General features: G+C 48.3%; 2 protein-coding genes across 2 annotated transcripts; one reads left to right on the top strand and one right to left on the bottom strand.

The window, feature by feature from the left end:
• The first annotated feature begins 33,443 nt into the window (after positions 1-33,443).
• REC114 (REC114 meiotic recombination protein) lies at positions 33,444-49,848 on the top strand. Its single transcript, XM_054642011.2, has 6 exons — positions 33,444-33,614; positions 34,092-34,181; positions 44,558-44,641; positions 47,535-47,699; positions 48,367-48,435; positions 49,641-49,848. The coding sequence occupies exons 1-6, from the start codon at positions 33,444-33,446 to the stop codon at positions 49,800-49,802; spliced, it is 741 nt and encodes a 246-aa protein (XP_054497986.1). The 3' UTR covers positions 49,803-49,848.
• An 18-nt stretch (positions 49,849-49,866) lies between these two features.
• Positions 49,867-76,884, bottom strand: NPTN (neuroplastin). Its single transcript, XM_077185550.1, has 8 exons — positions 76,335-76,884; positions 71,334-71,502; positions 68,239-68,333; positions 60,727-60,860; positions 59,602-59,875; positions 51,680-51,701; positions 51,284-51,357; positions 49,867-50,941 (listed from the first exon to the last, which is right to left on the bottom strand). The coding sequence occupies exons 1-7, from the start codon at positions 76,867-76,869 to the stop codon at positions 51,297-51,299; spliced, it is 1,290 nt and encodes a 429-aa protein (XP_077041665.1). The 5' UTR covers positions 76,870-76,884; the 3' UTR covers positions 49,867-50,941; positions 51,284-51,296.
• Positions 76,885-120,772: the final 43,888 nt, after the last annotated feature.

Genomic DNA, 120,772 nt, shown 5'->3' with positions numbered 1-120,772 from the left:
TTGCCTTCAATTCTGGATCAAAAATCTCCCATCTGTGTGTCATTTGTTGCTGTTGTTTAATTTTAGGTGTTACAGAAAATCCTGCTGATGTCAAAATCCAGCAGAGAACAGAATATGGCAGCAGAGGAAACAAGCTCATGGGCTCCAAATGCCAGCTGAGAGCTGCTTCATTTTTGCTTGTTTAGGTTCAGAGAAAGCTGTGGTGAGAGGAACTGAGCAGGGAAAAGACACAGAAGGGGGATCCGAAGCAGAAGAGGAGGCAGAGCTCCATGAGAACATGGGAAGAGGGCAGGGGGAGAATTGTCTGCACTGCATGATGAAGCTGTGCTGCAATGCCACCATTAAGGACAAGCTGAACTTCCATCAGAAGCTGCTTTGTGGCCATTCTTCATCTCAGCTATCTAAGCTGACATTCTGAACACCTTATCTTCACCAAAAAGGGAATTTCCTTCTTTTGAAAGATAAAGCAAAACCTGCTGGCTTTGTAAACAAGAAGGTTGTATGTGAAGAAAAGGGGAAAAAAAAGAGAAAACATGGTTTTCTCTCTTTTTAAAATGGTAGTTTAGGAGGCAGTGAATTACTCAAGTGGTTAATAACAAAATTAGATTAGGACTCCTTAATAAAGGAAAGTGCTGGTGCTGTTCACTTGACAAAGGTGAAACACCCAGCAAAGCCAGGAGGGGGGAGGCACAAGGTTCATTCCCTGGTTCCCTGCCTGTGCCTGCCCTCCCTGGATGCCCCTCACCTTGTGCTCATCAATTCTACCCTGCAGGCACCTCCCTGGCTCTCAGGCCAAGGACAAACTGAGATTTGCTCCTCCCAGTGCCATCCTGTTCAACAATGCTGAATCCTGGGGTGTTCTAGAGCTGAGCACAGGGAGGCAGAGCCCAGCCCTGCCCCCTGCTGCTCCCAGAGCCCACCCAGGGACTCCTCACGGATTGATTGTCACAGCCTGTGCTTTCATTTGTTTCCAACACTCTGCTGACCTTTGTGTGAGGGTTTAAACAAAGCTCTGCAGACCCTTGAGGCTGCTGCCTTGATAGTATCAGTTCATCACTGCAATCAATTTGCCTGGGTGGATGGCAGCCTTCTGTGTGTTTTTGTGCAGGGGAGGGATCCCTCACCTGGCTCCTCTGTGGATACTGAAGCTTTCTTTGGTGGAATCAATGAGAAACTGCAGCTGTCACTGCTCAGTGCTGCTGAGGCAGGGGCAGGACAACACCCAGCAGCTCCAGATGCTCCTTCCTGGGCTGCCTTCAGACAAGGCTGTGTCCCATGGGAATTGCACAGACATTCCTGGAGCAGGACAGAAGCCAGGCCTTCCTGATTTCCCCCCAAACCATTATCTGACAGAATCAAATTCCCTCCTGTGCTCTCCCTACTGCCTGATGGTGTCTTAAATCTTCTGTTCAATGGAGCAGCTTCACCAAGATGCTTCCTGTGGGACACCAGGCAAACAGGGAAGGGGCATTTGCTTCACCAGCTGCAATTTAGGAGAATGAAAATGCTTCTGTTTTTGGGGTGTTTTAGTAAAAAAGCTTGAGTCTTTCTGGCAGAGTTCTGGATGGTGTGACAGCACATGCAGCCCCACATGTGGCTGATCTGTGGTGGATGATGGGGAGCAGCCATTTGTGGTTACCTGATTTGGGCAGCATTTCCCTCATGGCTCAGCTGCTCCCTGCTTGGCACACAGGCTGGCATGTCCCCAGAGAGCCACCAGGGCACAGAGAGGTCCAGTGTCCCACTCTGGCTGCCCCCAGGACCCACACACTGCACTTCCAGCCTTCTCTGGGCTGGGTCAAACCCTGCCCCAGGTGGCACAGGCCGTGTGCCCACACAGTTCCCCAGGTTATCTGTGCTCCCACATGGCTGGCACAAAACATTGATTTCTGCTGCCTCTGTTCACATCCACAGATCCAGAAAGCAGCTGAGTAAAGCCCACCCAGACACTGCCACCATCTCCTCCTGTTCCCACAGAGAGGGGTCAGGCTGAGGAGCACTGTGGAGTGGGGTATCCCAGAGGAAGCACTTCAGGTTGAACAATAACAAAGCCACTGCTGTCCCCCTTCAGAGAAACTTCGTGGCACAGCAGACACTTGCCAAGCTGTGATCAAAGTCTGTCCCAGGAATAATTGTGTATGTTATTAGCCACTTCTGGGCTTGTTAATTCTTTGTTTTTCACCTTTCTGCAAAACCTTTCACAAATCCTCATTTCAATGAAGCAACAAACTTCCACTTCCTTGGATTTGCAGGCTTCACTTAGGATTAGGTGACAGGATTTCTTTGGAAATGTGTGGTGATGGAAACACCTCCTTCATGAGTAATGGGGGGAAAGCTCACAATTGTGTTGTTGCTTCTAGAAATTCAGACTTCTCAGGAGGGGAAAGGGTTCAGAGCAGGTGTTTGTCCTTTCAGCACGAGGGAATGCTTTTTAAATTTTCCTGGCAGGGACAAGACTGGATGGACAGAGAAAGATCCTGCCCTTCCCCTTGGCTGGAAGGGTTTCCAGGTGCAGAAGACCCTCACCAAGGTGATTAAACTCCACTCAGGATTTGTGGGAGCGGGTGTTTGCACCAAATTCAAGCTGAAGATCCTGTTCAGTGGAAAAGAACTGGAAGACAGATTTAATAGAAAAGATCCTGGCAGTGTAATCTTTTCTGGTTAAGCAAAAGGAAGTGTAAGTAATTATTTGATAATCATCTCTAAGTACCCACATGGAGAGGTGGAGACCTGAACACGGAGGACTCCTCACACCAGCAGATGGAGTTGCAAAAGAGATGCTGCCTGCGAGCTCCACGCCTCCAGGCCAGAATTCAGTTAATCATTTTTCATGTTGAGGGCAACTAACCTCTAGATTGACACGATGGAGTTCTCGTAGATTCTCTGTCACAGGAAATTTTAAGCAGAAGATTAGTTTTTTTTTTTATAAAAGGTCTGCCTTAGCTCAATCCCAGATGCTAGATTGGAAGCTGCAATCAATTTGGGTTCGTCCCAACTCATGTCACAAAGGAAGCCAGAGTAAATGTTAATAATGTTCTTTTCTATATTAAATCCTGGAAAACAGAGAGGCAAATGAACAGGAATAGTGACTAGAATGCTCACACCCTCTTCTGAGTCACTTGGGAATATGCTCTACTGTTTACATGCAGCACCAATCCCTAAGGATCCCTCTGGCACTATTGTGGGGCTCCATCCCTTTCTTTGTCTCCCCATCTTAGGGCCTTCCCTTGCCCTCTCTGGCTGCTCAGTTTCCTCAAGAAATGGATTTGCCAAAGCCTTTTGAAACTTCCAATGGACAGTATAAATAAGATCTTGCTATCTCATTTCTTGATGACACTTCAAAGATGCCTAAGAGGTTTGGAAACTCTCAGGACTCCTTTTGACCCTTCCAAAGTGGAACCAAGTAGATCCTTTTTATCCAAGCTCCTGTCCTGTGGAGCTCTGTGTGCTCAGAATTCAGGATTCTGGGTTTGGTTGCAGTGATCTATTTGAGCACTCTTTGAGTCTGCTTCAAAGGAAGATTCCCAATGAATTTTTGGGGATTGTGCCTTTGCTTTTTGCAAGAATCTTGCTGGGAGCATGGCAGTCTGATGGGATGGTGAATCCAAACTGAAACCCACAAATAGTAAATTCTCTTGGTTCAAAATGTTTGTTTTCCTGGAGAAATTGAAAGCAAAATAATGAGATTTCCCAGCCTGGGTAATTATATTGCATGAATTTCCAAGTGCAGTGAAGTCAGCTTCAGCCTTCATGTTTTATTAATGCCTCGTAGCTCAGTAAAATGAGTAATAAACTGGCACTTTGGAGAACTGATGGAGCCATTCCCAAGGCTGGATGACAAGTAACCATTCATTTACTGAGTTCCCTCCAGCAGTTTTGCAGGATACACACAAAGAACATCAAGGAGCCACAGAAATAACTACTCTGCACCAAAGGTGCTGCTTCGAGTAGGAGCACAAATTCACTTCAGCACCTTGTGAGGTGTCTGTGTAGGGAAACTGAGGCAGAATGGTTACCTTGGCCAGATTACCACAATGAAATCAATGCTGGACTCAGGATTAAAAACCTGCAACAGTCTTGCTGTCACTTTCAAATCATTCCTCACCATTCTGTAGCAAAAATCCCAATTAATTGGAGGGGGTCTTTCCTCATAAATCTACTCTTTTATTCTAATTCCCCTTTATAAAGGGATCAAGGAGAGAGGATCTGAAATAGGAGAAAACAGACAAAAGTGCTCTTAGATCTGTGTTTTCCTCCAGTGAGAACAGGAAATTCTCAGATATTATCACTCCCATGTGTACTCCTGGGACAATTTTCCTCTCTACTAAAAATTAAACCAGGGAAACCATATGCCCTGCTTAAATTTTCTGAGCAAGGCTCATTTGTAGTGTGTCAAGCTTCCAGCCTTTGTGACTGTTCACTGAAGCAAGTTTTATTGCTACAGGAGGTGAAATAAGGAAGATGCTCACTAGAGAGAATCTAAAAGATTTCACCAAGGCCTCTTAGCAAAGCAGTGCTAGGAACTATAATGCAGGATTTCCTAATTCCTTGTGCCACAATCAGCCCACTGGAACAAACCATTCCTCTCCACTTGTGCTTGTTCAATGCTGCCTCTTAAACCCAGAATCCAGCTGTTGCCACTGAGCTGAAAGCAGCTTTTGTGAAGCATTTCCCTAAATGCATTCCAAGGCAGGTTTGTTTGCACTAAAGCTGATGAGCCAGCTGCCACTGGAAGAGTCACTTCAATCCCCACAGGTGACAGCCACGTCCTGAGGAGGTGGCCCTGGGCAGCAGGGAAAGCCCAGGCTGCAGTTTCATCACCTGACAGTCTCATGTTTTTCTGGGCTGGGTAAGGAAAGGGTAAGATCCATTTCCTACTGAAAGCAAGATGAGTAGAGTACTGAGTTCTTTTAGGCATTTAAGGTCTGCAAAACCCACTCATAAGGAAAACTTTCTGATGAGCAACCCCTTGTTCTAAGGAGCTCTGCTCTCCTCCATGGTCCCTCTCATGTGAGCTGGCAGCAGGTTATCATCTCCTCTCACAGGCACCATTTGCTAGGCTAAGGGAGTCTGTCCTTCCTCCTCTTTTCTTGTAAAGCTGTCATTTCCCCCCACCCCACAGTGCCCTCCCAGCCCCTTGCTGCACCACTTGTACCTGAAGAGCTGAGCCTGGTCCTGCAGGGGAGCTCCCACTGCATTATTCAGAGGAGCTCCTGCACCTTCCACTCCTGTGCTGCCCATTCCATGCCCTGGCCAGCAGGTCATTAGGAACTGGGAGTCTTCTTAAGGCAAATGCAGCAAGTGGGAGTAACAAAAAAAAGAGACAAGGTTTGTAGTCAGAAAAGGAGAAGGCCCTGCTGTTCCAAGGTTGTTGTGCATTTCAGATCAGGCAGAGCCAGCCAAGGGCTCTGAGCCTCCAGCAGAGCTCTGTGCCCCACCCACCAGTGTGCCCCAAGAGCCTGAGGTGAGGAGATGGGGATCCTCTGGAGAACTGACCCACACTGCAGTCCATGGGAACTGTTATGTTAGACAGTCCCTATCCTCCTGCCCTTGGCAGAGGTCACTCTGGAATGCTGGAGGTGAGAGTGTGCTTCCCAGAAGGAGTGGCAGCACATGCATGCCATGGATTTATGCTTGCAATTCAATAGGTCTGCCTGCTTGAATCCAACCCTAATTGTAGTGTGTCTCACTGATGATTTAGAGCATTTGATTTACTGATCTGATTTTACTCTTCCTGCAATTTCACCTCTTTGAGCAGATCTTGCCAGCAGGTTTTCATTACCAAATAGGTGGGTTTTTAAAATAGCACAATTGCAAGTCATAATCATAAATATCAATCTTCATAACTCATCTAAGCACTCCATGTTCTTGTAATGTCGTGTGTCAGGATTCTGCTGCAGAGATAAAGCCCCATCCATGCAGCTGCCAGCCTCTCATTCCTTTATTGATTCTGCCCTAGTTGCTGTAATTGAGTTTTTATACTTGCCTTGCTCTTCAGTGTATAAATGCCCATCAGAGACAGGAAAAGAGCCAGCCCAGGGAGTTCCAGGGCTCAGCTCCTCTCAGCAGAAGAGGGTGCTGTGCAGTTCTGATTCAAATGGATACTTCAGCAACTGAGGCAGTTAAGCTGAGGATTGCCTGTCCAGGTATCAAACCATGTTACTCACACGTCAGCAGATGAGTAGGAAAAAGTTTATATCCCTTATTTTCCACTGGATGGGATGAATGAGAGAATAATCTGCAATTTTCCAGCACTGACTCATCTGTTCTGAGTTGTCTGTGTTAAAGCAAGCCTTAAAGGGAACTTTTTGTTTAGTTTATAATCCAGGACACTGTTCTGAAATGTTTGCATGTTTAAAATCCAGATCCACCACTCAACCCTTATTTATAGGTGTGTTTGCAGGTGTGAGTTTAAGGACTGTGTCCTCAGCAGCCAGGCAGCCAAGGAGCCTCTCTGCTACTGCCACTTTTACTGCATGGAACAGTGAGCTAAAGGCAGAGCTGGGCAAGGACTTTACTCTTCTTTAAAGTCTCAAGAGTGCAGCACAACGATTGCTCTGACACTCTTAGGAAGCACTATGCACACAGATATGGACTGCACTGAACTATCCAGCTTGGAACTGGGAACCATTTCTGGGGCTGAGCAGCAACAACGAGGTGTGAAATGTGAGATGCCCGGGAAGAAGCCGAACATTTTTGGCCTTTTTGTGCTTCCACCACTAGAGAGCAGGAGAAGGTTCTCCAGGGTGAACATGGAGCATGAGAGAACAGCCTGCATCCAGAGTGACAGGTGGGAGTTCTCACAGCAGTACACCACCCTGTGCTCCACTGGGACAAGCGAATTCTTGATTTTTTCTAGCCTAGATGCCACCCAAGGAGCAGAATATTCACCATTAGGGGCTGCACTCTGCCAAAATGTACCTAGAATGAAGGACACTGCATTCATGTGCTTTGTGGTCTGTGATAATTGTCCTGTAGGCATTTTTGCAACCTGAGGAGAGACATCTCTCTGAACCATGAAAATTAGTTCTGTGTTTTCAGCTTTTCAGTTTTTTCCTGATGTTTTAGAAAATACAGGGTGAAACTACAGCTGAAACTACAACTTTACCAGCTGGCAGATGCTGAAATTGCTCTTCACTCCCCAGTTCTGCTCTCCCTTCCCTTTTCTTTGCACTCAGGAAACTTTCACTAACATTTCTATTTCCCAGTCCAGAAATGGAAGAGTTTTTTGTTTTGCTTCCTTAGCTGCCTGCCAGCTTAGAAAACTCCCTCAGTTTTTAAAGCCCTGCTGAGAGGCAGAGGCAGTAAAAGCAGCAGAGTGTAGGAGGTGGCTGGGGAAATGCAGCTCCCCTCTTTGTGCCACACAGAATAGCAAGGTGAGGTGGAGATGCCAGGAAGGGGCTCCTTGCCAGGAAAGCTGTTGGGATGTTTAGAGAAAGAAGGGCTTGGAGCCCTGCAGAGCACTGTGTCTTGGGCTCTGCCTGGGCACTATCACATGGTGCCTTCAGGGGAGGCTCAGGACTCTGCTTTCAGCATCTGCCTTCATCTCATCACAGGACAAAGGACAAGCAGTGAAGACACAATGAAGGCAGATCCCAAATGGATGTAGAGTGCATTTCCCAATCCACATCCTGTGCAGGGTCTGTGGAAGCTTGTTCTGCCTGCCTGCAAAGCCTCCTGGAAGGGGATGCTGCCAAGCTGGCTCTTAAAGGAAGTGCTGCCTGGGCCTGGAGACCATGATTGGATGTTTGCATCCAGCAGCCCTGTCAAAGCCACTGGCACAGGAGTGACACTCATCCATTCAGGCAGAATTCCTGGCATTTTACACTCCAAGGAGCTTGTTCTGCTCAGTGTTTTTAGAGCACATGCACAGGAAGGACAGGGGGACAAAGGCAGGCAGGTACCAAGTGGAGTTTCTCAGCTACTCTAAAGTCCATTCCAATTCCCTTCTGCTTTGTTCCTTCACAAAAGTAGCTTTTTCCACTGAAGTCATTTTCCCCACAGGATGGATCAGCAGCTCGTGCTGAAACCCAAGCCAGCACTTTTCTCCAGGGTGATAACCAGCTAAGGTTCCACTTCCCATATTGCCTGACCTAGTTAGGACACAGGCACAGCCTGCAGAGCTGCAGAACCCGAGGTGGCAGGCAGGGGAGCACAGCCTCCCTTCCTGCTGTGGGGAACAAGGAGCATTTGCTTGCACACTTCAGCTGCAAACCTCCTTAAGTGGACTGCTGCAATCAAGGAACAAATTATCTCCATTATGGTAATGTGGTTCAGACAAAAATCCTCTTACAAGTCCTCACTAAGCAGCCACAGTTTCTCAGGTTTAGAATGGACAGGCAAAACCCTCTGATCTGACCTCAGCTTGGTTTACAAATTTGTTTTAGATTCTTTTTCAGGTTAACTAAAGGAAATGCTTGGTACGAATTAAATATAGAAAATAACAAAGGAAATGAAGATCTGAGATGGCTTTGAGAAAGGGACATGTGGAGTAGGAATCTGTCTCTAAACCTCATTAGTTGCCCATGTTTTAGAGTTAAAAGGGTTCAGAGCTAGTACAAAAGGTTATGTCATCTGTCTCCAACTTCCTTGGGGGAAACTCTTCCAGCACATACCTGGCTTGATGCTTAGAAAGTTCTTCTCCAACTTTTCAGCCTAAATTTACTTGTGGTGCACTCATGGCCATGTACTCCTGCCCCAGTGTGTGTTAACTCACACACAGACCCATGGAATGCTTTGGGTGGGGAGGGACCTTAAAGCCACCTTCTGCCATGGGCAGGGACACCTTCCACTGTCCCAGGCTGCTCCAAGCCCTGTCCAGCCTGGCCCTGGGCACTCCCTGGGATGCAGGGGCAGCCAGGGCTGCTCTGGGCACCCTGTGCCAGGGCCCCAGGCTCACCACACCACAAGCTCAGTGTCTTGGCAAACCTGCTGGGGGTTTTCACAGGATGCCACTGTCCCTGTCACTGACAAAGATGTTCAACAGCACCAGCCCCAGTCTGAGCCCCAAGGACACCACTGGTCCCCTGGACACTGAGCCACTGCCCACAGCCCCTGGGGTGTGACCATCCAGCCAATTCCTTACCCAGCCTGAGGCCCACCCATGAAATCCATGTCTCCCAGCTCAGACACTGGGATCATGCAGGCCCAGTGTCTGATGCTTTGCACAAGCCCAGGCAGATGATTCAGCTGTCCTTCCCTCACCCCTCAACACCATAATCCTGTCACAGAAGGTCACCACATTTGTCAGGCAGGATTTGCCCCTAGTGAAGCCATGCTGGCTGTCACCAATCACCTCCTTACTTTGCATCTGCTGTAGTGCAGATCTGCTCCATCTTGCTGCCTCCTGAGGTGAGACTGCCTGGCCTGTAGTGTCCCTTATTTCCCTGTTTAAAAATACATGTATTACATTACTGCAATTCCCTTGCTGCCAGCCTTGTCTTTAGCAGATTGAGTGGGATTTAGTCCTGCTGCAATTCTAATAACTTAGTGAGGGGTTACCACTCTGCTTTGCTTTTGTTTGTTCTGTTGTGATGGGCTTCATTAGAGTGATTGAGAGAATCTAAACCCAGCTAAACCCAGCCCCTGCAGCTTAGGCACTGCATAAAAACAGTCTCCAAGCTGCTGTTTGAGAGGGCTGATGTTCTAGATGAAGGGTCAGGGAGCAAAGAGAGGCCAAGGCTGGGAAGGTGCTTCAGTCCTGCTCCCACAGTCAGTCAGTGCTGGAGGCAGGTGCAGGGCAGGGTGCCCTGAGCACCAAGGCAGCTCAATGTACCCGCACTGAGGCTCGGCTGTGACACTCACGTTCCATTTCCACAGCTTCCCCTGTCACTGCCTCGGTGAGAGATCACACCTAGAGCAGCTCCACTCTGAACAGATCAGGTCCCAGAGTGCAGCCTGGAGCGGGTGTGGCTGCATTTGAGAAGAACCCTGCTGTGCCCAGCTCGGCTGTGCCTGCACACACACAGGGTGCAAGTGCTGCTGCTCAGGTTGCCAGGGCAGCTCAGAGCATGCACTCCACACAGGGGCCTGGGTGTGAGGGCAAAGGTTGCTGCAGAAAACAGCAACCAGAGCTCCTGTCTTGTGTTCTCAGCTCTGGCTGTGACTCATTACCTGAACTCTGTTTAACTGCTGTGCCCCAGGGGACTCCTACCTGCACCTCTCTCCACTCTGACAGATAAGCCCACCATTCTTCTGGTGCTCTGAATTTAAGGCCAATCACTTCCCCACATCCTATGTACTATATGTAACCCTGGGCAACACCTGGAGCCTGAGGAGAAACTGGCACTAAGTATTCACTTAAATATATCAGTAAAAGGGAAGAGAAAACTAAGGAATTCTGAGGGAGAATCTGCAGTGACACTGCATTAAGGAAGAAGGAAACAGTAAAATTTCTTCTTTGCCACTGTGCTGAAATTGCATCTATAAAATGGTGTTCTGTCATGGGCTCCTTATTGACTGAGTTTGTAGGCAGTTCAGAAAAAAATGACACAAGTGATGAGGGAGCTGAAAAGACTGACTTGTGAAGAAATGTTAAACTAACACAATTCAATATGTAGAGCTTGGCTCAGCAGTGACTGGGGGTCCTGAAAACCACCTGCAAATAGCTGAAGGGTTTGAATACAGGAAGGGCAATCCAGTTTGTTACAGAGTGCTGTCATGAGAAGGGAAAGGGAAGGGAGCAAAGGCAGCAAGGCTAAAGGCAGGAGTCTCCTGCCAGTGATGTATTGATGCTCCATCAACCGTGCAACTGAGCAGAGAGACATGGCCAAGGCTTGTGGAAATAAAAATCCACAAATGCTGGAACAGCTCTGATACCCAGAACTGCAACACTGGAAGGGAAAATGCCCTGAAGCCGGTGTAGAAGTCAAGCTCCTGGAGAAGTGTTTTGAGCCCTGAGTTGTGAAGAGGCACCAAGGGAAAGGAAGCAGCAGCCCCTGTGAACCCAGGCAGTGTCACCTAACAGAGGTGTTGGCATCAGCAGAGGCCTGTGCACACATGGAGGGACAGCAGCCCTGGGGACAGAGCTCGTGGGGACACTGAGGACAAGGATCTCCTCAGAGGACGCTTGAATGGCTCCCACTGTGCTGAGTTTCCATGAGCCTGGCCCTGAATGCAGCTGAGGGGCAGAGTCAAAACAGAGGGAGGCAACTTCTCTACAAGTGCAGCTTTCAGCCTCACCCCTCAGTTTTCTTTTGCACACATGTGTTCAGTCTCAGAGCAAACTGAAACTGGTCCAACACTTGCTAATTGCCTGGTATCCCACAGAGCTCTCACAAAAGCAGGGACTAATCAGAGACCCAGGCAGGGGAGGGTGTGTGTGAAGCACAGCTACACCTGTTCAGTTCCTGCAGGCAGCCTTCCTCACTCTGCTAGAAAGCACAGTGTTGCCATAATGCAGGAGAGAATTTCACCTTGTACCTGTAAAATAGGAAGCATTACAAACCCTGACTTCCTCACAATATTATGAATTTGATAACCTATTTGCAAAAGAACCCAGGACTCCCTGGATGAAAGAGCAAAGGGCTGATGCTTGTTCAGGTTCCCTGGACATTAGCAGCTCTGCAGACAATCAGCATTATGTTATGGACAAAGGGTAAAAAACTTCCCCTTTCTGCACATTATCCTGTGCCATTAAGTGAAACCTCCCAAACCAAGAACCATCAGCCCAGTTATTCCCAAATCCAGCGATTTATTCTTAGGTAGTAAAGGTCTATATCCAGTCATGCTGTCCAACCTGTAGACACCCCAGAAGGAACAATGGCCCAAGGGTCAGGGACAACTTTTTCCCCAGAATCTCCTCAGACAGTTCTTTCCATCTGATTTGCAAGCTGCTGGAAGATCAGCTCAGAGTATCTTTAGAAATTACAAAGTATTGAGTGCACACCTTGGAGAAACAACAACACAGATAAAATCAGGATATCACTTTCAGCTAAAACGTTGGGATTGTGCTTGAAAGAAATCAAATGCTTTCAAATTACCGAGCTTATCTCTCTGCCTTGTGTTTTTCCTGTGCCTTGAAGGCGTCGGTGCTCAAAGCTTCTCCCTTTCCCCGGACAATGGGGGCTGCAAAGGAGCCTTTTCAGTGTGTCAGGTCAATAGTCCAAAGACTGAGAAGGATTTGTGCTATAGATAGTAACAGCATCAAAGAGGCCATTACATCTTCGGCACCAGTAATCCCCATTTTAAAAACTCCATTATCTGACTGGTTCTTCATTTGCTTGTCACGTAATCCTTGCTGTTGTGGTAACTCAGGAACAGAGTGCTGGGAGCTTAACAGAGACAATGATGGAATTGCCTGTCCCTGGATTTAGTCAGGATGGTTATGGGCAAGACAGAAAGAAATCAGGGACTAATGGAGAGCTCAAAGATGATAACTGAGCCAGGAATACAGTCTGGGAAGGTGCTGCTGCAATTCTGAAATACTTATCAGACTTTCTTGGGGACTGACCTTTTTTCTGATTTCCATGAATCATTCAAGATCAAATCCCTGACTCTATTTTTTAGAAAACCATTCAGTGTAAGTCATAAATAGTGAACAGGTCTGTTCTCTGAATTGCTGAATTGAGATTGCTGAATTTCTACAAAAATCAATGCCTGCTCCTGGGATGATGGAAAATGGGTTCTTTTATTAACCAGAACAGCAATTATTTGTTAATATTTATATCCTCTTCTAGAAAATTAGATGTCTTGGGAGAACAAAAAGATGCAGCACCTCTCTGCTCCTGGGCTGCCAGCTGTAGTTCAGTTCAAACTGGTACAAAACTCAATGTCCTGACCTCCACAGGAGTGTTTGGCTTCTTCTGGAGGACATGGGCTGCAACTCAGGCAGCTGCCTCCTCTCTGATCACTGAACTGAAGGCAGAAGTGGGACTCATTTCCCATCAAAACCAAAAAGGAAGCCCAATAGGTTTGTAAAGCCATGATGGCTTAGCTGAGGTAGAATCCCTTGCTTTCCAAGACACTTCTGAGTAACCAAACATGAGTCACAAAGAAGAGGCTGAGAATCAGAGTGATCATCCCTCTGATCTGGAGGAGTCCATCAGGTGTAAGAAAGACCAAACTGCCAAGTGCATCCAGATCCCAAATGCAACCTCTCCTCAGCAGAGCCCTCAGCAGCCCAGGAAAAACCAGGTTTCTGCAGGATTAGGGAGAGATTATCACAAAGCCATCTTCCTAAGAACCTGCTAAAATAGGGAGCACAAAGAAGAACAGTAATGGCACTAAACACTGCCAGATCATCTTTAACTCTCAGAAATCTGATGCAAAGTGTGTTTTAAAACAGCTTTTGTAGAGACAATCCCTCAGGCAGCCCCAAGGCACAGGACCCATGACTAAACAGTACCAAATGAGAAAATGTGGCTGCTCCCTTAACAAGCAACCTCTGTGGTGCTTCTCCTGTGTGGGACTGAAAGGGCTCAGCACTCAGCTGCAGCACCCCATGGAAATTTTGGGGAACAGCCTAATTAATATTTAGCCTTGAACTGCAGCAAAGTATCCTGTGGAGCAGAAGCCAAGCTCCCATGTCTAAAGGGATAGCTCAGGAGCTGTCCATGGAAGAGCTGGTGAATTATGAAGATGCTAAAAGTGGTAAGGAAATAAGGCAGCTATTGGGCTGACTCGAAATTAAAGAGTTAGGAATTAAGGAAGAAAAGATATCCCCACGTCAAGCTGCTGTATGTGTGAAGGAGGGTAGGAAAAATGGTTCCTTTAGAAAAGGCTCCCAATCTTTGGTCAGTAAATCAGATGTGCTGGGGATGGATGCAAATTCTCCAGTGCTGTTTAATGAATGGCAGCTGGCACACATCAAGGGCTGAAGAGATATGATAATGATAGCTGGAATCTCCTGCCTGGTGCTGAGGGAGGGGGCAGCCCCATCCTTCACTGCCTCCACTGTCACCACAGCAAAGGTGTGACATCTCTTTCTGCCTGCAGTGTTTGGGCACAGAGCAGCCTCAACAAGAGTGATTTATTGCTGTGTGCTCTTCATTTACTCAGTGCTGGGAATTTGCAGGAAACAGCAGTTAAAGAAATAGGAATATAAACCTGGATTTCAAATTGGCTTGGTGTGACACTTCAGCAAACAAGAGAAGTGCTTTCCCATAAATTGCTTGTGATGGTCAGGCTGTGACTGGCTTTAGGAGATTCATGTCACTGCAATGAAGGGAGAGCAGCCCAGCACTGCCAGTGCCAGGCAGGCTGCAGGAGGAGACAGGGAAGGGAGCCCTCATCTTTGAATACCAGATCTCTCTTCAAGCTCTGGAGTGGGGATCCTGGCTCCTGCAGCCAGTTCTGCCTGAGCTCTGCTGTCTCCATGTTTGCTCCTGAGTTCTCTCACTTTGCTGGACTGCAGTGGTCACCAGCCCTGTCCTGCTTTCCCAGCTGAGCTGCTGTGCCCCACTGGGGAGGATGCTGCCCCTGCCTGTGCCTGGGCTCCCTCAGCTGCTGCCCTGCCCTTCCCTGTGTTACAGCCCTGCTCCTTCAGCAATTCCACCTCTTCCTGAGGGCACGGGGTGTGTGCCTGACAGGAGTGGGGTGGAAGAAGCAATTCTTGCATGATCACCTTCTCTTCTGTAGTTCTCTCCTTTTGCATACATTCCCCATGGAATTCACTGTCAGTAACAAAATGAAACTGTGGGCTCAGGACTAACTGGGCTGGGGGATACCTAAGAAGTGTTCCATGAATTTGGGACAGGGTTCTAAAAAGCCACTGGAGAATGGCAATGGCAACCAGAGCCTCAAGAACAAAGCCAGCTCACACTGCTGCACCTGCAGAGAGCCAGAACCAATGCCTGCACCTGATGACTGCCCTGAGAGCACGAAATGACTCCAGGTCTGCTCCCAGAATTAAACTGCCTTGCCTATTGAGAACTGAATGAGCCACGGAAAGCAAACTTTCCCCCCTTTTTAGAGCAGCATATGCAAGGATAGGACAAGGTTTTCTGCTTGAATCATTTGATAAATATGCAAAATTCTGGAATTCTTCAGGGCTGTTAAATATTTATCATTATGAAAACCATCCATTTTCAGTGGGAGCATAATTTGAAAAGAAGGCACAAGCTTTTAGGTAGGTGAGTAATCTGAAGGATGCATGCCTCAGTTTCCCAGATTAAGCTTTTCACAACATAAGCACAAACTACTTCCAATGGGATGTGCCCCTGTCTAAAGATATTAAAGCATGAGTGCATGCACTGAAATATGCTTCAATTCCATAGATGGATTTGCCTTCATGTCCTATTCAATTTAAAGTAATGAAATTATAAAATCTCAGTACAACAGAATGAAGAAAATGCTGCTCATGCTGCAGAGCTCACAGCAAATTGTACTCATGTCTCACTCAAGCATGTGAATTGCAATGATGCTCATTTCCCAGCAGTCTGCCTCCTAGGAAACTTAATAGACTTCTTGCCCTTCTTCAAGAAGAGGATTTTAATATCCCAAACTTGCAAATAGGGTTATATGCAATTCCATGACTCCCCCAAGGTTACACCATGTCGGTTCCCAATCCAAGCACAGACAGTTCCCAAGCAAAGTAAATTTCAAGTGTAGGGAAGATGTCCAGGAACAGCCCTGCCTTAAAGCCAGAGCAGATCTGTCTGTGAGGATGATTTGTCACACACTCAGGGCCCCTTTGCTTGCCTTGCTCCTAAGTTCATCCAGAGAAAGCGAAGGTCTGTGGATTCAGGATTCCTGCACTGAACTCTGGGCACTTCCAGCTTCTAGAACTGTTGGACAACAGAGCCTGGATCAAAGTTCAGCTGTTCAAACAGCCTCACACCCCATGGAAACACAGAAACACAGAGCCCCCTAGAGCAGGACACTGCCTGCAGCTCTGGAGCAGGGATCACACCCATGGGACTGTGGCCCTTGGAGCACTCAGCTCATCAGAGCAGTTAGGAATAATCGACATTCCTGGCAGTTCATTAACTCAGAGCATCTCTGCTCCTCAGCACTGCTGTGCCTCCCTGCCAGCGGGATCCTTGTGTCCCCTCCCGCAGGAACCGGGCCAGGGGCTGACATGAAGGAGCCTCTCAGCTCACTCAGCCAACAGCCATTAAACACAGCTGGCCAAGGCTTGTGCCTGCATTGCTACAGGGTTTGAGAGGTAGATGGATGGATGAGACCAGTGAATAAGTGGGACAGTGGGAATGCTTCAAAAATAGCATCTCCTCCCACTAATAGATGCTGTGCTCTGTACCTGAAGGGGAAACAGCCTGTTTGCTGAGCCTTTCTTCTTCCTGTTGTTGTTGCTACTACACAGAGCTCTGAAAATAGATCAGTAAACAGCTCTGGGGGAAAAGGTATAATTGATGATGTCTTGGACAGAGGACCCTGTTGATCATCAGACTGGGATAAAAAGGCATTTTCTACACCATGTGTTTTCACTTCTTTTCCCTCCACCGAAGTGACACTTTGGAGGTTCTTTTGAGTTTGTCTGAGGTATATATTAGCCATAAAGTATGTGAGATAGTACCACCCAGCCCTGACAATACTCTGCATGCCTCCCTGGCCTGAGTCTGATATACATTTCTTCTTGTGCTCCTTTACTAGCAAATTCTGATTTCTCTAACTTGGTCTTTTAGCTCAAGCTGAACTTAGCATTGGTGGTCCAGTGTTTTATCTTGTCAAAACCAAGATGGGGATATGGGAGCAGAACTCTCAAAGAGTCTAAAGTGTGATGTTCATTAAACAGCAAACACATGAAAGACCCAAAACCTTTTAAATAATGTCCGCCTAACAATTCACTCAATGTTTTTCCACATCTCCAAAGTTGTCTTTCACCACCATCGCCCAGAATAACAACACGAATCTGTGATGTTTACCTTGTACTCTAAATTTGGAAGGTGCTGCATTCAAGAAGGACCAAATGCTTTCCAAATAAAAAGAAAGAAAAAGTTGGGATTTAACTGTGTTGTTGGAGGAACTGTGTTTAAACTGCCACAGCTGACAAGCTCAGCCAGAGAGGCAAACTCGAAATACATCAGATTTCTCCAAGTGTGCTGCTGCTTACATGGGAGAAATGATCCAGGCGTCCTCTCCAGATGGCCCCAGGCAATTGGAATTCCTTATGCCACCACAGCATGTGGATCAATGAATTCTTCAAAATCTGATTTAATGCAAGATATTTTGGAGTATCTGCAGTGATGGGATGGATCCCTGGCTGTTTGCTCAGTGAGAGCAGAGCTAAGCCCATGAAGGCGAAGCTGAGCACGCTTTGGAAAAGAAACTTCACACAAATGGCCCTCACCACTGCTGAAAAAAGGACCCCATCCAATTCCAGATTCCACAATGACATTAATACAGCAAAAGCACTGATTAATTAAGCTGTAAAGCTTCCACCTCCAGACCTCAGAGGCAGAAGGAATGATATAACCAATTAATATACAAAAGCAGAAATAAATAGAACAGGCAGCTGCCCGGAATCCCATTAAATTCTAAAATAAGCACAGCACTGAAAATAACATTTAATTTTATGAACTTCTTACTTGGAAAAAAACTTACTTGATCAGTTAAGATCTATGCAAGTAAAAGGATGATTCTAGGATTTCACACTAACAACAACAAAAATAATAACATAATTTAGTTGATTTATGCATTTACAGGGTTTAATTAGTGGCTACTGAATAATTAGTGACCTGGAGGTTATATCCAGCACTTATGTATTTGAAATTTTAAGAAGTACTTGAAATTCAAAACCCTTCCAGCCTAATTCTTGACTACTGGAGGACAGGAAACTTTCTGAACTAGTTCCTTTCCAATGGCTCTATACCCTGAGTTTTTTAATGGGCATTAACAGTTAATCATTTTTAATTCTTAATCTTAGTCTCATTCTTCTGCTAACAATGAGACTTCTACTAGCATCCAGTATCCTAATGGATATTCTCCTAAGGTGCTTGATGCTCCTAGAAAGCTGCAGCAGGGACTCAGGGTGCTGATCAATAAATTCCCTACCACATACCTGAAACTTCTTATGGAGAGAAAATGTACAGGATCTCTTGATCCTTCACAGAATCCTCTTTATGTTCTGGTGAGGTGTCCAATCTGTGCATGAGATGGCACAAATAATCCATTTGTTTTTCTTGCTTGAGACTTGTGCTCTGTCAAGCACCTTTTGTATCATGACCATGAGAAGCTGCTTCCAAGGGAATGACATGGAGCTTCCAAGGGAATAAAGCAGGCAGCAGAAGGGTCCTGCAGTGACACAATCCTGCTGTAGGGCCCTGTGCTGCTGTCCCTGCTTCTCCCATGGCACCAGGACAGTGTCCCATGGCATCCCTGCTGTCCCTGCCTTCCCCAAGGACACCCTACTCCCTCCACCACAATGGCCCTGCCAGAACAAAAAGAGAGAAGCCTTTGTGAGTCATGGGCAGAGCTTTCCAACAGCTGCTGCAGGGGCATTTCAGAACTTCACAGACAGGTAACAATTCCTCTGCCTGGTTTTTAATTGCTGCAAATCTTTCCACTGCCTGCAGTGAGCTGAATGCAGCAACAGCAAGGTGAGTGCTGCCGAGGGGAGCTGTGTCAGTGCAGCATTAACGCACACTTAAATCTTGGGAATTCACTGGGAATGCTACATCCATTACCTTGCACCAAAATACCTTTCAGAGTGCTGGGAGCACCGTGAGTAATACCTGTCACTGGTTCTTCCATCCTCTCAGCAGGGGAAAGCATGTGCAGGTCAGCTGGAGCCAGCTCCACCTCCCAGCCTTGGTGTCAGATGTCAGGATGTTGAGCACCTCGCTCCGAGGCAGGAGGAGCCCAGACCTGTCAAGGTCCTTGGCTCCTTTCCAGAGGGTAACAGAGATGAATGCGTTGCTCATCAGTGATTTGTCTGAGCAGGGCCGGGTGCCTGCAGTCAGGTCTAAGTCATTGACTCATCTCTCTCCACAGTCAATGCAGGCACAGCTGCACTGCTACTGAGAACACAGAGACTGAGGAGATTCGGGGAGGCTGCAGAGTTTCTATTTTCCTTCAATAAATAACTCTTCCGATTGTTTTTACTATGAAATGAACAAGTTTGCAGATGCTTCTCTGCAGCTTTTAATTACCAACACCTGAGCTGGTTTAGTGCAGCCTTGGGCTGGGTGTTCAGAACACAATGGGAGAGTGTTTGACATCTCTGTAATGGTTTTTTCTGGGAATGGATGTGCCACTCACAAGGAAATCCTATTCAATAACCTTCTTGTGTCAGCACAGTCAGAATTAATCATGTCCTCCATTACACACGGGAGAAGTTGCCATATCCCACAGGAATATGCTGCAGCCTGGGTAGAAATCCTCTCCCTGAGTTACTGATTGTTTTGACAAGTAGGGTCAAAGTGTGTCCCTCAATTACCCCGGGTTCTGAGCAGCTGCAGTGCTGGGGAGCTGAGGTGTGTGTGTGTGTATATTTATATATCAGCAGGTCTGTACTTCAGCAGCACTGAGGTGCCTCACAGTCCTTGTTTCTGCACATCTGGAGCACACACAGCAGCGCCACAAAAAGCCTGAGACCAAACACACCAGCATTCTGCTGACTTCCTCACCTTGCTACTGCTGCAGAGAAGTATTACAGGAAAAAACTCCTCCAGTCAGTTCCAATTGCTGGCTAATGCACTGGTCTGACAGCCTTCCCAACAGAAAGCTAAGTGGAAATCATTTTAAACTCAATGAATGCATGTTTTCAGAGGCAGGGTATGGACTACTGAGATCCTGACAGCGCTTCAAAGCAAGGAAAGGATGTTGCAAATTGACTGAGTGGAATCAAAGTAGCCCCTTGCCTAAAGTTTAATAAAAACCAGCACTTAAACTGCAAACATTTGTACAAGAAATACATGAGCTCAACACCTGCAGGTGCTTGTGCTTTCCTGGGAATGCACAGGATACTGTTCAGCAAAGCTTCAGCACTGGCCTCTTGTAGAACTAGAATATGGGGCAGAAATGACACTTCCCTGTTCTCAAAACACAGCAAGAGCAGGAAATCAGATTTCCAAGCAAATCTGTCATGGTGGAGTTGTCAAAACCGATCGGAGGAAAAGGAACCAAAATTCCCTGGATCCAGCGTTTAATAATGGTAAGAAAGCAAACTGAAATGCCCACTGCACCCACAGAGAAACACACAGACAAAGTAATTCAAATTAACTTCCTGAGGATCCACAGATAGGAAAGCTTTGCCAGTTCCTTGTGGGAATGAAACAAAGGTTTGCAAAGTCATAAATAACAATTTATCTGTTGGCACAATAGGGTGTGATTTAATACAGCAATATTCAAAGTCAAACATCCAGAAAGAAAATACAGAAATATCTGAAGATTAGGGGATTGTACCCTGACAGGGGCCTTGGAAAGAACTGCCTGTGTGAGGTTGTGGGGCTTCTGTGACCATGGACTATAAGCAGATGGGAGTGAGGAATAAGTGTGAAGATCTGGGGAAAAGATGTCTTAATTAAGAAAAAAGAAAAACCTCTGTAGAATGTTAGCAAAAACCTCATTCCTTCCACGTAGAGCTCAGGCTTCAGCAGTGTACTCCAGGCCACAGCACCTGGGTGTGCTCACACTGCAACTGGTGCCTGCCAGGCTGGACTCTGCCCACGCAGGTCAAAGGTGCCCTTCACTGTACTCCCCTCTCTGAGCTCAGAACTGACCTGTTCAGGCTGCTGAGAGCCAGCTCTGCCCTAGTTAAACCTAGCTGCTTGCTTTCCTTGCTTTCCCACTTGGAAAAAGCAAAGTGCCTCTTGCCAAGCCCCTGTTCCCAGTGCTGCTAACAACCAGTGGACATATCCCTGCCTGGTGTGCCACGCTTGTGGCTAACAATGTGTCAGTTCAAGTTACAACTGCTCCCAGGAAAGAGCCTAAAAATAGAGGCCTTCCAGGTGGCTCAGCAGACGGGTCATTGCTAGGCATGGCACAACAAGTTAGCGTTTTCAGACTGTGCTTTTCCAGTAAAAATACCCCAGCACAGCCTGGCAGGAGTCAGTGCCAGCCTCACACAAGAGGGCCTGGCTCAGGTGCCTGGCTGCAAGCAAATACTGGGGCCCTTCTCTGTGGAAGGGGCTAACAGCGGGCCTGTTAGCTAAAGGAGCGAGAAGAAGCTGAGAAGTAAGAAGAAACTGATAAGGAGCTCTTTCTAAAGCTGTAACTAAGGAGATTGAGAGAAGATAGATGAAACATTTTTAGAAAGCTAATTAAATTACTGTAATTTCTCACTAATAGTATTATGTTGATTTATTGTAGCCAATAGTAAAAATAGAAGAAAAATAAACAATTAGAAAGTGTATAAAAATCAACCATATTCAATAATAAAGTGTTGCCAACTGAGACTGCTTGTAGTCTCTGCTTTGTGTCGTGACTGCCTCGACAGCGACACTTCCCTTTCCTGCATGTCCTCCAGGAGGCTCCAGTGGGTTTGGCACGTGTGTACTGGAGAGAGGAGTGGCTCTGCCATGACCTGTCCCTCCCCTCAGCTCACTGCTGGGAGGCTGTCAGATCTCCTAGCACCTTGGCTAGGTAACAGCAATGTCCACCACACAACATGGACAAGGATTCCATCACCCTTCTCCAGCAGCCAGCAGCAAGAACCATTGCTACCAGAGCTAACTCACAGCAGCTTTCAGGCACTGCAGTTTCTCCCTTGAATTCCTGTTACACTCACATCTTTCTGCTTCAAGCCCAGCAGCTGCCACCTGCATGAAACCTGCAGGAGCAGCTGTCCCTGGACACCCTGAGGAGGGGGCAGTGGCCACTCCTGGGAGTCTTTGGCAGGAAAATCCTATGAAAACATTTCCCTGCTAAAGCCTCAAACCTTCAGCAGCCTTTGGCTCCAGGGCTCTCTGGTTCCAAGGGGTATCCTCTCCACCTGCAATGGCCCATCACAGCTTCCTTCCCTGGCATTTCTCCAATTACTTTTCAGATCCACATAAACATTTGGCATCCACAACACCCAATGGCAAAGAGACCAGCGGATGAATTGTTTGTTTCTGTAGAGTCAGGTGTGTGCTCTGTATTTTTATGCATTTTTCTTAAAAATAATAAAACCTTTTAAAGCACAGAATACATTTTTGTTTTACAAGAAATTCTCAATGCCTGACAGAGAAACTGCTCCATCTATCCTGCTCTACAGGCCATCAGCCACACCTCCCTGGATCCATGACTTCATTCAAGAACTTTGACATCACCTCCAAATCAGGCTGCATGCTCCCAACAGAGTCCTGAATCCTCAGGAACCTGCATCCTGAGCTGTGCTCTTCCTTAGTGCAGCCCTTTTTTCCTGTTGTATGAATAAAAGCACTGATCAACAACAGCATCTTAGTACAGAGGGAAGATTTCCAACTAAACTGCTCCTCTGAGGGCATCCACAAAATATCTCAATACAATTGTAAAAATGAATTGTGCCCTGTCACTGTGCAAAAGGAAGAAAAATGAATATTGAACAGCCACAGATCCAAGCAGACATAGCTCCTGTCTGTCTCCCAGCCAAATTTATAATTACTTTTGCTATTTTATCAACTTTCAAGCAATGCACTTCAATGGAGGAAGGTAACAAGAACAATTTTGAAGTTAACATGAGTGTAATGGAATTTGTAAACCCTCATATAAGAAAAGTCATCAGCTGGAACCTGAGCACCCTGGCTTGTTCCCTTTAATCAGCAATGACTTGCCAGTGTCTTCTGGATCTTCACAGATTTAGGGAGTGGTTTGAAGTGCTTAGAGCAGCATTTTATCTTCTTTCTATTTAACCCATTTTTGGACATTTCTTTCTGGAATGTTCTTCCCACCCTTGCAATAATATATCCATACACTTCATTAACAGTAAGAATCATGACCACTATGGCACAAGACCCAGATTAAATTCTGAAGCTATAACATTTGCTGAGGTCTTCAGTTTTTAGTGTCACATCATTGACAGATATTCTCTCCCTTGTTGTAAATAAAAGTTGCATTTCTAGCCCTCAGACTCACAAAGTGGAGTTTGGAAAATGTTATGCACACACCAGGAGTGTCTAAGCTTGTGCCATCCAAAGAGGGGATGAAGTAGCTCATGCACTAATGCTGATATGAAAATTGTCCATCAGTGCATGTGAAATGCAAGGTGGTCTTAGGGGAGCAAGGGAGCTGCCTCCTGGTGCCCATTGCAGAGGAACTGGGGAAGGCTGGGGCTTTGCATCATCTCAGTGCCACTTCACAACTCCCAGTTATCCTGCAGTGCTCCTGAAGGGAAGAGCACAGGACTCTGCTCAGGGATCAGCAGCTGCAGAGGTCATGGCAATAGGCTGAACCCTTTAACGCTCACCTGTCAGTTCTCCATTAGTATTTCCTTCAGAGACCTTGGTCAGGAGGAAATATGATTCATTTCCATGTCTATGAGCATATGACAACACTCAGGTACTGACATGCAAACATTGCTTTGCATGTGTTTCAATGAGAGAAAGCCCACATCATCTGTTACACACTTTTTCCCAAGCATTGTCTCTGACCCTCTGATTCTGAAGGTCATTTCCACAAATTTACAACCATTTAAAGACAAAATTCTGAGTTCAAAACATGTGACAAAGTGACCCTGCTGGTTGTCCCCTGGCATATTTCAGGTAGCTGAGGATTTACCCAGTTTTATCTGCTTTCATTCTGCCAACAGGGAGCAATTTGGAAATCCTTCTTCACGGAAATAATAACTAAGTTCAGAACGGAGTATTTGAAAATTGAGTGGCACTTCATGGTATACATTAAATACTGACGAGTGGTGCTTGAGCTTAAGCGGTTTGGCAAATCTAGAAAAGGTCACTGAGCAATTAAATAACCCTCAGAAGTTGTTTCAGGACATGTGTTCTTGCTTCTGGAAGGCTCATTATGAAAGCAGGTAGGAGACAGAGGATCAAGGTGTGCACGCTGCTGGAATGGATAATGTGTGTGCTGTGTGCAGAATTCACTTCCCCAGCTGCTGGGTATGATATGCTGAGAGCTGCTTTTAGTTTGAGTTGTCTGGATATTTTATAAGAATGAAGAAAGGGATTTTATTCATTCCTTTAAAAAGCATGAATAAAATAGCTTCCCTCCCTCCCCCCAAACTGTAGTATTAATAAAGATGGTGCCTGGGTTTTGTGCCTGATTTGATTTCCTGCATATTATACATGGCTAATACAACATACATTTCTCTATGGTTTCTATCACTCAAAGAAGCAACTAGAAAAATGGGATTTTGACTAAGAAAATGTTAATGAAGTTGATGAACAGCCATAGAGGTGCAGAGTAAAGATTTGTTTAGAGTCCAGCACATTCCTGATGCTCCTCACAGGGACTCCTGAGTCCTGTTTCCTCTGGGCAGGAGGGAGAGCACCACACCCCGTGGGTGTGCCAGGCTGCATTCTGCCAGCCCTGCTTTTATCTCCCCAGTTCTCATTTAAATTCACCCCAGAGCTGCACTAACCCTTTCCTGCCAGCCAAGCTTGCTCTCCATAGCACCAGGAAGTGCCTGGGAAACCTCTCTCAGAATCCCCCACCTCCCTGGACACCCTGAGGAGGGGGCAGTGGCCACTCCTGGGAGTCTTTGGCAGGAAAATCCTATGAAAACATTTCCCTGCTAAAGCCTCAAACCTTCAGCAGCCTTTGGCTCCAGGGCTCTCTGGTTCCAAGGGGTATCCTCTCCACCTGCAATGGCCCCTCACAGCTTCCTTCCCTGGCATTTCTCCAATTACTTTTCAGATCCACATAAACATTGGCATCCACAACACCCAATGGCAAAGAGACCAGCGGATGAATTGTTTGTTTCTGTAGAGTCAGGTGTGTGCTCTGTATTTTTATGCATTTTTCTTAAAAATAATAAAACCTTTTAAAGCACAGAATACATTTTTGTTTTACAAGAAATTCTCAGATTAATGCATCCTACTTTACTTTATAAAACTTTAAGAAACCTTGCATAACTTACTGGAGGAGAACAGCTACAGATGGCTTTGAATGGAATGGGAATTTAAAAAATAGGATTTAAAAGTTCATTGTTTCTTAATAAGAACAGTGCTGGACTTCACTTACAAACATGAGTCTGCTGTGCACAGTCCAACAATACCTTTAAAACTTTCCAAGTGCCTCTGTTACTATCTCTGTTACTCTGCTGTGGTATCATGGCTTTTGCTCCACTAGTGAGATGTCTACAAAAGACAGCACTCACCCTGATAAAGGCAGGGACACCTCACTCAGCACCTTCCTCGTGGCACTGAAGTGTCCTTGAGACACTTTGGGCTTTGATGGCAGAAGCACAAATCCTGGAGACAACTTCCAGGCTGGTTCCCAGACAAACAGGCAATTGCAGCATTCCAGCAAACTGCTTTCTGCCTTGAAGGGAATTTAATCCAGCAGCCTGGGTGATCCCTTATTTCTACAGGGAGCATGAAATCCCTGCTGAGGGATGGGCAGGGATCACACCAAAGTCATCTCTTGGGGGAAGAACTACATGCCAGCATGGTAGGCAGTTTAGGTGATCTGCAGGTTCTCTGCAGCAGTGGCTGTCAATGCCAGAGTCACACACCCAGCACAGGAGGCAGACTGAGGCACTGGGAATGGTGGCACAGGAAATATAAAACCATTCCCTTCCAGTCCTTTACCCTCAACTCAAAATCTTCTCCATCAGTCTCTTAAAGCACTAATAATTACTTGACATCAGCACTGCTGGGATTAAGACATTTTTACATCTACCTTTATCATTAATGCAGTGAAGCCATGAAAATGCTTTTTTTTGGAAAGGGGCTGTGTTTTGAAAACAGTTTTGCAGCATGGCAAGAAAAAGCAGCTTGAGAATGATCTCCAACCTTGCACTGCAACCCCAAGCCTGATTTCTGTTCAGGTAGCAGAAATGCCTCTCAGAACTTACATTTTTCTTGATTAATGTGAGAGCTTATGTCAAATGGCATCTGAGTTTCCCACTGACATCAGGCTGTTGTTAAACGTTAGCAAACACTCTATCTCTGGAAAGCTGAGATAGGAAAACAAAATCTCTTCCATCACAAATGACATTCCAGCTATCACACTTGATATTTTGCTGAGAATAACAACTAAGATTGGATTTATTTGCATCCTTGTCCATCCAGGTTTTGTGTAACAACCACAAATAAGACTCACAACAGTGAGGCTCTCACTCTTCCTTCTCTCAAACAGTATCAGAAGGAATCAGCTGAAACTGGCAAAATTAGGCTGTGAAGTTGCTGGATGATGAGAATCATGCCCAGGTTCTGCACAGAATGACAAGAGACATCTCTCAATTTTCATGCAGAAAAGAAATTAGACTGAACTGAGCAGCTGCCTTCTGTCTCAAAATTAACAAAAACATGGAGCACAGAGAAGCTATTCCATGCTCATGAAACGCTGGTATTATCTTGGCTCTATAAAAGGACAGGAAAACAAAGCCAGCTCATGTCCAAGAGGTACAAAAGCAGTCTCAGAGATAAACTGGGTTACAAAACTGTATCCTGGAGACATGTCCAAAGTTTAATCATGCTTGCCCATTTGGCAAATGTCCCCTGTGAAGTCAGGGACAATGGAGGAGAGCAGGAGGATGGGATATTCATAGCTGAAGTTGTTACAACTTCACAGATTAATTTCTTATGATGTACCCCAGAACAGGGAGATGCCCTGTGCCTGGTGCTGACTGAGAGAGGATAAAGTCGAGGCACATCCCCTTGCCTTGGGTGTCTGTGAGTCAGACAAACATTGCAGGGCTGCTGAGGGCAGTCACCAGTGAGACTCCATCAGGGTGGGCTGAAGGGAACCTGACCCCCAGTGCTGACAGGAAAAATGATCAATCTCTCTCATTTTAATTAACAAAAGCAGACCAGTGTACATTACAGCACAGCATCATTTCTACACTGCACCCTATGCAATCCAATAGCAAGGCAGGAGCCTTTGAGTGACAGAGGAAAATCAGGCCTTTACTTGTGTTTTAGGCTATGAAAGCAAACAAGGAAAATCCATGTTTGGATCAATACTGTTCTCCACATTCCCTCTGTATAGCAGAGGTGTCTTTGAGTCCTGGCAAAATAGAAATATTGTACTTGAATATCTGTACAGAGGCTTTGCTCCAGAGGTCCTGGTTGTCCTTGATGGGCTGCAGCTGCCATGGCCTTCATTGGGCTGCAGCTGCCATGGCCTTCATTGGGCTGCAGCTGTGGCCAATGGAGATGACTGGGATAAAAGGGGTGGGCTGGCCAGGCAGGGAGAGCCTTGGAGGAGCCCTGAACTAAGAGAGAACAATGTGCAGAAGAAGGAGTCTGTGCTGTGAAGATCTGCAGCTGTAAGGATACACCGGGGAGGTATGGACTTTAGAAATCTGATAACAACAGAATGGGACTCTAGAAATAGAACAACAACACCTCTGTGTGAGACAGGAACATCTCCAGGATCTCATATTCCAGGATTTGGGAAGCTGCTCAGAGGTGAGATCCATTCCCTGGCACACAGCAGAACTTCCACACAAGGCACTGCTCCTGCTGCAGGAGATGAAGCCCCTGTTTGGTGTGTGGTAAATCCAAGTAACCACATTAACCTTAAGCTGAAGGAGAACATTTTGTTATATAAGCACATCCCTGCTCCTGTAATGCTATTCATATTAATACAAAACACAGGGGAGATTAAGCAAGTAAATTAAATTTATTAGCATTCTGCTGCTTGCTTCCTAACCAGTGTGGGGTTCAGGGGACTAAAGGCTCCTTCTCATGTGGCATAGACTCCAAGGCAGGTTTCAGTGTCACACTTCTTACTGGAAAGCACAGCAGCTGCTCAGGTGCATGTCAAAAGCTCATGTCACTAACATTAGACATTTTTTCTCTATTTTAAAAGGCTGTATATAAGGAACAGAAGCTGAAAGATAATATTCTGTTTCATTTTATTCTATTCAGGCACAAAGAAGCACAGATGTATTACACTAGCTAGACATATTTAGAGTCCTCTCTTCACCTGCTCCACTAAATCCTTGGTTGAACACATGATAATCCAGTAGTCTAGAAAGAGAATTCAGAATGAGGGTGGTGAGGAGGGAATATCCTTCTTTGAGAATGCACAGAAGTTCAAGACATTTTCTTCCTCTTTATGCACACATAACTCTCCCTGACATCAGCTCTGGGACTGAGGCTTAAAGAAAGAATCAAAGATGTATTTTCTTCTACAAGCTCACTGCAAGAACTGCTAAAATCAGTATAACACAACCTAAAGGGAAAAAAATTTGATTTTTTTAGGAAAGAAACAAACTTTGACAGAGTTGTCCAAATCAGAATTCCCTTTACTGCTGTGTTTATATAGCAGTATGTAAAGGTTTACTTTAGGAAATGTTCAGAGTTAATCAGTGCAAGAGTTAAAAGCAGAGCTAATTCCAGCTCCTCTTCATATCCAAGACTGTCAGGAATTCAGTTTACAACAATCCCCTTAAGCTCAGACTCTCCCCCTGCTAGGGTCACTCTTCATCCAGTGCTTAAATGAAAAACAGAGTTGATTGTGATGGGAAGTGCTGGCAATGGCTTGGACTCTTTCTCCTGTAATCCTCATCAAATAAGGGGCACACAACAAATTGCTTATCTCCAATCTGCAATTCTCCCCTCCACCCAGCTGTAAATCTGAATTAATTAATAAACGCCCTCATGTTTTCAAGGTCATGGAAAATGAAAAGCACTCAGCAAAATGGATGCACTGACAGTGAAGGGTGTTTGTGGGTGGGGTTTTTATGTAAATGGCAAATCTGTGAGGCAGCAGCTCCTTCATCTGTGCCCCAAGTGCTAAAGTTAGACAACTTACAAGAAAATAAAGGAAATGCAAATCAATTATGTTTTGAACCAATGTGACCTTCCCTGGGAAAAGTGCAGGGCTTTATGGAGCAGAGTCTCCAATCACACAAGGAGGTGACAGACCCCATGGAGTCAGGGTGACACGCTGGCCTTGGTGTGTCCCTGCTGACTGAGGGACCGAGGACAGATCTGCTCTCTGTCCCCAGCACCTGCTCACCAAAGGCTGGCACAGGGCTGGTCCCTGCCTGCCACACAGGCCTCAGGAGATAAAAGCTTTTGTGGCACCTCTGGCCCGAGCTGTTCCCAGCCTGTGGCTCTGTTTGAAAGAGCCCAGCACAGCCCATGGCCGTGAGAACCACGATGCACAGACCCACAGGGCTCCTGTGTCTGTGTGCCCCTCACAGGCACTGCTCTGGGAATGCCACAGCTGCCCAAAGCTCAAACACCTTCACAGCTTATGTCATTTGGGGAGTAAGATCCAAGAAGCACAGAATGGTTTGGGCTGGAGGGATCTTAAAGATGATCCAGTGAAGGTGTCACTGAGGAATGTGATATTTGACAAGTTAGGAATGCCACCCCTCAGATAAACAGCAACAAGATGGGAACTGATGGGATCAATCTTTGGAGACACACAACTGAGTAACTTCTGAAAATAGAAAGGATAATGGAAGACACAGCTCATGGTGCTTGAAGGGTGGATTCTCAAGCCAATCTTAATCCTGATATGGCCACAGGAAAGAGTCTGTGAAGTGTAACTGCAAATTAGTGGGGACCAGCACATCAGGCTGAAGCTGCTGGAGCCAGTCCAGAGGAGGGCACAGGGACCTTCTCAGGGCTGGAGCCCCTCTGCTCTGGAGCCAGCCTGGGAGAGCTGGGGGTGCTCACCTGGACAGGAGAAGGCTCAGGGAGATCTCAGAGCCCTGCGAGGGCCTGAAGGAGGCTTTAAAAATAGAGCAGGACTTTTTGCACAGGCAGGTAGTGCCAGGACAGGAGGCAATGGTTTGCAACTGCCAGAGGCAGGCTTAGATGGGAAAGTAGGAATGAATTTTTTTCCAGAGCGGCTGTGGCTGCTCTGGATCCCCTGAAGTGCCCAAGGCCACGTGGGACACTGGGGCTTGGAGCACCCTGGGATGGTGGCAGGTGTCCCTGCCCATGGCAGGGGTGGCACTGGATGGGCTTGAAGGACCCTTCCAACCCAACCCATTCTGAGATTCTGTGGGTGCCAAACACAATCCATCAGACTTTACTTCTCCCTTGCACTGATACTTGCAGTACACAACATCAGAAACACACGGATGTGGTCTGAGATTTTCACTTGAAAATGTAAAGCTTATTGCAAAGGGGTAGATTTTATCAAGGAAAAAAAATGGAACAGCATAAAAGTGATGAGTAAAATTCAGTGTCTGCAGTTCCCACAGGTGAGTGTGTGAACACCTGACAGTCCCCAGGTCAGCAGAGGCCGTGGTACCACAGCCCAGAACAACACCTTCCAATTTCTGAGAAGGAACCTCAGAGCTCCTCTGCCCCCAGGCTGAATCAGGCTGACAGGACTGCAGGAGGTGTTCTGGGGAGAGCAGGGCACAGAAGTGCTGTGCAGTAAACAGAGATGCTGGGATTTCATCAGCACTGAGAGACCTGGGCAGGGAGGCTGCTGCCCACAGACCACATTCCAAGGAAAGGAGGAACTGTGTGAAACATTAATTAATGCAATGAACCTGGGGAAATACCACAGCTACTAACAAAGCAACTAAAGCACAAGAGAACACGAATTATTACAGCAATCAAAGCAATAAATCAAATACTCTGAACAGAACCTTTTCACTGGCCTTTGATTTATGCCACTGTGAGGAATCCCATTCCTGCCTTGAACACGGCTGGGCAGAAGCAGATGGGAAGTGGTCAGTACCACAGGGAAACTGCAGGATTGCTAAAAAGCACCTTTTGTTGCTCATTTCCATCCATTCCATGCACCTGGCACCCTCGATGGTGTTGATACATGATTTGTCCAATCTGTGGGAGCTCCTCCAGTGCATCCCCAGCACCTGTGGCAAATCTGTGCTCACACTTGACAATAAAGTCACAGTGATGTGATTTTATTGCTGCTGTTATCACCACCATTATTATTAAAAATCAATAATGTAGATTGTTCAGCAAAACACCCAGGAGCAGAATCCACTGCTGTACATCTAACAATTATCAGCACATTATCAAATCCATATGGTGCAAGGAGGGATCTGTGTCCCTGCACTGAGCTCTGCTTTTGGCAGTTTCTCTAATTTATTAACAGGAGCAGAACTACTTCTGCAGTGAGAAAATGAACTTGCACCACTGCAGCCTGTGAAGGCTGAGGCAAACCTGAAGCACACAACAGTGACAAACCCTTGGCATCCAGATGGGATTTGCCATCTCATCTCTTATAAAACACCTTTTAACCTGTCAGTCTCCTGACAGCTTTTACTTGTCTCTTTCTTCTACATTTTAGTCCGTAATTTTTTAAAAACTGGCAGCTTCTGTAGCCTCTTACCAAAAAAAAAAAAAAAAAAAAACAAAGAAAACCACATTTTAACCATTTTCCTCTGTGTCTACTCTCTGATTCCAGAGCTAATCATGCAGTTCCCCAAGGAAATTAGAATCTGCAAAGGCTTGTGTATTGGTCTCAACACAATGCTCATTTGACTTTATATATATATATATATATATATTTATATGTAAAATCACACATTCATGTCCAAAAATGTCCTAGCAGAGGCTAATAAAGCAAAAATCTATGAGGAGATTGAAGTATCTGATGCTCTTGGTTTCCATCTGCCTCTCTCACACTCACACTTTGACATTTTTGCTTTAGTAAAGTATTAAATTTTTGTTTTGTTCATGCAGAAGCCAAAAATCACTCTTGGAAAATAAGACACTGGGAATTGTTTTGCACAGAAAATAAATGCTGCAAACAGTTTCCTGCTGAAATAGGGGAAAATATTTTACCTACATGTACTCATCATATTTTTCTCTGACAAAAATGTTCAGCTTCTCTAGATTCCAAAAAAGTCCCAAGTCTACTGGCAAATTCTGAACGTTTGACAAGCACAATTTGAGAAAGCCTCGTGGGGAAGCAGTGATTAGAGAAGGCAACTGGCAGCTGGGAAGCCCACGCTGTATTCCCTGTTTCATTACCCATGCCTCTGGATGACCTTGTCAAGTCATTTAATGCCTTTCTGCCTGCCTTTCCCTATCTGCAAAATGCTTAGATAAACACCTCCCTTTTGGAAAGTCTGTAAAATTGTTTGTTTTGGAAATAGTTCTTGGATGCTAAACTGGCTCTCGGGTGCAGCAGCAGATGAAAAACACAAGGGGCCACAGGACATAAATGTCAATCTAATATTTTCTAATTAAACCATCTAGATTAAACCATGCAGATTAAACCATCACAGTTTAATAGGTTAACCTCATCCCTGAAGGTTGTATTTCAGATGAGACAGTAGTTATTTAATTTTATTTATATCAGCCAACACAACATCATCAATGCAAAGCATACCAATAAAGAAAAGCAGAAAAAAAATGCCATAAACTTATTTTTTTCTGCTTAATTTGATTATTTACCCAAGTTTCATCTTGGTCAGGTGTATTGTGTTGCAGTGGGCAATGCACAGAACAGGTTTGGTACTGGGATGGCACCCTCAGGGCAGGGGATGGTTTAACTCATGGTGATGGGCATCCACCAGCCCATCTGGGGCACTCCTGAATGGTGCCAGGCTCCTCTGGGTCCCCTCAATGACCTCGACCAGCTCATGCACATTTTTAATGCTAATGGGCCAAGGTAAGTACTATAAATGGAATATCAAAGTGCAGTCATGTCACCATCACTCCTCGACCAAGGGAAGTGTAGCATTACATCATTGCAGAAGCATCTAATAGCTGAAAAGGGGAGGAGAGTGCAATTTTGATTTATTAATCCAGCTGTTTACTCAGACTGGCTAAAACCATCACACACACTGAAAACAGCTTTTTCGACAGACCTCAATTCAGTTACCACAAAAAACCCTGTGGCAACTTTAGGAAGCGAACACCACCAAGAAACGGAAAGGGAATTGAGTGTAGGACAGTGTTTTTACAGGGACTTATCACTTTCTACCTGAGGAAGGATGCATGCTGACATCTTGGCCAGGTTCCACGGGCATGTCACAGGGGCAGGGACAGCCAGCGAGAGCTTCACATCCTCCTTCTCCTCCTTGCTGCGCAGCTCTGACCGCGCTCCCTCACGCCACAAAATGGCGGCCACGGCCTCCGACCTCCTCTCTCCCCTCAGCGCCGACGGCCGGACCCGCCACATCGGCACGGCCGGGGGCTGCTTGGGAGCAGGGAGAGGCTGTAGCCACGCTGCCCATGGAGGGGGAGAGGAAGAAGAGGAAAAGGAAGGAGAAGAAGGAGAAGAAGGAGAAGAGAGAGCGAGGAGCTGTGCGGGGTAACGCTGAGGCGAAAGAAGCGACCGCACCTCACAAGGCCGGGTCGCCACAGAAGGTGCGGCGCGAGCCCCCGCGTGCCTCGCGCTGATTGGCGAACAATTCCCGCCGCTCGCCCTCTCCGTCTTCCTATTGGCTGCTGCTTCCCGCCCAGCTCCCGCGCACTGCCCGCCGCCGCCCCCCCTCAGAGCCTTCAGAGCCCTCAGAACCCTGAGCCCCTCAGCGCCCTCAGAGCCCTCAGCGCCCTCAGCGCGGGATGGCGGCAGCTGGCGGCCCTCGTGGCTCCCAGCCTGGGCTGGCATCGGCGCCGGGCACCGCCGGTGACAGCTCTCTCCTCGGTAGCGCCACAGTGTGGCCCTTGAAGCGCTACGGTCGCTTCCTCCCCCCGAAGGACGGTGACGATGAGGGACAGAACACCTCCTGGAAGGTGCCGGCGGCGCGGGGAGGGCGGTGGGACGGTGTGGGGTAACTGACTCTACTCGGAGGCAAACACGAATAAATGAGGTCTTTCAGGTGTCTTTTTGCGAGTCTAGAGCTAAAGCAGGAATCGGGAGAGATTTTATTTCATGAATTATTAATGACACATCAGAGTGTTAGTGGCCCACTTTTTTTTTTATTCCTTCATTCAGCAGTAACCTGTGATAATAAAATCTAGAGGTGAAGGTGGAAGAATCCAGAGGGTTGTCCCAAGTAGTTAAATCTGTATATGGACGTAGAATTAGTGAAAAAATCATTTAATGTGCCTCCTGTCTGTGGGAGTGAAGGGCAAGTTGCATTAGTGAGATATGAATTAGACACCTGGCTTCTAACAGCAACCTTTGAGACCTTTTATTTGGCACTAGAAATGGGAATTGTAGATCCTGTGCTTGCAGAGCCAGATTTCCCTTTGTCTGTCTTTTTAAAGGTGTTTGAATCAACTGAAGAATCAGACCCTCTTGTCCTTACCATTGTGGAGTCTGGCCATTTCTTTATTTCCCAAGGGCGAACAGTGCTGGTAAGTTTGTCATGTATAAAGAACATTTCTCCTTCATGTTACCATCAGTATTAACTTGGTTTCTTTTCTCAGCTTCATCTTCTCTCCCACTGAGTAGGAACTGTCAGTTTAGTTTTGTTCATGGTAATTCTCATGTGCTACTTTCCCTTCACATTTATCAGAATAATACTAAATGCAGTATTTCCTGCTGAGGATCCACATTTCTTCTGCTGTTCTAGAAATCTAAATTAAGAGGTAATGCTAAGTGTTGCTGATGTTGAAAGATATTTGGGGTTTTTTTCATGATTCTTCTGACTAAGAAAACAGGAAATTTTCTAAACACTGTTTAGAAATAGGTAAAACTATAATTTGCTAGGTGGTCCAGCTGACTGCTTGCCAATGACCTGCTAGTATTTTGGTTTGACAGTCTGGTTTATCAAAGGGTTTGGTATTTTCTGTGCTGGATGATGAGATTTAACATACAATGAAAGATCCTTGGAGACAAAATCCAAACTTGAGTCAACTGGTTTTCCTGTAACCTGCACTTGCTTAAGCATAACCAGCTACTAAACTAAAGATTTCACAATGACACCAAAAGGAAAATGCTGGCTAGAAAAGTGGGTTTGGTGCTCTGACACAGAAGACCTTGCTGGAAGGTGGAATTAAGTGAGTTCAGTGCACATCACCAGTACTCAGTGGTGATAACGAGGAGGAGCTGGCTGATAAATGTGTTAGAAAGGTATTACAGACCACTGGAAGATGCTGCAGTGTAAAGATAGCCAAGCTTTTTTAACAGAATGTATAAGAGACTGTTGCAGCTTTAAATATGTATAAGCTTATAAATTAGGTTTTACTGTGCCTCTTAAAGGGTCATAAACTTAGAGAAATTTAAGTCAAGGGGAGAACCATGGATAGCCTTGAATTTTTTGGCCTGTGTGTTGGGAACATTGAATAGTTAATGCATGAGCTAACAGAGAGCTGCTGCTGGGGATGGCCCTCAGCTCATTTAGTGAGGACAAGGTAAAAAGGGACTGTGCAAAGTATTTTAGCAGTTGTGTTGAATAAGAAAAAAGAAAGAGGTTTTGAAAATGTGGATGGAAATGAGACTGGCTGCCATCCCTTAGCACATTCTGCTTGCAATGGCTCCGTGCAGGATGCTCCTGTTCCTGTCAGTGACCAGTAGCTGACATTCCTCTGGAAGTCCTTGAGATAACCATATAAAAGCTAACAGAACTTCTGATACTAACCCAAGTGCAGAAAAGGCACAACCCAGAGCTGCAGCCCTTCAAAGACTTGGCTGGCAAAGGCTGAGTCTGGCAAGTAACAGGGCAGATAAAAGTGTGCTGTGGGGAAGGATGAGGGATCAGAAAAGCTGCTAAAAACTTGGCTGAGAAAAGCACTTTTCTTGCAGCTCTTGTGTTTAATGGCCACTGAAGCTTTCAGGCAGCTGCTTTGCTTGAAATGCCAGATGAGGAATTTCTGGGGTGTATCAGGACTGTTCCAGCTTCTGTGAGACACTGAGATACTGTGGGAGCTATCACATAGTGCAGGAGAGCTGGAACAGACATGCTTGGTAGATGTAACCAAAATATAGTACTGAGAGTTCAAAAGGAAAGAAAAAGAAGTTGGTTTGGTTTATTTCAAACGTTAATTTTGGCAACCTTAAAGTTGACAGACTAACATTTAGAATTTGTTAAAGAGAAGTTACATAAAGTTGGTTTTACAGCCTGGGGATTGCTTTGGGTGCAGCTCTTTGAGCAGGAGCATTTGGGCTGGTGGCACAGGTGTGTTCTGTGCCTGCAGGACTGAACTGGTGGCACTGGTCCATACTGGGACTGCTGTGGGTTTCTGAGATTGGAGCAGCTGCAGTCCTCCCACTGGTGCTGTTGAACCTACCTGAGGGGCTGAAACCCCACAAGTCCCCCCTGTGCTGGTTGTCACAGGATCCCAGCATGGTGGGGACCTTACAGCCATCCAGTGCCACGGGCAGGGACACTGCACTGTCCCCAGAGCCTGTTCTTGAGCACCCCCAGGGAGGGGCCCTTCTGCAAACTCCTTCCTGAATGCCACATAACACCAAACCACCTTGCAGTGCTGCTCAGGCTGTATTTTTCTGCAGAAATCATCAGAAATGCTTAATCCCAGTGGCTGCACCTCCCTCCAGTGCAGCTGTCAGTGCTGTCACAAACCTGTCACAATATTTAAGCAGGCTTTGCACCACCAAGTACAGCCCGTGCCTGGAAGCTGTCACACTCCAGATGCACTCACTGGGGGTCCCAGGGGATCATGCCCAGCTCCTGCTCCCCAGGGAATGCAGCAAATTGCTGGAATGCTGCAGCTGCTGGCAGGATTTCACTCAGGCTCTCACTTCCTCTTGCTGGCCTGGGCTGTGGCCCTTGGATTGCCAAGGTGCCCTCCCACACCCGTGTGCTGCCTTCCATTGAAATTCCCTCTGACAGAACTGCACCCTTGAACTGTTGCTGCCTTGGCTTTTGATCCATCTCCTCATCCCTGCTTTGCAGCCCTTTGGATGTGCTCCAGGCTCCTGGTTTGAGGGAACTGGGTGACAATTATTGTAGCTTTGTACCTCTGCACAGGAACAACATCTGGGTCACAGGGACACCTTTCCTTCTCAACGTGCACAACTTTCCATTTTTGTAACATTTTCATTGATGAATAATAAAAGGATTTTTTTTTCTGTTTCTCACCTATGAACAACATTTGCACAAAACTGAGAGTTGTGAAGAATTTCTGTTTTGCTGATGGCTGGATCAGTATCCATAGTAGGAACAACATTCAAGTGTTTCTGACTGCTATCAAAATATTCTGTCTGTGATGGGTGTACTTACATATTCTCTTAGTCCTTTTCATTTTATTGAAGTAGGAAAGTTAAGAAACCTTTCCCTTAGGGCCCACTGGCTCTTTCATGATCCGTTTCTAAGAACAATATTTATAAAATAGCAATAAAATACTCACATATCCTAACAACTGTTGGTTTTAATAAATACAGAAACAACTGTTTTCCTTTTGAAATACCATCTATTCCTTGTGCAATGGAATGAAGAGGAGGTAAATGGAACTTCAGAGCATGGAACATAAAAATCTCTGATGTGTAATGCAAATTAAAGAGTGTTTTGATTTGTTTTGTTTTGTTTTATTCTTTTTTAAACCAAATTCTTCATTTGGAATTAAATTTCAGAATGTATTTTTAGGAGCTGTTTTTGCTGCAGTGTTGTCTAACAGACTGCATATTTGATGGTAGAAAAACCTCATTCTTGTCTACTGTAGTCAATGGAATTTTACAGGAATATCTCAGCAGCATCTCTGGTAATTTCTGGCCATGCTCAAGATACATCATGTTCCATTTACCACAACTCTTATTTTCTTTCCCCTCTCTATCAACACATCATGGAAATTACATTTTGGTGTTTTATTCAGTGCAATTATTTCTGGTGCTAGAATTCATAACATCCTACAAATGAAACAAATTGAAATTGTGAAGAGGACTTACTTAATAGGATAAAATTAATCCAGAATAATTGATTTGTGACCTGATCTTTTGAAGTGTAGACTGAATGTCCTTAGTGCCCTCCTGGTCCCCTCATGACTTCCAATAAGCTACCAGTGCTGAGGGTACAGTACAATTCTAACTCATTAATTAGGCAGGCATTCAGCAGCATCCTCATGTTCCTGATGCTCTCTTTGCAGGGCCTGAAACTCAGGCACCAAATTTTGCAGATGAGATTCACAGCAGTTCCCTGGGCAGAGCTGGTCCCTGTGCAGTAAATGAGGGCTCCTGGCAGGGAGCTGGGCACTGAACAGGTTGCTGATGTTGCTCTGTGGTAGAGCCCTGCAAAGCCACAGAAGATTGTTCTTTTATTAAAGTTTTGTTGGATTATTTAGTACCAATATTGTATCTCAAAAATCTCAATTTCAGGTTATTTCAACGTGTGCTGTTGATTGTGATTGTTTTGGACAAGCTGAGAGTATCCTGCATCAGCTTTCCCATTTCTGCTCCATGTCAAGGGCTCCTGCTCTTTCCTTTTCTCTTGCCCCAATTCTCCTAAACCTAAGCTCTTAGAATTTTTAGTTTTTGAGATGAGTGATGTCTATTAATGAACCATATTCACCCTAGAGTTTAATGTGTGCTATCAGTCTGGGAAGTACATATTTTCCACTAATAATGAAAGAATACATCACTGGGACACCCTGAAGAGCTTCAGCCAGCTCATCCCTGAGCATCCAGGTCCCCTCTCTGTGTCACTGGGAAAAACCCCCAGAACAGCTCAGGGTGTCCCTGAGGCAGCAGGGTTTGTGCTGGGTGAGGGCTGTGCCCATGGAGCCCTGCTCCTGCAGGCAGTGTTGGCACTTGGCCAGAGCCACTCTGTGCCTTGTCCCCTCAGGGGTGGCTCTGTGTGTCCTGCATTCCCTCCCTCTGCAGCCTCCCTGCCCTGGGGCACTGTTACTGTTAGCTTGGAGGTAATATATATATTTTTTTATTTTTATTTTTATTTTTAATTTTTCTTTATTTATATATAAATATATAATTATGTATTTATATATTTATATTTATCTATATATATGATTAGGGTTTAAGAAGGAAAAAGGGGTTTTTTGTATGGTTTTTAGCTTATATACTTTTAATAAAGCGTGATCTTAAGTTATTAATTATATTACAAGAATTTATTATATTATTTATATTATATTATATTATATTATATTATATTACATTACATTACATTATATATATTATATTATATTATATTATATTATATTATATTATATTATATTATATTATATTATATTATATTATATTATATTATATTATATATTACTATATAATTTATAATATATATGATATATTAATATTTATATTATTATATTATTATATTTTTTATATTTATATATAAATATATAATTATGTATTTATATATTTATATTTATCTATATATATGATTAGGGTTTAAGAAGAAAAAAGGGGCTTTTTGTATGGTTTTTAGCTTATATACTTTTAATAAAGCATGATCTTAAGTTATTAATTATATTACAAGAATTTATTATATTATATATATTATATTATATTATATTATATTATATTATATTATATTATATTACATTATATTATATTATATTATATTATATTACATTATATTATATTATATTATATTACATTATATTATATTACATTACATTATATTATATATATTATAGTATAGTATACTATATTATATTATATATTACTATATAATTTATAATATTTAATATATTAATATTTATATTATATAATATATTTATATTATAATATATTATTATATCATTATATATTATGTATATTATAATATATTATTATATTATATATTACTATATAATTTATTACATATTAATATTTATATTATATAATATTATAGTATTATATTATATTATAATTAATATTATATAAATATGAATATATTATATTTATTGGTGCAAAGCAATTAGCATTAACATAACTAAATTTTTAAATGAAATTTTAATAAAAATGTATATACATTTATTTATATACGTAATTTAACTTACAAAAATTTTCATGTGTTTTTAAATCTATTTTTATGCTGACAGTTCTGTTTTTTTCTTTGCTCTAAATACACATAAAAATCATTAATTATTATTTCTTCTATTAACTTAGCTTTGCTTACAAACTAGCTATCAAACCCCTCCATAGTGCACATAGAGCACTCTGCTTCATGACTTCAGCCTTTTGTGTTCTCTGGCCCAGCCAGGCAGGCCTCAGAGCAAGAGGGGAGGCTCTAGGAGATGGAGGCTCCACAAAGGACCATGCAAAGCTTAACATCCTTTTATTCCTCTCTCCTGTCTCTCTGCCTTGCTTGGGAGGCTTGGAAACGTTTGCAGGGCCAACTTTGTGCTTCCCTCGCTCTATGGGTTGTCTTGTTTGGGGATTTTTAGGGCTTTTTTGGTTCATGTTGGCTTTTCTGATCTGAATTTTCAAGACAGCTCATGCTGCAGAAATGAAACCTGATGTGTTTGGCCTTACTTAGATATTGGAAATAGATACAAAAATTTCTACTTCCAGGTGTGTTACAATTTCTACTTCCAGGTGTTTAGTAATGAAGACTGGAGTGCAATTATGTTAGAAGTTTAATTGTCACAACTTTATCCTACAGTCATTAATGAAGAATTTTTAAATAGAAAACTTTCTAATTTTTAAATAGAAAACTGCTTATTCTAGTAAAATGACTGATGTATCAAGCTTGCTATATTTGGCCTTACTGAGATATTGGAAATAGATACAAAAATTTCTACTTCCAGATGTTTAGTAATGAAGACTGGAGTGAAATTATGTTAGAAGTTTAATTGTCACAACTTTATTCTACAGTCATTAATGAAGAATTTTTAATTTTTAAATAGAAACTACTTATTCTAGGAAAAAAGTGTAAAATGACTGATGTATCAATCCTGATATATTTAGCCTTACTGAGATATTGGAAATAAATACAAAAATTTCTACCTCCAGGTGTTCAGTAATGAAGACTGGAGTGAAATTATATTAGAAGTTTAATTTTCTCAACTTTATTCTACAGTCATTAATGAAGAATTTTTAATTTTTAAATAGAAGACTGCTTATTCTAGGAAAAAACTGTAAAATGGCTGATGTATCAATCCTGATATATTTGGCCTTACTTAGATATTGGAAATAGATACAAAAATTTCTACCTCCAGGTGTTTAGTAATGAAGACTGGAGTGAAATTATGTTAGAAGTTTAATTGTCACAACTTTATTCCACAGTCATTAATGAAGAATTTTTAAATAGAAAACTTTCTAGTTTTTTAAATAGAATACTTTCTAATTTTTTAAATAGAAAACTTCTTATTCTAGGAAAAAAAAGTGTAAAATGACTGATGTATCAAGGATGCTATATTTGGCCTTACTTAGATATTGGAAATAGATACCAAAATTTCCATTTCCAGCTGTTTTACAAGGGAGTAATGAAGACTTGAGTGAAATTATGTTAGGAGTTTAATTTTCTCAACTTTATTCTACAGTCATTAATGAAGAATTTGTATTTTTTAAGTAGAAGACTGCTTATTCTAGGAAATAAATATTAAAAATACATAACCATTTTATACCTAATTAAAACAAAATACTATAACATAAACTAATAAACATCTAAACGTAAACAAAAATACCATTTTACAATTTAATCCCAACTTTAACCAAAAAAAAAACCCCAAACCCCATGAAGCAGCAATCCTGTGTGAAGAACACCTATCATTGTGAGACCTTCCTACAGAAACAGAGATAACCAACAACTAAAAACTAGAAAAAAATCCCTCAAAAATCCCTGGAGACAAGTAAAATAGTTAAACCAAAACTAAAATTCAATTAGAGAACAGGGAAGCAATGGGGTCAGGAGCTGCAAGTGCCCATTCCCAGCTGAGTCCTTGATCCACGGCACAGGGGTGCAACCCCTGCATTCTTTGAGCTGGGAAACTGGAGAACAAACTGGTGCATTTGCATTTCATGGGCCTGCCCACCCTGCAGAACGTGTCTCTCTAGACCATTCTGGGTTTAGTTTGGATTTTTTAATACTGGTTGTGGTTTAAGGGCAGACTAGATCGTGTTTGTGAGTAAGAAAAAGCTTTTCCTCCTAAGCTGTTGTTTACAGAGAGGTTTGTTTGGGAACATCTGCCTCGTGCATGAGTGTGTCCAAAGAAGTGATGCAAGCCAGCATAGCTGAACTGCTACACAAATAACATTTCTTAGCTACAGAGTCATTTTCTGTTCAGATAGGGTTGCAGTCTAACAAAACTTAGATAATCTATTCCTGTGTTGTTTAGCACCACAGGGTTTCTAAATGCTACAATAAAAAATATTCAGAAATCACACACAATACCTTCCAGCACAGCTCACAGCCCTCATTACACAGCAGGTTTCTGAATGCTGCAGTGTGAAGTCAGAACAAAAGTATTTCCCAGTCAGTGCAGGACTCCATGGCTGTGAGGCTGGATCAGCATTTCTGGCTCTTGCCTCGTGGCAGCTGTGGTCACATCTTGCCTGCTTCCAAACCATTTAGGAAACATCTTGCTTTGTTTTCCCCTTCAGCTTAATTCCACTCAGTCCTCCCTCTGAGAAACTTCGATTTTGGTCACAGATGTAGGGAAGAATTTTCCTTTGCCCCACTTTTGTCACAAATACACACAAATACACACAAAAGGGGATGTGCCTGACTGAACACTGATGACCAAACTGAATGAAGTGCTGCCGTTTCTCTCTTCACATGGTGAGCATTTGGGCTCTCGTGTCCCTGGCCCGTTCCAGGCTGCGTTTTGGGGATATTCTGGTTAATCTGACACTGCCCTCTGGCTTTGCCCTGCCTGGCTGGCTCAAGGGAACCGGCACCGGCCGCTCCGTTCCCTGCTCTGGCAGCCTGGTGGCAGCACCAATGCAGAACGAGCGCTGCTTCTTTCTGTGCCATCGCCCACACCCGGAGCGTGTCGAGGGTCAGTCCATCCCCTGTGGGAAGGCTCAGTGGGCTGCAAGCCCCAATTTCTGCCTTGCAGCTCCCAGGCCCTGCCCCACGCACAGACCCTCCTGCCTTGGAGAGGCGAGGGGCACATTCCTTGTGTTCTTCCCTTTTGTTCCTCTGATTCATTCACCTGACTCCACCTGGAGTGCCCCAGGCCAGGCTCGGAGCAGCCTGGGACAGTGGCAGGTGTCCCTGCCCATAGCAGGGGGTGCCACTGGATGGGCTTTAAGGGGCTTCTCAACCCAAACCAGGCTGTGATTCTGGGAACACAGGGACAATGATTTTAAAAAGAAAGTGGTTAAACTGAAATTTCAGTTAAATCAAATTTGGGTAATCAGGAGTACATAAATAAAAATTCCAAATGCTGGTTTTTCTCACTTGTTTTACCTCATAAAAGAACCTGGGAAACATCAATAAAATAGTTGGTAGGGAAATTAAACAGTGACTGCCTTCTATAATTTCTTTGAAAACAGTTATTATTTTAAGGAGACAACATTTGTTCAACCTTCATCACCAGTGAAAGGAAAAACACTGTAAAACCAGACTGAATATGGGAATAGCTATATTTAAATAAACAGTTGGTGTGTCTCCAAAACAGAAACTACTTGAAATGAACAGAACAAGCACAAGTGGCCACAAGTTAAAGTGGCCTAGTGAGGGAATGGTTTGGCATTGCTTCAGTGACAGCATCTGGGGCTTGGTTCAGCCTCTCCCCATTGCTCAGCAGGTGATCTCTCCCTGTTGTTGTGACCTTTAGGCCTTTCCTGCCTAGCACACCCTGCCTTAGGGCACCCTGAGTGTGTTCAGTGCAGACACCCCACAAGGGACTGGCCCTTTTTGCAGCACACAGGGCAGTGCTGCTCTCCCTGTGAGCCCAGCTCTTCTGGGAATGGTGCTTCCCTGCTGGCTGCCATTCTGGAGTCTGTCACAGCAGCTTCTGCCATCCAGTCTGCCTTTGCTGCAGCTCTTCACAGTTTTTGAGAGATTCCTCTGGGAAGTGCAGCTAGAGATCTGCATGCAGCTGCTGCATGAGACTCTAGAGCCAGTGGCAGCCCAGGAAAGCAGCAGTCACTGAGGTGATTCCTGTTCCAAAATAGAAAGGCAGATGGTTTTGCAGCCTGGACCCACCTACCATGGATGGTGACTGGCAAACACCCCTGGCCCTTCAGGATGGACCTGACTTGTGGGGCTTGGCCCTTAGGACCCCTTGAAAGCAGCCTGGGCTCGAGCCCTTGGTCATTGAAAGTATTGTGAGTTTGGATAGAATGGGTGCCTGATTTCCTAACACTGATTAATTGGTTGGGGTTTTCCCCAGTGATGGCTCAGAGTGCCTTGGGGGACAGTCAGTTGCCTTGTTTTTCACTTTCCTGAGGTGTTTGTACAGGAGCTGAGCAGCCTGTCGAGTTTGAAGAGACTGCCAGTGATGCAAGTGCAGTATAAAACATCTTTATCCAATTAAGGAAGCTGCTGCTGGGTTCCCTGAGTGCCCCCTGGAGCCGAGGCCTCGCCGGGGCTGGGATACAGCGGGGCTGTGCCATTCCCCGGCCTCGCCTGCCCTCTGCTGCCCTCCCGGGCAACTTCAGCGCTCAGAGCTGCACTCGCAGCTGCTTTATTCTGCTTTTCAGGGGCTTCCATAGCACGCACAAATGTAAATGTACACAGGGATGGGAATCACAACAGACTTCGACAGCGTTGTTACTGGATTTAATCCCTGGAGTGGTGAAACTTCCACACTGCAGCTGTTTGACAGCTCCAAAAACTGCATAGCTGCAGTGACTGATCTTCATTAGGGCTTTAATTACATCACACAACTTAAACATGTGCTCCTGAGTGCTGCTGTTTGCTGGGCCACTGCTTTGTGCTTTATTTCAGGAAGGCTTTTCCCTGATCGATTCCCACAAGTGGCTGAAGATAGTGAGGAGAGCAGAGTGCCTGCTGCTCCAGGCACAGGCCAAGGTGAGCTGAGCTGCTTGCATCATTCCTAGCATGTAACACACATATGAAGAAAATCTCTCCCTTTTGGCTAAATTAAACTAGGAGGTGTAAATTATCTATGTCAATTAGAATATTCTTTTTACTCTAGATACTAAACAAGAATGGATTAAATATTGGTATCTTTTGTAACTGCTAATACTCAGTTTTTAGACTGAGCTCTTAGACAGTTTTTATACTGAGTTTTTAGACTGCTCTCTGAGAGTTAGCTGCTAAAACAGCCAGACTGGTTTCATTTCCCACTCTATCTGCCACAGCTAACAAAAAGATAAAGCAAATCTCTTCCAGGATTCCTCTGAGTCAGGCTGCACTTCAGCAAACAAACTCTATCCAAGCAAGAACTGAGCCATTTTGTGGCTCCTGGCACAGCAGCAGGGTGGTGGTGAAGGTATTTGGTACTCAAGGAAACAAAATGGACGTGGGTTTCTGGTCAGCCACTCAGCTCTCCTGATGAAAAGTGGTTGATTTGCTTTTAAATAATCAAATAGCACTTTCTTCTTACCAATTTAAGTAAAAATCTCAGTGTTTTTAGTTCTTAGATGAACTCTGATACTCTGTAAGTATCTTAGTGTTTTAAATTCATGGGTTATGCCTGAAAGCAAAACACCTCTGCACTCTGCTTTCTATCAGCTTGTTAGAAAACCTGGCAAAGCTGAAGGCAGCTGGGGCAGGAATCAGTTGTGATGAACCTGCAGGCTGTTCCTTCCCAGTTACCAGAGCAGTGCCCCAGTGCAGCATCAAGGGATTCTGCTGCTCCTCACCAGCAAGACAAAACCAACATCCCACTCAGTGCCAGCTCCAGCAAAGCTCTGAGGGGCACTTCAGGAAAGGAGAATTTTAACAGCCTGAAATTAATTTGGTGCATCTCAGTGTTTATTTACCATAAATTCACACCACTACAACTGCAGTAGTTCTACCACACACTTTCTCTACTTTATATCCTAACAGTGGATGCAGCTTCTGGGGTCATCTTTATGATAAATTTCTGGTTTATCTTGTACTCCTTGTTTTTTTAAGTCATTAATATTGCATTTACAGTGGAACTTCCTCATCATTTCAAATATGGCTTCAGTAGGACACTGTGGCTCTTACTCAGCACAAAGAGTTTCAAAACTATGAACAGGAACAAGATTAATCTTCTTAATAATTCTGCAAGAAATCATTTCCCTTCCTATTGTTCTCCTTGAGCTCAGCCCCCCAGCCCAGCATGGAAGAGGTACAAATGTAATGATTCCATGGCATCAGGGGTCTTTAATACTTGAGCCTTTGTGTGGTTCAGGTGTGACTGCCCAGTGCTCAGTTTATGCTGTAAACCTTGACATATCACAGATCCCTTTCCACTAAGGAACAGTGTTTAATTTTCAAAGTCCACTGTTGTTTATGAACTGCAAACTAAAGTATTTAACAGTCCTGGTGAGAAACCCAAGGGAGTCCAAATAGCTCAGCCCCAAAATTAATTTGGGGATCTAAACTAGCAGGTGCTCTTTGAAAGTGTCCTAAGGAAACTCCAGCCAAGTTCTTTTTGTGAAATCACTGAAATCAGAACTCACCTGTGTGGCATTGCACAGCTCAGTGCCTGCCTCTGGGAGGCTGCCCCAGTTCCTTAATTAATGAGGGCAAATCCAGCTGGGCACTGGCAAGGAGTGCCACACTTCACATTAGTTGGACATTTTTCCCTTTAGAAAGCACCAAGCCAGGCTTCTGTGCTTACCCTGCCCTAAAAATCTTTTTCTGGGATTCAAACATCTTCAAGCAGCAGGCATGTAAACACAGGGGCTGTCAGCAAGAGCTGGCTCATCTCTGAGACAGGAGCTTTAAAGTGAGAGGTGTCCTCATGTTCCAGCAGTGTGGGATTTAAATGGGCATTGAAAATGGGGCTGACACTGGAACCTCAGGAAGATGAAGACCTAAATAAGCCAGGCTGGGCCAAGGAGAATTTGCTGCTTTTCTAGTGCTTAAGTTTTTTTTTTTTAATTGAAATTTCAATATCAAACAGGAAGTTCTATTAATTCACTCTCTAAACACTGAATATGCACCTCCCTTACATCAGCTCCAGGTGCTTAGGCCAAGCTTATCACACACCATAGATTCCATCCCCATTTCAGGGCACTTTGCTGAACCTGGGGCACTTCTTTAAAATACCAATTATGGTACAGCCCAACAACCTACTCTGGGGGGTCAGAGCTATCTGGGAGTTTTCAGTCATTTTTAGTATCATTTCCCTCTTTGAAGTGATGCATTTTAATTTCCTGCACTCCTATTCAACGTGCTGGTTTCTGTTCAAGGAACATTTAGGTGAGAGCCAAAGTGAATGTGTTGGTTTAGCTCCACACAGGAGCAGGCAGACCAGGGAGGGTTGGCTGTGCTGCATCAGGAACCATCAATCCTAACTGGTCTATGCCATTCCCAGAATTTCTAGTCCAGATCCAGAGTTAACTTCTGCTTACACTTGTGTCAGTTTTTTGTCACAAACAACTGTGCAGAGCTGGCACACCCTTACAGGACAGGACACTACCTGCAGCAACAATAACACTCAGTTTTACTGCCATGTGTAAAAGCTGAGTCCTGGCAATGCTTGTCCACTTGGCTAAACCTTGAATTAGGGACAGGTGGCCTTGCATCACTTACCCTTTCCTTGCATATTTTTTATCTGATTTTCAAATCAGCAATCACAGTCTTCTGGTTAAGCTGCTGGGAAAAACTGAAAATACAGCAGGAAAACATATTTGTTTGGTTTTAAATTGGCACAGTTACCCACAAATCTGTTGCCTCCTTGTCGTCTCCAGCAAGCACGGATTTAATGGGAGCCGTTGGAGGCGGTTCTAGGCTGATTTGCTCTCCCTGTGGTTGTGAGCAGAGCGAGTGCCGCATGTTCCGCGTGCAGTTCGGGGGCAGCTGCAGGGAGGAGGCGCGGGAGCGCTGCTGCAGCTGCGTGCACAAACTCAGCCAGTTCCTCCCGGTGCAGGGGGCCGAGGAGCAGAGCCCCAGCCAGGACAGCCAGGCCATGGACACGGAGCACGCAGTAAGTGAGCACACACACACCTCCTGAGCACTCACCTCTGCCTGGCACAGCTGGGTGTGGGCAGTTTCTCACAGCTGGGAGACACTGGCTGCATCAAATGGGAGTTGGGAAACTGGACAGGGCAAAAAATCATCAGAGCCACAAAGTGACCCTGGCTCCTGGCTCCTTTCTGTGTGCTCCTGCTCTGCAGTGGTAGTAGCTGCTACAACTGCTTCTTTACAATATGATCCTAATCTCAGGAGGAACAGAATGTTTCCCCTCTCCAAGATAAACTCCTGAGGTAACTGGAAAAGGCAGAGACAGACAGCATTTCCAGGGTGATTATTCCAAAATCTCTGCTCTCTTGGGTATTTGGATCCATGGAAAAGAAGCGATGTGCTCTTGTGAGCATCCATCCAAAACATTCTTTGAAGTTACTCCTAGGAAGTTGTTTGTGATTTCAGTTTAGCCATGAGCTAACAGGCCTGTAGTTAAACTGTCATGTCTTTCATTTTTAAAGAGTGGAGCAGATGTGCATGCAGGTTCCATAAAAAGATGTCTTTTTACTGCAGAAGGTAGCTGAGCACATTCCCTTCCCGTCAGTGCTAAAAATGGAACTGCTTCCCCCCCTGCACATACCCACACTCTGCTTGGTAACAAGCCCTTATTTGCATTTGGTATTTTCTAGCCAGATGAGCCTCTCCCAGACTCCTGTACAAGCCTTGGAGAAAGAAGATCTGTAGCACAGCTTGCACAGGTAAAAAACAAACATCTCCTGTTTAGAGTCTGTAACTGAGCCTGAGAATGAGCTGTCTCAGATTCCATCTGGGAAATGCCTTCCCTGAGCATTGGGATGCCATCATCTACACCAGCAAAACGCTGGATCTGTGTAACGATCCAGAGCCAGGGAACCAGCAGCAAAACAAGGTGTTGGGTGGTGTAATCACCCCATCTGAATAGCAACAAATGACACACTGAGAGCAAAGAAATACCCAGAGGCAACATCCAAATGAATGGCTCTGGCACTGGTTTGACTCTGCAGAAATGATTCGTGCAGATCAGAGCTGAAGCCTGAAAATATCAATCAAGGAATCACAGAATATCCCATCTAACCCTGCTCTCTGGCAATGGGAACCCACTCTCCTTTGTCCCAAGTCCCTCTCCAGCTCTCTGGGAGCCCCTTTAGGCACTGACAGGGGATCTGAGGTTCCCCTGGACCCTTCTCAACCCTGGCCCACACGAAAGCATCCCCATATTCCATGGACAGCTGCACTGAGCAGTTCTGGGTAAACACCTGCAAGTCAATTGTTGCTCACTTACTGGAATTCAGGCCAGTGCAGAAGCAGGTGAGCAGAAAACTCTGCTCTTTTCTGGGTTTGTGCAGTTCCTTCTCTGTGTCTTCCTCACCCTTCTTTCGTAGTCACTGGCTGAGCACAGAATTCCAGAGTGGGATGGACTGGAAGGGACCTCAGAGGTCACCTCATTCCAACCCCAGTGCCACGATGCCCAGAGTTCTCCCACCCCCATGGGAAAAAGCTGGGAGAGGGGATTAAACAGGGATGAAAAGGAAGTTTTAAAATAAAAGCTCCATACTTCTAAAAAACATTTGGCTAAATGAAAAGCTTGCAAGTGCACACTTGGTTATCCCCACACATCCATGTGGCAGCACGTACAGCTCATGTACACTGATTACAGAATGGATACCCAGCAGGAAGCCACAGGAGCCAGGAGATTGGCATTTCCAGGGTCCATTTCCACTGAAGTAATTGCAGTGTAAAAGCTACACTGCAATCACACCCGGACATCAGAGAAAAGCTCACACACACAAATCCCAGCTGACTGAGAGCACTCCAAGGGCACCAAACGCAGGCAGCTCCATGTTCCTGCAGCACCCAGGAGGGCTGGGCTGGGCTGTGTCCTCGTGCCCCAGCTCAGGGCCCCCTCCCCACCTTCCATTGGCAGTGGGTGCTGCAGCAGAGGCCGGAGCTGCCCCCGGCGCTGCGGCAGCCGGCCTGGAGCGCCCGGGAGCTGGGAACCTTCATCCGCCTCTGCCTCATGGACCAGCACTTCCCTGCCTTCGTGGAGGACGTGGAGAAGGAGCTGCACAGGCTGGCCAAGGAATGAGGCACGCCTGGACCCCAGGGTGCACGCAGCTCTGCTGATTAAAGGTTGAAAAACAAGGCCCACAGCGGTTTTTGTCGGTGTTTTATTTTTAAAAACAGGTGAATCCACTTTTTATACATCATTGCACTTCAACAAATACACAGAACACGAGTTCATGCAGCTACAGTTACGCACATCATGAGAACCCTGGTAGGTCTATTTCTACAATCTTTAAATCATGAGAAATTACAGTGTCAAACTAAAGAGGAATAACTAGTTGCATAGAATATCACCATGCTGTAACATTTCATCATTTAAACAAAAAAAAAAAAAAAGAAAATTATAAAAGTTTGCCTGAATTGAATGTACAAGAATATGTCGAACACATCAGTGCAAAAGGATTTGAGAATTTACATGAGTTAACAAAAAAAAAAAAAAAAAAAAAATCACTTAAAAAGCAATCATATATATATATTTATAAACTGAAGGTTTGTTTTTGTTTCCAACTGCATCCCACCACCACCAGCAGCCCCTGGCACCACCCAGCCCCGACGCCCAACAGGACACCCCGTGCTCCATGGTTAAAGCCCTTAAGGAAATTCCAATGTCCCTGCTGCAAGCACCGGCCCGGCATCACTCCCTCCTTCCAGCCATACAGTAAGGAATGAATATCAGCAGCTTCAAAATGAACCACAACGACTTCTGGTTTCCCCTCCCCCAAATATAAATATATACTGTATATATCTTTAAGTTTTGCTGTACTTTACAAAAGAAGTCTCACTAGATGGCAGCGGTGCGGTTTGAGCGGTGCCGAATTTAACAGCTACAGGAAGTAAAAAACAGCGCATGCGTGAACCCGCCTGGCTACTGCTCGTGTAAAGAGAGGAAAGGAGGAAAAAAAAGCAACATTCACAGCACATCAAGCCCAAAAGAGTTTACACCTTCTACACGGAAGCATTATTAAAATTCATCTGGCTAGGTCATCCTTGCAGGAGAGGCTAAATAAGGCATGCGTTAGACAGTCATATTGTTGCTCACTTGGAAAGGAAAGAAAAAAAAAAAAAAAAGAAATCAGACAGAACTGGAGTTCTAGAACCAAGAGTTCCAACCCTTAAATTTAGCAGGTCATATTGCCATCAGTCTCTCAGAAACTTAAAGCTCTAAAAAAGAAACGAGAAAGAGGTGCTAGTCAATGGTGAACAGCGCGAGCCGCCGCAGCCTGCAACCCCCGCGCTCCCACCGGGGCTCCCGACAGCCCCAGCTCCACCTTTTAGGGAGGAATCAATCAGGAGGGCTCGGCAGCTCTGCCCAGATTTTAGCAAGCAGGTCCTTAAACCCCCCACCTGCCTGAGGAAATCAATGTTTGGTCCCCCCCCGTGGTCCCTGAGGCGCAGCAGGAATGTTTCATGGTTAATGCAGGGAACGCTTTGCTGCTGCCCCCCAGCACTCCAGGCAGGAGGGCTGGGCCTGCCCGCTCCCAGCCGGGTGCAGGCAATACTTACATGATGAGCGTTTTTAATTTGTGTTTCTCTGACGTAAGTTTTTGTCTTTGTGATTGTTTGTAGAATTGGTTTTCCTGCAGAAAGGGATGGGAGAGAAATGCATCAAAAATCAGTCACAGGTACAGGGAAAATGGACGTTTTTTGTACTTCATTAGGCAGCGTTTCAGTCTTCTTCCCTTCAACTGGCTGAAGACAACACAGTTTTAGCCTTTGTATTTTAACCCAATATTTGTTTTCTAGCAAGATGTTGCTTTTCTTTCCTCTGGTGCTAAGAAATGCACCAGATGGTCCAACACCATCTGTAATGTCACATGCAATATCAACCCTATGATTTATCACCTCCCACAACCCCCCAGATTATCCCAAAGAGTATTTTTTTCCCAAAAACACACTTACATTGGCCCAGCTGGTTCATCATCTGCAGCAAGCATCCCGAGGCAGCCAGGGAGAGACAAGGGAAGGAAAGAAAAACAGAGTCAGTGTTTGTAGGGGGTCACAAGGAGCAGCAAACTGATCTATCTACAGCATCAAAGGCCATTCCAGTCGGGAGTGCAAGGATCATGGAGTTACTGCTCTGGATTCGGGTTTAATGGCAGGTATGTTGCTTCAATGGGTTTAGTTAACACTTGGAATGCTGGTCATGAAGGACTGCAACTGTAGCGGACAGATTGGTGCAACATGATCAAGGCTCATCTTGTCCCCAAGTTCCAGTGGTTCAATCTCATAAAAAATAGATGGAGACAAACCAACGGTTCAGTTGTAAAATCCTGCTGGATGTTTGCTTGCATTGACTTTTTTTTAATATGTATTTTAATTTTTAAGTCGTTTTTCCACTGCTGATGGGTAACTCCTGGTATATACCCCAGAGGGTACATACCCAACACTCATTTTCCCCCATGGATGAAACAACCTCTACATTCCCCATTTTTCTCCAAGTTTAATTAGAAGGGACCAGGTTAGGAACGCTCAATTCCAGCCCCAGCCATGGTCCTTGGGCAGCAGCATCCAGTGTCCCCAGGAGGAGTCAGGGTGCTGGGACACCTCTGGACACACTTCAGCTGCAGAGCACTGACAGCATCGTCCTGCCCACGGCCCTTGGCAAAACTCATTTAGGAGCTGGCAGGGGATAGGGAATCTGCCAATGAGGAATGTTTCATATTAACTCTCAGGACCAATTGGGCTTTGTTTTGGAATTCTCAAACACCATTTTCACCCACACTGTAGTACAGAAGAAAAAAATGCATTTACACAACAGTACAAGAGTCAATCCAGGAGCCTAATGCTCCCACAGATGGATTTTGGAGGGGCCAATTCAGGCCCTGCTGATTTTGGCACTTGACAGTTGCCATTCCCAGCTCGTGCCGGAGGGATTTTTCAGGGAAGTCTTTGAGAAACTCTCAGCAGGATTCCACAAGGGTGCTTAGTGCACATGAAGCAGTTATGGAAATTACAGTCTTACAGTGTAGGCATCCGCATGAGCACACGCCAGGAGTAATGTCAGGGAGAGGGGACATTACTCCACCTGGGCCCTCGAGGCAACGGAGAGGCAAAGCCACCGCTAGCACAGACAGTGACCAGAACAGAAAATACTTCAAAAATAAAGAACTAACCACAAACCAAGAGCTTTACAGCCAAAGTAACAGACTAGCGACACACTGGTGTCCACAGAATTCCAGTACCAGCAACAGTAACTATCGGACACGGTACAGAGAACTGGGACTAGGAAGGACAGCCAGACATCAATGTGCTGTTGTATATACAGTGAGATATACAGAGACACATCAGGTACTCAAACACAAAGCACAGCAGAGGAATCTATGGCTTCCTTCCACAAACATCTCTGGGAACCGAGGATCCGAGAGCAGCCGAGCTCCGCGCTCCGGGCGGGACAGGGAGCCCTGGCCCCGAGGCCAGCGCTGCCTCCGAGACCCAGCTGGGCTCCAACAAGCACCATCCACTGCTTTGGGAGTTTGTTTGGCTGGACTTCAGCAATAGCAAACTGCACCCTGGACACTCGCTACAAAATAACCATTTTCCCTTCTCTGCTCAAAGATTTAAATGCCCGTTTCAGATCAGCAAGTTTGTGTTGTCAAAAATAAAAAAAAAATAAATTAAAAAAAATTTTAAAAAGCAGCTTCAAATTGATAAAGGCTGCCATCAGTGATTCCTCACAAAGATCCCACAAAAGGCCTACTGGGAATACTCTATTTGGTGGATCCCCACGACTCCTCCCTGTCCCATCTCTAAGCTAAACCACAGCTAAAAAGACCAAGGGAAATTCCCAGTCAGTCGTTAAGTGCTGGCAAAGCATCCCCAGTACAGTACAGACACAGACCGAACCCTCAGCGAAACCAGGGGCAACAGAACAACAGAAAAACCAGTACAAAATCAGACTAAAGAAAAGGTTCAAAACAGCAAACTGAAATCCAAATTAGTTGTGAACGTGAATGAGGAAGTTTTCAAGAGTGTTAACGTTATGACTTGTGCGTTGTATAGACTGAAGCGGAGGTTAAACAAACTCCAAAGCATGCAGAGCTCTCACTTACCACCATTTTTTAAGGGTATGATGCAATTGAAGGGGGGAAAAAAAAAAAAGAAGTCATAGTAACCGACAAGATCAATTATCACCCAAAGCTTTAATGCCACAGCCCTGCTCTAGGACAGGCAGCAGCACCTATGGCACAGAAAGGGCCCCCAGCACTGGGAGCAGCCACTGAGCCCCTCCTGCAGCACCTGCCCTGGCACTGGGCACCTCCAAAACCCCCCTGCTCAGAGCACAGCCATAACCCCACAGCCAGGCCTTTCCTCAGGGCATGGAATGACCTGCTTCATGGGCTCCCAAAACTGCACATTCTGAGCCAAAATGGGAGAAGTGCTGCTTGCCTTTAACACAGGTAATCAATCCCTGCAGGCAAAAATATCTGGGAATTAAAATTGGAAGATGATGACAAGTAGATCTCCCTTAGCTCCTCCACTTGGATGGGAATGTGTTTTGTGCCCCCCCTCCCATTTTCAGCCTTAATTTACAGGCATTTTGTATGTCACTCAGTTTCTTTCACCGCCTTTGGAAAGCTACAGGGTTTATTTTTAGTATCAAATTAATCCTGGGTAGCATCTTGTGACTGGTGGAAGTTAAAAATGAAACACTAGCGGGTTCTTCCAGCACTAAGATTCCAATTTTTGCTTCTGAAGGGATTCTACATCTCAGCTCATGCTTTAAAACCTGGAAAGAATCAATCCCAGCCTGGTTTGGGTTGGAAGGGACCTTAAAGCCACCCCCTGCCATGGCAGGGACACCTTCCACTGTCCCTGGGAGCTCCAAGCCCTGTCCAGCCTGGCCTTGGGCACTGCCAGGGATCCAGGGGAAGCTCAATGCTCTGAAGGAGCAGCCAGAGCCTGTGACAGCAGCTCAGGGTCCTGTGTCCATTCCCACTGGGATACAGCAATGCTGCTGGGAACAGCTGCTGGCTATGGCCTCACTGTGTACCTGCCTCATCCTGACAGATTTAAAGTGTAGGAGAGAAAGATGTGCATAAAAGGGAAAAAAAAAAACACCAAAAGCACTGGTTACAAAAGGTAAATGGTTGCAGTTAAACAGTTTGTTTCTTTCAATTACTTACAGTAATAGCAGGAACAGGGAAAGTCAAGAAAAAAGCAAAAAAGGGTTAGAAAGAATGTGGGGATTTGGATGGAGCTTCTGCAGAGCCAGGAGAGGAAACACATTAATGGGAAGTCTTTGGATTAGGCTGAGGAATGAGAGGGAAGAAGGAAAAGGGACATGTTATAACCCAGTCACCCCAGGGCTATGGATTTCCAAGTACAAACCACTCCCGTTCCTATGGGGAATGGAGCCAAGGGGTTTTTACCTTCTACTTACCCCAGCAAACACCCTTTAACCAGGGGCTGTGCTGATTTTAGACTACTGGGTGCAACAACAGCAGCCAGCCCCCTGCTTTAGGAACCTCTGCTAGGCTACACTCAGGTGGTGCTGGCTGAGCTATGGAACCAAGCAGCTCAGGCTGTACTACAGAGAACAAAGCCATTCCCTGCTCTCCCTGCCCAGGGCAGCACCCTGGCATTCCCTGCTGGCACCTCCTCCCCTGGGCATGCAGCCACGTGCCAGGGCATGCCAGCTCATGCAGCTCTCAGCCCCAAAGCCACAGGAGCTGCCTGTGGCCAGCCCCCCCAGGTGTGCCAGCCCCTCTGGGTGTGCCAGCCCCCCTGGGTGTGCCAGCCCCCCTGGGTGTGCCAGCCGCCCTTGGGTGTGCCAGCCCCCTCTGGGTGTGCCAGCCCCTCTGGGTGTGCCAGCCCCCCTGGGTGTGCCAGCCCCTCTGGGTGTGCCAGCCCCCCCGGGTGTGCCAGCCCCTCTGGGTGTGCCAGCCCCTCTGGGTGTGCCAGCCGCCCTTGGGTGTGCCAGCCCCTCTGGGTGTGCCAGCCCCCTCTGGGTGTGCCAGCCCCCCTGGGTGTGCCAGCCCCTCTGGGTGTGCCAGCCCCCCTGGGTGTGCCAGCCCCCCCGGGTGTGCCAGCCCCTGCTGCTCTCTGGGAATGGGGAGCGAGCTGGACGCTGCCTTGCCAGGTGTAAGGCAGGTCAGAACTCGGGTTCTGAGAGGATGCAGGAATTCAATCTGAGAGGATGCAGGAATTTAAGCGCCATCTACCCTCCCTTCCTCCTTCCAGCACGGGATTTGGGTGTGCTGGGAGAACATCCACAGGCTCTGCAGCAAACCCTGCTCCAGGCACCCCCTGATGCCACTGTTTTGGTGGGAACAGGCATTTCATGGGTGCTATATTCCTTTTCCTGCTCTCCAACAGCAGGAAAAAGAATTAACTCCCAAATCAGAGTCCTGAGAAGGAGGAAACATCAGCAAAGGAGCTCCTGAGCAGCCCTGGCCCGAGGCACACCAAGCAGCTCACGGACACACAAAGCCAGGTCCATGCAAAACTGAGGCCTGCAGTCAGGAAATGCCAAAGTTAAAGGAGTGTCCCAGCACCTCCAACAGAGGGAACATCTTTACACTGAACTGCTCCAAGTGTAGCCAGGAGCCCATCACCCTCCCCAGCCTCCCATGGGCACGCTGAGCCAGGGCATTTGAAGCCTGTAGAACATGGAGATCTGAGGGAAACATTCAATTGTTTCTTTGGGCTGGCCAGGCAGAATTTCCAGGTGCTGGGGAAAAAGTTCCAGAGGCCTGAGGATCCTCTCACTCAGAGAAGGTTTCTGTCCCACCAGTCACGTGCCCCAGGAGTAACTGGGCACTTGTGCCCAGCACCAGACTGGTCTCACCTGAGGAGCTGACCCAGCACACCCCAAACATTGTCATTTGTGCAGGTTTAACTGAGCCAGCCCTGAAGTATCACCTGGGCACAGCACGAAGTGAGAGCTCATGGTGGGCACCTGCAGCTCCCAGCAGAATGCAAAACCAGCAGCTCATCCTGCACTGCCCCAGTCAGGAGCCAAGGTGTGCTCCAGCAGTTCAGTAACAGCTCCTTCTGCTCCAAAAGCCTTTGGTTTTCCTCAACACAGGAAGTGGCCTCCTTTAGCAGCACTGGTTTTCTCCAAATTTTAAAAACAATCCTTAGAAGTGGTCTGAGTAAGCCACATTTCCAGTTCTCTGTGCACTCCTCTCAGCAGACCAGACAGTGGCCAGGACATCAGAGGATTCCTGAGGGACAGTGGCAGACACCCTGAGGTGGATGTGTGGTACCTGCAGAATGGGGACACCACAGGTGCAACACCTGCACCCAGCCCTCGGGATCTTTACAGGGATCTGCAGCCAGAGCCACCCCCCAGCACGATGTGCAACAGATCCACAGGGGCCACCCATCCTCACCCCTGCTGTGGGACACAGGCTGACACACACCTGGGGGCTCCAGAAGGGCATTCCAGAGTTATTCCACCCTGGCAAGAGGGGGTGATGGTGCTGATGATGAAGCAATCCCAGTGTGTAAATTTGGAGAGGGCCAAGGAGAACATTCCCATCCCAGCAGGAGGAGCAGCAGCACCTCACGTGGAGCCCTGCCATGAGCACATCCCTGAAGCTGAGCACAACACCAGGGCTGGAGAAGCCAGCAGAGACCCTGGCTGGTGCCAGCTGCTGTGGGTAAGGAGTGCTGTGTGTTTGGCCTCAGCCTGCTGGCTCAGCCACAGCTCCCTGCCCTTCCCTCCCCAGCTCCCTGCAGCAGCGGAGGCGGAGCTGTGATTTTGGAAGGGGGAGCTGAAATCCCAAACTCCGAGCGCGCCGCTGCATTCCAGCATTAACTTTGGCATTTCGTAACCATGTCTTGAAAAGAAGAAAATTCAGGATAACCCCAGTCAAACACCCCCACGTGGCAATCAGGAGGCTCCTGACGATTTCCCACGTGTGCATTTAGACGTGCCCTGCTCCCAGGGCGTTCCCCACCACAGCAGCACAGAAAGCTTCGGTGCCAGTATGGAAAATGCACAACTATCCAAGGAATGTGGGACTCAGGGTGGCATGGTGCCAGTTGTGTCCATCAGCCAGGCAAACCTCATCCCCAGCTACGGCCTGTCATACTCAGCATGGATTTCTCCTCCAGGAAAGGGGACAGGGAGAACATCTGACCCCCACAGAGGTGTCATGTCACTCCCCAGGGCTCTGCCTTCACAACAGCAGCCCCAGTGAGCACTGGAGTGACCTCAGCTCCTTGGCTCATCATCCTGGACAGCTCCAGGGGGATGATGAGCCTGGATCCCTTGGGTACCTGGGGAGTGGCCACACCAGCCAGGAAAACTCCTGCCTTGGAAAGAGGCAGCGAACTCTTCACCTCCAGTGTGATCTGCTAACACCACAGCCAATTCCTGTTGGATTCAGTCCATTTGGGGCTGTTTGCAGGGAACATTTGTGCATCAAATTCCCAGGACCTTGTTTTGGTCCTTGTGAAACTCCATCCAATGAAAATTCTGAATGTGGGGAACTGCAATCACTGATGTGGAGGAGGAGGAAAATGAAAATTATCTGTTCCAAGTTTTCCAGGCTGGTGGAGGTCCCTGAGGCCACGTTGAGAGCAGGACAAGCCCTGGAGCCACTGGAAGCTGTTAGTGATGCACAGAACATGCACTACGGTTCAACTGGGAGCTCCACTCTGAGAACAGCCCCCACACATGCTCTGTAAGCAGTTAGTAAGTGCTACTCAAGGCTTACAACCAAAGCTGGTTCTCTCTAGGGATGCACTACCTCAGCCAGTTCTGATCCAAGCCTCGGCCCTGCTCCTGTTATTCCATTTGCTGTGTTCCACGAGCTCCTCTCCTCGCTGTAGATCCCGTGGGAGGCCCGTGAGGGTGGCTGTGCCCACCCCACACACACATCACTGTCCCACACCTCTATTTTCATGCCCTGTGAGGGCCCCCTGCAGCCACACAGCCACACCCAGCTGCCCTGGGAAACAGCTCTCAGTGGGAAGGGCTTGGCCAGCCCAGGATGGTGCTGAGGATCACTCCAGCACGCTGCCCTCCACCTGCCCCATGCTTGGATCCATCGTGTTCCTGCAGCACCACGACATTCCTGCTGCTTCTCCCAAGGAGTCCTCGCAGAGGTTTTCTTGCTACAATCTGGAGTAAGCTGCTAGCAGCACATTAAAGGCTGTTTCTCAGCATGGATCTTGCAAATATTCAGCCTCACACTGCTCCTTTCCCCAGCTGTGCACAGGGCAAGGTGTGCAGGAGTTCATAGATGAAAGTTACTACTAGTTGTATGTACCAAACACAGATGAATTAATTAATTATTGCTACCATCAAACCTGATAATAAGCCCTATTTTTATAAAATCTAATCAGTGGCTACAATAGATACAGGTTCCAGAGCATTCCTTAACTACAGATTCAGCTACACAGCAGAGTAAGAGCCCTCCCCCCATCTCTGATCCCTGCACACATTTTAGTTCTGAAGCACCTTTGCAGCCCCAATCCCTTGAAGTGCAATGATTCCTTGGTTTGAGTGCAATGTCCCCTGACAGCCCCTGCCCAGTGTCCATCCACAGGGAGGAGGGAATGCCACCAGGGCTGAGGGTGCTGCCAGCTCTGCCCCTGTGCTGCTCCTTGGGGCGGACACACAGAGAGATGGGAGCGCTCCACCCCTCAACAAACAAAGACATCCACAACCCCCCTGAGACCCCCTGAGATCCAGCCCTGGGCCTTGCACCCTTGTGGGCTTCATGTCCGGAGAGGGAGGAGAGGAGAAAGGCAGGAGCGTGGAGCGGGGCAGGCTGTGCTGCTGGTCCTTCCTGCAGAGCGGCTCCTCCAGCAGCAGCAGCAGCAGCAGCGGGGCCGGGCGGGTCAGCGGCGGCGCGGGGCGCACTTACCGTCGGGAACTTCGTCCGGCCGCTTCCGCTTCTCGTAGATGACGATGATGACCACCAGGATGACGATCTCTGCCAGGATGCCCAGGAAGGGCCACAGCGGGGCCAGGTGGCTGCGCACGCGCAGGATGGTGGTGACCGACACGGAGCCCACCTGGTTGGTGGCGTTGCACTGGTACTCGCCGGGGTCCTCGTTGATCTGCAGGTTTGTGATGCTCAGCTCGGTGTAGTTCTCTTTGTTGGAAATGAAGAACCTGCCCGAGGAGTTGTTGATGTCCTGGCAAAGGGACAGGGGTGGGAAAGAGCAACGGCTTTAAGGCCTTTGTGGCACGGGAACAGGAGATTGGAGGGAGGAGCCCAGGCCTGGTGTTTGTGCCTCCAAACACCACAGAGGGAACTCTGCCCTCTGGGGTCTGATCACTGCCAGCACGCAGCCACTCCTGAAAACCTCCAGCTCACACTCAGCAGGGAACACTCATCCCACCCTGCTATTTGCTTCACATTCTGGCTCCATCCATCCAATCCATGCAGCAACAGGAAACAGCTGGGCTGGAGGGGCTGGAAATTCCCAGCTCCTCTTTGCTATTCCCACTGCTGGTCACATTTTCCTGCTCACTACATCACTGGCTACACGGAACAAACAGATCACCCAAGCTCTAACAGGGATCACTGCCACCTCCTCATAATAAGTCTTGTGAGCTCAACCAGTAAAACTTGGAGGAATTTATAACCCAATGTGGTTTTAAATCACATTTCTAAGTCAGTCTTGCAGTTTGTAGCAAATTCCAGAAAATGGCTTTCAGGGTAAGTCCTTAACTTTGCTCAGCAGTGCAGTGAGCAGTTTTTTTCACATACCAATAATAAAAGTATCAATTTTTTATTTATATATATTTAAATATATTTACATTTTTATATATTTGTATTGATATTGATATATAAAAATCAGTTTTATATTTGCCCATCCATCCTCACTGCTGCCAAAAATACCCACCTTGACTCACACTTTGGAGGGACTGCACTTGGAGAAGTCACAAAGCTCCTTCAGCAGCCCATCCCCAACCCCAGGGGATGCTCTCCTCCCTCTCAGGGGGTCTGGGCAGGGTGAGACACCCTGAGCCCATTCCTTACCTCAAACACCCCATTGACCTTCTTGCGCCACACCCACTCAGGGTGGGGGAAGCCCACGGACTTGCAGTACATCAGGGCCTCCTGGCCCTCGTTTTTGTTCTCACTCCTCTTGTGCCCAGTGATGTCAGGAGTGGCTACGAGACAACAGAGCAGTTTGTAAGTGCAAACAGGCTCCTTTCACTCACCTGCACACAAATCCCTCCTGCTCCCTGCAAGCTGGGCTTTGCCACCCCGGGGGGATGTTATGGAGGAACTCTGTGTGTGTGTGTGTCCCTGGGAGCAGCCCTAACCCTGTGCTCTGTGTGTGTCCCTGGGAGCAGCCCTGAACCCTGTGCTCTGTGTGTGTCCCTCAGCACAGCCCTAACCCTGTGCTGTGTGTGTGTCCCTCAGCCCTGAACCCTGTGCTCTGTGTGTGTCCCTGGGAGCAGCCCTGACCCTGTGCTCTGTGTGTGTCCCTGGGAGCAGCCCTGACCCCGTGCTCTGTGTGTGTCCCTCACCCTAACCCTGTGCTCTGTGTGTGTCCCTCAGCACAGCCCTGACCCTGTGCTCTGTGTGTGTCCCTCAGCACAGCCCTAACCCTGTGCTCTGTGTGTGTCCCTGGGAGCAGCCCTGACCCTGTGCTCTGTGTGTGTCCCTGGGAGCAGCCCTGACCCCGTGCTCTGTGTGTGTCCCTCACCCTAACCCTGTGCTCTGTGTGTGTCCCTCAGCACAGCCCTAACCCTGTGCTCTGTGTGTGTCCCTCAGCCCTGACCCTGTGCTCTGTGTGTGTCCCTCAGCCCTAACCCTGTGCTCTGTGTGTGTCCCTCAGCCCTAACCCTGTGCTCTGTGTGTGTCCCTCAGCACAGCCCTGACCCTGTGCTCTGTGTGTGTCCCTCACCCTAACCCTGTGCTCTGTGTGTGTCCCTCACCCTAACCCTGTGCTCTGTGTGTGTCCCTCACCCTAACCCTGTGCTCTGTGTGTGTCCCTCACCCTAACCCTGTGCTCTGTGTGTGTCCCTCACCCTAACCCTGTGCTCTGTGTGTGTCCCTCACCCTAACCCTGTGCTCTGTGTGTGTCCCTCACCCTAACCCTGTGCTCTGTGTGTGTCCCTCACCCTGACCCTGTGTTCTGTGTGTGTCCCTCACCCTGACCCTGTGCTCTGTGTGTGTCCCTCACCCTAACCCTGTGCTCTGTGTGTGTCCCTCACCCTGACCCTGTGCTCTGTGTGTGTCCCTCAGCACAGCCCTGACCCTGTGCTCTGTGTGTGTCCCTCACCCTAACCCTGTGCTCTGTGTGTGTCCCTCACCCTGACCCTGTGCTCTGTGTGTGTCCCTCAGCACAGCCCTGACCCTGTGCTCTGTGTGTGTCCCTCACCCAAACCCTGTGCTCTGTGTGTGTCCCTCAGCACAGCCCTAACTCTGTGCCCTGTGTGTGTCCCTCACCCTAACCCTGTGCTCTGTGTGTGTCCCTCACCCTAACCCTGTGCTCTGTGTGTGTCCCTCACCCTAACCCTGTGCTCTGTGTGTGTCCCTCGGAGCAGCCCTAAGCCCCCCCGAGCTTAGGCTGGCTCAGGGCAGTGCCTGGGCTGACCCCTGGCCCAGCAGATGGCCCCAGGCTGCAGGGCCCCCACCTTTAAAGCTGCAGCTCCTAATTACAGCACACGTGGCTGGATGTGTGATGGCAGCTCTGAGCTGTTAATCCAGCCCAGGCCAGCCTGGCTGCTCCAGGAAACTGGAATTTCCTACAGGAGACTCCCCTGCTCCACCAGCAGATTCCCTGCAGGTGCACACAGAGCCAGCAATTCCAGCTGCAGGCTGAGATCATGAGGGGAATTTGCTCAAAGGGAACAAAAGCTCTCGGGCCAGCAGACAGCAGCTGAGCCTGCTCATCCCAAAATTGCAGCAGCAATCTTTGGGAAAATGCCTGGCAAGCTGTCCTGCTTCCTCCTGTGCTGTGTCAAAGGGGTTTGGGTGCAGGGAGCATCCCGTGCCTCAGATCCTTTTTGGACAGTAACAGCATCATCCAAATGAGATTGTGAACCACAGAAAACCCATGGCTGTAGGAAAGCCTGGGGTTCAGCTCCTGCTGGTGTGTGTTCACCTGCACAGGCACACAGGAGAGGGCCCAGGCATCCTCCAAGTGCCCATGGGAATTCCAGCAGCATTTCCAACCCAGCATTTCCAACCCAGCATTTCCAACCCAGCATTTCCAACCCAGCATTTCCAACCCAGCATTTCTGGACATTGGAGGAGTCCTTACCAGAAGATGAAGCCCAGCCAGATGCCAACTCCTTAATTCCAAGATGATGCCAAAACCACTACACCATGATATGTAAGAACAGGCCAAGAATAAACCCAAGGGGTTTATTTAAGAAAACTGACACCCAATATGTGTCATATTTTATGGAAAATCCTTTCATTAGGATTTTTCCTCCTGAGAAGCTGAGAGGTCTCAGAAATGAAATGTAAACAATGGTTATCTGCTGTGTGGAATGCAACAGGTGCATCTGGGATTGGTCTCATGTGGCTGGTTTTAATTAATGGCCAATCAAAGGTCCAGCTGGATTGGGATTCTGGTCAGTCACAAGATTTTATTATCATTCCTTTTCTTTTCCTTGCAAGCCTTCTGTTGAAATACTTTCTCCTATTCTTTCAGTAGAGTTTTAAGATATCATTTTCTTTTACTATATCATAAAATAATAAATCAGCCTTCTGAAACCTGGAGTCAAGATTCTCATCTCTTCCCTCGTCCTGGGACCCCTGAGAACACCACCACCCAAAATGCAACTTTCCACATCAGACATTAAAATACCCTGAGAGACATAAAAGCTGACCTGCACAAAGGCATCAGATCCAAACAACCCCCTGCTCTTGTACAGAAAGGAGCTGCCAGGAACATTCCCCACCTGCCAGGGGCAGGAACACCTGGAGCAAATGGAGTTCCTGAGCTGAATTCATGTCCTCAGGCAGGAAATCAATCAGCCCTGGGGCTGGCAGTGCTGTGCTGCTGCCAGCCCCTGTCCCCAGCCTGGGAGAGGAAAATGTCATTTACCCCAAATAATGAGGGCTCCAGAGGGGACTGGCATCTGGGCACCTACTGAAAGATGCCACCACTTCCCTGCTGGGCTTGGGACCTTCCTAAAGCAGGAGCTGGGTGAGGCCCCTCTGGATTTGCTTCCTGGAGGATGCCAAGGAGGGATCTCCTCCAGCCTAGGGACACGGGAGCCCGGCGGTGACAAGGACACAATCCCAGAGCTGGCACTGCTGGGAACATTCCCATGAGGAGGAGCAGCAGCGGCACTCAGCAGCTCGAAGCTGCTGGCTTCCAGTGCCACCCTGAGCAGGGCTGAGCCTGGAAAAGGGGACAGGGACAGCACTCCCAGCTGGCCCAGTTTGTGTCAGGCTGCTGGCAGGGAGGGAAGGGACAGGAAAGGACAGGAAACACTTTCTGGGACACCTCCACTGCTGCTCAGGGTGACACAGTGACATTGCAGGAAGGAGAGGCCAGCTCCCAGGGTGATCCCAGCTCCCAGGGTGATCCCAGCAGAGCAGCAGTGCCCAGAATGCCTCTGCTGGGCCAGGGCTATTCCTGGAGCACCCCGGGGGCTCTGTGCACTGCTGGGGTTTCAGGGCTCAGAGACACCACCCCAGCATTTTCTGTCCCAAACAATGCAGGAATCTGTGTCCTGCTGGCCCCAGAACCCTGCAGCCCCAGCTTCAGCAGGGTTTTCCTGGGAAGCTTTTTCAAGCCAGGACTGCTCCTTGCACCATCCTGCTCTTTTGTCAACCAAAGCCCAGGGCTGATTCCTTAGGTTTTCATTTTTCTCTTCTGTGTTGGTGTGCAGCTTTAGCTTTATATTAAGTGTTACTGGGATCTTTTCACAGCGTGGTGGAGACAAAACAATCCTGTTCTAGCTGGAGACTCAAGGACTGGAGACTCTTCAAACTTCAGGCCCAAAGCATAAACAATGTGAGAAGAGGAGGGTGGGAAAGCAAGTAAGGAGGATGAAACTTCATCACTTGAAGCTGTTAATTGGACAGTTAACTCCTATATGCAAATGGACTAAAACTTATAAAAATGTGAGATCTCATGACTGAGCCTTGTTTTGCTTCCATCTTGGAGCCATCTGGGCACTGCCAGGGTGTGGCCTTTGAGGGCACTTCAGTAAATCCCCACTTTATTCCCCTTAACTCCATCCAGCCTCTGCTCCAGCTCCTTAGGGCATCAGGCTGAGGCAGGTTTTGTTGGGAAGGATTTGGTTTTCAGCTCCCTCTCTGTCACTGCTGATCACTGGCACCAGCAGAATGCCCCTGGCAAAGGGAGGTTTGGATTCCTGCATGTGAAACAGGAAAAATCCTCAAGGTGGGCTGGAAACACCTCACAAAGAGCAAAAGGAAGCAGAGTTAATTTAAATTAACTGCTACCAAAAAAAGGGAAAATAAATAGACACTCAGGCATGTTTGACATGAGAGGAATTCTAAGCAGGATCATTTTGATAGTTTTATAAACCTAAACACAGGAGGAAAGGGGTTTGTGGCAGAGTGACCATGAGGCTCCCAACAGCACAAAATTCAGTGTGCAGCAGCTTTCTGAAGGGTTTGGGGGTCACACAGCCAGGAAAATTCATCTCCCCATGTACAGGAGGCATTCAGCCCTTCCAAGCTCTTTACCACTGGAAAGGAGAGGGAAATTTAAATGTGTGACACCTCCAAACCATGGCCCAGTTACCTTCAAGTTTCTCATTAATAGACAAAATTAAAGCAAGGGCAAAGCACCTAAAAATATTCCTGCACTGCAAACTGGGATGTCTGAGGGGTGACCTGAACAGGAAAGTTTCTTTTTCTCGTTATGATTCCAACCCCTGTCTCCCTCTGGAGCTTGAAGGCACCAGGAGCAGGGGGAATGTGAGAGGATTTTCAAGGCTCAAGGAGTGTCCAATTTAATTTATTCCTGGTAGAGAGGAGCCAGGCTGCAGCAGAGGTTTGCTCAACAGCCAGGAACTGAGGCCCAGGCTCTTCCCCAGGAGTAACTGGGGAGGAGGGAACAGGAAGGTGCAAAGGGAGCAGGAGGAATCCCTTGATGAGGCAAGGGCAGAAAGGCCTGGCAGGAAAGGGAATTCAAAAGGTCCTTCCAGCAGCTGTTTCCTCTCCCCTGCTCCCAAGATCCTGAGGAGCAGGGGCACTGCAGAGTTCTCCAGGCCTGCAGTTCATTCTGTGGGGTTCTTTTCATCCTCAGGCCCCCAGAGCTCCACACCAGCACTGCAGGGATGCCCCAGGTGGAAATGCAGCAACCAAGGATCCCCTTCCAGGGAGCAGGAGGGGTGCCCTGGCCAGGCCTGGCAGCTCCAGCACCACCACCCCCATCAAAATCACCACCCCCAGCCTGCTCCAGTGCCAAGGAAAAGGGACATGGGATCCCTGCTCCAAGGGGCCCTTTCCCTAAACCCAGCATTTGCTGATTCCCTAAATCCAGCATTTCCCTAAATCCAGCATTTCCCTAAATCCAGCATTTCCCGATTCCCTAAATCCAGCGTTTCCCCAAACCCAGCATGTGCTGGATTCCCTAAATCCAGCGTTTCCCTAAATCCAGCATTTCTTTACACCCTGCATGTGCTGATTCCCTAAATCCAGCATTTCCCTAAACCCAGCATGTGCAGATTCCCTAAATCCAGCATTTCCCTAAATCCAGCATTTCCCTAAACCCAGCATGTGCTGATTCCCTAAATCCAGCATTTCCCTAAACCCAGTGTTTGCTGATTCCCTAATTCCAGCATTTCCCTAAACCCAGCATTTCCCAGATTCCCTAAACCCAGCATTTCCCAGATTCCCTAAATCCAGTGTTTCCCTAAACCCAGCATTTCCCGGATTCCCTAAATCCAGCATTTCCCTAAATCCAGCATTTCCCTAAATCCAGCATTTCCCTAAATCCAGCATTTCCCCAAACCCAACATTTGCTCAGCCTCAGGTTTGCAGCTCAGAGCTGCCCCCAAAACTCTGGGGAGCTGAGCAGGAACAAAGCCCCCCCAGAAGTCCAGCAGAGCTGCCTGAGGGAACCCAGCTTGGAATGAATTCCCAGGAAAGGCACCAAACACTGCCTGGATTCCCAACCATTCTCACTCCTCTGCCCTAAGGATTTTTTTTTTTTTTGGTGAAAAAAATCCCAGAATGGTTTGGGTGAAGGGACCTAGAGCCCATCCAGTGGCACCCGTGCCATGTGCAGGGACACTTCCCACTGTGCCAGGCTGCTCCAGGGCCACTGCAGGGCCAGGGAGGGGGGGACAGCAGGCACAGCACACCAGGGGAGCTGGCCCTGCATGCCCTGGCTGCTCTGCCACAGGCTCTGGGGAAGCTGCTCACAAGCTGTCAGAAAATCCCTATTTTTGGAGCACGAGCACTTTGGCATTCAGCAGCCTCCTTCCTCTGTGCATCAGCAGCGAGAGCTGCACCCTAATTACAATCAGCATAATGACAATTAAATCTGAGTGTAATTGCTCGAGCACCAAGAGGAGCCATGCAGGTGAATATGAGGTGACAGGTGTGCATGGGCACCCAGGTGGTGTCACTGTCCTCACACCTGCTCCAAGAGCAATCCCCATGTACTGTCCCAGCTTCCCAGGAGGAGCATTGAGGTGTAAATTACCTGTGGGAAGCGAGTAGGATCAGCTCTCCTCACACTTCAACCCCAAAATTGACTTTTCCTCCCCCAGAGTGAGCTCCCAGCTCCCTGCCAAGCTCTGCTGGTGGCCCTGCCTGGCAGAGCAGCAGCCAAGCCCCGTGGCAAACATTCCCAAGGGCCTTGCAGAGGCCATCAGAGCTGGCAGAGCTCCTGCTCCACTCCCAAAGCTGCATTTCCCCTCTCCAGGAGTGGTTTTGTCACCTAAAGCAGCCCAGAGGAGCCAGCAGGAGCTTTACATTTTAATTAGGGTAGCATCAGGAGATTCAGCAATTAGAGCAAAAGGGCAAGATGGGATAAAAAATCCCCATTTAAAGGAAAAGAAGGAAAATGGAACCCCTCCAGCTGTGTGCCCTGAACACCCAGCCAAGCTCCTCAGAGGCACAGGGTGGTGAATTCCCTTTCCCACAGACTGATGGATGCCCCCAGCTGGATCCCAGGGCCTGCCAAATCCCACACAAATTCCCAACCTCAGCCTCCTGCAGCCCTGTGGGAATTCCCTGGGAATTCCCTGACACCAGCACTGCTCTGTGGCTCCCCTACAGCCACACCTGTGGCAAACCTTGCCCATTTTGCAGCTTTTATTCCTAATTTCAGGCTCCTGGAGGTGCCCAAGACCCAGAGGTGTTTCAGTGCCCACAAACCCATGGCTGCTCCCATCTCTGAGCTCTTTCCCTGCACGTGTGCCAGCCTTTCTCTGGAAATCAGAGCTTTTATCTGTGATAATACATTATTATTATTTCTGATCATGAACCCAGGCATGGTGAGGGGGCTTTTCCTGTGTTCCTGTGGGGCTGCTGAGGGAGGCAGGGAGTGCCAGCTGCAGGGCAGGGGAGGGGACAAGGGGACAGTGCCAGTACCTCTGACCTCGATGGTGGCGTTGGCCACGGGAGAGCCGGAGAACACGAACACACACAGGTACTCCCCTGACTCCTCTGCTCGGGCCTTCAGGATCCTGCAGGACAGACAGCACCCAATTAACACCCCTTAATTGCACCTCCTAATTGCTGGTGCAAGCAGGGCACGCCCACCCTCCCCAGCACATGCTGAAGCAGTTTCCTCCCCCAGAAGACTCCTTTTTTATTCATTTGTTTTTATTAATTATTCCCTTTCAAATTATTCCTTTTTATTAATTCTTTTATTTGTTATCCTTCCCTTGTTTATGAATTCTTTTTTCATCGAGGAAAAGAGCCCCTGCAGAAGAACACAAACCCTGCAATAAAATCATTTAATGACACATGGAAACTGCTGAGACACGTGGAAAAAGCTGCTCACTTCAGGCTGAGTGCTGACAGCATTTACACACCCAATCTCAAGTTATAAAGTGAATTAATTTCAGATAAGGAACTGTGCAATGGCAGAGCAGTTCAGGAGCACACTCTGAGCACCTGCAGGCCGTGCCCAGGGTGAGCAGAGGAAGGACAAGGTGGAGTTCTGTGACTCTCCCCGGGCTCTGGTTGCCATCAATCATTCAGGAGCTGCAAACTGACACAGCTCAAGGCTCACAGCAGCTCCCCGAGCTGGATGAAGGGTTGGGAGAGGTTCACCCCAGTGCCAGTGCTGGAACAGGCAGGATTTTAAACTGAAACAGTTTAATCTCTAAATTCTGGAGTTTTCTGGATGATAAAAGTAGCCAGCTTTGAACTCCAAGCACCAGAAACATCTGACAGAAAACAAGAACCTGAGAGCTTAAGGGAAATAAACAGAATACAAAGGATGAACCCATATAAAATATAAATAAATGAGGGAGGGAAACACCCTCTGTTAACCACAGCTATGCTGCTGCTGCTTTTTACTGAGAAAACTTGGAATTCCTGGATTTAAAATGTAACCAAAGCAAAAACCAAAGGGCAGAGAAAGCCTGAACTCCAACATCAGCAAAGCAGCCCAGGAGTGCTCAGGAATTCAGGATCTGCTCTGCAAATGGAAACCTGGGATTTCTCCAGCTGTCCCTGGGATTGATTGCTGGCAGTCCCCCCCATTCCCTGGGGACAAGGGGACTGTGGTGCTCTCCCACTCCACTCCCTCCTTCCCCAGCAGTTAAAACTGAAGCCAAGCCTAAATCCTTCTTTACAGAGGAATTTGGAAGGAAAAATCCAGCCTGGCTTGAACAGCCTCAGCCTGGCCCTTGCTGGGCAATATTTGCAATTCCCAGGAACCCTGAGCACCACTCCAAGCCAGTGGCTGCTCCCTAGGGAAGCAGAGCCCCCAAAGCTCAGGCCCAGGGCTGAACACTGCACTGAGGAGGGTCAGGAAGGAATTGTGGAAGGAAATGAAACTCAGTTTTTAGTTGCAAAATTAATAAGGTAATTCAAAATGAGCTAAAGGAGAAAATGAAAGGACAAATCATTAATCAGGATCAAACCAACTTCCAAAATGCTGTGGATGAGAGGCTGCTTTGCTAAGGCCATGGAAACCTGAACATCCTCTAATCAGCATAATTACAATTAAATATCCCCTAATGTACCCTAATCCTGTGTCAGTGAAGCAGGGGGAAAAGGGCCCCTCTAGAGACAGAAAACAGCTGAGACCAAGTTGTCAGCAGGGGTTAAAATGTCTCTAAAGAGCTCTTCAGCTTGGCTTAACATGGAACTGGAAGGGGGATTTGCTGTCCATCAAGGGGGAAAAGGGATGGAAAGGAAAAAAAGGGCAAGAAAATCACAGAGGGAACAGACACTGAGGGCATCACTGAGGGAGCAGCATGGGATCCCACCAGCTCCAGCCAAGGGCTGGGACCATCCCACAACAACCAAATCATGACCTAACAACCCCAGCAAGACCTCAGGAACACCTCAGGAACACCTCAGGAACACCACCCCTGTCCTCCCCAGGGCAGCAACACCATCCCTGCCCATTCCCATTTCCCATTCCCGCTGGGATTTTGGGTTCCAGGATGATGTGCAATGACACACCCATCCATGAGCCCTGGAGAAGAGCTCTGAACTGCCTGAGTTCGACTGAGCCACCACTGTGGGACCACAGAGTGTGCCCTGCTCCCCTGGCTCAGCCCAGGCCACTCACACCTCAGGAACACCTCAGGAACACCTCAGGAACACCATCCCTGCCCATTCCCATTTTCCATTCCTGCTGGGATTTTGGGTTCCAGGACGATGTGCAGCAACAAACCCACCCATGAGCCCCGGAACAGCTCTGAACTGAGAGAGTTTGACTGAGCCACCACTGTGGGACCACAGAGTGTGCCCTGCTCCCCTGGATCAGCCCAGCACCCACACCTCAGGAACACCATCCCTGCCCATTCCCATTTTCCGTTCCAGCTGGGATTCTGGGCTCTGGGAGGATGTGCAGCAACAGACCCATCCATGAACCCTGGAGAAGAGCTCTGAACTGACAGAGTTTTACTTCAGCCATGACTGTGAGAACACCGGGTGTGCCCTTGTCCCCTGGCTCAGCCCAGCACCCACACCTCAGGAACACCATCCCTGCCCTCCCCAGGGCACGAACACCATCCCATCCCTGCTCTTCCCAGGGCAGGAACACCATCCCTGCCCATTCCCATTTCTCATTCCAGCTGGGATTTTGGTCTCCAGGAGGATGTGCAGCAACAGACCCATCCATGAACCCTGGAGAAGAGCTCTGAACTGACAGAGTTTTCTGTGGGATGACCAGGAGTGCCCTGCTCCCCTGGCTCAGCCCAGCACCCACAGCTCAGGAACACCATCCCTGCCCTCCCCAGGGCAGGCCTGGCCCAGCCCACTGTGGGAAGGAACACCAGGAGTGCTCTTGTCCTTTGGCTCAGCCCAGACCACCCACACCTCAGGAACACCATCCCTGCCCATTCCCATTTCTCATTCCAGCTGGGATTTTGGTCTCCAGGAGGATGTGCAGCAACAGACCCACCCACGAGCCCTGGAGAAGAGCTCTGAACCGGCTGAGCCACCACTGTGGGGCCACCAGGAGTGTCCCTGAGTGTCCCTGTCCCCAGCCCAGCACTCACCTGTACTCAGTGGTGTTGGAGGCTTTCCTGGTGCCCGGGATCTCCTCTCCGTTCTTCACCCAGTAGCTGGCGGCCAGGGGGCTGGGGCTGCTGGTCAGGTTGCACTGCAGCGTGACGGCCACGCCGGCCACGTGCAGCACCACGTCCTCGCTGGCGTTGATCCGCGGCTCTGCAAGGCAGGGACAGCGCTCAGAGCCAGCCCTGGGGACGGTGCCAGCTACTCTACGTGGCACAGGGGGCAGGGGGGAGGGCACCACACGGGGGATGGCACTGCGGGACACACGGAGGAAGCACAACCAAACCAAAGAGCTCGGAGCTGGCGCGGCGGCGCCCGGGGCCGCGCTGCTGGGGAGAGACAGGAGGGGTTAATGGCTTATTGGGAACCCCCACACTGCAGGTGACACCAGGGACCCCTGACACACTCTGTGCCTCCCACACCAACGCCTGGGGCTCCACGGGAGGCCTCGGTTACTCTTCCAGAAGCTTCTTGCTGGCTGGCACTTGGTTCTTATCACTCTTCCACCTTATCACTCCCTGAAAGGTGCCTGTGCTGACGTTGGGATCTCTCTCCAGGCAGCACTGACAGAACCAGAGGACACAGTCTCAAGCTGCACCAAGGGAAATTTAGGTTGGATACCAAGAAAAAGTTTTATTACAGAAAGGGTGATGAAGTTCTGGAATGTTCTGCCCAGTCACCATCCCTGGGTGTGTTTAACAAAGCCTGGGTGTGGCACCGGGTGTTGAGGCTGGGCTGGACTCGATGGTCTTGAAGGTCTCTTCCAACCTGGTTATTCTGTCAATTCTTCTCCTTGAGGTATCAAACAAACCCATTTTTTATATAAACAGCACTCAAATTTAGACTTCTCAGTAATATTCTGCATATTCCCTGCCCAAAGGCTGCTGTGGCCCCAGGTGCAGCCAGGAGATTGCACAGGGCACGACTTCCCTGGTGTGTGCAAGTGGGGAAGGCAGGAGGCTGAGGGAGAACAGCTGAGAGCAGCGCCCAGAACCTGCCAGTGCAATGCAAGGATACACAGCAGGCCAACATCAGAGCTGCAACTGGTTTGTGTCTGAAGTAACCTTGAGCACAAACATTTCTAAAGAACAAAAACAGCCCCGGTGCATGAGCAGAGCCCAGGAGTTCTGCTGGCTGCTTTGGGGCTGTTCCTCTCCACAGCCTCACCTGGCAACACCAAATTCCCATTCTTTAGGGCAAAGCCTTTCAGAAGTGCTAACATCACTGAGGGCACTGTGCTGCTGTTTGAGAACCATGCTGCCTTCAGCCCCTGCACACATAGCTGCCTCATTCTCAGCCACACAAATTGCTTCCCAAACCTGGCAAAAAGACCTTTCTGCTGCAGCCTCTGTGCATCACCTCGGGTCTGAAGCATTCTGTGAAAAACCACCTCACACAGGATGGCAGGGTTTAAAAATGTCACAATTCTTGCTGTTAGTCTTCAATTAAAAATGTTTTTAGGGGCAGCTTGGCCTGCAGGCCACCCCAGAGGCTCTGTGTGTGGAAATGCTGCTGTGTGCCCTGCCTGGGATGAATTCCTGGCTGATTCCAGAGGTGCAGCTCCAGCTGCTCCTTCCTCCCTCCCCTCTGGCTGCAGGAGGCTGAGGAAGCAGCAGACATTTCCCTGATTTCTGCAAGTCATCCAAGGAGTTTGGATTCTGGAAACTCTGCCATGCCTTGTGGCAACAGTTTGGGATATAAATTTATGATCCATGGAGCCTCTGGAATGCAGGTTATGAAACACAAGGAGAGAACAGAAAATCCCAATTTTGTGTCAGAACCATCCCAGCTTTCCACACAGGGAAGGAACATCCTGTATCCCGTGGCACATCCTTAGATTACTGCCCAGGGAGGAAAAATATCCATCCTCTCATAAGCTGCAGCATTCCAGTCCTGGATATCCTTCTTGGAAATCCAGCTCTGTAAATCATTCTTTAACTGCAGAAACACTGCAGTTGCTGATTGTGTGATTAAATTTTCACTCTGTTTCTGCCTCATTTCTCCCACACTGGGTAATTTTATCCTTTCAAGGATTGTTTGGGCCCAAAATTGTTGTGTTATTCTCATATCATGCACCATTCCTGGCCCGCCCTGTGTGCTTTTCCACCCCCAAAAAGCTCATCTGCATTCCCACAAAAACACTGACAGAGCTCTGGGAATATTTTTGGAGTGTGTCTGAAATAGTAACTCAGTGACTGACCTGCAACCTTTTCAGTTTTAGTTGAGCAGAACTGAAGGCAGCTGTAAGTCTCATTTCCAGCTTCACCTGCATTTATGGTACTTTGGTTTGGTTATTAAAAAAGCAAATTGATGGATCAGTCTCCTGATTTAGTTGTAGGAGACAAACTGCAACTGGAATACTGGGACAGCAGCAGCAAAGGAGGGTGCTCACCTAGAAAATCACTTTTTACACATCACTTCAAGTGCCCATTTTATGTAAGCTCAGCTTTTACAGTTAAAACCCAAGCAAAGCAACTAAAAAAAAAAAAAAAAAACCCCAGCAAGTGAAATTCTGGTTCCAAATCCGGAAGGAGGTGGAAGGCAGATGGTGGCTCTGGGTGCCAGATTTTCAGAAGCAAGCTGCTCTCTGCAGAGGCCAGGACAGAGCCTGTGCTCTGTGGGGCTTTGGTGTCACAGCAGGGCAGCAGCCACCACCAGCAGCTGCAAACTCCAGCTCCACTGAGCCACACAATTCCCATTTCCAACACAAACTGAATGGAGCAGCTGAGGCCATGTGGGCAGGCTCAGGGAAGGGGCTCCACTTCCAGGGACACCTTGGGAACCTCATCCCCGTTCTCCTCCTCTTCTTCCTGCAGGCACTGATGTCCACGGGCTCCTCCTCCCAGCAGGAGCAGCTCAGCTGTCCCAGCACCCAGGGGAAGGCACTCAGGGGTTTGTTCCTTATTTCCCTGCACAGCAGAGCCCCAGAGCAGCGTGATCCCACACAAGGCACTCAGGAGGCAGCTCCCACCCAGCAGCAGCAGCTGGGACAAACTGGGAGGGCAGGAGAGGCTGAAGTGCAGTCCCTGCAGCAGCTCAGGGGACTGAGGGAGGGGAGCCCCTGCCCACAGGGACACAGCTGTGCTCCCAAAGGCTGGCTCTGCACACCAGCAGGATTGTGCTCCCCAGAGCTGCCCTGGAGTGTGGCATTCCTGTTCTCTGAACCATGATCCCTTCTCCCTGGGTTCTTCTCCTGGGAAGCTGAAAGGCAGAGAGAGGCCTCAGAGAAAAGGAAAACAATTCTGATCTCACTTGCTGCTCCTGTGCTGTGCTCATGTGGAATGTGGTTGGAGATTGCTCACCCACAGATGATTGTTTCACTGCATGCTGCTGGGAGTTGTTTTCACTCTTGGGCCAATCAGGGCCAAGCTGTGACAGGACTCTGGAAAGAGTCAGGAGTTTTCATTATTATCATTTTAGCCTTCTCTAAGTATCCTTTCTGTATTCTTTAGTGTAGTATAGTATTCTTTAATATAATACAGTATAATAAAGTAATAAACGAGCCTTGTGATCAGATGGAGTCCTCCTCATCACTCCTTCCTTCACTGGAGGCTCTGTATTTACAGCACTGGAGGAGCCCTGGCTCTGTCCCAGGGCACGGGGCTCTCTCCAGCACACAGCACTCCCTAGCAGACACATTCCAGGATCATCCCCAGGATGGCAGAGCTGCTGCTGCTGCTGGAGGCCATGCAAGCATTCCAGCCCTTTGGGAGCCCAAAGGACACAGGAGGGGCGAGGGGTGGGCTGAGGCTGAGCAGCTCCAGCTCAGGGACCCGGTGTCACTGCAGTCACTCCACGGCACTGGGTCACAGCCATTCCTCCACGTGCACCAAGGCTCTTTCCATTTCCAGAGGGAAGGTCTCTGATCCAGCAGTGCCCATGGCAGCACCAGGCTTTAGGGACAGCTCTGGGGGGGATTTTTCAAGGTACCCAAATAAAAAAATCAAGATACAAAGAGAGTTTTGTACCCAGTAGGGCATTAAAGGGTTATTTGTGCACAAAGCACAGGAGCAAGACCACACTTTTGCTCTGCTCTTCTGTCAGCTAAGGGCACTGAGAAACCACCCAAAACAAGTTCTCCTGCACCTGCACACTGCAGATTTAATTCCCTCCACCTCAAACTCAGCAGCCATTTCCTCAGGCAAATGCAAGTTTTACATCTGGCCCAAAATTCTTCTCTACAGAATCTGACCGTATGAACTCCCAAATCCACCTGGGGTGGAAAGCAGAGTGAAGGCAGGAAAGCCTTGCCACAAGCAAGAACAAAAAGCAATTCTGAGCCAAGCACAGCCTCTGCTCCCAGAGCTCTGCTGCTGCCAGGAGCTGCACCCTGGATGGAGTCACCGAGCTCAAGGCTGGGCTCAGCACTGGGCAGGATGTTCCCCCTGCTCCCACAGGCTGGATTAGGAATGGCTGCACCTCCTCAGTGCTGCTGCATCAGAGAACTCCTTAGGAGCATGCTGCTGGCCAGGAAGGAAAAGAAACACCACGACTTCATGGAAAAATCCAAACACCATAGGTCACGTGGAACTGAAAGGGAAGGATTTATCCAGAAGCAGATATGTAACCAAAACCAGGTGAGGAGGCATTCCCAGAAATTCCAAGAGAACAAAAGAAATCAAAGTAAAACGGTTAGAGTCAGGAAAAGAACATGGAAATCAAAGAGAAAGGCACTGGTGGAGAAGCCAGGGAGGCTGGAAACCTCCTACAAAACTAAAGGGAGGAGGGAACAAACACAAATCCGACAGCGGGCTGGTTTCACACGGAAGCTCTAGCACACATCCCGAGGGTTTCCCAAGTGCTTTGTCCTAAGGAGAAGAGACACGGGTGGCACACAGGGTCAGCACTACAGGCCAGGAGGAGGAGGAGGAGCAGCCCGCGCGCCGGGAGGACAGGACAGGGTGCGGCAGAGGGTGGGGACACGGGGGCGGGGTCACCAGACTGCCTCTAGACACTACAGTGCCACTACTGGGGGCCGGACTCACTCTGCAGGACGCTTATAGTAGCCTGGGCTCGAATCCACGTAATGGAGGGATTTTGCCTCAAGTCATTCCTCCTGGGATCGTTGCTGGCCCTGCACTCGTAAGTCCCAGAGTCTTCCAAGGTAAGGCGGGTTACTCTCAGCACACTCACCCCATTGGCCCCGTAGGCAGTGTTAATGGTGACACGGCGCTTCCGAGCGCCATCCCACAGCTGTTTGAAAGCCTCTGCCCGGTTGACTTCCGCATACCACCACTGGATCTCTGGAGTGGGGTTCCCAACCACATCACAGTACAGTTCAAAGGCGTCCCCCGTGAGCTTAGTTTCTGACATGGGCGACTTGACAAACCCGGCTGCAGGGAGGGGCAGCAGAAACGCAGTGACAGAGCGGCAGAAAACAACGGAGCTCACACACAACACAGCAGCGGGGCAGAAAACACAGTTAGAGACATGGCATCGGCAGTGACACGGCTTGGGGACACCCAGGGCAGCTTGGGGACACCCACGGCACCGGCAGTGACACGGCTTGGGGACATCCATGGCATTGGCAATGACACACCCAGGGCATCACCAGTGACACAGCTTGGGGACACCCAGGGCACCAGCAGTGACACACCCAGGGCACCAGCAGTGACACGGCTTGGGGACATCCATGGCATTGGCAATGACACACCCAGGGCATCACCAGTGACACAGCTTGGGGACGCCCAGGGCACCAGCAGTGACACACCCAGGGCACCAGCAGTGACACGGCTTGGGGACATCCATGGCATTGGCAATGACACACCCAGGGCACCAGCAGTGACACACCCAGGGCATCGGCAGTGACACGGCTGGGGGACACCCACAGCACCAGCAGTGACACACCCACAGCACTGGCAGTGGCACAGCTTGGGGACACCCACAGTGGCTTGGGGACACCCATGGCACCATTAGTGACACACCCACAGCACTGGCAGTGACACGGCTTGGAGACACCCAGGGCAGCAGTAGTGACACAGCTTGGGGACATCCATGGTGCTGGCAGTGACACGGCTTGAGGACACCCACAGCATTGGCAGTGACATGGCTTTGGGACACCCAGGGCATCCGAAGTGACACGGCTTGGGGACACCCATAGCACCAGCAGTGACACACCCATGGCACTGGCACGGCTTGGGGACACCCATGGTGGCTTGGGGACACCCATGACATCAGCAGTGACACACCCATGGCACTGGCAGTGACCAGCTTAGGGACACCCATGGTGGCTTGGGGGACACCCATGACATCAGCAGTGACACAGCTTGGGGACACCCATGGAAATGGCAGTGACACAGCTTGGGGACACGCAGGGTACTGGCAGTGACACGGCTTGGGGACGGACACCCACAGTACTGGCAGTGGCCAAGGCTGCAGGGCAGGAGTTCCCGATGTCCCTGCTCCTCCCTTCCCTGGCAGCTGCCCCTGGCACCCTCCCTGAGGGATTCCCAGGCCTTTTCCAGCCCTGGGCAGCTCGGGATGTGCCAGGGTGAAGTGTCCCTGCTCAGGGATCTGCTCCCTGAGGAGGTTTCTTTACCTGACCCACCCACAGGGGCAGCAGGGGTAAAATCCCAAACCTGTGCCAGCTGTGAGCTCTGCTCTGACCTCCTCTCCCATCTATTTAGGACTTGCAGGGCAGGGAATTCCCCAGGATACAAGTGACCCATTTTCCTGACCAGCCCAGCTCTGGGAAAAAGGGAATTTCAGTGGAATGAACACTCACAGGCCAAAAGGTCATTCTAGGAACCCACAAAGGGCCCTCAGCAGTCCCCTGGTGTGGAGAGGGCTGACATCCATGCTCAGGCCACAGTCTAGGATATTCTGGATATCCTAAATCCTCCGTACTTACCCGCCTCAGAGCCCCGCTGGGAGCACACACACACACACACACATTAAATTGTCCTTCAATCCTATTGCCAAAGATGTTTAGGAGAATAGCAGGGCCTCAACACCAGGCCCTGCCCCCAGGCCCCTCCTAAAACTGCAGGATTAGGACACAGCTGGCCAGACAGATTATGCAGCAAAACCCATCCTGGTGCTGTGCTGGGGCAGGGGACATCAGCAGCGTGGGGAGGGACAGTGTCACACCAGGAAAACTCAGAGCCTGTCATCCCTGGCCTCGGATTGTGGCCTCACATTCCTGGCTTGCTTTAGGATGAGAGGCAAATCAATGAGGTTTGGAAATGGAGATTTGGAGCACTCTTAAACAGCATTTAATGAGTGACCAGTGACCACAGCCACAGGCCCCTAATGGGCACAGCCACAACCCCCTAATGGCCACAGCCCCCTGTGACCAACAGCCCCCTAATGACCAACAACCACAGCCCCTTAATGGCCACAGCCTTTAATGACCAACAACCACAAACCCCAATAATGAACAGCCACAACCCCCAATGACCAGCACTCCCTGACCCTAAATGACCAGCACTGACCCCAATGACCAGTGCTTCCTGACCCCAAATGAGCAGCACTCCCTCACCCCAATGACCAGCACTGACCCCAATGACCAGCACTCCCTGACCCTAAATGAGCAGTGCTCCCTGACCCTAAATGAGCAGTGCTCCCTGACCCCAATGACCAGCACTCCCTGACCCCAATGACCAGCACTCCCTGACCCCAATGACCAGCACTCCCTGACCCTAAATGAGCAGTGCTCCCTGACCCCAATGACCAGCACTGACCCCAATAACCAGCACTCCCTGACCCCAATAACCAGCACTCCCTGACCCCAATAACCAGCACTCCCTGACCCCAATGACCAGCACTCCCTGGGATGCCAAACAGCCTCCATACATAAATTAACAAATATTTAAATTACCAGGGGCAGTTCTGGGTTAATATTTTGCATTTCCAGCCACTCACAAACAGCAGCAGTGAGCGAGGTGATGCCACCAGAGGGCCACTGCTCATGGTGACACCCAGCCAGGAGCTGCACGAGGAGCTGGAATCTGCCAGCACCGAGCAGGAATGCTTAAAAAAAACCCCAAAAAGGGGGAAAAAGGTGATTATTCCCAAAGCTGCAGCACAGGGCAGTGGGAAGGGGAGTGCTGCTCCTTTGGGCCCTGCCAGTGGATTCCAGGGCTGTCCCAGCACAGAATGGGTGACACTGGGCAGGTCCTGGTGACGCGGGAGCTGCCAGAGCCTGGCCTTGCCTTTCTTGGGCCTGACCCACAGCTCAGCTCCTGCTCCAGGGACAGCAGCACAACAAAACCCCAAACCCAGACAGAGCCACGAGCACAGGGCAGCCCCAAGGGACTGAGCTCAGCTTAACCCCAGAGATCTGGGACTGAGCTCAGTTCAACCCCAGAGATCTGGGACTGAGCTCAGCTTAACCCCAGAGATCTGGGACTGAGCTCGGCTTAACCCCAGAGATCTGGGACTGAGCTCAGCTTAACCCCAGAGATCTGGGACTGAGCTCGACTTAAACCTAAAGATTTTGGACTACTCTACTTAACCCCAAAAGATTTGGGACTCTGCTCTGCTTAACCCCAAAGATTTGGGACTCTGCTCTGCTTAACCCCAGAGATCTGGGACTGAGCTCGGTTTAACCCCAGAGAATTGGGACTGCTCTCAGCTTAACCCCAGAGATCTGGGACTGAACTCGGTTTAAACCTTAAGATTTTGTACTACTCTGCTTAACCCCAAAGATTTGGGACTCTCTACTCTGCTTAACCCCAAAGATTTGGGACTCTCTACTCTGCTTAACCCCAAAGATTTGGGACTCTCTACTCTGCTTAACCCCAAAGATTTGGGACTCTCTGCTCTGCTTAACCCCAAAGATTTGGGACTGTTCCTAGTTTAAACCTAAAGATTTGGCACTCTGATCAGTTTAACCCCAAAGATTTGGGACTGTGCTCTGTTTAACCCCAAAGATTTGGGACTGTTCCTAGTTTAAACCTAAAGATTTGGCACTCTGATCAGTTTAACCCCAAAGATTTGGGACTGTGCTCTGTTTAACCCCAAAGATTTGGGACTGTGCTCTGTTTAACCCCAAAGATTTGGGACTAACCAAAAACCCCTTCTGGAAGTGGTTTATTCATTCAGGATTTGATCTCATGCCCCAGTTGTGTGGATGGAGATGAGGAGAGATTCATGCCCTAAAACCAGGGAAACGTTTCAGTCTCCACACAGAGCTCCAGGGGCTCCCCTCATTTCCAAACTCTGCCTTAAAATTTGTGTTGGGGAAAGAAAATTAAATCCCCAAATGAAAAAAAACAGGATTTTCAGAGCTCAGGAATTCTTGTAAAACCTGCCAGGGTGAGAATACAAAACGCAGTTGCCCCTGAACTGCAGAAATTGTTGTTTAATAATTAAAATATCCTTTTGGAACTCAAATTTCATTGAGGTGCAAAAGAATTAAGGAGAATGGCCCTGGAAGAGCAAAGCAGGGAGAATTTTCATCTCCCCAAGTTAAGTCTGGTGTAAAAAAGGGGTTTAAAAAATAAAAGTGCTTTGCCTTAAAAGCCAAGATGAGGAGAGATGTTAAGCCAGGCTCAAAGACATCAAAAACCAGGTTTAGCACACACATAGAATGGACAAATTAAGATCAAAATGAAGGAAAAATAAAAGATTTCCAAGGAAGTTTCCAATCCCAACCAACACAACTGAAAGAACCCCAAAAAGCAGGATAATGCTCCCACCCCATCCTGGGGCTGCTGCTCAAGGTGAACTGAATCAATTAAACCAATTAAATCCCACTTAAATCACAGCACAAACACAGTTCCAAGCTCAGAGCTGAGAGTCTACAAGGCTAAAATGCAAAAATAAAACCGATTTTCAGTCTGGAGCCACAATAAATAAAGTGTAACTGCTGTGGGACTGAATGATTTCAAGCCTGGCTGTCTTTACAGCAAAAAACCCACCTGGAAAACCTCCCAGCACATCAAAAATTTGTATTTCACAGCTCTCAGGCATTCAGGAGAGTTCTGGAGGTTTTATTTCCCTCAATTATGCAGCCTGATTTTTTAAAGTCTTCAAATAAATTACCAAAATTGCAAGTGGGAAAGGCAAGAACTGCTCAGCTCTGCTGTGCCCTCACCTGAGCTGATTTCTGCTTTATTCCCACATGGCCAACTTGATGGGAATATCCCAGAAAATCCAGGCAAGAGCTGCCCCCCTCAGCTGGGCTGTCTTAATGAGGTGGCCTGGCTAATTAGCACCTTCTCCTTCTCTTAATTAAGTGCCAGAGAGTTCTGAGGGTGGGGAAATCTCACTTTGGCAGAGTGTTGCTGGAAAAAAACACCCTGATGAGTGATTTGTTCAGTGCTCACATTCACTGGAAATCTTGGAAATGAGTTAAACACACAAAAAGTGACAGCTGGAAGAGGTGAAACACTCTGATATTCAGGGACAGGCACAGGGATCAGTTCCATAAATCAGGAATTGAGGCTGAAAAGGATTCCTGAACAGGGACAGGACACAGGGATCAGTTCCATAAATCAGGAACTCAGACTGGAAAGGATTCCTGAACAGGGACAGGACACAGGGATCAGTTCCATAAATCAGGAACTCAGACTGGAAAGGATTCCTGAACAGGGATCAGTTCTACAAATGAGGAATTTAGGCTGGAAAAGGACACAGGGATCAGTTCCATAAATCAGGAATTTAGGCTGGAAAAGATTCCTGAACAGAGAAAGGACACAGGGATCAGTTCCTGGGGATAAATCAGGCATTTAGGCTGGAGAGGATTCCTGAACAGGGAAAGGACACAGGGATCAGTTCCATAAATCAGGAATTCAGGCTGGAAAGGATTCCAGAACAGGGATCAGTTCTATAAATCAGGAATTTAGGCTGGAAAAGGACACAGGGATCAGTTCTACTAATGAGGAATTTAGGCTGGAAAAGGATACAGGGATCAGTTCTATAAATCAGGGATTTAGGCTGGGAAGGATTCCTGAACAGAGACAGGACACAGGGATCTCAGTTCCTGGGGATAAATCAGGGATTTAGGCTGGAAAGGATTCCTGAAGAGGGAAAAGGATACAGGGATCAGTTCTATAAATCAGGAATTTAGGCTGGAAAGGATTCCTGAACAGAGACAGGACACAGGGATCTCAGTTCCTGGGGATAAATCAGGAATTTAGGCTGGAAAGGATTCCTGAACGGACACAGGACCCAGGCCTGGGGATAAATTCCAGGACAGCACTGCAGCATTCCAGGAAAGCCTGTCCACACCCATCTTCCATAGGATCGATGCTCTCCCACTCTGTTCTCACCAGGAAGCACAAAATGAGATAATTGGCATTAATCCCATTAATTTTTGCCAGCTCCAGAGCAGCTTTAAGCCAGGCTTGAGGCACCCAGGTGAGCCCAGAGCTATCCCTGGATTTAATTCCTGGATTTAATTCCTGCCTTCTCATCTTGCAGCCTCCCAGAGCTGGGAGAGAGGAGAACCCAGCCCAGAGAGCATCATCTAAAATGCAGGAGCTGTGCCAGGGCACGGGGCTCCTTCCACAGGCAGGGAAACCTGAGGATTCATCCCACAGGGCTGGGATTAAACATTCCCTGCATCCAGCCCAGCATCCCTCATTTCCCTGAGCAGGAGATTTGTGGGCAAATCCCAAAAAACTCATCCTGAGGGGAATGGTTTGGGTGTGGCCATGCTGGGAATGTGCCCAAGGGGGAATGGACACGGGATAAATCAGGAATTTAGGCTGGAAAGGATTCCTGAGCAGGGATGAGTTCTAGAAATCAGAAACTTAGGCTGGAAAGGACACAGGGATCTCGGGTCCTGGGGATAAATCAGGAATTTAGGATGGAAAAGATTCCTGAATAGAGACAGGACATAGGGATCAATTCAATAAATCAGGAATTTAGGATGGAAAGGATTCCTGAATGGAGACAGGACACAGGGATCAGTTCCTGGGGATAAATCAGGGATTAAGGCTGGAAAGGATTCCTGAATAGAGACAGGACATAGGGATCAATTCAATAAATCAGGAATTTAGGATGGAAAGGATTCCTGAATGGAGACAGGACACAGGGATCAGTTCCTGGGGATAAATCAGGGATTTAGGCTGGAAAGGATTCCTGAACAGGGATCAGTTCTATAAATCAGGAATTTAGGCTGGGAAGGATTCCTGAACAGGGACATGACACAGGGATCAGTTCCATAAATCAGGAATTTAGGCTGGGAAGGATTCCTGAACAGGGACATGACACAGGGATCAGTTCCATAAATCAGGAATTTAGGCTGGGAAGGATTGTGGAAGGTCCTCTGGCCCCACAAACCTCTCAGATCATCCTGAGACCCTCCCACCCTACCCCCTACCAGACACTTTTATCCAAGTCTCCCTGGAATAAAAAGAAAGGGATGCTTCCCTTCACACTTTGGAAACACAACTGGGATTTTATGGCCACTTTTATGGTGCAAAACCTGATCTGAGCAGCCCCAATTCCCTGAGGAAACCCATCCAAGCACAGCCCATGGGAACATCCCTGGGAGGAAAAGCCCCACAGCCAAGCTTGCCCCAGCTCCAGGGAATTCCCTTGCCCCAAATCCCCTCCTGGCTGGGCTCAGGACACAATTCCAGGGATTCAGGGTGACAATCCATCCACCTGAAGGGTGCAGGTGAGAATTGAGACAAGGCTGGGATATCCCATGGGAAAAACAACCAGGACAGGGTTTATAAACTATGGTTCCATCACCAGTTTCACCTGCTGGAGAACAGGAATGGAGATTTTTTTTTTTCCAGATTTAGGAAGAACAAAGCTCTGGCACTTCCCTGGTCCCACAGGGAAGAACAACCAGGATGGGGTTTATAAACTGTGGCTCCATAACCACAGTCACCCCCTGGAGAGCAGAAATGGAGATTTTCCCCAGTTTTTGGCCAGGAAGAACAAAGCCCTGGCAGTTTCCTGGTTCCATAAACATCCCATGGGAATAACAACCAGGACAGGGTTTATAACCTGTGGTTCCATGACCAGTGTCACCTTCTGGAGAACAGGAATGGAGATTTTTTTTCCCAGATTTAGGAAGAACAAAGCTCTGGCACTTCCCTGGTCTCACAGGGTAGAAAAACCAGGACAGGGTTTATTTTATAAACTGTGGCTCCATAACCACAGTCAGCTTCTGGAGAGCAGAAATGGAGATTTCCCCCAGTTTTTTGCCAGGAAGAACAAAGCCCTGGCAGTTTCCTGGTTCCATAAACATCCCATGGGAATAACAACCAGGATGGGGTTTCTAACCTGTGGTTCCATCACCAGTGTCACCTGCTGGCTGCAGTCACCTTCTGGAGAACAGGAATGGAGATTTTTTTTCCCAGATTTAGGAAGAACAAAGCTCTGGCACTTCCCTGGTCTCACAGGGTAGAAAAACCAGGACAGGGTTTATAAACTATGGTTCCATCACCAGTGTCACCTTCTGGAGAACAGGAATGGAGATTTTTGTTTTCCCAGATTTAGGAAGAACAATGCTCTGGCACTTCCTTGGTCCCACAGGGAATTACAACTAGGATAGGGTTTATAAACTGTGGCTCCATAACCACAGTCACCCTCTGGAGAGCAGGAATTGAGATTTTCCCCAGTTTTTGGCCAGGAAGAACAAAGCCCTTGCAGTTCCCTGGTTCCATAAATATCCCATGGGAATAACAACCAGGACAGGGGCTCCATAAATATCCCATGGGAACAACAACCAGGACAGGGTTTATAAACTATGGTTCCATAACCAGTGTCACCTGCTGGAGAACAGGAATGGAGATTTTTGTTTTCCCAGATTTAGGAAGAACAATGCTCTGGCACTTCCCTGGTCCCACAGGGAATTACAACCAGGACAGGGTTTTACACAACTGTGGCTCCACAACCAGTGTCACAGGTGTCACAGGGAAAAGGACACAGGGATCAGTTCCTGGGGATAAATCAGGAGAGCAGAAATGGAGATTTTCCCCAATTTTTGGCCAGGAAGAACAAAGCCCTGGCAGTTCCCTGGTTCCATAAACATCCCATGGGAAGAATCACCAGGACAGGGTTTATAACCTGTGCTTCCATAACCAGTGTTACCTTCTGGAGAGCAGGAATGGAGATTTTTCCTGGTTTTTAGCTGGGAAGAGCAGAGCCCTGGCAGTTCCCTGGCTCCATAAGGCAGCCCAGCCATGAGGGAGCTCAGACAGACCCCTGGGACAGCTGGGATGTCACTTGTGTCCCCCCAGGGCAGCTCTGGGTCCCTCCACAGCTCCCGCTCCACCAGTGCAAGCCCCAGCTCCAATTTCCAGCTCCTTCCCTCCCCAGCTCTGCTGCTGAAACCCATCTGCTCCCAAGCCTTCAGTGTGAACTACACAATTCCAGGGCTCTGCACCTTGGGAATTTAAAGGGATGCAGTTTATGGAAGTGTTTCTGTCTTTTTGAGCCATGCTGAGTGCAAAACCATTTTGATCTCACTGCAGACTTGAGAGCAAATATTCACTTTAACAGGAAGCATGGAAAATATCTGATTTACCTAAAACCCTTGTATCAGCACTCTGGAATAAATCAGAGATGGATAAAGATGGAGCAGAGCCAGCTCTGACCAACCTGTGAAGCCAGGTCCACAGCAAGTCCAGTGCCTCAAAAAGCACTTTTTCCCCATATTTCAATGGAAATATTAAGGAATATCAGTGCAGAAGTGCTGGAGTGCCCACAGGAGACACCAATTGTGTTTCCTACCTCCACTTCCCTCACGTGCCAGGAAAATGCCAAGAACTTCCCCAGGCAATGCCACAATTTCCAAAACCCCTCTGAAACCATGGCTGGCAAAGCATTCCAGGATCCCTGTGATGCCATGGAAATGCAGCTTGGAAGCTGGGCTGAGTCCCTCCCAAGGAGATTTCCTTCCACAGGCAATCTGTGCCTCCTCTCCCACAGCTTTTCCCAAGGGTTAAAGCCCCTCATGCTCAGCCAAGGCAGGAATTGTTCTCTGCTCTCCCCAGCCCTGCTCCTCCCTGGCAGGGGAGAATCCCCCAGGCCAGCAGCTCTGCTCTCATCCCTTCTGAAGGGAATACAGGAATTTCAGTGCTGCAGCTGAGGCATGGACAAGAATCCCTCCAAAGCAGGAAGGCTCCCAAAAAAAAATCCATGTTAACAAGTAAAAACCATTCCCTGGAAAGCAGTGGGAAGGGATTCAGCTGCAGCACAGGAAGCACAGTCTGAGCAGGCAGCAATTTCAATTTGTCTGCAGCAGCTGAAGAGCTCACGAAATTTTAAAACAGCATTAAATTTCTGTGTCAAAGCCACTGAAAACACCTCAAAGGTTGGTAATAAAAACGATTTTGTGTCAGATTAACAGTGTAAAATCCTCAGCCTGGTTCTCTAATGGCGTGGTGCAAGGGTTTTAAATAACCAAAGGTTTTCAGAGCTCCCTCCCCTTCTCCCCTGACCTTTCCTGATCCAACAAATGTGTTTGACAGGAGACTGATCCCATTTCTCTCCAGCAAAGCTGCTTTCCCCCCCTTTTATTCAGGAGCAGGAGCTGCTCCACATCCTCACGAGGGAGGGAAAGGACATTTTCATGTGGCGACCTTTCACAAGAAATGCCCTTTGCTGAATTGGGGATTATGTAACAGAGGCTGAGGAGAAGCTGCTCAGCCACAAAAATAATTCCTCAGTGAGCAGAGGGAATGGCAGCAGCACAGGGGACAGATAACACTGCCAGCACGTTCTGCAGCCTAAACCAGAGGTTCAGCTGCCTGATGTGGGGAATCCTGGCCCTGCTGCTGGGCATGGGCTGGGGATGCTTTAATCACCCAGGCTGAGGCTGTCCAGAGTGGGAAAGAATGGCTGCCCCTGCTCAGAGCACCAGGAGAACGCTGGAACTCCAGGCACAGGAAGGGCAAAGCAGGAAGGAGATGGATTAAAAAGCAGCAGAGATGGCACACTTTGTGCAGCAGATTTCCTCTGCTCTGCACATTGAGCTCCTGCTTAGAAATTGTATTTTTAGGGGTATTTTTCCCCAAGCAGTTTTTGAGCTCTTCAGCTTCAGCTGCTGCAGACAAATTGAAATTGCTGCCTGCTCAGACTGTGCTTCCTGTGCTGCAGCTGAATTCCTTCCCACTGCTTTCCAGGGAATGGTTTTTAGTTGTTAACATGGATTTTTTTGGGAGCCTTCCTGCTTTGGAGGGATTCTTGTCCATGCCTCAGCTGCAGCACTGAAATTCCTGTATTCCCTTCAGAAGGGATGAGAGCAGAGCTGCTGGCCTGGGGGATTCTCCCCTGCCAGGGAGGAGCAGGGCTGGGGAGAGCAGAGAACAATTCCTGCCTTGGCTGAGCATGAGGGGCTTTAACCCTTGGGAAAAGCTGTGGGAGAGGAGGCACAGATTGCTGTGGAAGGAAATCTCCTTGGGAGGGACTCAGCCCAGCTTCCAAGCTGCATTTCCATGGCATCACAGGGATCCTGGAATGCTTTGCCAGCCATGGTTTCAGAGGGGTTTTGGAAATTGTGGCATTGCCTGGGGAAGTTCTTGGCATTTTTCTGAAGTGGCAGGTAGGAAACACAATTTCCTATTTTTCCCCAAAGCTTTGGGAGCTGGGATGAGGATGGGTTCCTGCAGAGCCCAGCTCCTCCCTCTCCCTGAGGAGGTTTGATCTCCACAGCCCTACTGACACTGCTGAGATTATGGGGCCAGAAATAACCTGTGCAGGGCAGCTCCTCCAGCACCCCATTCCTGAGCTGGAATTCCACTCCAGCACGGATTAGTGCATCCTAATCCCAGCAGGAACCACCTCCCTGGCCTGGGCACTCACAGCTCACATAATTTCTGTGCTGAAAGACAAAAAAAACCACCCCAAAATGCCAATTTGTGGTGATTTTTTTGAGCTTGAGGGGGAGCCCCCACAGCTCTTCCCAGAGCAGCTCCCAGAGCTTTCCCAACAAAAGCAAAATCCAATTAAAAGCCAAGCAGATTTGGGCTCTTCAAAAAGCCAGCAGGAAAAAAAATAACACTGAGAGAAGCTTCCTTTGCTCAGTGTAAATTAAATAAATGAATATCACCACCATGGTACCAACAATAATTGTGTTTAATCACACTGCAGGGATTTTGTGGTGTCTGAGAGGAACAGAAATGGTGACCTAAACAAAATCTCATTTCAGCCACATCCCCTAGGCTGAGTGAAAAGGTGTCTGAGTAAAAAGGTTCTACTTGTGTTTTATATCCAAGGGTATGGTTTATATCCCAGAATTCTGCTTTATACCCCAAAATTCTGCTTTATACCCCAAAATTCTGCTCTCTACCCAGGAATTCTGCTTTATATCCCAGAATTCTGCTTTATATCCCAGAATTCTGCTTTATATCCCAGAATTCTGCTTTCTACCCAGGAATTCTGCTTTATATCCCAGAATTCTGCTTTATATCCCAGAATTCTGCTCTCTCTCTACCCAGGAATTCTGCTTTATATCCCAGAATTCTGCTTTATATCCCAGAATTCTGCTCTCTCTCTACCCAGGAATTCTGCTTTATATCCCAGAATTCTGCTCTCTACTCAGGAATTCTGCTTTCTATCCCAGAATTCTGCTCTCTACCCAGGAATTCTGCTTTCTATCCCAGAATTCTGCTCTCTGCCCAGGAATTCTGCTTTATATCCCAGAATTCTGCTTTCTACCCAGGAATTCTGCTTTATATCCCAGAATTCTGCTCTCTGCCCAGGAATTCTGCTTTCTATCCCAGAATTCTGCTCTCCGCCCAGGAATTCTGCTTTATATCCCAGAATTCTGCTTTATATCCCAAAATTCTGCTCTCTACCCAGGAATTCTGCTTTATATCCAGAATTCTGCTTTATATCCCAGAATTCTGCTTTCTACCCAGGAATTCTGCTCTCTACCCAGGAATTCTGCTCTCTACCCAGGAATTCTGCTTTATATCCCAGAATTCTGCTTTATATCCCAGAATTCTGCTTTATATCCCAGAATTCTGCTCTCCACCCAGGAATTCTGCTTTATATCCCAGAATTCTGCTTTATATCCCGGAATTCTGCTTTATATCCCAAAATTCTGCTTTATATCCCAGAATTCTGCTCTCTACCCAGGAATTCTGCTTTATATCCCAGAATTCTGCTTTATATCCCAAAATTCTGCTTTATATCCCAGAATTCTGCTCTCTACCCAGGAATTCTGCTTTATATCCCAAAATTCTGCTTTATATCCCAGAATTCTGCTCTCTACCCAGGAATTCTGCTTTATATCCCAGAATTCTGCTTTATATCCCAAAATTCTGCTTTATATCCCAGAATTCTGCTCTCTACCCAGGAATTCTGCTTTATATCCCAAAATTCTGCTTTATATCCCAGAATCCTGCTCTCCACCCCAGATTCCTGCTCTCCACCCCAGATTTCTGCTCTCCACCCCAGATTCCTGCTTTATTCCCAGATTTCTAAGAGCTGTCCCCTCACAGGGTCCCTCATGCTCCCCAGCCAGAGGCCACGTTCAGCTGTGCAGCAATTTCACAGCAGCTTTAAAAGATTTTTTTCTTTTTTCTCCAAATACCTGAATAAAGCCCAGCAAAAGCACTGGAGGATTTATCCCACAGATAAACTGATCCAAGTGTGACAGGAATGGCACAGCACAGGGGGATTTTCTGCCATTCCCCAGGAATTTGCTGCTGAGGCTTTTCCTGAACTAAAGGTGCTTTTTCCACTTTTCCATTTCCATCCAAGCAAATCCAGCTTTCCACAAAGCACCCAAAAATCCTGATTTAGCAGCTCCCTATCTCTGAGATGTTTCACTTGGCAAAAGGACCACAACAGGGTCGTGTTTGGGAAATTTTTGGGAATTCTAAACCCATTTTTTGCCAGGCCCCAAAGCAGGAGAGCACCAGGGCAGTGCCCTCCTGTGGTTTTGGCTCCATTCTCCCACTAATTCCCTTCCTGCAAACCAAACTCCACTTTTTTTTTTTCCTTTTTTAGCTTTTTTTTTTTTTTTTCTTTACTCCATATGGCTCAAGATTGGGGTCACCAATCACTACTAAAAATAGGAGCTTTGGGAGCCTGAGACCCCAAAGAGGCAGCTCAGAGCCTGGGGTGAGAACAGCTTTAATTTGTTGCATTTTGATCTGACAGGGTTTTCAGCACTTTGCTGCAGGTTTTGAACTGCTCAGCAAAGTGCTGAAAAGCCTGTCAGATAAAAAATGCAACCAATTCAAGCTGAAGGAAACCATCAATACAATATTTCAGCCCCTTATCAGCTTCAGCACCCTCAAAACTGGGGAGAAATGGGAATTGTCCTGGCTCTGGTTTGGGTTTTGGAAGCAAAAAGCCAATTATAGTGGGGGAAAAAAATCTAATCACAAATATCTTATTAAAAGAAATTAAAATATTGAATTACCCTTGTGCCTGACAGGGAGCAGAAAAGCTCTCCCAGTACCCAGGGGTTACAGCATCATTCCCAATCCTGCTGCATAAAGAATGGGCAGGAATGGGATAAAACTGAAATATTCCTAAAAAGACAAAATTAGAGGTGAGACTGTGATCCTACAGCATTATAGGATGGCTGCCATAGAAAATAATTAAGTTTCTAGGGAACAAATAATTAAGTTTCATGGGAACAAATGCACCAAATATCCCATTTCTTACAGCAAAATGAAGCCCAAAGAGGGGCACACTGACTGTATTTCACTCAGAGCTCTCCAAGCACAACTCCCAAGTCCCAATTCCACCTGTATTTGGAATTTCTGTACCCAGCCCTGACGTGTGATTTTACCTTTATAAAGGGATTGTTTTACCTTTATTGGACCTTAAATAAACCCCACCTGTTTGTGATCACACCTCAGAAAAGAACAGACGTGGATTTCTTTGCTTCCCAGCAGGAAAATGCAGCAGAGCAGGCAGGGCCCAGCTTCCCAATTCCCATAAAACCAAGGAGGAGCCATCAGGGGATCCCAAAGGGCAGGGTCACAACCCTGAGATGTTTGTGTGCTCTGGGATTTGGGAATCACTTCCCAAAGATTTGTTTCCCAATCCCCTGAAGTGCTCAGCTCCCTGTTTCTGTGGCAGTAGGAGAGGAGGGAGCTGCAAGAGCTCCTCTGGCCAAATCAAATCCAAATGAGCTCTCCAATAATGAACTTCCAGTTTATTCCCTGGAATCCTGAAGTGATTCCAGATCCTGAAGTGGAAACCCAACTGCCCATCTTCAGCTAAAACTGACAAACATTCTTATTCTGCTCAATCCAGCAGGCTGGAGTGATCAATATTTACAGCTATCCCATTTATTCCTGGGATGCTCCAAGGCTGGAGCCAGGCTGGGAGAGCTGGGGCTGCTCACCTGGACAAGAGAATGATCCAGGGAACCCTCAGAGCCCCTGCCAGGGCCTGAAGGGGCTCCAGGAGAGCTGGAGAGGGACTGGGGACAAGGGATGGAGGGACAGGACACAGGGAGTGGCTAAAAAGTGAAACAGGGCAGGTTTAGGTTAAATACTGGGGAAAAAATTCTCCCCTGTGAGGGTGGTGAGGCTGTGGGATGGAACTCCTGATCCTGGCATCTCCTGATAGCTCTTCCTTGGTTTTAGGGGAGTTGGGAAGCTGGGCCCTGCCTGCTCTGCTGCAGGGAAACAAAGCAATGCAAGGCTGTTCTTTTCTGAGGTGTGATCACAAACAGGTGGGGTTTATTTAAGGAAGTGTCCCAGGCCAGGAGCAGCCTGGGCTAGTGGAAGGTGTCCCTGCCCATGGATGAGTTTTCCCAACCCAAACCATCCTGGGAAATGTGAATGAGCTGCTTGCAAGCATGAAATTCCCTGGGAAGGCTGCTCTAGGTGAGCTCTGTGCATCAGGAGCCCTGAAGGGTCACACACAGGCTTTGCTGCTGCTTGGAGACACAGCCACGCCTCAGGTTGGGCTCCTGCACATTCTGGGCTGCCTCAGGCTGTGGGGCTGGGCTTCATATTATGGGATGGTGAGCTCTGTGCACAGGGAGACAAAACAATTCCTGCTCCAGCTGGGGACCACGGACAAAGGATCCAAATCTCAGGCTCGAGAGCAGAAACTACATCCCTCATCCTGGGGATCCCATAGGGAGCTGCAATCCCTGATCCTGCCCTGATCTCATGGGGAGCTGCACTCCCTGATCCCATGGAGAGCTGTAATCCCTGATCCCATGGGGAGCTGCAATCCCTGATCCCAGGGGGAGCTGCACTCCCCGATCCTGCCCTGATCCCAGGGGGAGCTGCACTCCCTGATCCTGCCCTGATCCCAGGGAGAACTGCAATCCCTGATTCCAGGGGGATCTGCACTCCCTGACCCTGCCCTGATCCCATGGGGAGCTGCACTCCCTGATCCTGCCCTGATCCCAGGGGGAGCTGCACTCCCTGATCCTGCCCTGATCCCAGGGAGAACTGCAATCCCTGATCCCATGGGGAGCTACAATCCCTGATCCTGCCCTGATCCCATGGGGAGCTACAATCCCTGATCCTGCCCTGATCCCATGGGGAGCTACAATCCCTGATCCTGCCCTGATCCCATGGGGAGCTGCACTCCCTGATCCTGCCCTGGACCAGGACCCCACAGAGCTGCAATCTTTGACTGAAGAGAGAAAACAAGAGATATGGGACTTCATAACCTAAACCTGGAATTGGACAATTAACTCCAATATGCAAATGGACCAAAACTCATAAAAGTGAGAGACCTCATGACCAGCTGTCCATTTTTGTGACCATTTTGGGTGCAGCCCTGGCTGGGCTCTTGGCTGCCCAAGGTGGATCCATTGAGGCCTCCTAATAAATCCCTGCTTTATTCCTGAGCTCAGTCTAGTCCCTGTTCTAGCTCAGCCTTCTCAAAGCATCATTTTTGGTCAGACCAGACCAAAACCAAGCTGCAAACCTTTATTTTAGGCATTTTCTCATCCTTTGACCATCCAGCAGAGCTCCCTAACATCCCATGACCCGCACAGATTTCACCAGGCCAGCAGACAGAGCAGCTGAGCCGCGATTCAGAGCTGCTTTCGAACCCCTCCAAGCAGCTCCAAACGACAGCAATTCAAACCCCATTTGCAGCCTGAACCCGAGGCAGGCTCTGCTGAAGCACCACAAAGCTTTTCCCAACAAACCACGGTGAGGGGGGGAGTGAAAAAAAAAATAAAATAAATCACCCCCGGAGTGCTCAGCTTGGCTGGTGCACGCTCAGGTTTAAAATTGCTCGAGCATCTGTTTAGTGCAAACTCCTGCTGTCCGCCCTCACGGAATTCTTGCAGGCTGCTGGGAGCTCTGTGCACGGCCAGGAGCCTTCCCCGGGCACTTCCACCCATCCCCTCAGCATTCCCAACATCTTCCCTGACACTTTTCCCAAGTTCCTGCAATTCCATGTGCTCCCAGCTGCTTTTCCAGCTGAAGTTTTGGGGTTTTAAATGCATTTTTTCCAGGCTCTGATGTTCCCTTTCCTCTTGTTTTCCTATTCTGTCAACACAAATGCTGTAACTGTTTTTTTTTTAATATAAATTTTATATTTCCAAACCAGTGGAAGAGCCCCAAGACCCCTGTGACTACCCCCAAAATGTAATGAGCTACACCAGTCACTGCTGTGGATTTTAAAACACGGAATGCAAAACTATAGGAATTAGAGCAAAAAAACCAACCTTTTTTTCCTGTTTATTCAAACCAGAACAGGACATTTTAATCTATTTTTCCTTTAGAAAAATGTCTCACAGTGCAAATCTCCAAAAGCAGCACCAGGCATCAAACAAATGTTTAACGTGGAGTGAGAATAAATTGCCATGAAAATAAAACCACAGATAATTATAATTATTTGAATGATTGGGTATTGGATTTGATAGAGCTTTGTCATGTTTTAACAGCCAAGCTCTGTCCTCCAGGTTTACAGAAGTCAGGATTTGTATTTTAGAATTAACTTGGGGAAAAAAAAATCACTGTATTTATTCCCAAATATTCCTGTTTTGAGGAGTTTGAACACACAAAGCCCATCCTCACACATCCAAAGGATCAGACTGTGGAATCCCTGACCAGCCAACCAAATCCCAACCTTCAGAAAGAAGAATTCTACTGGGAAACTTTGAAAAAATGGCAAAAAGGCTTGGGGTAAGGTAGACCCAAGCTGTGAGAGCTCCCTGTGCTTTACTGCACCTCCTGCTTTAAACAAAACCAAACTTTAGAGGAGCTGGAATTGTCCTGATTAGAGAAAAATACCCCAAAAAATAAAACCTCACTACTGGAGCCACGTGCAGCACGTGTGCGAATTTCAGGAGCTGCAATAACAACCAAAATGAAAATAAAATAATGAAATAAAATTCATGGTGGGCCCGAGGGTGACAAAGCCACCCTGGGCTGGGGACATAAAGCAGCAGAAATAGGGGAGATCCTGCCTGGAGGAGGAGGAGGAGGAGGAGAGAACTTTGAACGTTCTCCTCACTGCTCAGCCCACACTCAGGCTCCAAAAATGCTCACATTTATCTGGGCACCAGGAAAAGGCACAGCAGAGCTCAGGTGGGGAGGAATGAATGAGGTTCAGTGGGCACAAACAAGGATAAAAGCAAAGTTTTTCACTGGCTCCTTCAAGAAGAAATTCATTTTCAGAATGCAGGATTAGCTTAGCTAATTTTCCTGATTTTATGGTCATTTTTATGCTGGTTTCTGCCAACAGAAAATCCATATTCTGGTTTCAGCCAGCTGGTTCCTTCTCCATCCATGCAGAGGAGGAACTGCACAAGCACCACCTGAATTTATTTGGTTTTATTTTCCTTCATGCTCAGCTTAGAACAACCCAAGCAATTTTAGGGTGAAGAATTCTCTGCCCTATAGGGCAGAATTTGCCAGTTTGCTCCCATTCCAGCTCCTGTGTTGGTGAGCTAAAAATCCACTGCAGATTTCCCAGATTGGGGCAGCCCAAGCAGCAATTGCAGACAATAAAATAACCTTGAAATCCCAGCCACTCTGGGGTGGAATTATCATTGCACTGAAGCCTTTGGTTTTCCAGCTGCTGGTTTGGAAATAAAGATATTTTCAAGGTAAAACAATGATGGAAAAGTCATGTTTTCCTCCCCTCCATGCTTGGAAGCATTAAAGTGAATTTTCCAACTTAGAAAGTGCAGGTTAAACACAAATCTTCCTGACTGGCTTTTTCCAGCTCTTCCTCCTCATCCTTCCCCATCTCTCCCCCAGTTCCATCAGAACTCTGCTCTGGATGTAAGCCATGAGCAGAAACTGATCATTTTCCCAGCAAAATAGTCAGGAAAAGTTCAATTCCTGCCACATTTCCCTTAAGATGTTAAAGGTGTTGATGCAAAAGTTTTCAAAATAAAGCCACCCGAAAAATAAACCTCTCAAAATAAAAACCTCTCAAAATAAAACCTTTTAAAATAAAACCTTCATCCCAGTTTTAGCAAGATTAAATCCATAGGACAGCCTGACTCCAAATATTCTGGGTTGCATTAAAATCTGGAAAAACCACCGGGAATTCAGCAGTGATCTCCTGTCAGAGGTTGGAAAAAAGCTTTTTTTTTTTTTTTTTTTTTTTTTTTTTCCCCACCAAAACTCAGCATTCCAGTGGGGATTTTCTGCTCCAGGTGAGTTCCAACAGGTCCGTGGCCATTCCTTCAGCACCCTGACTTGGACTATTCACCTTTCATCACTCCGATGGTTCCACATCGATAAAAGAGAACAAATTCCTGCCCTTTGGGATCCTCCCCCGGCCCTTCACAGCACACACCCATAGGTGAGAAGCTGTTTCCAGAGGAGATCTGAAGGAATAAGCACAATTCAGGAAATGGCTGGACCTGGTCTCCACCCACAGAGGAATTGTTCTGTTTCAGGAAGCTCCCCACGGGCCATTATTTGCTGAAAAAAGCCCAGGGCCTTTTCACATTAAAACTGGAGCAGCAATAAACCTTAAGTCACAAAGATCTCAACCTTTCGCTTGGCTTGGGGCGCTCCACCCCTTCCCAAGCAGATTTTCACTCACCTGTGTGAGCTCCCGCAGCATTACAGAAACTCATTACAGAGTATCCCTCACCACTTCATTAAAAATAACAATTAATCAGCTTCCAGGACACACCAGCGGGCTGCAATCTCCCTCACACCAGGATCACTTTGGTGGGGACAAAGCCCCTTTCCAGCTCTCACCAAAATTCTCTTTATCACTGCCCTCCAGACTCCCAAACGCCAAATGTTTGCACTGTCCCGGCAGCCACGCGGGATTGTCACCCCAGCTGCTGGCACCTGACACCTTCCCTGCACGAACACACGACCCATTTCCATTTAACCCCTTCCCTCCCAAGGCTGGAATTTCTCTGGGAATTCAGCAGTGCCACGGGGAGCACAGAACCACATTTAATCCACAACTCAGCCCCATTCCCGGATCCCTAAATCCCACCCAGCTCCAGCAGGGTGTTCCCAGACTGCCTCACTCTGCAGAGAGCCTCCAGTTTTCATTCACAGCGCCAATGCCAAACTCTGCTTAACAGACACAGAGCTCCCTGCTGCCTTCACGCTGCAAAATCTGCACGTGCTCAGGGAATAACTCTCACCTGGGACCTTTAGGACGGCATTTTTCCCATCTGGATATCACTGTCAAACACCCTGAGAGCCCTAATGCTGGCCTGGTGGAAGGGGGTGGAATGGGATGGGCTCTAAGGTCCCTTCCAACCCAAACCAGGCTGCGAGGTTCCACACTCCTGTGATTCCAGGATTCCCCTGGAGCAAAGAGCCAAGGCGAAATTCCCTTTAACAGCCGGGAAACCCTAGGACTGAACATTATCTGCAGAGCAGAAAGGAAGGAGCGAGAAAGGAGGATGAAACGATGAAACCAGGGTGGGATTGCTGTGTTGGAGAGGCAGCCCTTGCTCGTGGGCAGCTTTTCCCAGCGGATCCTCCCGCAGGCCGAGCTCCCTGCCCTTGCCGGCTCTCCAGGCGCGGGCAGCGCTGCCCATGATGCTGCAGCAGGAGCACACAGCGCTGCCCGGCCTGGCAGCAGCACACGGGCATTTTCCTCGGCGCTGCGGGATTTCCTTGGAGCAGGAGGCTCGGCTGGAGCAGCCTCTTGGCCCCGCTCCGCTCTGCCACTAATTGTCATGCACTTGGCTGCGAACTCGCCGGGGAGGAGGCAGCCGCGCTGGATTTAGCTCACGCTAGCCTACAAGGAACGGAGAAGGCTTGGGGTGTGGTGGGTTGGTTGTTGCTTCTTTTTTTTTTTTTTTTTTCCCCTTAATTCCTTCTTTTACTCTCCTATCAGAAGGACCTCTCCAGTTGCTAAGGAACTACGGGCTTTATTGCATTATAAATGATTTAAGGCGGCCCGGCAGATGCAGGTTCAGTAGGCGGGAGGAGATGAGGAGATGTTCCATTTTACCGGCGGCACCAGGCGCCTCGGGAGGAGCCGGGGGGGCCGAGCCTGTACCCCCCCCCCCCTTTTCTCCTCCTTCCCCCTTCCCCTGAGGGGCCCCAAATCACCAGGGATTCCCCCCAAAGCCGGGGTCGCCCCCCACCCGCGGGGTTGCCCACAGCGCACCCGCCGCCATAGCAACGCGCCCCCCCCGCTCCCCCCGCCGCCGCCGCCCTCCCTCACCGTTCTGCGCCGCGGCGGGTCCCGGCAGCAGCGCGGCCGTCGCCAGCAGGAGCGAGAAGGCGGCGGGGAGCGGCCCGGAGCGCGGCATCTTCCTGAGGCAGGGGCAGGAGGAAGAGGAGGAGGAGGAAGGCGAGGAGGCTGAGGCGGCGGCGGGAGCGGCGGCGGCTCCGTCCGTCCTTCTCCGCCGACCTCCTACCGCAGCGCAGCGCCCGCTCTCGCGAGATCCGCCGGGGGCGGGGGGCGACGCCGCCGGGGAGGGGAGGGGACGGGACGGGCGAGGCGGGGGGGCGGTGTCAGCGCCCGCTTCCCCCGCCCCTCGCCGCCATGTTGGCCCCGTTCGGCCCGTTGCGTTCAGCGCCGCCGCTTCCCCTGTCCCGGGGCTTCTCCTCCTTGCTGAGCTCCCGAGCTGGCAGACGGACAGGGACGCCCAGGCGGCGGGGAGCTGCCCCTTGCTCTTTCTGCCGTGCCCTCAGGGGCGCCATGGTAGAGGCTGCCTGAGGCAGCCATTCCTCGGGCACAATGGCGGAGCCCGCCTGAGGGAAGCTCCCTTCAGATTTACCATGGTGAAGCTCACCTGAGGCAGCTTCCCGTGAGGAGCGTTGAGAGTGGAATGGCGTAGCGCCTTGTCAGGGATCTGTCCCCTAAGAGACACCATGGTAGAGCCCACCTGAAGGATCTGTCCCCTCAGGGGTACTGAGGGTGCCGATGGTGCAACCCCTCTTGAGGGATCTGTCACCTCACGGGGATACCATGGCGGAGCTCATGGACTCTGTCCCCTCAGGGGTACTGAGGCTGCCGTGGTGGAGCCCTTCCTCAGCAATTCATCTCCTCAGGGATGCCATGGTGGAGCTCTGAGAGATCTGTTCACATGGAGGCACTGAGGATGTGATGGCAGAGACCCTCCTGAGGGCCCCTTCCCCTCAGGGCAGCATGGTGGAGCCCCTACTCTGGGGCACCATGGAAGAGCCTGCCTGAGGAATCCATCCCCTCAGGGGCACTGAGAGCACAGTAGCATGGCACTGTGCCACCTGAGGGATCCATCCCTGTGGGCACCATGTTGAAGGCATGACATCCTCAGGGGCACTGAGGGCAGGATGGTGGAGCCCTCCTCAAGAATCAATCCCTGCAAGCGCATGGCAGAGCCCACTTGAGGGATCCATCCCCTCAGAGACACCATGGCCGAGCCTGCCTGAGGGATCCATCCCCTCAGCGCCGCCATGGCTGAGCGTGCCTGAGGGATCCATCCCCTCAGCGCCGCCATGGCCGAGCCTGCCTGAGGGATCCATCCCCTCAGAGACACCATGGCCGAGCCTGCCTGAGGGATCCATCCCCTCAGCGCCGCCATGGCCGAGCCCGCCTGAGGGATCCATCCCCTCAGAGATACCATGGCAGAGCCTGCCTGAGGCAGCCTCCCCTCAGGGTCACCATGGCTGAACCTGCCTGAGGCAGCCTCCCCTCAGGGTCACCATGGCTGAACCTGCCTGAGGCAGCCTCCCCTCAGGGTCACCATGGCCGAGCCTGCCTGAGGGATCCATCCCCTCAGAGACACCATGGCCGAGCCCGCCTGAGGGCTCCATCCCCTCAGAGACACCATGGCCGAGCCCGCCTGAGGGATCCATCCCCTCAGAGACACCATGGCAGAACCTGCCTGAGGGATCCATCCCCTCAGAGACACCATTGCAGAACCTGCCTGAGGGATCCATCCCCTCAGAGACACCACTGCTGAGCCTGCCTGAGGGATCCATCCCCTCAGGGCCGCCATGGCCGAGCCTGCCTGAGGCAGCCTCCCCTCAGGGCCGCCATGGCCAAGCCCCTTTGTCTGGGATGTGAGAAGCACCACACTCCTCCTCACTTCTGTTCATTGCTTTAAAACACTGTTCAGTTCAAGGCAAGAGCTGGTACTTGGCTCTGTTCATACTCACTTTAGGAGTTTCTGTGCCTTTCTGCAGGGGCCACAGTGTGTCAGAGGAACCCAATTCGACCCCAAATTGTTCAGCTTAAGGTCCATGCACCCACAAAACACCAAGATCAATTTAAACACCATTCTATCCATCTGTGCTTCCACACGAAAGATTTTTCAAGGAGTGTGTCATTTTTGCTCAAGTAGGAAACTGAGGCCACATGAAGCAAAGGTGTTTGCTCCATGTTAGCAGTGCAGTTGTGGGCAAAGAGCACAAAAACTCTCTCATGGATGACTGGACAAGCCAGGCATGCTGGAAATCGGCTGTTGGTGAGCTTTGTGTGGCTTTTCTCTATTTTCTCTTCATAAATCACAGATCCAGGTCAGATTTGCTGCTTGCTTTTGCTTTGTTCTGTGCCTGTGAGCCCAGCTGATGGTGGGGAGATATGAGGATTGTAGGAGATCGTGGGACAGACCAGCAGAGAAGGAGGCTGGGGGAAAAACCAGCAGAAAATCCTCCAGATCAGATTTTCAGCTTTCTGCAGAGCCCTGCATCACCAGCGTGCCCAAAGTGGGGTGGGCTGGGAAATAATGGGTGGTGACATCCCAGCCTGCCCTGGTTTCTTGACTTTGTGTCCCTCCTCCTACACCCTGCCCAGGTCAGTCTGAGCTGATCATCAGCAAACCGACTCCACCACGTCCTTTTACTGCTGCTGTGACTCACTGCAAGCAAGGATCAGGCACACCTTTTCCATGAGAACCTGCTGAAATCCCTCCCTGGGCACTTCAGGCCTTGGCTGAGGATGGCAGGGGCGAGGTCACACGTGAGGAGCAGCAGTTTTTTGGCCATGTGCTGGTGCTCTCCACGTCATCCTGGCTGGCCCTGGCTCCCCAGGGATGCCAGGTTTGATGTGCCTCAGAGATTCCACTGCGCTGGAGAATTTCCACGGTGCATTTCCATGACTCACTGTTGGTGCCAGCTGATTCATCTGTGACACTACTCTGCTTTTTCTCACCATGGCGTGGAAACATCCTTTTTTCCCCCTCTGTGTGGAACAATCCTGACAGCAGCCCTTGCAAACCAGACAAAAAGGGGAACAGAGACCCAGAAATCCAGTTTTACCCAGCGCTGCCCCTCGCACTGCTCTTTGCACTCTGTTTTCCCAGGATTTCGCTGTTACTCTGCTCCTTGCAGACACCCACTCTCTATTAGGCTTTACCTCCAGTGCCTGTTTTCCAAGTTTGGAAGGAGTGAGCGCTGGGAGCAGGCTCTGGATCTGCTCAGCAATCCTTGCTCCGTAACCATGGCAGCTCAGGGTGACTCACGCTGCCACAGGCCCAAGCTCAACTTAGCAGGAGGAATTTTTTCCCCCCCTCTGTCACCAGCTCGGGAGTTTCTCTCTACAGTTGCATAACTCAGCTGTCACTTGTGTTCCTCTGGTTCTGCTCTGCTGTCACCTGGAGCATCCCTGGAAGGTCTCCATTGGAGGTTTTTCCCCAGGCAGGGAATGAAGGTTCTGCACAGAGCTGAGCTATGGATTTGTGATCATACAGCACAAGAAAACCAGGGCAGAAAGTTCCCATGGCCAGGAGATGTCCTCATGGGTCTGATCCCGAGTCTCTGGGAGCACAGAGTTCCAAGAAATCCCTAAAATTTATAACAAAGTACTCAGGTATGCAGCCATATCAACTGTGGCAGAAAAACCCCTCTTGTTGTCCCATGGATGAGGGAATCCCCTTCCAGCTGGAGTTCTGCAGGAAAAGGGGATTTGCCAGCCCTAGATCCACCACGGTGGCTCGGTAGTGAGGAAAACCCTGGGATTCCAGCAGATGGAGCCTGAGCAGGGTGATGTATTTGCCTGGTGTGGGGATGGTGATTCCTGACCTCAGGAATGCCAGAGAAAACTCAGTTTTCTGCAAAGTTTCCCAATCCCTGCGCTTTCCCTTCAAGCAAGACCCATATTTTCACCTGGGGAGGCGGAATTTGGAGCTTGTCTTCTTGCAACTGTGAGTGTTGAGAGATCCTTGTTATTTCCATGAGTTTAGTGATGTGTTTTGGCACTTGAAATCTTTCACAGGATGGGTTGGGGTGGAAAGGATTTCAAGGATCATCTCATTCCACCCCCTGGACCCTTGCACTGTCCCAGGCTGCTCCAAGCTCTGCTAAGCCTGGCCTGGGACACTTCCAGGGATGCAGGGGCAGCCACAGCTGCTCTGGGAATTCCATCCCAGAGCCTCCCCACCCTCACAGGGAAGAATTTCTTTGCTTTGCCTCACATGGACTCACCTTCTTTTGAATGTATTGTGGGCCAGGGTAGAGCACGAAACAGAGTCCAGCACAAAACTCTTCTTTTGCAGCTGCTCTCATGGCTGAGAAACCCTGGATAACATCAGATAATGCTCCCACAGGGCCGCTTGCCAGGAAAACAGCGATCCCAAAAGGTAACTGCGACCTGATTAATGGCTATTCATCTCCCCAGAGGCACAATGGCAGCTGGAGAACGACATTAACCCCGTGAGATAACATCGGGGTGAGGCTCCACAGAGGCCTCATTCACACCCTGCTGCACAGGTGAGCCCTTCAGTTCTCATCCTGAACAGCCAGGAAAAAATTAAAGTGAACAAAACCCGCGTGCTCTGAGAAATGAGAGAAGGGAGAGCTTGTAAAATCACACAGTGACTTGTTCTGAGGGAAAAGAGTCAAAGGCAAAGCTGCTAAAAAAAACCCCAAAAAAACCCAAAAACAAACAAAAAAAACCCCAAAACCAAAAAAACAAATGAGAGGAATGGCACAAACAAACAAATTAACCAACTCAAGGTAGTCATTAAAAATCTAGATGTTCTTTTTGCCTCAGCAGGAAGCTGAGTTTCCACTTCCCAATCCCGTGGGTTATTCCCAGCCAGCTCCCGTGCTCACAGCCTCCTGCTCCACAGAGGCCTCATTCACAGGTGAGCCCCTCAGTTCTTATCCTAAACAGCCAGGAAAAAATTAAACTGAACAAAACCCGCGTGCTCTGAGAAATGAGAGAAGGGAGAGCTTGTAAAATCACACAGTGATGTGTTCTGAGGGAAGAGTCAAAGGCAAAGCTGCTAAAAAAAAAACCCCAAAAAACAAAAAACAAAAAAAAAACAAAACAAAACAAACCCAAACAAACAAACAAAAAACACAAAAAACCCCACCAAACCAAAACAGAAAAACACATGAGAGGAATGGCACAAGCAAACAAATTAACCAACTCAAGGTAGTCATTAAAAATCTAGATGTTCTTTTTGCCTTAGCAGGAAGCTGAGTTTCCACATCCCAATTCCCCAGCCAGCTCCCGTGCTCACAGCCTCCTGCTCCACAGAGGCCTCATTCACAGGTGAGCCCCTCAGTTCTTATCCTAAACAGCCAGGAAAAAATTAAAGTGAACAAAACCCGCGTGCTCTGAGAAATGAGAGAAGGGAGAGCTTGTAAAATCACACAGTGACGTGTTCTGAGGGAAAAGAGTCAAATACAAAGCTGCTCCAAAAAAAAAAAACCCCAAAAAACCAAAACAAAACAAATGAGAGGAATGACACAAACAAACAAATTAACCAACTCAAGGTAGTCATAAAAAAATCTAGATGTTCTTTTTTAGATGTTCTTTTTGCCTCAGCAGGAAGCTGAGTTTCCACTTCCCAATCCCGTGGGTTATTCCCAGCCAGCTCCCGTGCTCACAGCTCCTGTGGGCAGTGGTCAGACTGGAGTCTGCTTTCCTCCCTGCTTTCCTCCCAGCAGAAATGGCTTTCCGTGCAAAACAAACAATGGGTGATTTGGGGCAGGCTGGTTTGGAATGCACGCACGGAGTCCGGGGAGGAATCTCAGCAGGGCTGAGATCAGCTGTTAGGACAGAAAACTGGAGCTTGCCCGACCTTATTTTCTGCAGAGAAGGAGCAAGAGGGACACAAATCCAACTGCTTTCCCTCCTCCCTCCTCTGACCCAGCCCAAAATGATTTGCCTCCATTGCAAATTCTTCACCCAGCTCAGCCACACTGTAATGTTTTTCTCCACCCAGTTTTTTAGGGAATGGGGTCCAATAACTCAGCTGTTCCCTGACCTCATTGTTACCCTGAGGGAAGGGATAACTTTTGCTGGGAGCAGCTCCTCCCAGCCGCGGGCAGCTTTGCTACACCCCAGCTTGCTCCTGGGTGCCAGTGAGAGTCTCCAGGAAGGCACGGGGTGGGGGGGAAACTTGGAACATCTGGAGGAATTTTCAGGATGTGGCTGATCCGGCAGGTGGCACCCCTGGATTAGCACAGGGCTGGCTCCAGCCAGGCTGGGCACTACCTGCAGCTGGGCTCCTCTCCAAAAACAGCAGGGATTTGGGCTCTTGTGGCGGCTGCAGGGACAGCCCCGTGTCCTGGGGGATTCCCCACGGGACACTCAGGCTGCTCCCGTGGAGTTTGAGTGGCCTGGGTGTGACTTTGGGCATGGGGCGCCCTTGTGGGGCAGAGGGAAGGGAAGGGAAGGGAAGGGAAGGGAAGGGAAGGGAAGGGAAGGGAAGGGAAGGGAAGGGAAGGGAAGGGAAGGGAAGGGAAGGGAAGGGAAGGGAAGGGAAGGGAAGGGAAGGGAAGGGAAGGGAAGGGAAGGGAAGGGAAGGGAAGGGAAGGGAAGGGACAATGCCGTGGCTGGCAAGGAAGGAGAGCAGCCAGGAGTCCCCACATGCTGCACAAGACAGCTCCCTGGGAGCTGTGCTGTAATGGCCATCACTGAGCACCAGGATTCCCTCCTGGCTCCTGTCCCACACGGTGTCTGTCCCCAAGGGGTCACTGTGGGGTGCCCAGGGCTGGTTTGGGGACAGGGGACAGCTCCGTGTCCCAGCCATCGATGGGATCCGTGCAGTAATGGCAGCTGAGCGGCCCCGGCCGCCGCAGGGCGCAGGCAGCCAGGCAGAAAGGCCGATAATCCATCAGCCTAAAGAGCAGTGATTAACATGAAATGAAGACAATGAGCTGCGATCAGTGTGGCAGTGACAGAGGGGACAGCCAGGAGGTCACTGCCGAGCTGGCAGCAGCAGCACCGCGCTGCTTCTCACGTCTCTTGTGGGGGATATTTATTTTCCCCAGTCTCTGCAGCTCGTCCTTCAGCAGCTAAATCCAAATGAGCGCTATCAGCTGGCCTTGGAAATGATAAATATCATTTTCCCAGCCCTGTATGAGCCAGGGGTGGTGCTGACCCTAATGGCTCGCTCTGATCAGCGTTCTCTGCTGCCCTGAGGCATATTCACTTCAGCCTGTGATGCAATAAAAGTGATTTAATGAAACCTGAGGCTCCCTCCTCCCTCGGGAGGGTGACACCCAAAATAAACCCCAGCCATGAGAAAGAGCAGGGCCCAGCCAGGGGGGCACTGATGGATTTTAATGGCCTGGAGCAGCTTTACCTGGGACCCCCACCCACCACCCACCCTCTCCTGTAAGCCCAGCCCTGGGGAGCTGCTCTTGGTTTGAGCTGGAATGAGCTGAATCCGGCCTAATTTGGGCTTCCAGCCCAGGAAAGGGCCTTTTTCATCATGTTGGGATCTGCAAGGACACAGGTGGGGTGCAAAGTGTCCCAAGATTGAGGTGTGATGCACAACCCACACCCTAAAACCTTCTCCCACTGGCTGGGGGTTACCAAAACCCCAAAGTCACCTAGGCCAGCCCAAAATCATTGTTAGAACCCCCCAAAAGTGGAGTCAGAGTTAGGGTTAGGGTTAGGTGCCACATTTTGGGGTGTCCTGTGCAGGGCCAGCAGCTGGGATTGCTGATCCTTCCAATTCAGGGTATTCCACAGTTCTGTGCCCCACTGAGGGCTGGAAATGGGTGAAATTGGGAGAATTGGGGATTTTAGTGTGCACTGGGGACAATGTTTGGCCTTCAGGCTCCTGAGAAACAAGCTGAGGAAATTGCAGTGCAGAGGATTGGGAAGAGCTGGATGCACTCAGTAAAAGAAAAGCAATTTAGGAAGAGTTGTTTTTTTTTTTTATCAACAGGAGAAAATGAACACGAGTGAGTGACCAGACTGGGCTGAATATCTCAACTCTTTCACCTCCTAAAGCTCAGAGCAGTGACAGGAGGGGGAGCTTTAATTGATGGCAAACATTACAGCTGGTGCTGAATTCTCCAGCCTGGGCAGGAGAGACTTTTATAGCAGGGAACACAGGAGCATTGTGAAAGATGACTGTGATTCTTTGGGCATTTCTAGGTTAGATTGCAGCAAAATTGCAGCAAAAAAAAAGCAATTTTGCTTTAATCAACTCTCTAACAAAGCCCCAACATAGTGAAGAGCAGAAGCATCAGAAGATAGGAAATTGTCAGCCTTGCTGGAGCTGAAAGATAAGATTGTACTCCCTCCAGCTACAATAAGAGAAGATAAATTATCCTTGGGGGCAATTCAGAGAGAAAATAATGTACAATTAAAGTTGTTTGAATTACACTTTTAGGGAAGCACAAGTGCAGGAATGAAATAGCCTCAGTGGAAAGGCTGAAACCTTCCCATGTGCTTTTAGAAAGCAGAACTGGAAGAAAAAGTAATACATTTTGGGGAAAAAATGATTGTCTTGGTTTGAACAGACAGGTGTCTGCTAAGGAAGGTAACAGCCTCCCTTGAAATGGAAAATGTAAACCCCTTCCCTCTGAATTACTGTAATTTTGAAATTAAGGGGCTCTCAGGCAAAGATAAAGGAGCAGGAATAACAGTTCTTTATTAGGGAAGAAAATAAAAATGAAATAAAAATGCAGTGATACAAACCAACCCTGCCAGAGTGAGAGCAGGCCCTGTCCCCTGTGTGTCAGGGGGTGGCACAGCCCCATCCCATGGGGGCTCAGCCCTCCTGCAGTGCCAGCTGTGGTTCTGCTGGAGCAGGGATCCTGCACAAGGGGGGAGTTTTCCTCTGCAGCTCCAGGGCTGCTGGAGATGGGCCTGGGCTCCCTCTGGCAATGCAGGGCAGCAGAAGCTGCTCCTCTGGGAATGCACTGGGCAAAGGCTGCTGGGGTGTCCCAAAGCTCAGATTGGATCCAGGTAGGAATGCTTGGCTCCTCCCCTGGGCAGAGCATCTCCCCATGGGATGATGGCACTGGCCATGAACAGGAGATAATTAATAATTAATGGCCCATGAACAGAAGAGATCTCCTGGAGGGAGGATGGGTCATGGAAGAGATAAAGAAAACTGCCCAATGAACAGAGGATAAGTGCCCCAGCTGTAACAGATGGAAATGGAGTGCACAGCCCCATTTCCAACCTAAGGCATGGTGACAGGAGCTGGGTGCCCGTTTGGCCCTAAGAGGGTCCCTGAGGTGCACATTTCCCACTGCTCCTCTGGCAATGCAGGGCAGCAGAAGCTGCTCCTCTGGGAATGCACTGGGCAAAGGCTGCTGGGGTGTCCCAAAGCTCAGCTTGGATCCAGGTAGGAATGCTTGGCTCCTCCCCTGGGCAGGGCATCTCCCCATGGGATGATGGAATTTTATCAGCCATGCAGGGACACTCACTGGCCATGAACAGGAGATAATTAATAATTAATGGCCCATGAACAGAAGAGATCTCCTGGAGGAAGGGTTGGTTGTGGAAGAGATTAAAAAAAACTGCCCAAAGAAGAGAAGAGAACTGTCCCACCTCTAACAGATGATAATAGAATACAAACCCCAGTCACATCTTTCAACATAAGACTATTGCAATGCTGTGGGGCTACATTAGACTATGATAAATTGGGTAAGGAAATGCTAAAGGAGAGCAAAGGATTGTCTGTGAAAGGGACCCTGCAGGGAGAGGCTGGGCCTGGGGGGAAGAAAAGCAGCTCTGGGCTCAACAGGAGCGAGAGGCAGGGCTGGGAAAGGCTGCGGAGTGGCAGCAGGGCTGGAAATCTCATCCCTGAGGGTTGTGAGAGGCTGGACAGTGGCAGCAGAGCTGGAAATCTCATCCCTGAGGGTTGTGAGAGGCTGGACAGTGGCAGCAGGGCTGGAAATCTCATCCCTGAGGGTTGTGAGAGGCTGGACAGTGGCAGCAGAGCTGGAAATCTCATCCCTGAGGGTTGTGAGAGGCTGGACAGTAGCAGCAGAGCTGGAAATCTCATCCCTGAGGGTTGTGAGAGGCTGGAGAGTGGAGCAGGGCTGGAAATCTCATCCCTGCAGGCTGTGAGAGGCTGGAGAGTGGGGCAGGGCTGGAAATCTCATCCCTGAGGGTTGTGAGAGGCTGGAGAGTGGTGGCAGGGCTGGAAATCCCATCCCTGCAGGCTGTGAGAGGCTGGAGAGTGGGGCAGGGCTGGAAATCTCATCCCTGAGGGTGGTGAGAGGCTGGAGAGTGGTGGCAGGGCTGGAAATCTCATCCCTGAGGGTTGTGAGAGGCTGGACAGTGGGGCAGGGCTGGAAATCCCATCCCTGCAGGCTGTGAGAGGCTGGAGAGTGGCAGCAGGGCTGGAAATCTCATCCCTGAGGGTTGTGAGAGGCTGGACAGTGGGGCAGGGCTGGAAATCCCATCCCTGCAGGCTGTGAGAGGCTGGAGAGTGGAGTAGGGCTGGAAATCTCATCCCTGCAGGCTGTGAGAGGCTGGAGAGTGGTGGCAGGGCTGGAAATCTCATCCCTGAGGGTTGTGAGAGGCTGGACAGTGGTGGCAGGGCTGGAAATCTCATCCCTGGAGCAGCTTTGCCTCTCCAAAGCCGTGGTGGGTGTGGAGTTGGGGCTATGCAGGAGCAGCTTCACCCTCTGCCCCCATCCAGGGCTCCAGCACTCGCTGCTGCTCCCTGATGAAGAAAACAAAGTTCAGTTTTTAGAATTTTTAAAAGTTTATTAAGGGATAAAAGGGATAAAATGCAGCACTGGGGTGCATGACTGTTTTCCAAAAGCAAACAGTTAACTTAAATGATGTTCTCTATTTATTGTTAAATTACAGGAGGTACATGCATATTCATAAGAATTTTTACATATCCAAACATTTCTTTGAGTTTGGATGTTTTGATTGGTTTTAACCTTTGACTTGTCCTCATGCCAACATAAACCAATATATTTTATTTCTTCTTGTGGTTCCATCCTGATGTATTTTCACTCCCTGATAATGAGGGTCAATAAATTCTTCTCTTTTTTTGATGTAGAGATTTCTGTTTCAGTTATCTTGTCTTTCAGATAAGATAGTCAAATGTGGAAAATCACCTAATTATTTTACAGCATTACATCAAAAAGCATTTTAACATTTTACAGCCTTTATTATGTTACCATCTAAAATATTATATATTAAACTACTATTTATAAAAGCTATTCAGTGCATACATAAACTGACAGATTATACTCTATCAAAAGCAGTAATTACAAACTGTACTATATCGGGATTTTTGTGATCAATAATAACTTGCAAAAGCTAATAGATAAATTCAAAAGCTAATACTGATATTTGTTATTTACAATACAGGGATCATGGAATGACTTCCAAACTTTAGGCAAACCCTGCTGGTGTTGGGTGCAGAGGTTATTCCAGGCCTTTGCTGACACCTGCCCTTCTCTGGGCTCTGTTTGAGCAAACAAGCAGAGTGTAAAGGTTAAAAAAGGCTCTGTGTTTCCATGGAGAGCTGCCCTGCTTGGAAAATGCAAGATGTGGCTGGGGTGTGTGTTCTATCACCATCTGTTACAGCTGGGGCAGTTCTCCTCTGTTCATTGGGCAGTTTCCTTTAGCTCTTCCACAACCAATCCTCCCTCCAGGAGATCTCTTCTGTTCATGGGCCATTAATTATTAATTATCTCCTGTTCATGGCCAGTGAGTGTCCCTGCATGGCTGATCCAATTCCATCATCCCATGGGGAGATGCCCTGCCCAGGGGAGGAGCCAAGCATTCCTACCTGGATCCAATCTGAGGTTTGGGACACCCCAGCAGCCTTTGCCCAGTGCATTCCCAGAGGAGCAGCTTCTGCTGCCCTGCATTGCCAGAGGAGCAGTGGGAAATGTGCACCTCAGGGACCCTCTTAGGGCCAAATGGGCACCCAGCTCCTGTCACCATGCCTTAGGTTGGAAATGGGGCTGTGCACTCCATTTCCATCTGTTACAGCTGGGGCAGTTCTCCTCTGTTCATTGGGCAGTTTCCTTTATCTCCTCCACAACCAACCCTCCCTCCAGGAGAGCTCTTCTGTTCATGGGCCATTAATTATTAATTATCTCCTGTTCATGGCCAGTGCCATCATCCCATGGGGAGATGCTCCACCCAGGGGAGGAGCCAAGCATTCCTACCTGGATCCAATCTGAGCTTTGGGACACCCCAGCAGCCTTTGCCCAGTGCATTCCCAGAGGAGCAGCTTCTGCTGCCCTGCATTGCCAGAGGGAGCCCAGGCCCATCTCCAGCAGCCCTGGAGCTGCAGAGGAAAACTCCCCCCTTGTGCAGGATCCCTGCTCCAGCAGAGCCACAGCTGGCACTGCAGGAGGGCTGAGCCCCCATGGGATGGGGCTGTGCCACCCCCCTGACACACAGGGGGCAGGGCCTGCTCTGACTCTGGCAGGGTTGTTTTGTATCACTGCATTTTTATTTTATTTTTATTTTTTCTCTAATAAAGAACTGTTATTCCTGCTCCTTTATCTTTGCCTGAGAGCCCCTTAATTTCAAAATTACAGTAATTCAGAGGGAAGAGGTTTACATTTTCCATTTCAAGGGAGGCTGTTCCCTTCCTTTGCAGACACCTGTCTGTTCAAACCAAGACAAAAGGTTAAACAGGCTCTGTGTTTCCATGGAGAGCTGCCCTGCTCTCCCTGTGTTCCCGAGGGCACCAAGGCCCATCCCCAGGTGGGTCCCTGCCCTGGAGCAGCCAGCTGATAGCAGTGGGTGTGAAAAACACTCTCTGTGAACATTTAAAAAGTTACAGGCTGATGTAATTAAAGGTATTTAAGGGGTGGGTATCCCTGAAGATAACAGGTGCTCTTTGCTGATGCCATAATAACCTTTGCTCTATGGTCCTTGTCTCCTACTCTCCTTTATTAAAGTTTTTACATTTTCACAGGAGAGAGAATGTGTTTTTCCCATTCTTCCTTCCATGCTGGCTGCTGCCTCAGAGGAAGGAGGAATGAGAAGGAGGAGGAGGAGGAGGATGCTGAGGTGGAGAAGCCGCTTTGGGAAGGGCTTTTCTTGGAAAAAACCTCCATTCTGTGTGCCACGGGATGGGCTCCAAAAATAAGCGAGCCTGGCAATGTGGTGTGCTCACAGTCAGCTGCTCCACGAGCAGCAGCACGGGGTTATTCCATCCCAGGCTCCCTCCCCATGGGATCAGCCCTTTCCCAGCGCTGGGGTAACCGGGACAGCCACAGGGCTGGCTGGGCTGGAGCAGCACTGCCTGCTGGGAACCCTCAGCTTGCAGTGTGTTTCACACTGCAGGGTTTGGTGGGACAGGCACACCCGGCTTTGCTGGGAAACGGGGCTGGACAGGGAGAGGGGCGGTGTCCCACAGAGGGACACTCACAGGAGCCCGGGCTTTGGGGTGTGTCCGTGTGTCTGTGTGTCCATATATCCATGTGTCTGTCTGTGTGTCCATGTGGCCGTTTGTGCAGCTGGCAGCAGGATGTGCCTCTGGGGCAGTGTGGGACAGGGCAGGGCAGTGTATCCGTATGTCCATGTGTCCGTATGTCCATGTGTCCGTATGTCCATGTGTCCGTGTGTCTGTGTGCAGCCTGGCAGCAGGATGTGCCTCTGGGGCAGTGTGGGGCAGGGCAATGTGTCCATGTGTCCATATGTCCATGTGGCCGTTTGTCTGTGTGTAGCCTGGCAGAAGGATGTGCTTCTGGGGCAGTGTGGGACAGGGCAGGGCAATGTGTCCGTATATCCATGTGTCCATGTGTCCGTATATCCACGTGTTCGTGTGTCCATGTGTCCGTGTGTCCATGTGGCCATATATCCATGTGGCCGTGTGTCCATGTGGCCGTATATCCATGTGTCCGTGTGTCCATGTGGCCGTCTGTCTGTGTGCAGCCTGGCAGCAGGATGTGCCTCTGGGGCAGTGTGGGACAGGGCAGGGCAGTGTGTTCATGTGTCCGTATATCCATGTGTCTGTGTGTCCATGTGTCTGTGTGTCCATGTGTCCATATATCCATGTGTTCATGTGTCCATGTGTCCGTATATCCATGTGTCCGTGTGTCCATGTGTCCATCTGTCTGTGTGCAGCCTGGCAGCAGGATGTGCCTCTGGGGCAGTGTGGGGCAGGGCAATGTGTCCGTGTGTCCATGTGTCCATATGTCCATGTGGCCGTTTGTCTGTGTGTAGCCTGGCAGCAGGATGTGCTTCTGGGGCAGTGTGGGACAGGGCAGGGCAATGTGTCCGTCCGTATATCCGTGTGTCCGTATATCCACGTGTTCGTGTGTCCATGTGTCCGTGTGTCCATGTGTCCGTATATCCACGTGTTCGTGTGTCCATGTGTCCGTATATCCACGTGTTCGTGTGTCCATGTGTCTGTATATCCACGTGTCCGTGTGCAGCCTGGCAGCAGGATGTGCCTCTGGGGCAGTGTGGGACAGGGCAGGGCAGTGTATCCGTATGTCCATGTGTCCGTGTGTCCGTGTGTCCATGTGTCCGTGTGTCCATGTGTCTGTGTGTCCATGTGTCCATATATCCATGTGTTCATGTGTCTATGTGTCCATATATCCATGTGTCTGTGTGTCCATGTGGTCGTCTGTCTGTGTGCAGCCTGGCAGCAGGATGTGCCTCTGGGGCAGTGTGGGACAGGGCAGGTCAGTGTGTCCATATGTCCATGTGTCCGTGTGTCCATGTGTCCGTATATCCACGTGTTCGTGTGTCCATGTGTCCGTGTGTCCATGTGTCCGTATATCCACGTGTCCGTGTGCAGCCTGGCAGCAGGATGTGCCTCTGGGGCACTGGCATGCAGGATAGGACAGTGTGTCTGTGTGTCTGCATGTCCATGTGTCTGTGCACAGCAGGATGTGCCTCTGGGGCACTGAGATGCAGGACAGGGCAGGGCTGTGTGTCCACGTGTCTGTGTCCGTGTGTCTGTGCGCAGCCTGGCAGCAGGATGTGCCTCTGGGGCAGTGGGGTGCAGGGTAGGGCAGTGTGTCCATCTGTCTGTGTGTCCGTTTGTCCATGTGCAGCAGGATGTGTGTTTGGGGCAGTGGGGTGCAGTGTGGGACAGGGCAGTGTGTCTGTATGTCCATGTGTCTGTATGTCTGTGTGTCCGTGCACAGCAGGATGTACCTCTGGTGCACTGGGATGCAGGGCAGTGTGTCTGTGTGTCCCTGTGTCCATGTGTCCGTGCACAGCAGGATGTGCCTCTGGTGCACTGGGATGCGGGGCAGTGTGTCCGTGTGTCCCTGTGTCCATGTACAGCAGGATCCCTCACGGCACACGGGGCGCTGTGCCAGGCCCTGTGTGATGCTGGTGGCACGTCCCAGGCAGGAGCCAGGAGCAGATCTCTGGAGGATCCTTAACCCCATCCTGCCCGGGCAGAGCCACCTCCCGCTGTCCTGAGGGCTCCCAGCCCTGGCCAGCCTGGCCTGGGCACTGCCAGGGCAGCCACAGCTGCTCCGGGCAGCCCTGCTTTAGGATTTGGCCTATTTCAGGTAACTTTAGGGAAAATAAAAGTGTAGGGTGAAGCCTCCAGGTCTGTCAGCTCTTTGGTGTGCCCACAGACCTCACTCTGTACCAGGTGGCACTGGCTGTCCCCCGCTGGTGACAGCTCTCTTGAACTTCCACATGGCTGGGGCGTGGTGTCCCCACTGCCCTGGGGACATGGTGACCCCATGGGCACTGCCAGGTGTTTGTCCTGCCTGGCTGCCCCTGCTCTGCTGCCCCCAAAGGACTTTGTTTGTTGTAGCACCGTGGGGTTTGTAGTTCATTGAAGAAAAGACCTCAAAGAAACCTTTTAGAGATAACAGCTCTTTTTTCCCAAACCCTGAAGGGATGAAAGCCATGCTGGAAGCAATCTTTGCTGGGCCAAAGAAAAGCCTGGTGGCTTTTCTCTGATAACAAAATACCTGGCTGATATTTACAGATAGCTGGGCTGCTCTGAGCTGAATTCATTCCCTGGGAGATCAAAATGCTGCACGTGCTTTGGGACTGGAGCAGGAACCTCTGGCTCCTTCCTTCCTGCTGAATTTCAGGAATTTCAGGTGGAATTTTTGCCAGGAATTTTGCCAGGTGGATGCTCCTGCTGCCTTCCAGCCTGGCTCCAGGGGCTGAAGGGGGATGACAGAGCACCAAAGGGTGATGCCTTTAGGGGAGAAGATCTCATATTTCCTCAATCTGGGGGTGAAAATCTGTGGGAAATGGATTTGTAGAGAATTCTCAGGGCCTGACAGAAGTCTCACATATCTGTATGCAAACCTTGAGATAAGAAATGCTGACTGAGAAATGCCATGGAATAGGACAGACATTGTTGAGAGAGAAATGGAACCAGAAACAAGTTTCAAAGTTGCAAATAAAAGCAGATACTTTGGAGAAATAGAACTATGAAAGATGCATTTTAGATTATTGGCTTTAAAGCATTTCCAGCATGGTGTGACAAAAGCTGATAGGCCAAAAAATGCTTCTAATGTAATTAGGAAATAGTTGGCTTCTGATTGTGATAGTGTGAATTATGACATCTGTATTGTCCCACCATTCTCATGAGACTGAAAATGGATAAAAGTTTTTAAAACACCTCTCAGCTGCCCCATCTCTGGGTCAGAAAAGGGTTAAAAACCTGACCAAAATCCACTTTTTTGCCTTCTCCCTGCTGTCCTTGCTGGATGTGGGGTGCAGGTGGCAGCAGAGCTGGGGGGAGGACGTGGGGAGGAAGCAGGAGGAGAGCAGAAGGGAAAAGCCTCATTTTCCATGCCTGGGGGAGGGAAGGGCTCTGGAGCACAGCTGGTTCCTCATCCCTTCACTCCTCCCAGAACAGAGGAGCTTTTCATCCTGGAAAAGCCTCTGAGAAAGGGCACAGCCCTCCCCGAGGAGCAGGGAACAGCCTGGGCTGACATTGCTGAGACAGAGATGGAACCAAAAATCAGAAACAAGCTGGGAAAGATGGCCTTGCAAAAAGAGCCAATATTTCAGAGAATTCAAACTGGAAAGATGCACTGGAGCAGGACCACGTGGGGGAAAAATAGAGGGGATTTGTGTTACATATGGGTAAAAATATAGGTAAAAATATAGGTGATTTGTGTTAAATACAGGTAAAAATACAGATAAAATACAGGTAAAAATATTGGTGATTGGTGTTAAAATATAGGTAAAAATATAGGTAAAGATAGATTAAAATATAGGTAATAATAAGGGTGATTGTGTTAAATAGAGGTAAAAATGTATGTAAAATTATATGTGATTGGTGTTAAATATAGGTAATAATATGAGTAAAAATACAGGTAAAAACAGAAGTGATTTGTGTTAAATATAGGTAAAAATATAGGTGGTTGGTGTTAAATATAGGTAAAATATAGGTGATTGGTATTAAATATAGGCAAAATATAGATAAAATAGAGGTAAAAATAGAGGTGATTGGTGTTAAATATAGGTTGAAATATAGGTGAAATTATAGGTGATTTGTGTTAAATATAGATAAATTATAGGTAAAATATAGGCAAAAATAGAGGTGATTGGTGTTAAATACAGGTAAAAATACAGATAAAATACAGGTAAAAATATTGGTGATTGGTGTTAAAATATAGGTAAAAATATAGGTAAATATAGATAAAAATATAGGTAACAATAAGGGTGATTGTGTTAAATAGAGGTAAAAATTTATGTAAAATTATATGTGATTGGTGTTAAATATAGGTAATAATATGAGTAAAAATATAGGTAAAAACAGAAGTGATTTGTGTTAAATATAGGTAAAAATATAGGTGGTTGGTGTTAAATATAGGTAAAATATAGGTGATTGGTATTAAATATAGGCAAAATATAGATAAAATAGAGGTAAAAATAGAGGTGATTGGTGTTAAATATAGGTTGAAATATAGGTGAAATTATAGGTGATTGGTGTTACCTATAGGCAAAAATACAGGTCACTGGTATTAAATATAGGTAAAAACATAGGTGATTTGTGTTAAATATAGATAAAAATATAGCTAAAATATAGGCAAAAATAGAGGTGATTGGTGTGAAATACAGGTAAAAATATAGATAAAATCCAGGTAAAAATAGAGGTGATTGGTGTGAGGAGTATTAGCAGCATTGTGTAGAAAGCTAATAGGCTGAGAACCATTTATAAGGTATTTTAACCAGGAAATAGGCTGGCTTCTGATAGAATGGCATTGAGCTTTACACATTTTTATGTCTCACCATTCAATGGGATTGAGAATGGAATAAAATCTTTTAAAAGTTGCCCCATCTGTAAAAGCTGGGAATAATCTGACAGCACCAGATGGGCTGGAAGGTCCTTCCCAACCCAAACCCTCCTGGGACTCCTTGATTTCAGAGGTTTTTGGGGATGGAAGGGGGGATTTACCCCTGCACTGGGAAGAAATGATGCCTCAGGTTTAGCTTTTCTATTTTTCAGATTTAGCATGTGGCTCTGGGCTTCATATTATGGGATGGTGAGCTCTCTGCACAGAGCAGGGAGACAAAACAATTCCTGCTCCAGCTGGGCACCTGTGGCATTCACATTCTCTGAAAAAATTCCTTTGCCCAAGTTTTTTCTCCTGGGAAGCTGAAAGGCAGAGAGAGGCTCAGGGAAAAGGAGAACAATTCTGATCTCATGTGCTTCTCCTGTGCTGTGCTCATGTGGAATGTGTTTGGAGATTGTTCACCCACAGGTGATTGTTTCACTGCATTCTGCTGGGAGTTGTTTGCACTCTTGGGCCAATCAGGGCCAAGCTGTGATGGGACTCTGGAAAGAGTCAGGAGTTTTTGTTTTATCTTTTTAGCATTCTGTATGTATCTATAGTCTAATATAATATAATATAAAATAAATATAATATAATATAAATATAATATAAATATATTATAAATATAATATAAATATAATATAAATATAATATAAATATAATATAAATATCCTTCTGAGAACATGGAGTCAGATGCATCATTCCTGCCTTCATCAGGGCATCCCAGCAAATACCACAGGGACCAAGGACAAATGATCCAAATTTTGGGCCCAAGAGCACAAACACTGGTGGAATGAAGAGAGAAAAACAAGGATGGGACTTCATAACCTAAACCTGGAATTGGACAATTAACTCCAATATGCAAATGGAGCAGAATTTATAAAAGTGAGAGACCCCATGACCAGCTGTCCATTTTTGTGACCATTTTGGGTCCAGCTTGGGTGTGGCCCTGGCTGGGCTCTTGTGCTGCCCAAGGTGAATCCATTGAGGAGATCCTTTCAATAAATCCCTTTATATATATATATATATATAATTATTATTATTATATCCTCAATAGATATAATTAAAGGGATTCTTTATTTTTTTACTCAGTCTAGTCTCAGTTCTAGCTCAGCCTTGCCAAGGCATCACTGGGTCAGTCCTGAGCCTTCTGGGTGCTGGGAGGAAATTTGGGAATGATCCTCCTGAGCCCCACACTTTTGATTCCCAGATCCCAACTGCTGGAAAGCAGAGCTGTGCAGCATTTCCATGGTGATAATGGGAATTTTCACCAGCAGAAACAGCCCTGATCCCCTGAGCCGACCCTGGGTGTGTCCCAGCACCTCCCTCCTGCTCCTGACTGAGTCCTGGCCTTATTTTTTGCAAGAATTATTTTGCAAGAATTAACCTTGCAAATCCCAGCCCTGTGCTTCACCTTTCTGTGGGGTTTGGGGTCATTTTTTATGCACATTTCTTCTCCCCACACACCTGGGCTACTGCAGGGTTTGAGGAAGGAAAATAAGCCATAAATAATCATTTGGGATGGAGACATCCCCGACTGAAACTCCCCCCTGGAAGCCTTTGCATTGTTAATTAAGAGCAACATGGATTTTAATTCTGAGCGTGTTTTGGTGTTAAAACCTGCCTTTGTTTCCAACCTGCTTTGTTTTTCCTGTTTGTTTTTTTTTTTTTTAATTTTTTGGTGTTTCAGTTTAACCCTCAGAAATCTCCAGGTGCCTCCAAACACCACCAGGAGCAGAGCAGCTGAGAAATCAAAGCAGTGGTGCTGCTTTTATCACCTGGACTGCTGGGAGAAGGGACAAAATCAGGACTCTGGGAAGGTGGGGAGCCCTGCCCTGGACACTGCTGGCAGTAGATATCTTTTTGGGGGGAATTGATGTCTTTTTTGGGGGGAATTGATGTCTTTTTTGCGGGGAATTGATGTCTTTTTGGAGGGGGATTAATGTATTTTTTTTTGGGGGGGGGATTATGTCTTTTTTTGGAGATTTATGTCTTTTATGGGGGGAATTTATTACTTTTTTTGGGGGGGGATTTATGTCTTTTTTGGTCTTTTTGGTGGATTGCACCTGTGGTTTTGGGGTGCTGAGGTTTGATGCTGGAGTTGTTGTGCCAGGCTGATCCCCAGCAGCGTGGGCAGCGGGGCAGGGAGGGAATTCTGCCCTGCTCAGGTGAGACCCCACCTCCAACATCAGCATCAGGACCTGGAGATGCTGGAGAGGGCCCAGAGGAGGCCCTGGAGCTGCTCCCAGGCTGGAGCCAGGCTGGGGGTGCTCACCTGGACAGGAGAAGGCTCCAGGGAGATTTTGGGGCTCCTGGCAGGGCCTGAAGGGGCTCCAGGAGAGCTGGAGAGGGACTGGGGACAAGGGATGGAGGGACAGGACACAGGGAATGGCTGCCACTGCCAGAGGGCAGGGATGGATGGGAGATTGGGAAGGTGAGGTGACCCTGGGATGGAATTCTCTGTGTTCCATCCCTCTGTTTTAAACACTTTTATTCCATTTTCAATCTCATAAAAAAGGTAAAACACTACAGATGTTATAGTTCACACTATCACAAGCAAAACCCAACTATTTCCTAATTACAAAACATTATAAATATTTCTTAACCAATCAACTTTTTACCACACCATACCATAAATACCTTAAAACCAATCATCTAAAACAACCCCTCATAAATCCTACTACATATTTCATAATTCCATTTCTCTAAAGCATCTAATCTTATCTATAAAACTACCCTTTAAAACTTTTTTTCTCTCTCAACAATCTCCATCCTATTCCATAACATTTCTAAATCAACATTTCTTATCTCAAAGTTTACATATGTGCAAAATCCTCCCTTGCCTGCCAGGGATAAAAAAAAACCCAACCAAACAAACATGGAATGGTTTAAATATAGCAGGTCTGGGGTTATTTTAACTCTCACCTTTCCATTTTCAGCTCTCCAGCTCTGGGTGTTGCAGCTTTCCCCTGTAATCAAAAGGGTGAGGAGCTTCCTGTGCTCTGCAGCCAAGAAAGGCCCAAACCACCCTCATTTTGGGGGTCCCCTTCCAGTGCCAGGGCTCCCAAAATTTTGGGGTTTCCCCTGCATAGTGGTTTTGGTTCTCTAATTTGAGATTTTATTCGATTTGAGAAATCAAAAAAAGATTTTTTGATGTTTAAAATTTAGGATCAAATTTGAAAAGTTGAGATTTTTCTAATTTGATATTTGAAAGTTTTGAGAAAAAAATTGAGATTTTTTTTTTTTTGAGATTTTTACCCTCAAATTAACCTCTAATTTGATGTTAATTTAGGTTCATTCCCTAAATTCCTCCTGTGTCAAACCATGACACCCCTGTGTCCCCAGCAGCGCTTTCTGCCCGGCACGGAGCGGGGAAATCATTAACCAGGATTTTCCTGGGAAGCAGCCTGGGCTCCACCTGGCAAATTCCAGCTGCCCTCTGTCCTCCCCACAGGAGATGGCTCAGCCCTCCTGCCTGGTTCCATGCAGCTCATCCTGAATCTGAGATCCCCAAAATCCTGAATTTTACACCTCCAAAATCCCAAATTTGAGATCTCAAAAAGCCCTGGTTCCGTGCACCACATCTTGACTTTGAGTTCTCCAAAGTCCTGCATCTCATCCTGAATTTCAGATCTCCAAAATCCCTGGTTCCATGTATCTCATCCCAAACCTGAGATCTCCAAAATCCCAAATCTGAGATCTCCAAAATCCCAAATTTGAGATCTCCAAAATCTCTGGTTCCTTGTATCTCATCCCGAATCTGAGATCACCAAAATCCCCATTCCATGCACCTCATCATGAATCTGGGATCTCTAAAATCCCGAATTTGAAATCTCCAAAATCCCTGGTTCTGTGCACGTCATCCTGACTTTGAGATTTCCAAAATCCCTGGTTCTGTGTATTTCAGATCCCCAAAATCCCCGGTTCCATGCACCTCATCCTGACTTTGAGATCTCAAAATCCCAGGCACCCCAATCCCCAGCTCACTGCTCCCCAGTCTCCCTGCTCAGCGCTCCCCAATCCCTCTCTCCAAGCTCCCCAATGCTTGGCTCTAAGCTCCCCATTCCCCTGGCTCCCCAATCCCCATTCCTGGCTCCCAAATCCCCATTCCTGGCTCCCAAATCCCCTGGCTCCGTGTCCCGCTCCAGGCTCCCCAATCCCCATTCCCAGCTCCACAATCCCCTGGCTTCATGTCCCATTCCCAGCTCCCCAATCCCCATTCCTGGCTCCCCAATCCCCTGGCTCCCTGTCCCCATTCCCGGCTCCCCAGTTCCCTGGCTCCGTGTCCCCATTCCCGGCTCCCCAATCCCCTGGCTCCGTGTCCCCATTCCCGGCGCCCCAATCCCCTGGCTCCGTGTCCCATTCTTGGCTCCCCAGTTCCCTGGCTCCCTGTCCCCATCCATTCCCGGCTCTCCAATCCCCTGGCTCCGTGTCCCATTCCCGGCTCCCCAATCCCCATTCCCGGCTCCCCATTCCCCTGGCTCCGTGTGCCATTCCCGGCTCCCCAATCCCCATTCCTGGCTCCCCATTCCCCTGGCTCCGTGTCCCGCTCCAGGCTCCCCAATCCCCATTCCGGCTCCCCAATCCCCTGGCTCCGTGTCCCCATTCCCGGCTCCCCAATCCCCATTCCGGCTCCCCAATCCCCTGGCTCCGTGTCCCCATTCCTGGCTCCCCAATCCCCTGGCTCCGTGTCCCCATTCCCGGCTCCCCAGTCCCCTGGCTCCGTGTCCCATTCCCGGCTCCCCAATCCCCATTCCCGGCTCCCCAGTCCCCTGGCTCCGTGTCCC

Source organism: Agelaius phoeniceus, chromosome 13 (assembly GCF_051311805.1).
Source record: "Agelaius phoeniceus isolate bAgePho1 chromosome 13, bAgePho1.hap1, whole genome shotgun sequence".
NCBI lineage: Eukaryota > Metazoa > Chordata > Aves > Passeriformes > Icteridae > Agelaius > Agelaius phoeniceus.
Note: the sequence above shows the minus strand (reverse complement) of the source record. Positions and strands in the feature narration are given on the sequence as shown.

What these genes read in the sequence shown, in the direction of transcription:
- REC114 (XM_054642011.2), top strand. Translation starts at nt 33,444, where the DNA reads ATGGCGGCAGCTGGCGGCCCTCGTGGCTCCCAGCCTGGGCTGGCATCG. An exon ending in GACAGAACACCTCCTGGAAG is followed by an intron (nt 33,615 to 34,091) that starts GTGCCGGCGGCG and finishes GTCTTTTTAAAG; the next exon opens with GTGTTTGAATCAACTGAAGA. An exon ending in CCATGGACACGGAGCACGCA is followed by an intron (nt 47,700 to 48,366) that starts GTAAGTGAGCAC and finishes GGTATTTTCTAG; the next exon opens with CCAGATGAGCCTCTCCCAGA.
- NPTN (XM_077185550.1), bottom strand. Translation starts at nt 76,869, where the DNA reads ATGGATGTCCCCAAGCCGTGTCACTGCCGGTGCCGTGGGTGTCCCCAA. An exon ending in CGCCACCATCGAGGTCAGAG is followed by an intron (nt 60,861 to 68,238) that starts GTACTGGCACTG and finishes GTTGTCTCGTAG; the next exon opens with CCACTCCTGACATCACTGGG. An exon ending in AGGTCAATGGGGTGTTTGAG is followed by an intron (nt 59,876 to 60,726) that starts GTAAGGAATGGG and finishes TCCCTTTGCCAG; the next exon opens with GACATCAACAACTCCTCGGG.